We start from the raw sequence: 144,179 nt of genomic DNA, 5'->3' as shown, positions 1-144,179 counted from the left end.
AACTTTCAAGGGACATTTTTTTTTTTTAATACTAGGCAGGGTGCTTTAGGTAGTTGGGTGTGAAAAGTAGGGATTGAAATAGAAAAACAATTCTTTAAAAAAAATAAAATAAATGGTTTCTTGTCATTGAATTGCTAGGAATTGTTTGTTTGCTTGCCAGACAATTTGGCTTATAGATTTGTCACCTGTAAGAAGTGTATTGTGGTTCAGAACCTTTCCAACATGACGCTATCGTACAATATAACCCTCTATCGTTTACTGTACATCGTTATTTTGATGTGTCCGGTATTGTGTTCGCTGTTACTACACTAAAATCACATTCGAGATGGTGACACAACAAGACGCTTTTCTATATCGTTAGTCTACAACCGTCATACACTCCATACCCCTTTTATATTTGATGAGGAGCACTTTTTCAATGGACAACCCTATGGGATATTTGGGGATTTGGTGGTCTGCAGGTTGTTTTATTGTTCAAGCGGTCTTTTATGAATGTAGGTTACTGGTAGGCACTGATAAGAAACTATAGTAGGTCAAAATCCTCTTTCTTGTTATTAAAAATGTAGCACGCGCTCGCAAATGTCCAACACCATAACTCACCCTCATATTGAATTATTTCTTTTATGTGACATAAAGACAAATGCATCTGGAGATAGAGGAGCGGTGGGGGGAACTTGGAGACCTCCTACCTAGCTGCTCCAACTGGCCTCCTCCAATGTGCTTTGTTCAGCAGTGTGGAAATGAGGAATGATGGGTGTTACAGTTGCCCAACTACTCTTTCCAAAGCGCCCTCTCTACAAAATGTGACACACTTTATAGATGATGTTTGTGGTGTATTAACCGTAGATGGCAGTGGGAGGCAAATTTTTTTTTTTGGGGGGGGGTGTTCAGCACTCTTATTTTCCAGCTCAAATCCCAATTGAGCCTTTTGGCTTGGTTTATAGACGTGGCACTTTTATGTTTTCGGGGCTTTTTAGATGACATTCAGATGCTTACTTTAGTCAGGTGGAAGGTTTATTAAGAAATATGTTGAAGTTTAGGGATTTCTTGCATGTTTAGGGATTTCTTGCATGCATTAATAGGTCCTCACATCAATAGACTATTTGGGATAGTTGTGCTAGATTAGTTCTGGATGACAGAATTCACAGTTTTGGCACATTTGTCCAATCCATTTTTTGACAGCATTTGGCATTGCTAGATGGTTGTAACGTGTTACAACATGCCTGACAAAATGAATGCTCATATTGTTTATTTTTTCACACACACACAATATGACCTGGGACAAGAATACCCTCATAATAATTATATATATATATAAAATTATGAACTACAGATCTTTTCAAAACGTATTAATAGCATGTCTGACATCAATAAATGGATGATTATCAATGTCTTAATCAATGTCTCAGAGAAAAAGAAAGGTATTTTTGCAGATACTTATTTTTGCAGGTGGGGATCTCACGTCTGTTTCAGGGCACCATCTGAGCTCTGTATGACTCATACACGACTGTTCCTTATCTTTACTATGTATAATCATTCTCATACTGTTTTACTTTATCAATGTGCAAATCTGGTGAGAACATATGGTTTTTGAAACTGTTCCAACTTCAAGTATTTGCAAATCCGTTTCAACCTTTATTCAATTGAATACACTTCAAAGAGAAGATATTTATTGTTCAAACTGATGAAAGTTATTGTTTTTGGGGAAATATTCTCTCATTTTGAATTTGATGCCTGCAACAGATTCCAAAAAAGTTGGAGCAGGGGCAACAAAAGATTTATTAAATTCCACATAAACATAATTAAAATTGTAAATGAAATAAAAATGGTGACTGTATAGATTTCATGCAAGGTGCTATACGAGATAAGCATTATGACTGTTGTTTGAGTTACTGTATGTAATTAATCTGATGCAGTGCAAGGCCCTAAAAGTGCGACAATTTGGAGTTCAGTCAAAGTTGTCTGGATAAATAGGCATCAAAAGTCACCATATCTCATCAGACCAACTCCAGGAGATTAACTCTACAAGTGCTTTTATTTTTTCTTATTTTGTTTAGTTTTCTTTGTGATGCCACTACAGAATGATACCAGTGATGGCGAAGAGGAACATTGTGAGACCTTTTCCTTTTGGCACCCACTGTAACCCCTGTATTTGGATTGACAATCAGGTAAACTCCCCTTATAACATTTTCTCCAAGGAACAGTCAGGTTGTTTTTGTCAGGATTTATTAAAAAAAGGTGTTCAACTGCAATACACATACAAAATGTAATCTGTTTAGTAACAAAATAAAGTGTCTTTGGAAGAGCCTGCTAGACGGCATCAGGACTGCAGAGACTGTTGATGTTTTTAAAAGGATGCTCAAGACTCACCTGTTTGGTTTAGCTTTTAGTAATTTATTTCATACTTGTGTTTACATTTAGCTATTCATTATTTTTATACCGGCGGCCCGGTAGTCGACTGGTTAGAGCGTCTGCCTCACAGTTCTGAGGTCCGGGGTTCAATCCTTGACTTTAATTGACAAATCGAAATTGCCCGTAGGTGTGAATGTGAGTGTGAATGGTTGTTTGTTTGTGTGTGCCCTGCGATTGGCTGGAGGCCAGTTCAGGGTGTTCCCTGCCTCCTGCCTGATGATAGCTTGGATAGGCTCCAGCACGCCCGCGACCCTAGTGAGGAGAAGTGGCTCAGAAAATGGATGGATGGATGGATATTTTTATGCCTGCGAAGTTTAACATTTTAATAGTACTGTTGGAAGGAAGGAGGTTTTTCTTGGATTTCCTCCATAACCTCCAATAGCTCTGTTTAACTGCTTCACAGTTCCCTTCTGATGTTAACAGTGATCACTTTCTTCTGCAAAGCGGCAGAGTAACTTGTCCTTTTCCTCGACCTTATTTAACACGGGACCATGAAGTGGTGGTACAAGAAATAAATCTGCCATCTAATAAAGTCGCGAAATTCTATGACCTCAAACAGACACCACAACAGGGGTGTGTTTGAAAAAGCATTCCAAGTGTAGACTGTGACACTTTGGAACCTTTACAGATACCGATGTGGCAGCGAGGTTGTCATGAGTCTCAGTGAGCATAAAAAATTCACAGTATTATATGTATATTTGTAACATTAGACATTACATATCATATTGGAATGAAAGTACTGTCATGGTGGGTGGACATAATTCATAATTCTACGGAACTGAGGGCCGATTAATGTGTTCCACACGTTAATAATAAAAATAACAATAATAAATAATTGTATTTAAGGTGCCTTTCAAGACACCCAAGGTCACCATACAAACAGAAATCAAGCAATAAAAAAAAAATAACGGAACATAAAATATCAATTAAAATGGCAAATAATATGGGAAACTGATAGAACATAGAATTGCTTTCAATTGTCCGGTAGTAAACATACTGTATACCACTGTCTCACCTTCCTGGCACTCCTTGCCTCTGTTATACAGGATACACTTTCATTGTAATGGCCTCGCCCTTTGAGTTGAGTCATCTCATTTTAGAGGGGTTAATGGCTCAAATACTACTAGGGATGCATCGATACTGGTATCGGTATTGGGGCCACTACTACTACTACTACTACTACTACTAATAATAATAATAATCTGCGATTGGTTGGCGACCAGTTCAGGGTGTAACCCGCCTCTCACCCGAAGATAGCTGGGATAGGCTCCAGCACGCCCGCGACCCTCACCCTAGTGAGGATAAGCCGTACAGAAAATGGATGGATGGATAATAATAATAATAATAAAATAATAATACTAATAATAAGAAGAAGAAGACGAAGAAGAAGACTTTTTGACTTTTTCAAGAAACTTTATTTAGCACACCTTTTGACAAAAAAAGATCCCAATATGCATTTACTTTAAAAACATGAAAAAGATATCACCAAAAACATAATTAAAACAAAACAAATGAAAATTTACACAAAATAAATAAAAGAAAAAAGAACAATTCAACACCAGTGATCCATATTCATCTACTGAACAGAAAACATTCCCAATAGCCCACCGATCCACAAAATCCTCCAGATTATTGGTAACCGTATAAAAGGTGTGCTCCACCCTTAAACGGGCTGCCACCAACCCTCTCAAACAGTAAAGCGGATCAGTCCAACTAGCTCCAACAATCTTGTTTTTCCTACTTTTCCATAAAGCCAATTTAGCACTTGCAAACATAAAATTCATTAACACCACAGTTTTCTTTCTTTTTCTGGAAGAAGTTGGTCCAAAAATAAAAAGATGGAAAGAGAAAACCTCTCCCAACCCCTCCACCCACTCCTTTAACATTTTAAAGAAAACAGCCAACCGGGGACATAGAAGCACTAAGTGGTCCAATGTCTCTGGGTGTAAACAAAATGGACAACCTTCCCCAGTGCTAGGGTCAAAGTGAGCTCTGTATCTGTCCGTAGCTATTATTCCATGTATAATCCTCCATTGGATGTCACCCATCCGTTTTTCAACAGGAGGTTTATACAGGACCCACCAGCTTCCTTTTGGGGAAAATTCCGAACCAAACACCTCTGTCCACCTCGACACTCTGACTCCAGTGAGCGATCCATTGTTCAGCACCTTTACACAACTCTCATACAGCCGCTTTCCACTACAAGAGCTGAAGTTCCCAAGTTTTGGAGTTTTTAGGGACAGTACAATTCCACATTGCTCCCTCCATTCCCCACCAGCAGGAATCACGCCAAGAGGAGGAAAAACGTACTCAGCCCCCTCACTCCACTGGTGAGCTAAATCACTGTTCCGTATAAAGTCCTGGTGTTTTTCTGACAGCGACTGCCACACCTCCTTCACCAGACCCTGTAGAACCCGGTTGGAGTGGACACCAGTCTTCTCAGCCAGTGTCTCTGGGGATGTCCTCATTAGGTGTCCCATCTTCACAATCCCTGCCTCCCTGAAAGCGTTTGTCATTGTGTCAGACAAAAAGGCACTCAAAGGTAGAAAACTGTTATTGAATAGTGGCTCTTCAAACAACCACAATCCAGGCTCTGCAGAGGCTCGAGTAAAGTCCAAAGTCTGCCAAGCATCAAGGACAGAGCTGTAAAAAGGTGACAGTCCATCCAAACCGGAGCTAGAGGACAGCAGAAACAGATGTTTGTCATAACCTAGCCGTCCGGCCCTCCGGAGCAGCAGACGAGCGACGGCTGACCAGCAGATTGAGTCTTTGTACAACAGCGTCTGTGCCGTCTGTAAACGAAAACCAGCCATCCTGGAGGCAATGTCTATAAGGCCCTGCCCCCCTTCCATCACAGGGAGATACAGGACTGACGCTCTTATCCAGTGATGACCAGACCAGAAAAAGTCCACCAGCATCTTCTCTAGCTGTTTAATCAGTCATGGTGGGGGTGCTAACACCTGAAGTCTGTGCCACAAAAGAGAGGCGACGAGATTGTTTACAATCAGAGTTCTTCCCCTGTAGGACAGCTGAGGTAGCAACCATTTCCATCTAGACAACTTAGCTTGCACTTTTCCCAGCACTCCCTCCCAATTTTTAGCAACCAGCTTGTCGTCACCCAAATAAATCCCCAGAATTCTCAACCCACTATTTCCCCATGTTAGGCCACCAAGGAGACCATCCGCAGTCGCCTGTGTTGGATTACCAACCCAGCATGCCTCACTCTTTTCCCAATTTACCTTAGCTGAGGAAGCCTTTTCATACAGCGTTAGACTTTCTCTCAGTGCCTCTATGTCCCTGGACCATTACAGTAATGTCATCAGCATAGGCTGACACGACTATGGGAAGGCTATAAGTCATCTCTGGCAGACATAGACCTTTCAAAGTTTTCCCAAGTCTCAATAGGAGAGGCTCGATAGCAAAACTATACCATAGTCCCGAAATAGGACAGCCTTGTCTAAACCCTCTCCCGACCACGACTCGTCTGCTCAGTCCTCCCCCAACCTTAACTACACAACATGCACTCTCATACAGGAGTCTCACCCATGATACAAAATGCTCCCCAACTCCAAATGCGCGCAATGTGGAAAATAAGAAAGAAAGATCCACCCGATCAAATGCTTTTTCCTGATCAATAGAAATAATGCCTACATCAACACCGTATGCCTTGCACACATCAAAAATATCTCTCATTAAAAATAAATTGTCCAACAAAGATCTGCCAGGGATGCAGTACGACTGGTCTTCACCAATTACAATGTCCATATAAACTTTTAGTCTATTTGCCAAAACTTTGGATAAAATGTTATAGTCCGTACATAGTAAGGCAACAGGTCTCCAATTCTTGAGCAAAGTTAAATCCCCCTTTTTCGGCAGAAGGGAGTGTCATGAACATGGTTAGGGCGACGGCGAGGAACGCAAGGCAAGAACATGGTGGACCCAATTGCAGGGAAGCAGGGAGGCAAGGCAGGAGTGCGGGAATCTCAAAATAATAATATTTAATCACAATGATAAAACAACAGGCGACTATGACAAAAACAACAGGCGACTATGACAAAAACAACTGGCGACTATGACAAAAACAACTGGCGACTATGACAAAAACAACTGGCGACTATGACATGGCAAGACATGTGACAACGACAATGAACCGACAAGGACTGAAAGAACTCAGGGAACTAAATACAAACAAATTGACGAGACAACGAGGAACACCTGGACAAGACACGAGTGGCTGGAGAGAGCTGATTGGTCGACACAAAATAGACGAGAACAGGTGGACACAACAACCTAATGAGCACACGACAAACATGGAACACAGGAAAACATGGAACAAAACTAAACACAACCCAAACCCAAAACACAGACCATGACAGTACCCCCCCTCTAAAGGAACGGATCCCAGACGTTCCCCAAACCACAACCAAAAAGTCATCAACCCAGGGTGGGCGGAAGGGGGCCTGGAGGAGGGTACAGAGACCACCCCTCAGGTCAGTCTGGTGGCCATCCAGGCCACCCGAGGTGAGGTGCTTGGCTGAGCGGTTCAGGAGGTCGTCCAGGACGCCAAGCACCAGGGTCTTTACAGGGCCATTCAGGCGGACGGCCACGGTGCCGAACCCAATGGTAATGCAGGGGCCAGGCAATAGGGTTGGGTGGCGGCCGCTGGACGAGCGCCGCCGGAGCGTGGTCGGGTGGCGGCCGCTGGACGAGCGCCGCCGGAGCAAGGACGGGTGGCGGCCGCTGGACGCGCGCCGCCGGAACATGGACGGGTGGCGGCCGCTGGACGCGCGCCGCCGGAGCATGGTCGGTTGGCGGCCGCTGGACGAGCACCGCCGGAGCAAGGACGGGTGGCGGCCGCTGGACGAGCGCCGCCGGAGCAAGGACGGGTGGCGGCCGCTGGACGAGCGCCGCCGGAGCAAGGACGGGTGGCGGCCGCTGGACGAGCGCCGCCGGAGCAGGGTCTGGTGGCGGCCGCTGGACGCGCGCCGCCGGAGCAGGGTCGGGTGGCGGCCGCTGGACGCGCGCCGCCGGAGCAGGGTCGGGTGGCGGCCGCTGGACGAGCGCCGCCGGAGCAGGGTCGGGTGGCGGCCGCTGGACGAGCGCCACCGGAGCAGGGTCGGGTGGCGGCCGCTGGACGCGCGCCGCCGGAGCAGGGTCGGGTGGCAGCCGCTGGACGAGCGCCGCCGGAGCAGGGTCGGGTGGCGGCCGCTGGACGAGCGCCGCCGGAGCAGGGTCGGGTGGCGGCCGCTGGACGAGCGCCGCCGGAGCAGGGTCGGGTGGCGGCCGCTGGACGAGCGCCGCCGGAGCAAGGACGGGTGGCGGCCGCTGGACGAGCGCCGCCGGAGCAAGGACGGGTGGCGGCCGCTGGACGAGCGCCGCCGGAGCAAGGACGGGTGGCGGCCGCTGGACGAGCGCCGCCGGAGCAAGGACGGGTGGCGGCCGCTGGACGAGCGCCGCCGGAGCAAGGTCAGGTGGCGGCCGCTGGACGAGCGCCGCCGGAGCAAAGACGGGTGGCGGCCGCTGGACGAGCGCCGCCGGAGCAGGGTCAGGTGGCGGCCGCTGGACGAGCGCCGCCGGAGCAAGGACGGGTGGCGGCCGCTGGACGAGCACCGCCGGAGCAGGGTCGGGTGGCGGCCGCTGGACGCGCGCCGCCGGAGCAAGGACGGGTGGCGGCCGCTGGACGAGCGCCGCCGGAGCATGGTCGGGTGGCGGCCGCTGGACGAGCGCCGCCGGAGCAAGGACGGGTGGCGGCCGCTGGACGAGCGCCGCCGGAGCAAGGACGGGTGGCGGCCGCTGGACGAGCGCCGCCGGAGCAAGGACGGGTGGCGGCCGCTGGACGAGCGCCGCCGGAGCAAGGACGGGTGGCGGCCGCTGGACGAGCCCCGCCGGAGCAAGGACGGGTGGCGGCCGCTGGACGAGCGCCGCCGGAGCAAGGACGGGTGGCGGCCGCTGGACGAGCGCCGCCGGTGCGGGAGCCTGGCGCAGCTGCCGAGGAGCCGGAACGGGAGCCTGGCGCAGCTGCCGATTAGCCGGAATCATTCGGGTATATTGTCTGTCGGTCGGATGCTTTGTCCTCCACACATCATCTAAATCCAACTCCTTAGTCATCTTTGACAAGAAACAGGATGACTGGGTATGGAGCTCCTGTCCTATTCCATCTAAAACGGGATCGGTGCAACAGTTCCAGTCCCCCCCAACTAAAACACATTCTACTTTATCACAGTTGTCCAAATTTTCCTTTAGTACTTTGAATAAACTCAAAGGGTCCCGCCCGCAATTTGGTGCATATACATTCACAAATTTAAACATAATGTTTTGGATTTCTCCTTTAACCGTTACAATCCTCCCTGCAACTATTTCTGTGATCGCTAAAACATTAACACTAAGAGTGGGACTAAATAATATACCAACCCCCGCACTAAGATTAGAGCCATGACTGAGAACGTACTGACCCCCCCAACATAGCCCCCAGTCCGTTTCATTTCAATTATCACTGTGTGTTTCTTGCAACATAGCGATATCTATTCTTTTTCAGGCTCAGCCGTCCGCTCCTCAACGTCAACGACCCCATCCACAACCGGACCTGCCAGGGCGTGATCCTCGGGGCTATCAACAGCAGCAGGTCTCACTGTAGCATTGTTATGCGGGCACACCACCCGTTTATGACCAACATCTCCACACTCAAAACATTTGATGCTTCCCGAGCTTGCATACACCATATACATTCCTTCCTCATGACGAACACGGAAAGAAACATCCAACGTCTGCGTCTGAGAGTCTAAAAACATGAAAACCTGTCGTCTAAATGACTGAACATGCTTCAGTTTTTCATTCTTACATCCTAACCCAACATTACGAAATCCGCTAGCAAACTTACTAAAATGCTTCAGCTCCCGTTCCAGCACCTCGTTCGAAATAAACGGAGGGACGCCCGAAACAGTGATCCGTGTTGACGTTACGGCCAACACGGATTTGGATTTGAAGAGGGTTAATGATTCTGTGTTTCGGAGGTCAGGTGGTAGTGAGTTACAAAGACGGGGCAGAGCGGCTGAAGGCTTTGTCCCCCATGGTAGGGTGAATGGCAGGCTGGTCCGGAGGGTATGGCAACGTGAAGGAGGTCAGCAAGATATGGCTGGGGAAGGTTATTGATGGCCTTGAATGTATACATCAGTATTTTATATTGGATCCGGGATTGGACTGGGGAGACCAGTGGAGTTGTTGCAGGTAATATGGGCAGCAGAGTTCTGGAGAAGCAGTGGTTTCTGTAGTGACTTGTGGGGGAGACCAAACAGGAGGGTTGCAACAATCCAAGCGGGAAGTGACGAGGTTATGAACAAGGACAGGAGTTGTGTGGGATGGAGAAAGGTGATTCATGTTTCATAAGTGAAAGCATGCAGACCAGCTGATCTTGTTTATTTGTGCTTGGAAGGAGAGTGTTCTGTTAAGGATGACACCCAGACGCTTACCCTGAGGGGTGGGGGAAACAGAGGACTTATCAAATGTAATGGAAAAACTGTAAATTTTGGCTACCACGGACTTGCTCCCTGTGATTAAGATTTCAATTTTAACACTGTCGAGTTGTAGAAAGTTGGATGAGAACCAATGTTTGAGTTCAGAAAAAGAGTCAGTAAGGGAGTAAGGAGGAAGTGTGGTTGTGGGTTTGGTGGAGAGGTACAGCTGGGTGTCTTCCGTGTAACAGTGGAAGTTTAAGTTGAATTGAAAGAAAATATTGCCAAGAGGGAGGCACGGTGACCGACTGGTTAGCGCGTCAGCCTCACAGTTCTGAGGACCCGGGTTCAATCCCCGGCCCCGCCTGTGTGGAGTTTGCATGTTCTCCCCCCCGTGCCTGCGTGGGTTTTCTCCGGGCACTCCGGTTTCCTCCAACATCCCAAAAACATGCATTAATTGGAGACTTTAAATTGCCCGTAGGTGCGACTGTGAGTGCGAATGGTTGTTTGTTTGTATGTGCCCTGCGATTGGCTGGCAACCAGTTCAGGGTGTTCCCCGCCTCCTGCCCGATGATAGCTGGGATAGGCTCCAGCATGCCCGCGACCCTAGTGAGGAGAAGCGGCTCAGAAAATGGATGGGTGGATGCATTGCCAAGAGGTAGCATGTAAGTGATAAGAGCAGAGGCCTGGGGGATACCAGAAGAAAAGGGGGTCAGTGCAGTGTGATTTGGCTGGCAGCCGAAGTTGGGGATGTTAGGGGTCGAACCCTTGGCTACAGAAACTGGCTCTAGGGACTTGGAACATCATCTCTTTGACATTGAAAGAGCCTGAGCTGTTGTGTGAGGTAGAGAAATTCCAACTGGATATAGTCGGGGTCACCTCGTCACACAACTTTGGCTCTGGTACCAGTCTTCTTGAAAGGGGTCGGATTAACTTCCACACTGGAGTTGCACACGGTGAGAGGCGCCGAGCAGATGTGGGAATACTGATTGCCCCACGTCTCGGTGTCTGTACGTTAGGGTTCACCCCAGTGGACGAGAGGGTATCCTTTCTCTACCTTTGGGTGGGGGGACAGGTCTTGACTGTTGTCTGTGCCTATGCACCAAACATCAGCTCAGAGTACCCACCCTTCTTGGAGTCCTTGGAGGGGGTGCTTCAGAGCGCTCGTTCTTCTGGGGGAATTCAATGCTCACGTGTGCAATGACAGCGAGACCTGGAAGGTCGTGATTGTGAAAAACGGTCTCCCCAAACAGAACCCGAGCAGTGTTCTGTTATTGCTGTCGCGTATATTGGTTTTGGATAAAAATGTAATTAATTTCGGAAAATAATTTGCTGGAATTCGGACTGCAGAAGCATTCTGCCCGCGCTTGTCGGAATAGCGAGGAATGGTCATTGCGTCTCCGCCACCTCATGGTGAGAGGTGTCTTGATCACTTGGGTGAAGAGAAGGGCGGAGCTATCAACTGATCACCATCTAGCGGTTAGTTAGCTCTGATAGTGGGGGAAGATGCCAGTCCGACCTGGAAGGCCCAAACGTATTGTGAGAGTCTGTTGTCCGAGTGGACGATGTTCTGCGCCTCCATTGCTGAGGCGGCCGACCCGAACTGTGCCCATAAGGTAGTCGGTGCAATCCCCGAAACCGTTGGTGGATAGCAGCGGTGAGGAATGCCGTCAAGCTGAAGAAGGAGTCCTATCGGGGCTTTTTGGCCTGTGGAACTCCTGAGGCAGCTGATGGGTACCGGCTGGCCAAGCGGAATGCAGCTTGGTGGTTGCTGAGGCAAAAACTTGGACGTGGGAGGAGTTCGGTGAGGCAATGGAGAACGATTTCCGAACGGCTTCGAGGAAGTTCTGGTCCACCATCCGGCGTCTCAGGAGGGGAAGCAGTGCACCATCAACACTGTGTATAGTGGGGATGGTGCGCTGCTGACCTCAACTTGGGACATTGTGAGTCGGCAGAATTTCAAGGCACAGCTGAGGCGTAGAGGGGGTCCGGTTTGGTGGCCTCAGTATCGCATCTCTGCTTTTTGCAGATGATGTGGTTCTGTTGGCTTCATCAAGCCGTGATCTCCATCTCTCAATGGAGCGGTTTGCAGCAGAGTGTGAAGCGTCTGGGATGAAAATCAGCACCTACAAATCTGAGACCATGGTCCAAACAATATCCGGGATACAAGTGGCCGAAATGAGTTTCCTCCGCATGGTGTCCGGGGTCTCCCTTAGAGATAGGGTGAGAAGCTCGGTCATCCGTGAGGGGCTCAGAGTAGAGCCGCTGCTCCTCCACATCGACAGGAGCCAGATGAGGTGCATCAGGTTCGGATGCCTCTCGGACGCCTCCCTGTTGAGGTGTTCCGGGCATGTCCCACCGGGAGGAGACCCCAGGGACGACCCAGGACACGCCGGAGAGACTATGTCTCCCAGCTGGCCTCGGAACGGCTCGGGATCCGCCCGGAAGAGCCGGATGAAGTGGCTGGGGAGAGGGAAGTCTGGGCATCCCTGCTAAAGCTACTGCCCCCGCGACCTGACCTCAGAAAAGCGGAGGAAAATGGAAGGATGGACATTATAGCGGAAAATGGCTTAATGCAACAAATAGGTCAGATTAAATAAAAAAGCGTGCCATATTTTGGCTAGGCTGTGCAGAAGAGGCTAGTGTCTAGTTAAGGTATGAGAAATGCAGTCTGAAAGCTGATTAATATCCTAAAAGGTTTTTGCAAAAGTGGGTTTGGTTCTCTTCACTACAGTTCTGCACTGTCATTTAACTGAATGTCACTCCACTGTCAAGCTTTGCACTGAATATAGAATATAGAGACATTGCACTGAGACGTGGGCTACTTTAATCATCTGTCCTGAAAACAAAACAATGAGAAATGTCAGCAGGTGAAATTGATGAAGTGAAATTGCACTGCACTGTTGGATGAAATCAAATCAATAGAAACTCATTGAGCTCATTGATTACATGTGATCGACCTACAGGATTTCCGATGGGCAAATCCAGAAACTGCAGGCCATGTATAATTACACGTAGAGGGATCAAAGTGGAATAGCATGAGCAGATTGACCGGTAAAGACTAATAGTAGTGTGGCTTTTGCGCGCATTGAGCTGTAGGCCAATTACAGCCGACAGGGAGGGATGTTGTGCATGATGACACAGGCTAATGGAAGGATGCAATGTCGCACAGGTTTTCCAGCATCATGCAAATATTTACCTTTCCACTTCACTGGAGCTCCACCGATCTCATTTACATTACAACAGCAGGCGGAGTGAAGGACAAAAAGAAAGCCCTTTACACACTCGTGTTTTTGTCATATAGAACTCATTTACACTATAAAACAACAACATGATGATGGGTGTATTTTATATTCTACTTACACAGCCTCAGGCAACAAATGGCTCCAAGTTGTGCCCGAGGCAGAGTTTATCAAACGACACATCAGCCCATGCAAACGAGGCGTACAGACACATAATGCAACACTTTGAATAAGGCATCAGTTGAAAGAAATGTGTTTTTAACAGCCAAAACCTTAATGAAGATTTGAAAAATTCATGAAGGCCTCTCAATGAGGTTAGCCCTCCATTGTGACTGCCTCCTCCCTCTGCCCTCTTCTCACTTGATCAAAGTGTCATGTGCATGTTTTTGACTCCCACTGTCAAAGAAACCATTTGCACTCTAAGAAACGAAACGAAACTAATTAGATTTTTAAGAAACCATAGCTCCCACGGAAAAACAACCAATCAGAGAAAGAAGGCGTAACCGAGGAGGTGTCAATCATTTTCCCTGCACTCGCTGGCACACTCATAGTGAGCACAGCGCCGCAGCCTCGCGTTGACATACCTTGGGCTGCAGGAGCTTTCCTGAAACTATGGTGGAGTATCCACCTCTGGAAAATGAAAAAAAAAAATCCCATCCCTCATTTGCCGGCAACTGGGCATTAGACTAGCAAACATAGGTCTGATGTCTGACTCTGATGTCTGACAACTCACATTCACTTCTCCCGCCATGTTGTGTTGAAAACAATTAATCGCAATTCAACAACTATTTCGGAATGTCTTATTGCCGTGTTAAAGTACATACGTTGCAGCAATACCACGATATCACTGGGTTTGCGTAAAGGCAAAGGTGAATAAATGATGCAGTAATTTTGCGTTATCTCTTTGTAAAAGAAGTTAAGGTCTGTTGCAGCTACAGTACATCCTCCAAAACTTAAATTGGGTGCTTCAATTACAAGTTCTCACATGTTTTCTCTGTGTTTGCACTAGATAGAAAAAAGCATGTTTTGCTTAGTAAACAAATATGTTCAATCCAAGTGATGGGAATATGGCTTGTTGCATAAATGAATTGTCTTAAGAAGAGCGAGTGCTTACCTTCAATTGGTATGCTGCACAGGTAATGTGTTTTTCGACACACTGTCACTTTGATTCACATTGGAAATGTACTCTAAGGTTATTAGATGACCTAAGAATTTTGGCAAATAGGGCAAAAATATTATCTGAATGATGTCCAGACATTTTCCATTTTGTGTGACAGCTATTATTTCTGCATTTGCATCTGTTCTCTCTTTTGTCCTCTGTCATTTTATTTCGGGATCAAGCTGCGGCCCCACCAGAATCCGATGTGCCAATCTTTCACGGGATTTGGGACTCAGAAGTCATTAGAGCGAAACGTGTCTTCAGCACAAAGTCATCAGGGATGGAAAGATTACGTGGCCTAAGCATTGTTCTATCACCAATTAACAACTGTCAAATGAGCAAAAGTTGAATGCAGCTCTATGGGGGGCACAAGCCAGTGCAAACCGTAGGCCGGTCCCTAGCCCGGACAAATGCAGAGGGTTGCTTCAGGAAGTGCATTCGGCGAGGTCAGCAATGATGTACGGTTTAGAGACAGTGGCACTGAAGAGACAACAGGAAGCAGAGCTGGAGGTGGCGGAAATTAAGGTGTTTAGGTCCGCTCAAGGAGTGACCAGGTTGGATAAAATTAGAAATGAGCTCATCAGAGGGACAGCCAAGGTTAGATGTTTTGGAGACAAAGTTAGAGAGAGCAGACTTTGATAGTTTGGACACGTCCGGAGGAGAGAGAGTCAGTATATTGGTAGAAGGGTGATGAGGATGGAGCTGCCAGGCAAGAGAGCTAGAGGAAGACCAAAGAGAAGGTTGATGGATGTCGCGAGGGAAGACATGAGGGCAGTTGGTGTTAGAGAGGAGGAGGCAGGAGATAGGCTTACATCTTACAGAACATCTCTTTTGCAATGGTGAGCTGGCCAAGAAGGTAGCAAGTTAAACAAGTCCAAGTCAATCACAGAGATGATTATTTAAATTGTTTATTTTCACCTCCCCTCTCAAAAAGATAAAATAAATAAATTGTTGTGCAAATTCCAGGTCCCATTATTGATGGAAAAAGTTATTAAATGATTTATTTTGGACTAAATTCTTCACATAAAAATCACCTGCCCATCCCTGATCTGTTATGTTGCTACACAGGCAAAATAATGACTACATTAGATGGTGTAAATTCAGCCACGGGCTCAACTTGCCCCTGCCCATATTACTCAATTTACCCCATGGCTACCATTTTAAATGCATTACCGGTAACCCTTCACATTAAGAGGAAGCAGGATCATAACCTTTTCTCTTTTAAGTTGGACAGTGTTCAAACAGGGTTTGTGTCTATAACGCTCAGAGAAAGTGGACTAGTTAAGTGGACAGTCAGCATGTAAACAAAATGCCGGTCGGTTCACACCGGAAGTCACGCCCATAATTCACGCAAAGGCTCATTAGCTACGAAAAAGGTGGTTAAAGAGGGATTTTTAATATGGCATAGATGGCTTCTTGCACAAACAAGCAGTCCTCTCTGTCCAGAATTTGACATTATTCTCCTCAATGTCCCTTTTTTTTTTAGATGCAAATGAACTGCTGACACTGGAGCCGAAGAGGCTGCCCTTTTATGTTGTACCATAGGTTTACGCAGGGGTTGTTTGGTCTCTCCAATGTAGAGGTCATTGCAGTCTTCACTATACTGTACTGCATAAGCAATGTTGATGACTTTGTTTCTCATGATATTGTCGTTGCGGTGAACCAGTTTTTGTTTGAGGTCGTTGCTGGGTTTGTAGTGCAACTGTATGTTATTTTTGAGAAATAAACTTGAGGACTCCACACCAAAGATTAAGAAACAAAGAAATATTTAAATTCAAAGTGAATCATCTTCATCGACATAGAAGAGTCCAGTTCCCTCGATTCAAGTTTTGTGTATTACCAGGACCAGTATGGCTTAGAAGCTACACAGGCAACAACTGTCAAAGTATTTTCCCATTTGTTTGGTGATGCCCAAAACATTGATCTAAAAAGGAATGTGGTCTGTCGAGCTGACAGCGGAATCTTCTGCTAAGTTGGACTGGAAGGAAAACATCAACAGTCCTGAGAGCTGATGCCATGGAAACTCATCTTTTAAACACCTCAAAGGCGGAAAAGCCAAATGGCGAATGTAGTTGGGTCATAAGTAAACACACACACGCTTCAAGTATGAGTGGCAGCCTGATAAGGCAGAGATGACACTCCGCTAGGCTTGTTACCACACACACACACACACACACACACACAAGCGTGACTTAGCTCTCGGTCATAGAACATAAAGAGATTTCACCACACTGAGGCCATTCTCTCTCTGCTCATAATCACCCTTCCATCTCCCACTCAGCGCATTTGTCAGCTCGCTTTTGCTGGTGAAACCCTCGAGAAGTGTCCAAGAGGGACTCATCTGCTCACATGGGGAGGACAGTGTGAAAAAAAAATTCTCACATATCACCTTTATTTGTCACCTGTCTGTACTTCACCAAACTTAGCTGAGTTCCAGTAAGGATGTCCATCATTTTACAATAAGGTGAGGATAAGTGGTAAAGAAAATGGATGGATGGATGGATGGATGGATATACACAGGTAGTGCCTCAACAAAGCTACGCTTGTCTTTATTGTTGCCCTTGAGAATAATTTTTTATTATTGTCTTTGATTTGAATAAATATAAGTTTGACTGAATGGGCAGGACAGAAGAGGGAGTACGTGGGAGTAGTCAGAGAAGAGTAAGAGTAGAAAGGAGACTACAGGTCAGGAGTGGAACAAAAAAAAATTGCAAGAAAAGTGCAATCTGGGGTAGGGTGAGGGCAGACTGTAGAGTGACAGAGAGATGAGTAGAGTGTGAGTTAGAGAAGAGTAGTGTGAGTCAGTTGAGAGTCAGGCAAGGTAGTCTGGGAGCGAGTATTGGGGTTAGAGAAGCAAGAGAAGAATGAATAGAGTGCGAGGATAGTGACTTGAGTGATAAATTGAGAATAAGAAGTTAGAGGAGTGTGATCAAGCAAAAGAGGCGTGTGAGTGAGAGTCAGTGCGAGTTGACTGCAAGTTAGAAGGGAGTAAGAGGAGAGTGCTCGTCTGAGAGGGGAGTCAGAGAAGAGTGTGAGGCAGAGAAGTGTACAGGAAGGAGGGGAGCGACAGAGAGAGAGAGAGCGAGAGAGAGAGAGTGGAGTGACACGAGAGATTCACCTGAGAAGGAAGGTGTGAGGAGTGTTAAGAGAGTACCAGTTATAGTAGAGATAAAGCGAGACAATAGGTAATTACTGTAGTAAGACATTGAATGTAAGTTTAAGTGCAAAAGAAGGGGAAAGAGAAGGGAGTGAGAGGAGTGATAGGGTGAGGAGAGTGCTTATTGCCCCCCGGCTCGGCGCCTTTACGTTCGACTTTCACCTCGGTGGACGAGCAGGTAGCCTCCCTCCGCCTTCGGGTGGGGGGATGGGTCCTGACTGTTGTTTGTGCCTATGCACCAAACAGCAGTTCAGAGTACCCACCTTTTTTGGAGTCGTTGGAGGGGGTGCTGGAGAGCGCTCCCACTGGGGACGCCCTCGTTCTGCTGGGGGACTTTAATGCTCACGTGGGCAATGACAGTGAAACCTGGAAGGGCGTGATTGGGAGGAACGGACCCCCCGATCAGAACCAGAGCGGTGTTCTGTTATTGGACGTCTGTGCTCATCATGGATTGTCCATAACAAACACCATGTTCAAGCATAAGGGTGTTCACACGTGCACTTAGCACCAGGAAACCCAAGGTCGCAGTTCGATGATCGACTTTGTGGTCGTGTCACCGGACTTGCGGCGGCATGTCTTGGACACTCGGGTAAAGAGAGGGGTGGAGCTGTCAACTGATCACCACCGCGCCTTCATTGCTGAGGCGGCCGACCGGAGCTGTGGCCGTAAGGTGTTTGGTGCCTGTCGAGGCTGCAATCCTCGAACCCGTTGGTGGACACCAACGGTGAGGGATGCCGTCAAGCTGAAGAAGGAGTCCTATCGGCCTTTTTGGCATGTGGGACTCCTGAGGCAGCTGATGGGTGCCGGCTGGCGAAGCGGAATGCAGCTTTGGTGGTCGCTGAAGCAAAAACTCGGGCATGGGAGGAGTTTGGTGATGCCATGGAGAAAGACTTCCGGACGGCTTCGAGGAAATTCTGGTCCACCATCCAGCGTCTCAGGAGGGGGAAGCAGTGCACCACCAACACTGTGTATAGTGGGGATGGGACGCTGCTGACCTTGGGACGTTGTGAGCCGGTGGGGAGAATACTTCGAAGACCTCCTCAATTCCACCGACACGCCTTCCCATGAGGGAGCAGAGTCTGGGTTCTCTGAGGCGGGCTCTCCTATCTCTGGGGTTGAGGTCCCCGAGGTGGTTAAAAAGCTCCTCGGTGGCAAGGCCCCGGGGGTGGATGAGATTCACCCGGAGTTCCTCAAGGGTCTGGATGTTGTAGGGCTGTCCTGGTTGACACGCCTCTGCAACATCGCATGGACATCGGGGACAGTGTCTCTGGATTGGCAGACTGGAGTGGTGGTCCCCCTTTTTAAGAAGGGGGACCGGAGGGTGTGTTCCAACTACAGGGGGATCACACTCCTCAGCCTCCCTGGTAAGGTCTATTCAGGGGTGCTGGAGAGGAGGGTCCGTCGGGAAGTTGAATCTCAGATTCAGGAGGAGTAGTGTGGTTTTCGTCCTGGCCGTGGAACAGTGGACCAGCTCTGCACCCTTGGCAGGGTCCTCGAGGGTGCATGGGAGTTCGCCCAACCAGTCTACATGTGTTTTGTGGACTTGGAGAAGGCGTTCGACCGTGTCCATCGGGGGGTCCTGTGGGGGGTGCTTCGGAAGTATGGGGTGCCGAACCCCCTGATACGGGCTGTTCGGTCCCTGTACGACCGGAGTCAGAGTTTGGTCCGCATATCCGGCAGTAACTCGGATTCGTTTCCGGTGAGGGTTGGACTCCGCCAAGGCTGCCCTTTGTCACCGATTCTGTTCATAACTTATATGGACAGAACTTCTAGGCGCAGCCGAGGCGTAGAGGGGGTCGGGTTTGGTGGCCTCAGTATTGCATCTCTGCTTTTTGCAGATGTGGTTGTATTGGCTTCATCAAGCCGTGATCTCCAACTCTTACTGGAGCGGTTCGCAGCTGAGTGTGAAGCGGCTGTGATGAGAATCAGCACCTCCAAATCTGATACCATGGTCCTCAGTCGGAAAAGGGCGGCGTGCCCTCTCCAGGTCGGGGATGAGATCCTGCCCCAAGTGGAGGAGTTCAAGTATCTTGGGGTCTTGTTCACGAGTGAGGGAAGTGCTTACACACACAGCAATATCAGAATTTGCACATTTTTTTTATTGATGTTCATGCTGTGGTTTAAAAAAAAAAATCTGCAGTTACTATTTACTCAGTACTTTTAGTAATTATTTCACTGTCTACTTTTATTCTAACAAGTAATTTTTTGGAGGACTACTTTTTACTTGAGTCACATTATTGTCAAGTAACGCTACTCTTACTTGAGTACAATGTTTGGCTACCCCCCCCCCCCCACACACACACACAATGTTGTTGTTGTTTTTTTTGGTCACCTTTTTCATGCCTTTGGTATTTGCATGTCTGTCTTTAAATACTTGGGGTCAACCGTCCAGAGCAATGGTGAGTGTGGTCAGGAAGTGAAGAAACGGGTCCAAGCAGGTTGGAACGGGTGGAGGAAGGTGTCAGGTGTGTTATGTGACAGAAGAGTCTCTGCTAGGATGAAGGGCAAAGTTTATAAAACAGTGGTGAGGCCAGCCATGATGTATGGATTAGAGACAGTGGCACTGAAGAGAAAACAGGAAGCAGAGCTGGAGGTGGCGGAAATGAAGATGTTGAGGTTCGCTCTCGGAGTGACCAGGTTGGATAAAATTAGAAATGAGCTCATCAGAGGGACAGCCAAGGTTCGATGTTTTGGAGACAAAGTTAGAGAGAGCAGACTTCAATGGTTTGGACACGTCCAGAGGAGAGAGAGTGAGTATATTGGTAGAAGGATGATGAGGATGGAGCTGCCAGGCAAGAGAGCTAGAGGAAGACCAAAGAGAAGGTTGATGGATGTCGTGAGGGAAGACATGATGGCAGTTGGTGTTCGAGAGGAGGATGCAGGAGATAGGCTCTCATGGAAAAGGATGACACGCTGTGGCGACCCCTAACGGGACAAGCCGAAAGGAAAAGAAGAAGAAGAAGAAGAGGTATTTGCATGTCTGTAATATAGAAAACAGATTCAAATGTAAATAAATGCCCAATTAATTTTATTACAAATGATAATACTAAATACTCTCTCATTTGGCTGATCGTATACTGCTTGTTCTCTGTTGGGGTAGGGGGAAATTTATTGATGTGACCCCATCGAACTCTGGAAACATGTAAAAATGACCAAAGCTGTCCAGAACACAGGGAAGAAGAAAAAGAGAGGTCAAGTTGTTTCTACTTTTGGTTTGTCCCATTAGGTGTTGAAAGTTACATGCATGATTTGTTTGGCATTGACAATCTAAAATGAAGAAAATGTCCATCCATCCATCCATCCATCTTCTGAGCCGCTTCTCCTCACTAGGGTCGCGGGCGTGCTGGAGCCTATCCCAGCTATCATCGGGCAGGAGGCAAGGTACACCCTGAACTGGTTGCCAGCCAATCGCAGGGCACATACAAACAAACAACCATTCGCACTCACAGTCACACCTACGGGCAATTTAGAGTCTCCAATCAATGCATGTTTTTGGGATGTGGGAGGAAACCGGACTGCCCGGAGAAAACCCACGCAGGCACGGGGAGAACATGCAAACTCCACACAGGCGGGACCGGGGATTGAACCCGGGTCCTCAGAACTGTGAAGCTGACGCTCTAACCAGTCATCCACCGTGTTTTATTTTATATTTTAAATGGTGTGGCATGTTATCATATAAATTAAAGGCAATGTTAAAAAGTATTGCTATTTGACTTTTTTGTGGCGGCACGGTGACCGACTGGTTAGAGCGTCTGCCTCACAGTTCTAAGGACCGGGGTTCAATCCCCGGCACCGCCTGTGTGGAGTTTGCATGGTCTCCCTGTGCCTGCGTGGGTTTTCCCCGGGCACTCCGGTTTCCTCCCACATCCCAAAAACATGCATGGTAGGTTAATTGACGACTCTAAATTGCCCCTAGGTGTGACTGTGAGAGCGAATGGTTGTTTGTTTGTATGTGCCCTGCGATTGGCTGGCAACCAGTCCAGGGTGTAACCCGCCTCCTGCCCGATGATAGCTGGGATAGGCTCAGAAAATGGATGGATGGACTTTTTTGGAAGCGTTTGTAAATCATTGATGGAGGGGGGCGCCATATAAAATCTTGGCTACATTGGCTAGGGCCGGCCCCGGCCATACCTCTCTTCCCTTATGCTTGGTGGAGGAGCCAAGGACGTCGTACGTACAGTAGATGCTGCGCTTAACCGGAACCATTTCCTTGTGTTCAGCTTGTTCCTCATGGCCACGGAAGAGGAGGCGCTAAAGGAAGAGAAGAAAATCGATATGTTTGGCATGGCTCTCATGCAGGTGTTAATCACAGAATCAATTTTTCATTAATCAAGCAAGCAGCCTCCCTTAAGGTGGAGGCAGATGTTACATCTTATTCCCTCTCCCCCCACTCTACTCACTGTGCTGCCTGTCAGTGCCTGACAAGGAGATAACTATCCCTAAACGAGAGATAGGGTTGCCACTGGGAAGCCGACAGGCCGAGGTGCATTACTTAAAGCACTCACAATGTGTGCCTTTGTTTTAATTCAGTCCGTTATTTACACATTCAGGAGGAAAATACTGTAACCCGATCAGCTTAATAACTCAACGGTGAAACACGGCTGGGTGATTGATTGGGCCAAAGGGTCTCAATAGGAAAGCTTGCTTAGGGTCAATTTTGCCTTTTGAATTATGATGAATGTGTTTGCTTGAATCACACACGTGACGTCAATACATAATGAGCAAACGGTGCATGGAGCTCATTGTCACCCGGGGACACTAATACAATCGTTAAAGCACAAACAATGGCTGCTGTTTTGCCTTCAAAACGCCATTTTTGCTACAGTAATAATCAGGCTATGCTCACTAGAACAAAACGGACTATTGAGAAATTATCAGCTCACTAATTTAACAGTAGGCGGCACGGTGGACGACTGGTTAGAGCGTCAGCCTCACAGTTCTGAGGACCCGGGTTCTATCCCCGGCCCCGCCTGTGTGGAGTTTGCATGTTCTCCCCGTGCCTGCGTGGGTTTTCTCCAGGCACTCCGGTTTCCTCCCACATCCCAAAAACATGCATTAATTGGAGACTCTAAATTGCCCGTAGGCATGACTGTGAGTGCGAATGGTTGTTTGTTTCGATGTGCCCTGCAATTGGCTGGCAACCAGTTCAGGGTGTATCCCTCCTCCTGCCCGATGACAGCTGGGATAGGCTCCATCACGCCCGCGACCCTAGTGAGGAGAAGCGGCTCAGAAAATGGATGGATGGATGGATAATTTAACAGTATTCACGGTCATATTTTTATATATTACATTAGAAATTAGTGATATCTTTTCTTGAGTCGAACAATTTAAGTCAAGTCAGAAACGTAAACAACCTTAAAGCATGGGAATCCTTAGTTTCTTTTCCCCGGCTTACACTGTGACATTGTAGGATGATTTATTTTTCTGAGCAGCCTCTGTAATATGTTTTCATTTAAAATTGTGACATTTCATTTCAAGAGAGATATGTCAGATTTATTTTGCATTGATATCTGCATTTGTATGGAGTGGACCTATTTTATTCATTTTTGGGACTACTGGAATGTAATGGCGAAGTAATATATAACTTGGAGTTGGTATTGTTAATCGCTCGCCGTGTGATGTTCTTCCATCCACGACTTTCAACTTGAGATAAATACTTAAAAAAAGAGCGCTACTATTACAAAGTGCTTAAATAATTCGGCGGATCATCGCTTCAAGTGGGAGGGGTAGCCCGGGGAGGGCCTGCTCGTGGAGCTTTCCCGGTGGATACCACTGCTAGCCAGGATGCAGCTTTGCGAAGCGCAGGTCCACTAGCAGCCGATCCCGGCCCGTGGGTCTGAGTTTGCTGGGACGGAGGTGGGCGCAAACAACAAGGCGCCGCTCGCCCAACTGATTGCGACACGACGCTCAACTGGCATAGCGGCTACGCCGTAGGCTTGGGAGGGACTCGGGGCACCGAGTTGGTGGGCCCATGGGAAGGGGGACCCACGTTACCCTTTCGGGATGTGCCCGGCCGGGCCCCATGGGTGCAGGCCCAGCCACCAGGCGCTCGTGCACCCTGAACTGGTTGCCAGCCAATCGCAGGGCACATACAAACAAACAACCATTCGCACTCACATTCACACCTACGGGCAATTTAAGAGTCTCCAATTCATGCATGTTTATGGGATGTGGGAGGAAACCCACGCAGGCACGGGGAGAACATGTAAACTCCACACAGGTAACTCCAACTGTTACCATCTGATACGAGAATGTAGGAAAACGTTTGATAACAGAGAATGTTGGTAAATTGATTCAAAACAAACATTCCAGAAGTAAAGGGCAGGACGGTTTGCACATATTCATGTAATGTCAACATTGTGACAGAAAATGTGTTAATTATTGATAGGATGATACCAAACTGTGTCTCAATTTGGTCCTATTGACATAAGTAATGTTACTGCAGCTGTAGCGTACAATTACAGAACTCACCTGCTTCAGCCTGAGTTTCACAGGGGGCAGGTGTTGTTTTTTAGATGTGGTGGAGGTGCTGCTGCTCCAAGATGCCCGAAGCTCACTCTGACTTGGAGCTGTAGTCAAACATACAGTACATCCACACTATAACATCACTGCGTTAACTCATATACAGTAGGCACTACAGACAGTACAGATAAACCTTATTTATGTGTGACTATGCATTCCTAATAAAAAGTAATCGTTGCACATGCCCAAGTCATTATTTGTTCAAATTGGTCACTTAATTACAGCATAAGCAGCGGTCACAACCGCAGCGCGGGGGAGGGAGCGTAGTACTTCGATAATCCCTGACTAGTTTGAAATTTCGGCCGGACACATTTTGAGGTCTCAAAAAAGAGCTAAAAGAGGATGTCTGGTCACCCGACATTAGCGTGTGCAGCTAATGCTTACTTTATTGCAAGCTAGCTAGCTAAAACAAGTCCTTTACACAAAACGATATTTTAAAAATATGTTGACATAACGTTAATTTTATAGTTTGACTTCTTTTCCTCTTCCACTTTTTTTTGCGGAACTGTGCGCCTGAAGGCTTAGCTGTCCTTTTCATGATGGAAAACAATTGTAAATAAGCTCACCTGTCCTGCTCTGACTGATCGCTCGTTCGCTGATTTGAGATGCGCCCCCACGTCATGTGACGCGACTTGCCAAGTCACAAACATAGTTACTTTCGTTTATTTTGTAACTTTATTTGTTATTTTCAAGACAGAAACGTAAAGGGGATAATTATTTTATGATTTTATTGAAATATTTTTCCCGAGGAGGAGGACGCTGGCAGTGCGCCCCTCCAACAGATGGCGCCCTCGGCGACCGCCTATGTCGCCTATGCCAAGGGCCGGCCCTGGGTATGGTTTTATGCAGTGCTGGTGTTTGTCTGTGACGTGAGCCAGAACGATAACACAAAAAAAAAAACAATGCATGTGGATGAAAATTCTAATAAAAATGCTCATTTCTATTTCCACTGTTTGAGTCACAGTGGAACTGTTCCCCCTGGTCCTTAAATATGAATACAGGATGCGCCCCCCCTCCCCAAACTTTTGCCCATTAGTATATTGACATATTTTAGTTTTTGCTTCACATGCAAATAGAGTCGGCCCTCGCCATATTGTGGCTCACTTTTTGTGGTCTCACTGTATTGTGGATTTTTAAATAGAACAGATCTCATTGTATATTGCAGATTTTTCACTATATTGTGGGATTTTGCAGTGATCAGGTTTCCACACAGACTAATGTTACAGCAGATTCATGTAGCAATAAGCATGAGCCAAGAGGAAGGCGTGTGTAGAAGAAGATCCAAAGTCTGGAATCATTTTACACTTAAAACAGCAAGATAAAGTGCAATTTGTCAATTGCAAAGGGGAACTGGCTTACACAACTGCACATCTACGGCAAACTAAACATCCATCCATCCATTTTCAACACCGCTTATCCTGGTTAGGGTCGCGGGACGCTGGAGCCTATCCCAGCCGACTTCGGGCGAAATGCGGACTACACCCTGAACTGGTCGCCAGTCAGTCCCAGGGCACATATAGACACGGACAACCATTCACACTCACATTCACACCGTCACTGAGTGGGAACTGAACCCACGCTCTCTGCACCAAAGTCAGGCGAGTGTACCACTACACCAACAGTGACTCCAAACTAAACATAATTTCCCAATTTAATATAGCCTACCATAGTACCCTTAGAACAAATTTTGCTTCCACAGGTGGTCAAGAATAGACACGGCTGCCGGTGCACTTTCAATCACATCCCACCTGCCTTTAGTCAAGGGGCAGGGTAGACCCTGGATTGGTTGCCAGCCAATCAAAGTCAACCCGGTATTCTTGTTTTAATCATTCCAACATTCCTTAATCTCAAATCCACATTTAAAATAAGGAAATTCCATCTCTCCATCCACTGCTGACCTATTGGTTGTAACACAGTTCCTACACTCGCTGTTAAATGTGACGGCTTCAGTTTAACAAGGTGATGCGGTGCCTCTCATACGATGAGGACAAATAAGAGTGAGGAAAAGGGGGCGGCAGAAGTGGTGGGGAGCAAAAGGGTGCTTAGTGTGACGCTTTTCTGTCCCCGGAGCGTATCGGCAGCATTATTCTTTCACACGTACAGATCAGCAGGGTCAAAAGTTCCTTTGTCTTTACAAAGAACTAATGCCTGCCCCCTTTGAGTCTCTCCCGTGAGGGCAGAGAGAGTAGAAAGAGGACTCGTTAATTGGGATTCTCGACCCAAGGTGCTGCGGCGATACACAGAGGCTTTGAAAGGGAAAGTTAAAGGCAAACTTATTGTCAAAGTCAGTTGCTGGAACCACAAAATTGGGTGAGTTTCAATTTAAAATGCTCAACGGTCATTATTGTTTGGGAATAGGTTTCCACGGAAAGATAGGGTGTCACTCTACATATACGTCCACAGAGATGGAAAATGTGTTACAGTGGTCATGGCGTGACAGTGAAGGTTACTAAAGAAAGACCACATGCCAAACTGATGTCAGGCAAGAAGCTGCAATGAAGGCCTCATCACCTCACAGTGTGTATCTGGGCCAAAGCGTTGCCCACTGTGAACTCACCATCTAGTCATGAGCTGATGAGTCACTGCAGAATAAATGAAATGGCCCGAATGCTGTCAAATTTCTAAGAGAAGTGTGTTCTGAATAAGTGAGGCTTACATTTATTTATTTATTTATTTTTTTGCCTCCATTGACTGTAATTTGATTTACTGTCCTGATGTTCTTCTTGGTCCTTATTTTGTATGCTTGTGAACTGAGGTCTTATTCTGAGGTCACCCTGACATTTTTCGTCTTCCATGAATTTGATTGTTTTTTTGTTTTTTTTTAAGAATAACTGTTAGAAAAAGCTAAAGACAGAGCCAAACATGGGGGCAGAGTCAATTGTTTGATACTCACTGACCTGACATGGGGTGAACTGAGGCTTTCTGTGACATGCTGACATCTCATATGATGTCATCCACGAGACAGCTCCTTCTTGGTGTGTGTTGCAATTAATTAGTACATAAGGACTAGCATCGGGGAAAGAACGAGTGAGTTTAAAATAAGTCAACTTGAGAAGCTTCGTGCAGCAGGGGTGGCAGCTGGACTTTCAGCGGAGTTTGGCCATTCACACCACCCGATACAGGACAACTGGCTGTAACCGAAGCGAGTCCCTAGTGTCCCCCTCTTGGACTGGGCCTCACATGGTTTCTTGTCCTGCTACCTGTCCTAGCACCACATCTGCATTAAGATAAATAATGAATAGTAATATGTGGGTTACACTATTTAGATCCATGACTCCATATACTGGAACAGCTCTCTGTGCACTGCAAACTCCAACCTCCATATTTTACATGTTAAGTCACCTCCCCTTAAAACAAATCAATCAGGAATTACTTAACAGTAAAGCTCCCTTAGAATCCCTCAAAAAGAGATAAAGTGCTTCGTAATTAAATCATAGGAGTGAAATCTTCGGAAAGAGCCAGGAGGTTTGAGAATAACCCATGTCCTGTCACAATTTCATCATATTCTGGAATGATTATTGATATTTTCCCCCCACCTCAATATTGAAGCAATAATCTATTGTTGAGACTTAAAGACCCTGTAAACTCTTTTCTGTGATTTGTTTCTAAATACATTAAATATTTTTGAAGGTAAATGCTGAAAACGTGCAAAGACTGAGAACAATTTAGTACTGAATTGTGGAGTTAGACCATTAAACTCTTGCTCACCATTTCAGTTGTCCGGATTTTTTTGGGTGGGGTTAAATACAAGCCCAAGGCTTTCTGGCATTGGCTCCAACCAACAAAGACACTTAAGGGAAAGTTGCCCCTTGTGATAAATCATCTTATTTTAGAGGGGGTCCAACAAGTTGTTTTTGCAGCGCCTTCAGCGTACACAACGGTGGGCTTTCATTTTATATAATGGTACGATTTTTTTATTCATTCAAATTTGGCAGGCGTGTTAACAGCACTTCTCTATTGTGTGTCAAATTTATACAACTTTTATTGTCACTTTACAGGGCCTTTGAAAATAATCTGCAAGTGGAAATGCACAATGATTTATACTTTATCAAAAGTAAATAAAATGTAAAAATAAAAAGGCAAATATACTTTATTTTTAAAAATTATTTTCGACACTTATTTTATCATCTTTATTTATTTGTGGAAATATTTTTTTTTAAGTTAAGTGCCTGCCCCATGAATACACGCAGTACATATAAATACAGTACACAGTATTTCCTGAAATAGTTGCCTCCACTCTATTTAGAGCCCATCCGTCCATCCATTTTCAACACCGCTTATCCTGGTTAGGGTCGCGGGACGCTGGAGCCTATCCGAGCTGACTTTGGGCAAAAGGTAGACTACACCCTGAACTGGTCGCCAGTCAGTCGCAGGGCACATATAGACACGGACAACCATTCACACTCACATTCACACCGTCACTGAGTGGGAACTGAACCCACGCTGCCTGCACCAAAGTGGTGTGTGTACCACTACACCATCAGTGACCTATTTAGCCATAACCCAATTATTCTATGATAAAAATGTATTTGCACAAATGACCTACCCATAAATATTTGCTCCAATAGTGGCCTTCTTTCTAATAGATGCCATGTCCCAATTATTTAATCATTCTTAATATTTGTGAGAAATATTTAAATGAATTTGTAAAAATACTGACCTTCCCCCTTACATAAATACAAATAATGTATTTTCTCAAATGAATGGCCTCAACTCTAACAAATACCATGCCCTAATTATTTCATCATTATTTGTGGACAAATCTATAAAAATATATCGCACATTATTTTAAAATTAATTTGTACAAATGAAGCCAAAAATAAACGCCTTACCCCAATAGGTGCCTAGCAATGTACTGTGTTCAGCTGAGTAAGTAAGCACACTGGCAACTATATGACAAAAAAAAAAAAAATGGTGCATATATATTAAGTTATATATATTAAAAAATGTTGGCAAAATCATAACTCCTTCCATCTTTGTCTGCAACAGAATTAAGCAACTAGACTAGATTATTAGAAAACAGCTCTATTTATGCGCCTCTATTTTTGTGACCGTTGTATATCCAGCGTGGCTAATATTGCAACAATAATACTGTCAACCATTAATGAATAATTAACATAATAATACATATTTTTAAGAGCTTTTGTATTGGCTCGCCATACATTGTCAAGCGGCAATATCAAATTGTGTGAGTGAATTTTTAAATCTGCAGCCCCACTTTAAAGGGCCTGAATTTTGCCAAACCAACTTTTCTCGTATTTGAGATGTAATATTGTCTCTATGGTGCCTCAGTAAACATATGAAATATGAATTAAAATCTTCTGTGTATTCTGTAGGGTCCACAGAGCATGGCTATCCTTGACTTTGTTCAAATCTAATACACATCACACACACACACACACACCAAACACACGTACACAATTGTATGTACAATGCGAGTGTATCACTTGACAAAAGGTGAGGATCACAGCTGGCTGTTTACTCTTTAATCGCCTTTCAAGGACAAAGACCTTGATCAGGACTGACCAGTGGCCAGTGCCCCCCCCGACTCTCCTCCTCCCTGTATCTCTCCCTGAGTTATGGAGCGCGTGCTGATGCTCCTTAAAGGACAGCGGGACCGGAGAGAAACGTAGCGTATGCTTAACACTTAGCTGACGGCTACCGACACCCCCCATCCATCAATGTCCGCCCCCCCCCCACACACACACAAACTCCCCCTGGGAACCGCGTTTTTTGGACTGCAATTCCGTTGGTGAGTTGCCTGACCTTGAGGCCATTTACTGCAATTATGCTAAACCGCTTCTTGTCATAACCGGGCTCAGGACCACTTTTCCTCATTCTAGTTTATGTGACTTACTGTTTGTGAATACTTGACTTAAGGCTGGAATATGTAATCATTTTACGTTAAAAATCTTTCATTGCCATAGCAACCCTGGATCACTGATATCAGTGATCTTGAATATTGGTTGAGGGGCCTAGATACACTCATGTTGTCCATCCATCCATCCATTATCTTCCACTTACCCAAGGTCAGTAGCTTGAGCAGGGAGGCCCAGACTTTCCTCTCCCCGGCCACTTCATCCAGCTCTTCCGGGTAGATCCCGAGGCGCTCCGAGGGCAGCTGGGAGACATAGCCTTGCCAGAGTGTCCTGGATCATCCCCGCGGTCTCCTCCCGGTGGGAAGTGGCCGGAACACCTCACCAGGGAGGCATCCGCGAGGCATCCGAATCAGATGCCCCAGCCACCTCTTGTAGCTCCTCTCAATTTGGAGGATCTGCGGCTCTACTCTGAGATCCTCCCGGATGACCGAGCTTCACACCCTATCTCTAAGGGAGCGCCTGGACACCCTGCGGATGAAACAAATTTCGGCCACTTGTATCCGGGATCTTGTTAATGGCCAAAAAGGCCCGATAGGACTCCTTCTTCAGCTTGACGGCATCCCTCACCGTTGGTGTCCACCAACGGGTTCGGGGATTGCCAGCACGACAGGCACCGACCACCTTACGGCCACAGCTCTGGTCAGCTGCCTCAGCAATGGAGGCACGGAACATGGTCCACTCGGACACAATGTCCTCCGCCTCCCCTGGAACATGAGCAAAGTTCTGTCGGAGGTGGGAGTTGAATTCTGCCAGATGTTCCCAGCAGACCCTCACAATACATTTGGGCCTGCCACGTCGGACCGGCATCTTCACCAGGTGGTGATCAGTTCAAAGCGCCGCCCCTCTCTTCGCCCGAGTGTCCAAGACATGTGGCCGCAAGTCTGATGACACGACCACAAAGTCGATCATGGAACTGAGACCTAGGGTGTCCTCGTGCCAAGTGTACGCGTGGACACCCTTATGCTTGAACATGGTGTTCATTATGGACAATCCGTGATGAGCACTTCTCAACCTCACACACCAGCTCAGGCTCCTTCCCTGTCAGAGAGGTGACATTCAACGTCCCAAGAGCCAGCTTCTGTAGCTGGGGATCGTATTCCCAAGGTCCCTGCCTTTGGCCATCGCCCAGCTCACACTGCACCCGACCCTTATGGCCCCTCCCACAGGTGGTTAGGTGGTGTGTTAACATTAAATTGTTTACTTCTCCTTTAATGGAATACTACATCAGTGATTTCCAACCATTCTGCCATGGCACATTAGCGTGCTGTGAGATATCATCAGGTGTGCTGTGGGAAATGATCCAATTATTCAAATTATTTACTACAATAATGTCAATCTTTGGTCATCTATCTGTGCTAGTGACATAGTGACAATGCTCTTCTACTCGATGGCAGAAGTTACAATTAACCTGCATTTCGACTTGTTACCATTCATACAGAATTGTAGCTTTGTGTTCAACTAAATAGGCCCAGATTTCACAATGAGTAAATTGTAAATAAATTGAGATGGAATCATTATTTTAGTATTTGGATACATTTAGTCAAATTTCTGTTTGGTACTGTGCTGTAAGATTTTTCAAATTTTAAATATGTGCCTTGGCGCAATAATTGTTGGGAAACACTAAGAGATACTCGCACTAATTTTACATTTCAAATCAGTTGCTCGGACCCATCCTTTATGTAATGAAACTTGGATCACAGTTAGCGCATTTATGGTCAAATAGCAATTGGAGGCTGGGCTGGCGTCACAACAGCCGAAACAAAACATCTTATCAAAGTATGGTTCAAGGTTAGAGCTGGATCTCTTTGCATCTTCAGTATATGGTGGAATTATCTCTATGATGTATGTATCGCACAAGGTGAGTGTGCTTTGGGAGATACGAGCCCGTTTAATTGGAGCCTTGTGTCGGTCGTACACTTGGTGCCTTTGACTCCACTGACAAAATATAAGTTTCCCATCAGCTCTGCTGGATGTCACCGAGAGCTATTTGGAAGCTATGCTATTCCAAATTAGTTGGAATTAAGGGAATTACTCAATTAGTGGATATTTATTCACTGCTGCTCACTGCCCAGAGAAGCAATTAACTTGTTTAATGGTACAGCGTGAGTCAGAGGTGCTGGAAACATTTAGTGAGTCTAGAGTTAGTGACAAGGTTAAAACATAGACTGTATGTTTCTTTGGTTTTAAATGTAGCATAAAACTATCAGATGACAGTGTGCTGACTCTGCCAGTTAATGGCATGGCTGAGAACATTTAACATAATTATGAATTATGAGCCAGAAAGCTACATTTAAAAAAGAAAGAAAAGAAAAACATCGGTCACAGCCTCTGTTGAATTATTTCGGATACAGAAACATGCATGGTAGGTTGATTGAAGACTCTAAATTGCCCGTAGGTGTGACTGTGCGTGCGAATGGTTGTTTGTTCCTATGTGCCCTGCGATTGGCTGGCAACCAGTTCAGGGTGGACCCCACCTCGTGCCCGAAGATAGCTGAGATAGGCTCCAGCACTCCCGCGACCCTTGTGAGGATAAGCGACTCAGAAAATGGATTTGATGGAAGATGAGGACTGTGATGAATTGATAAAAAAAATAAAGTGAGTACATTGTTAAATACTTCAATAAAGTACAACCGAACTCAGTTTATCTCCCACTGCCTTTTTTAAAAATATTGTTTCAGTGTGCATGCATGCTACCGTATGTTTTAAACTAGCGTATGTTTTACCACGCCTACGCCTAATAATATGGTGCGCTTTATGTATGTGTTAAATACAGAAATAGACCCGTAACTGAAACTGCGCCTTTTAATACAGTGCGCCTTATGGTCGTGAAAATCGGGTACGTGGCACCTGTTGCTAAGCAGAATTCATGAGGCACAGAACCCAAATTTTAAGAAGGAAAAAAAAGTCAGTGGTCAAGCCTACTATGTTGTTTCGTTGGCAATTTGGGACACTTGTTGCTGGGCAGAATTTGTGGCTAATTTAAATATTTAATTTACCAGTCACAACCACTGTACTCTTTCCTTAGCAAATGGGTCAATTGTTACTAAAGCAAAATTCAGTACAAAAATGCGACACAAAGTCCAATGAAAAAAATGATTCGAGTCAGACACACTGGGATATTTCTTTGGTAACTTGTTGCTAGGCAGAATTTGTCAGTGTTGTGGCGCAGCGGGAAAGTGTAGCCCCTGCAACCGGTTCAAATCCCCGTGCGAGCACATGTTGTGTCTTGTCCCTGGGCAAGACACTTAACCCACATTGTACATGAATAAAAGTGGCTTGATGTTTCAGTCATGCTGTTTCCTTGGCAACTTGGTTTCACCTGTTGCTAGGCAGAATTCATAGGGCACAAAGGCCAATTAATTGATTTTTTTTTAAACATAGGCCACGGCCACTATACTGTTGCCTTGTCAGCATCGCAAAGAGCACAAAGAGTCAACAGAAAAAATTAATCATAGGTCTATTAAATAAAAAACATGTTTGTTTTTAACTTTTTTTGTCTCCATAAACATGCTCAGGTTGCATTATGTTAGAGATTTGTCTAGATGTGATGATGCAAAATGGAGCACAAGCCAAGAAAGAGTCCATTGAGAGAAAGCTGTGTGTGTCTTTGTTTGTGTGCGTTTTCGCACGTGCTGCATTCTGCGATGTTAATATGCAAAGGCACGGATTTTTCTCTGTAAAAGTGAAAGTGACGTTTAGTAGAAAGCTTGCCGTGGGCTCATTTATGCAAGTGCATTGCACATTAATGAGCCACTAGGAATGGAAAAATCATTTTGCCACACTGTGTCTTTACTATATTATTCATTTTAAAATGCAGGCAGAAGCATTTGCTATCATTTGGTCGAAGAGAACCTCGTATTTGTTTTGGCTCAGGTGCCACTTTGTATACTAGGCAGTGCTGAATCTCGGTTTCAAGAAATGCTACTGAAATGTTTACTGTGTTGTCAGCTTTTCAGTCTTGTCAGGTGTCATTTTGTCCCTTACAAACCAACACAAAACTTTACTATAACTAGAATTGACGAGAAAAATATATGGAACAATCAGATACATCTGCAGAGGTGTTGAAGTGCATAAATGTCTCCCAAAAAAAACTTGAGGCAATTTTAAATGTCAGCTTAGCTGAAAATGAATATGAAAAAGTTTAGTTACTTTGCTCACAATAATATTTAACTCCAAGGGCTCTATTTTCATAGATGCGCAACATGCGCTGGAACGCAAATGGTTGTGTATCTTGATTTTCGAGCAAGTGCAAGGCTCATTGGCATATTTGCTAATTTGGCAGACCGGCCTGCACCAAGATGGGCATACTGACGCAACGAGGGCGTGTCCTTTGACATCCGCCTAGCGCATGTGACAATTTTGTGATTGAAAGGTGGTCTAAACGTACGCCTGTTCAGACCATATCTAACTTTTGGCGCAACTTGTCTCAAATGAATTTTGTGATTTGAGCGAGGTGTAGGCAGACAGGTATGCGAGCTCCGCAGATGTGTGGTAGTTCAGATGTATTTCCCGAGCCATTGTAGAAAGCAATTAATTGAATGCATTCTTATTCTTCTTATTATTATAATTATTATTATCATTATTATTATTTGTTTTTAAATGCACATGGGGAATGGGTGGGGCACATCGATCGTGCCTGGGTGGGGATAGGTACTGTATATGAGGTCCGCCGACATATTTAAACCACCAGTGGGTATCACCACCTCATCCTGTATTGAATCACGATGGGGCATACGTATTCTCCCGTGTGCTCAACTCATAAAGTGTGTGCAGCTCATTTAGTCATTTAGGCACCCTCGTGTCAGCCACACAGTCTGGGCGGAGCAACCCTGGAGTGTGGGCGTTCTGTGTCAAATCTGGACGTGCGCACTATCTGCAGTCGACTTAAGCACCTTTCTTTCGCCGTACTCTCGAGGCTGTAGTAAGTACCATGGTCTCAGATTTGGAGGTGCTGATTTTCATCCCAGCCGCTTTACACTCGGCTGCGAACCGCTCCAGTGAGAGTTGGAGATCACGGCTTGATGAAGCCAACAGAACCACATCATCTGCAAAAAGTAGAGATGCAATACTGAGGCCACCAAACCGGACCCCCTCTATGCCTCGGCTGCGCCTAGAAATTCGGTCCATAAAAGTTATGAACAGAATCGGTGACAAAGGGCAGCCTTGGCGGAGTCCAACCCTCACCGACTTACTGACGGATATGCGGACCAAGCTCTGACTCCGGTCGTACAAGGACCGAACAGTCCTGTGGGGGGTGCTCCTGGAGAAAAAAAAACACTCACCATGACAGTAAACATGACAAAACTAGAAACGTGATTTGTAACGACAACAAGGATATGACACCGACTCAACAAACCAAGGGAGCTAGATACAAACAAATTGATGAGACAACGAGGTACACCTGGACGAGTAGCTGGAGGGAGGTGATTGGTTGACGAGAACAGGTGGAGACGAAAATCAAACAAGCAGACATGAACATGCGACACAGGAAAACTTGACAAAACATGAAACAAACTAAATCTAATCATAACCATGTCAACAAAAACAAAGATCATGACACACATACTTTTAAGTTAACCATAACAAGCTTTTTCACCACAATGCCATCTGCTGGTAGCATTAGTCATTCAGCAGTCAGACCCACTATGCTGTTTACGCCATTTAAACATCACTTTGCGGAAAAAGGTCAGCCGTGCTCGAAGGAAAAGTGCATCCCTCCTGTGAAACAATGTGCTTGCCTTGTAGGGGGTGAACAGATGACATCATCTTGTTTATTGTCAACCATCTCATCGCATGACCGTACATCACAGGATCTTTATTGGGCATCTCCCCATCCAGATGTTTCCATCATGACTGCTGCCGAAGTGGCGCATGAATGCGAGTGAACAACTTATTGCATGGTGATCACATCACACCACCCCCCTTCACCTGCGTCTCCCTCCACGTGGCTGCCGTTGATATTCTGAACTGCTAGCAAGCTGCCGTGCTCACAATCATCGGTATGTTGCTGTGGGGCAACATGTAATATTGTTAGATTTTTGATTGAACATTTGAGTGTTATTTGGTTTCACTGACCTATTGGGAATTTTTTTTTTCAAAAGCAACAATATAGGTTTATTGCCATATAATATGGTATAATGCTTGCGTGAGCTGGCTGCTGTGATTGGAGGCTCAAAAACCAATGGTTGCCATAGAGACAAGAATAGAAAATGATGGGTGGAAATGGCCTGGTGGTTTATGTTTGCGTTCTTACTATTCCAATGTGTTCCTTTGCCTCCCTTGTTGCCTTGCTACTGTAACTGTGAAATGGATACTAACTACATTTGCACTTACCCTTATATCTCACTTACAGTGAGATATAAGGGTTCCTTTGTTGTATTAAAACAACACAAATCTCACAGCATACACAGCAAACTCTAGTAGTCTTGAAACTTCAAACGGATTCTCCCATCAACTTCGTTCAGTTATTTACACACCTTCGTTCCAGATTAGCCCACAGTGGACGAACACTGAAACGTGGACATTCCCTGTCAAAAGTGACCTTCCATGTATTTTGTCATCAACTTAAGCACTTTTCCTCTTACCCGCTTCTGAGGCTGTATTAAGTTAAGCGCCTGGGAAGGTGAAATGTCATATTGCACTTGAAAATTGAATGATGTTAGCATATATCCCAACATACTAACAATATTGGAAAAGAGACTTCCAGAACATTATCAAATGAATTTATCCTGCCACTGTGAAATTTAGTTTTTTAACGCAGTGACAGTCCGTGTACACCTTCAAATAGTGGCCTTTGGCGAGAGTCAGCATTCAGTGCTCTCTGACTAAACAAAACACCATAGTGCTTTTTGACATTCTGCAGGTCCACTGCAGACAAATTTTACGACTTTCATATTTGAATTGGACTGTACTTTTGGTCGAGCACAGTCGGTACACCTTTTTTTTTTTAATTAATCGACCGCTAAACATGCATTTAGTCATAAGCAGTGTTCTGAGTAAAGGACTTTTATTGGATTTATTTCATTTGAGGAGAGACCACTATTTAAGGAATATAGCGTATTTAGAGACCCTTTCCCAAAAATTTTAATATCATGAAAAAGTTCATTTCCAGAATTCTATTCAAAAAGTTAAACTTTCATAAATTCTAGATTCAGGCCCCACAATTTAAACAATTTCAAGTCTTTATTTGTTTATTTTTAGAAAATTTGGGCTTCCAGCGCATAAAACCCACAAAATCAGGAATTAAAAAAAATTAGAATACTGTAAAGAAATCATTTTCTTCTGTTTTTGTAGGAAAAAAAAGAAATAAGGGTCACATTAAATCAATCAAAATATTGTACTTTCAAAACCATATCCATGTGCCGTGGCATTGAAACAATCAACCTGTGGCATTGCCTGGGAGTTATGGAAGCCCAGATTTCCTTGATGCTTGCTGTCAGTTCTGGTGCCCCTCATTTTCCTCTTGATAATACCCCATAGATTCTCAATGGGGTTTAGATCCAGCGAGTTGGCTGGCCAGTCAAGCACTGTGATGGCATGGGCATCAAACCAGGTTTTGGTGCTTCTGGCGGTATGAGCAGGGACCAGGTCCTGCTGGAAGATGAAATCTGCATTTCCATACAGATCCTCAGCAGAAGGAATCATGAAGTCCTCTAAAACATTCTGGTAGACTGTTGCGGTGACCTTGAATTTACGAAAGCATAATTTACCAACACCTGCACTGGATATTGCCCCCAAATCATGACTGGCTGTGGCTATTTCACACTGGACCTCAAGGATCTTGGGTTCTGTTCTTCACGCGTCTTCCTCCAAACCCTTGGACCTTGATTTCCGAATGAAAGGCACACTTTACTTTCATCGGAAAAGAGGACCTTGGACCACTGGCCCACAGTTCAGTCCTTCTTCACCTTGGCCCAGTTGAGACGCTTCCTACGTTGGCTCTGGCTCAGAAGTGACTTGACCCGAGGAACCCGACAATTGAAGCCCATCTCCCTGATGCGTCTGAATGTGGTGGTCTTTGAAGCTGCACTCTTTCTGGATCTCTACTAGATTCTTGAATCTTCTCTGTTTGATAATCTGCTGAAGCCCACGGTCATCTCTTTTGCTGGTGCATTTTGTCCTTCCACTGGACTTTCCATTGATATGCTTGGACACAGCACTCTGTGAACAGCCAGCCTTCTTAGCTATTAACTTTTGTGGCTTACCCATCCTATGGAGGGTATCAATGATGGTCCTCTGGCCAGTTGTCAAGTCTGCAGTCTTCCCCATATGGATCCCAACTGAGACAATTGAATCAAACCAATTTAACTGGGGAAACCAGTGCAGGGGCTTTGAGTTTAGTAGATGATTAGTGTGTGACACTCAGTTTAAAACATTTATGGCATGCAAAATTTGGGCTGATTTCTTAACAGTATTCAAATTTTTTTGAATTCCCGATTTCGTGGATTTTATGAGCTGGAAGCCCAAATTATGTAAAAATAAACAAATAAATACTTGAAATTGTTTAAAATGTGGGCCCTGAATCTATAATCTATGGAAGTTAAACTTTTTGAATGTAATTATGGAAATAAACTTTTCCATGATGTTCTATTTTTTTGGAAAGGGTCTGTATATATGTATATGTATACAGTATGTGAGTATCTTCCAATTTGACTTTTTTTTGTCACTGTACCTGCATGAACTCCTCGCAATGGTGCAGTTTTGATGCAGTGCACTCAGGAAACATGGTGCATTGAAAGCTCTCGATTTTACCACCGATATAGTGTAATTTGCCATAATTTCATTAATTCAATTATTCATAGAAAGCCACAAAGGGGACAGACTGTAATATAGTGAGTGGTGGCTTGTCGCAAGTGCCAATTATTTGCAGTCTAGATGCAAAGGGGTGGACAAAATCTGCTCTGGAGGGAGGTTCAGAGTCTCCAGAGGTCTCCAATAACCCCAGAAAATACCACTAGATTTTTTTGCCAAGTTTTTTTTTTGATAGTCGCAAGTCAAAATCAGAAAAATGTCTTTCTACTTCATTGCTAAATTGGCAACACTGAGTAGCAGCTCGCTTCCTTGCAACACCATCGTCATGGTAACAAAAGCCATACATTGCATTTGCAAGAGACAGAACAGCCTCCCAAAACAACGTGTGACAAGTGGATATTAAGTGTGCTGTAATTCTTCCCCTTTTTGTGTTTTGATCCAATAATGTCAGAGACCTTTTATTTCGACAACTGGGAACTGCTTTAAATTGTGAAAACATTGCACCATGTCTTCTATAAGAATAACAGATGACACGTTTTACATCTTATTCCAATGCACCATTATCTTTTTTTTTTTTTTTTAAATCCTTCTGCATTGTAATGGGAACAGGCTAGACAGCCTACCTGGAAAAAAGACAAGATACCTCAAAGGTTTGTCTTAGTGGCACAATTGGAACAATCTGGTACATCTCATTTTTAGCCACAAAAGGAACACTCCTTGTCTCTCTTCTGTCTCTATATAGCTATCAGAAAATGAAAGGAAAAATGTGGGGGACATTATGTCCAGTTGAAGGATTAGACCAACATCCCTCGTGCATGTAGAAAAGCCCCATTCATTTCTTTTTATTGAATTTCCATTTGTGCTGTTTCGATTTTATTACATTTTACACTGCACTTTGTACTCATTAGGATGCAAAGGGGAGCGTCGGGGGCATCTAAAACAATGGAGTGCTGGGTTTTCAGAGCTCCGCCTCGGTATTGATTGGCAGTCTCATGCTCACATTATCGTAATATTGTGACGCCTACTCCATCAAAGAAGACAAGGTAGACATCCAACATAACTAATATGGTAGCTCATAGACCGCATGCCTATAATGCACTCTGCATTACACAAACAGCAGCAGGCTTTGTAGAGGATATGTTATAATCTTTCTTTGGGCGGCACGGTGGACGACTGTTTAGCACATCTGCCTCACAATTCTGAGGACCGGGGTTCAAATCCAGCCCCGGCTGTGTGGCGTTTGCATGTTCATCCCGTCCCTCCATGGGTTTTCTGCGGGTACTCCGGTTTTCCTCCAACATCCCCAAAACATGCATGGTAGGTTAATTGAAGACTGAATTGCCCGTAGGTGTGAATGTGAGTGGGAATGGTTGTTTGTTTATACTGACCTGAAATTGACTGGCGACCAGTTCAGGGTGTATACCGCCCCTCGCTCAGAGTCAGCTGGGATAGGCTCCAGCATACCCGCAACCCTAGTGAGGATAAGCAATAGGCTGCAGGATGACCAGATCCAAAGAGAAGAAAAACTCTAAAGTCAAGTCTAAAGTCAGAAAAATATCTGTGTATCCCAGCATGTGAGGCCACCGGGTTTCTCTCTCAGGCATGTTTCTCCAGAATCCCCCAAGAGAGCCAGGTAGCCGAGAGAGCCGGAGGGATACAATAAGTCCGAATGTTAAGGAGACCCCACAGGATATAGAGGCAAGCCTTGTGTAATTGCATAAGGCATGCTGATGAGGGTGTGGAGGACTTTTTGGGTTCCGTCAAACTGATGTGGACATAAAAAGGTCTTCGAAGCGAAAGCAGAAAATAGTGTTAGGTATTTTTATACTCCTGATTGCAAAGATGAAAGTTTTTATTTGGGAACGTACACATTTGATAACATGTGACAGCAACACAGGTCCCAGAGGATAGCTGCCATTTTGGTGGTATAAAAAACACAAAGACCTGTTTTAGAGGCAGCAAAAGCATTGATGCAATACTTCAAGGCACAAAGCTGATTGTCAATGGTGGTCTATTTCATAAAAACATTATTTTTGAAGGATTAGGCACAAGAGTGTGTATTAATAATAGAACATACTAAGACAATAAGTTGCTATTGGGCAATTGGTGAAACCGACTGTGTAAGTGTTTGTAAGACATTACAGATAAAGAAAAAAATGAAGTGCCGCCCAGTGAACCCGTTTATCACTGGGGACACTTTCCAGATCCACATGTAATAGGTGAAAACACTTTGGCAGATAACGAAAACAATTTACCAAAAAAAGCATTCAAGGTGTGGTGTTTACTGCCACTCCCAGTTGAAGTTTACAGTCAAATTAAAGATAACTCCATGTGTATTTAAAACAACCACAGCTTTGCCTCAAGTCTGCTTACCTTAATGGTGACAAACAAGGCAAGGCTGCTTTTTAGAAGGGCTAATGAATCATCTGTGTGGCGGTGATAAATGCTTTAAGCCACAGATATTTGAACACAAACGGTGCAGCAACACATAGACAGACATAACAATACTCACAGGTATGTATTCTTTATCATTGGCAAAAAAAAAAAAAAAAAAATACTATTACTGCAGCTTACTGAGTCACAGTTGCAAAACCTCATTTGTGGCTGCATAACTAGTATACTGGCCTTTGTTGGCTGAGTCGCAGACACCAGAAGGAGCAGCAATGAATTTGTGATGCACAAACAGTAATTCTTTACATTCTATTTTATTTCTATACGGTTTTATAAAGTATATTATGGAGTGCTATTTTCCTTGTTAAAAACATTTTTGGGTGGGTTTTTGGGGAACAACGGAAAAGATAATTTGAGATACGAGTGTTTTGATTTACTGTATGTATGTGGTCACAGAATGAATTAAACTCATATCGCAATGATTCACTGTACCTTAATGGTTGTGTTACAAAAGGTTCATTATAACATCACCCGAGCTAATCCTAGCCTTTGAGCACGTCTATATACGCTTTGACAAAACAAAGCCACGACATGTTGATGAGTTACTCTAATTAAATTCAGCAGTGTATGAAGACAAGAGAAGAGCTGCAGTTAGTGCTCATGGTAAAACCCTCACTCCTGTAATAACGCAACCTCCCCATCAGACCAATTACCATCCACACCCCTCCAGCTCTGGAGCTCATTGTGAGAAGCGGCTTGTATTGTGTATCTAATACGAACGGCTAATGTACTAATCTAACATTCGCTCTAAATACTCAAAATCTTAGATTGCTTTCATGCAACATTTTTGCAACATTAAATTGGACGATATTCTTTTCCACGATCTTTAGTAACAAAAACGTTTTGAACCTTGCGAATGTATTCCTCTATCCACTAGTAGATTGCAGTTCTTTAGGCTTCATTTTCCCCACCTAACAGCTACAAATAGCTCTTTGATACAGTCTATTACTGGAACTCTTCAAACTGAGACTGGGACATTGATAGGTATGTAAAAACACCTTAAAATGTCAAATCCTTCTTGCAAATGCATAAAAAAAACAACCTCCATAGGAGAGAAGAAAGGTTAAGATACACTTACGTGAGGTTTCATCACATGGCAGGACTTAAGTTTTCTGTTTTTTTACAGCTGACAGTTGAGAAAAGCAGCAACGTTAGCTCAGAGACACACAGATCCCAGTTGCATCAATAGCAATTGTGTGCAAAACAAACAAACGAGTTAAGATTCAAGCATCTAAGCCTCACAGGGACCAATCAACTCCATGTAAATTGGCAGGTTTTTTCCCCCAGCCGTTTTCAGCCCGAAGCCCATTTGTAATGCCACCTTGACTTGTGACAAAATTTGCTCTACAAATCAGATTAAGAAACATTTGGGAACTTTTAAGAATTAAACATTGAAGATGGTATGGGATTTTTCAATGCTAGAAGGTATCAACACCATTACCTCAAATTACAATATCAATGAAAAAGCACCAGTCCAGTCACATTTTCCAAGTGGAACACAATCCCTTCTGTGACTGTCGTTGACTTCGAAGTTCAAATTCCAAAATGAATTTCCCATAGGAAATAATGCAAGATGAATTAATTTGTCACCATAAAACCTTTAACAGTACAGGAAATGTTTCAAGTAACAATTTAACATTGTTACCTGTCATACAAATAAAGACAACCGCTCTGTAATAAAACATTAAAAATTATACAAGGTAAATGTGTTTGAATATACAATGTTTAACTCTTTTTGTGTCAGTTTTACAGCAAATTTCAACTAAGAGTGACCAAAAAAAAAAATGGCTTAAGGCAAGCATGCTTTGACTCTTATTTTGAGAACTGTGCGAGTGAGTCTTCTTTTCATTTCTTTAAAGTGATTCTGTAAGATAGTGTCCAATTACTTGACAGCGAGTGAGAAATGGGGAAGAAATACTAATGTTTTAACAATTATAAGTACATTAAAATAACTAAATAAATTTAAGTGTTGGGGAGGAGAAACAAAATGTAAAAATTGTTTCTTTTATAAAAGGTCTATCGCATGTAGTGTTTGGAACATATTCCATGCAATAAACAATGGTTCTCTAGACTTTACACCGATTTTATCGGCCTGATCGGTATCGGCCGATAATTTATGCTGATCGGCTTTGTTATAATTTCCCTACTTACTCCGAAAAGACATTTTCTCCGCTTCGCCATTGTGCACAGTATATTTGAATCCAAAAGCTAGTTTATTTTTAGCCTTGTTGCGTGTCTTTTGACGTAGTACTGTAAATATCTGACGCCAAGGAAGATATTTTACAATTGAAAAATCTCACGGCACACCAACAAAAATGTCACAAAAAGTGGATACATTAATTGCTGTATGTACTTCCTGCCATCTAATAGAAGACCCTTTATTTGTTCTGTCTGTCACTATGCCTCACTGGCATAAATAGATGAACTAAGATACATTATTTATTGTAAATATAATTTATTGAGCAATTAAGTACACAAGTATATACAGTAAATGAACAGGTAATTTAAATAGACACATTGTGCCATCTTGCGATCGGATCGGTGATCGGTTATCGTTTTTTTTAAACTCGCTGATCGGTGATCGGCCCCAAAAATCCTGATTGTGTAAAGCCTAAATATATAAATATATCCATCCATCCATTATCTGAGCCGCTTATCCTCACAAGGGTCGCGGGAGCGCTGGAGGCTATCCCAGCTATTAACGGGCAGGAGGCGGGTTACACCTGGTGAACTGGTTGCAGGGCTATCGCAGGGCACATATAAACAAACAACCATTCGCACTCACATTCACACCAATGGGGATTTTAGAGTTGTCAATTAACCTACCATGCATGTTTTGGGGATGTGGGAGGAAACCGGAGTGCCCGGAGAAAACCCACGCAGACACGGGGAGAACATGCAAACTCCACACAGGCAGGGCCGGGGATTGAATCCCGGTCTTCAGAACTGTGAGGCAGACGCTCTAACCAGTCGTTCACCATGCCGCCATATATATATATATATATATATATATATATATATATATATATATATATATATATATATATATATATATATATATATTAATTGGAGACTCTAAATTGCCCGTAGGCATGACTGTGAGTGCGAATGGTTGTTTGTTTCGATGTGCCCTGCGATTGGCTGGCAACCAGTTCAGGGTGTACCCCGCCTCCTGCCCGATGATAGCTGGGATAGGCTCCAGCACGCCCGCGACCCTAGTGAGGAGAAGCGGCTCAGAAAATGGATGGATATATATATATATATATATATATATATATATATATATATATAGACACACACACACACACACACACACACACGCACGCACAGTATGTTAGGTACAGTATGTGGTTGGAAGACAGTTTGTAAAAAGCACATTCATTGTCTTTCAAGTTTGTATCAGTCACTAGAAACAAACATGGCAAACACAGGGGATTCACCAAAAAGTAAAAAAGTAGCAGAAACTGCCTTTTGTTGTGAATCATGTGTCAGGGTCAAAGCATACAGTGCTGTTAAAGAGTATTGGCCTTCTTAATTTTTTATTTTTTGGGATAGTTTCCCTTCTTAAATGTTTAAGATCAAACAAATATTAAATATCAGAAAAAGATAAAGCAAGTAAACTGTCAGCAATGGCCTTAGACCAGTGAATGGATCGCCATGCAGACATTTTAAACAGTTTGCACCAGTTTTATTCAACCCCAAACATCCATCCATCCATTTTCTACCGCCGAGCCGAGGTCGGGTCACGGGGGCAGTGGCTTTATCAGGGAAGCCCAGACTTCCCTCTTCCCAGCCACCTCCTCCAACTCCTCCGAGTGGATCTCGAGGCGCTCCCAGACAAGCCGAGAGACATAGGGACATAGAAATAGACATAGGGATAGGCATCAGCACTCCCGCAACCCTAGTGAGCATAAGCGATATGGAAAATAGATGGATGGATTTTTCATGTTGTAATGTTGGATCAAGAAAAAATTCTAGTTGTGAGTGTACCTTTCACTGACAGTGGCAAAAAAAAACTAATTTGGATTCTAATTCTGATTGAGAAAACATGTAGCAGCGGTGAATCTTCCAAGGATTGGCCGGCCTACAAAGATTACCCAAGAGCACAGTGACAACTCATCCAGAAAGGAAAAGGAACCCAGGACAACATATACAGAACTGCAGGCCTCCCTTGTCTCAGTTACGGTCAGTGTTCTTGACTCAACAATAAGGAAAAGACTGGACAAAAATGGCATCAATGGCAGCATTCCAAGGCGTAAACCACTGCTGACCAAAAAGAACATATAGGCTCGTCTTACTTTTGCAAAAATAAAAAAACACAACAACAACATCTGAATGACTCTCAAGAATTTTGGGAGAATATTCTATTGACTGATAAGATGAAAGTTTAACTTTTTGGAAGGTACTTTGGATGGCATTTCAGAAGAAGAACATCATAACAACAGTCAAACATGGTGGTGGCAGTGTGATGGTTTGGAGCTGATGGGCTGCTGGCGCCTTCAGGACCTGGACAACTTGCTGCGATTGATGGAACCATGAATTCTTCTCTCTACCAAAAAATCCTGAAGAAGAATGTTTGGCCATCAGTTTGTGACCTCAAGCTGAAGCACACTTGGGTTCTGCAGCAGGACAACGATCCAAACACACCAGCAAGTCAACTTCTGAATGGCTTTAAAAAAGAAAAAAAAAAAAAAAAAAAAAAGAATATGAAGGTTTTTGAGTGGCCTAGTCAAAGTCTGGACTTGAATCTGATTGAAATGCAGTGGGATGACCTTATAAAGGCCCTTCATGCTCGAAAACCCTCCATTGTTGCTGAATTATAACAATTCTGTAAGGAAGAGTGGGCCGCAATCTTTGCATTTGAAAGACTCATTGCCAGTTATAGAAAATGCTTGATTGATTTCAGTTGGGCTGGACGGTGGCCGACTGGTTAGAGCGTCTGCCTCACAGTTGTGTGGACCGGGGCAATTACCTTTTCACTCAGGGTCAGGTAATTTTAAAAAGGTTTTTTTTTTCCTTAATAAATAAAATCACCATTTAAAAGCTGCATTTCAAGTTTACTTGGGAGGTTATCTTTGTCTGATGTTTCCATTTGTTTGATGATATTAAACATTAAAGTAGAGAAACAAAGCAAAAAAAATCATAAGAATTTGAGGAAACAATACTTTTTCACAGCACTGTACATGATTAATCTTAAGCCTAATTAATTCAAAAGGGCACTCCGAGACAAAACTACAATCAGCAAGATTTCTTAAATATTATCTGCTTCTGGTAGCCAATTAAAATGTGACGCTTTGGTACGGATTGTTCTATTCCATGCATTTCCATCACATACCCGGCATAGAAAAACAAAGCCAGGGGGCACGTTATTGTTGTTTGTAGTAGTGTGTGTGTCGGGCATTTGTGTGGAAAATAGGACAAGCATTGAAAACAACAGACATACTGTATAAGCACACAGACTGCATGTACTGCAAAGTACTTTAGCATTTGAATTTGTAAGGAGATTAAAATGCTTCCACAGCCAATTTAACACAGTGGGAAGGTGGTGCGGCGCTCCTTATTGCCATAAAGAAGTACATTCAAGTCAACACAGCTGTGGTTGTATTTCACCATCAGAACCCCTGCATACTCCTGTGACCTGGGCCTTGTAAAAAAGGCGTTACAATTTAAAAAATGGAAATTTAAGTGAACAGGCTGCTACATCTGATCAAATAATAACATCTTTAGGCACATTGAATCAGCATTTGTCTCAATATCCAAGGAAACAAACAAAATAAACATGACATAAAATTGTTTTCATTGGTTGTTTAGCAACATAATTTTAACAGTACATGCATGGAATCATGTTAAAGGTCAAAATCGTCATGAAGTGGACTTACAGGTTGGACAGCAACCTTAAAATGAGACTTGAAAAATGCCTCTGCACTTTCTATCGGTGCTCATTATTTCCATTTCCATTATTTGCTGTGAGGGAAGGTACCGGTATTTTGAAGGGCAGTACAGCGGTATAGTGGTTAGCATGTGTGCCTCACATTTCCAATTTACGGGGGTTAGAATCTGAGATCTGCTCTTCCTGTGTGAGGTTTGCATGCACTCTCTGTGGTTCCGCAGGTTTTCTCTGGGTACTGCGGCTTCCCCCCCACATTCCAAAAACATGCGTGTCAGGTTCATTGAAGAAGTACATGAGGTCAAGTGCTTTAGAAAATGGATGGGTGGAAAATTGTTTTCAAATCTGAACAAAATGGAGGTTGATCAGCGTCCCAATGTCGGACCTTTAAGAAGGACTTTCAGTGGGTTCAGTTACATTGCAAGATTCCTCTCTTCAACCTTTAATGTTTCAATGTGTTTAATGTATCGATGTGTGGGCTGCCTTTGTGACCGCTCCATTTCGAAGAGAGTTTGAAATACCTCACATGCGAAGTTAAGTGTGAGCATGTAGCACAGTTGCTTGGAGAGGTCAGGACATTTGACAGGAGTTACCCATACCATCAAAGGACAAACGTACAGAGAGGGAAAGTGAGTACAGGAGATGTATTTTTAGTCTGCTGGATGGAGCCACTCGTGTTGTAGTGTTGTTTTCCACTGCGTTACATTGACGATAAAGGCCAATAATACAATACATTTAAGTTTCTTGTGCTTAATGATTTATGGTCATATTTTTATGTGAAATCCATATGTGCATTGTTCTTTCCTTCGGGGCAATTACTAATTTAAGGTTTCCCAAACTTCAGCTTGGGATCCATCTTGGAAGAGGCTTTTAATAGGTCATCAATTCTCAAGGTAAAATTATTTGTTAATTAGTATTTGTTTTTAAGTCCCGGTGAGGAAATAATCGAGATTTTTTTGATGTTATCCATGAATATGACCAGAAATTGAATTTTACAAGGACATATGAAATGGTCTGACTGTTTAGTACAATAGGAAGAATACAATTAGTTAAGAACAGATGGATGGATGGATTTCATAATGTTATTCATTTTACTATATATACTACTGGTTGACTGCATTTCGCTGCAAACACCTTCCTACTCCTTCTCTATTAGTCAGCCATCTTCAAAGGGTGAGTCATTTTACTTTATTTTAGTTTAAGTTTGCTTTCTTTTGGAGTGATTAACTTGTCATTGACAGTTAAGAATATTAAAATGCCCATGACCCTACTGAGGATAAGTAGTACGGGAAATGGATGAATATTAAAATGTTACTTACAAATTGCCTTTAAAGTTAATAAAGGTTTTATCATGATGACAGTTTGAGTATCATTTCCTACGAGAAAGCTAATTTTGGAATTACAACAATTTGGAAGTCAACCAGCATCACAGAACTTTTGAGGTTCAACTGTCCAGCATGACTAAAAGGCACTTTAATTGATTTAGCTTAAGTAAATCACAGGGATGAAGTTTAAAGCAGTTGAAAAAAAATCAAAAGAGAGGCATCACTAAGCAAAGCAACAAAACAAAAAAGCTAAAAGACCAACAGAACCAGACAGATGTAATGACGACAGCAAGCAGTTATTGTCATTCCCCTGGCTCTTTGCAAGTCTGGCAGCAGTGACGTACGTGCTCGGGATTCACAAGAGAATTTTCCGCTCGTGAATAACATGCCGAGCCAATATTGTGCTCGTGTGACGTTGTAATCTTCCAATGATTTGGCCGACTGACTCATCACTTGTGCTTTACACCAATGCACGTCGCTCCCTGTCAAAACCTTTTCTTGTGGATGGCCGGCATTCCTGGCAGCCTGGCTGGCCATACAAATTGAATGGATGTGTAATGCATGGAGACGGATGGCTGGCTCTGTTGTGACTTTCTTTCTCTTTCATTTTATGCAAGTGGCTGCTACCTGGGGATTTGTATCCATAGATACAGTATCAATGCAGCTCTCTCTCTCTCTGACCCTCCAAATTACCATAACTGTCACAGTTATACACTTTTGAAATACAGTATTTCAACTTCAAACAAAATGGTGGTTTTAATAAAAGCGTACAATATTTAAAGCTCGTGACCTTGAAACAGGAAAGATACTGTGGAATCTCACAATCCGTTCAGTGATGCCAGTTTCCCTCCAAGTTCTAATTTCAAAACCATCTTTACCTTGGAAAACAATGTAAGTTGAACGAATTCATTCCAGGCTCAAACTTTCACTCTCAGTGCAACCTGTTGAATGGGCTGGCAAATCCGTCTTTGGTCACACAAAATTGGAGAAATGGTGTTTGAATCGGCATCAAGACTTCAGTATTCTGTAGCTGCGGTTTAAATTAAGCGACCATCAGTAGCTAACCTATTTTTCCAATTTTACTTTAAAAAATGCAGTACACAGTACTTTTTGAAATACCCCCCAAAATCACAGGACAGGTCCCAGATCAGATTGTTTTCAACCTTAGAAACTTCACTAATATGTCATGAATGGGGGACATGGTGACAAAAGTATATCAAGTAGGCTCTGTATGTATCCACTGTATGTGGATTAAGGGGCAAGAGTGGAAAGTTACTGGAATCATATCAAAAGAACCCACACAGCAAAATCCCACCTCATCTCAATATAATTTTACTTTAAACATTTCAAGGATAATCTGTCAAAGTGATAAACAACACGGGCTGGTGCACAAAACTTTTTGTATCCCAGCAGAGACTGCGAGTGAGAGTAAGGATGAGGATGCTGGAGCCACAGGTCAAACCCTCAGGGTGGTAATTGGGACAGTGTGGCCATTTTTTCTGGATCTAAAGAGGTGGAAAGTCTCTAAGAGACAGCTAAGCTGCTCAAAGAAGAGGGAACAAACTTTGACAATATTTACTCGACAGGAGGACAACAAGTAATTCGTACTTAAGTTTAAACCTACAAAGTCAAATGCCTTAAACTAAGCTTGTAAACATTTCCGTAAAAGTACGCCTCCAATTTTGGACGGATGGAAGGACATGAATTACAGACTTTTTTTCACAAACAAAATCTTTTACAACCCTTTGCAATAATTTACAGTATAACCTATAACGTAAATACTTTTTGTTTTGTGATTGATGTAGGACAATAAGCCACTATCGAAAAAAAAAATGGACAAAATTGGTCATTTGGGCAGTCATTCAATACCTTCACATCAAGGGCTTAACTGCAAAGGAAATTCATGAGGACATGGTGGCTACTCTCCAAGACAATGCTTCTTCATACAGCATTGTTAAAAAATGGGCAGCTGTTTTTAAATGGGGCAAGGACAGCCTAGAAGATGCCTTCCTCGTCAAGGAAGGCCTGCCACTGTCAGCACAAGAAATTATTGACAAAATCTATGGCATGGCTGCTCACAGATCACCGTTAGACTGAATGTTATATCACGACAGAGTTTGGCATCTCCCAGGAACTTGTTCATGGAATTATCCACAGCCATCTTTAAATGACGAATGTGTCCGCTGATTGGGTTCCAAGCTGCGATGGGACATGTCATAGAAAACTCTTGTAAAAAATGTTGGGGCGGATCTAGACAGATTTGTCTGCCGATTTGTGACCATGGACGAGGCTTGGCTTCATCACTTCCAGCTCGAGTCGAAAGAACAATCAAAATAATGCAGGGAAGATGATGGCTTCCATTATTGGGGATTCTGAGGGGGTGCTAAAATGGAAAATGTGGTCACTGATGGTGTAGTGGTTCACACGTCTGACTTCCTTGCGGGCAGCGTGGGTTCAGTTACCACACAGTGACGATGCAAATGTGCATTTGATTGGTTGTTAGTCAATATGTGCCTTGTGATTAACTGTTGATAGCTCCAGGGGTAGTCTGTTTTCACCCAAAGTCAGCTAGGATAGACTCCAGCTTCCTGCAACCTTGAAGAGGATAAGCAGCATTGTAAAATGAATAGGAAATTTTATTAGAATTCAACCAAATCAAGGCAACACTGTAGAAGTGACTCATTTACATTATGGCTGCTAGTTATTTACATTTTTTTGTTTTTGTTTTACCATATATAACGATGGTGACACCCACGTAGCCCAGAGTAAGTTGAGTATGTGACCATGAATACAAAGTGTAAGTGTAGCCCCCTTGGTTATATTAAGACAGGGCAGGCGGATCCTTACAATTGTGATCACTACAGCTGGAATCTGACCTTTCCACAGGGGAAGACATTTGGACAGGGTAGGCGTAGTGCCAGTGGCGCAATCATCTGCATGTGAGGAAGCCTATTTTCATGCTAGAATACTGTATTAATATATGGTTTCTCTTTGTTCTCATGGGTTTTCTTCAGGTACTCTGGCTTCCTCCCTCGTTCCCCCCAAAAAGCATGTTAGGTTCAATGTAGGCTCTAAATTGTCCAGAGGTGTGATTGTTTGGTTACAGCAGTGGTGTCAAACGTATGGCCAGTGGGCCAGAACAGGCCCGTCGGGGGTCCAATCCGGCCCATGGGCATTGTTCTGCCCGTCAGGCAAGTTTGAGTTCATTTATACATATAGACTCTTATTTTGAAACGCATGCTTTTATTTTGACACAAGCATCGTAGAACTGAAAATGCTGTAAGTCACGTAACGTGACACACACGAAGCTGAGCGAGAGAAAAAAATTGCCCTGCAGGGCTCGCCTCCAATCCATGTGCAGTAAGAGAGTGAGACTTTGTGTGAAGCAATGCCTGTATACTCCATCCATCCATCCATTTACTTCCGGTTGTCCAAGGTTGGGTCACGTGGGCAGCAGCTTAAGCAGGGAAGCCTAGAATTCCTCTCCCCAGCCACTTCATCCAGCTCTTCTAGGGGGATCCCGATGCATTCCCAGCCCAGCCAGGAGACATCCTGGGTCATCCCCTGGGTCTCTTCCCAGCGGGACATGCCCGGAACACCTCACCAGGGAGGCGTCCAGGTGGCAACCTAAACAGATGCCCAAGCCACTTCATCTGGCTCCTCTCAATGCAGAGGAGCAGCAGCTCGACTCTGAGACCCTCCCAGATGACCAAGCTTCTCACCCTACCTCTAAGGGAGAGCCCGGACACCCTGCGGAGGAAACTAATTTCGGCCGCTTGTATCCATGATATTGTTCATTCGGTCACGACCCACAGCTCGTGAGGGTAGGACTGTACAATGACCGGTAAATTGAGAGCTTTGCCTTTTGGCTCAGCTCCATATTGACCATGACATCACTGCAGATGCTGCACTGATCCGGCTTTCGATCTCCCGCTCCATTCTTCCCACACTCGTGAACAAGATAATTGAACTCCTCCACTTGGGGCAGGATCTCTTCCCCAACCTGGAGAGGGCACTCCACCCTTTTCTGACTGAGGACCATGGTCTCAGATTTGAAGGTGCTGAGTCCCACAGGCCAAAAAGGCCCGATAGGACTCCTTCAGCTCGACGGTGTCCCTTACAGCTGGTGTCCACCAGTGGATTTGGGGATTGCTGCCGCGACAGGCACCGGCCACCTTAGGGCCACAGTTTCGGTCAGCCGCCTCGACAATGGACAATGGTCCACTCTGACTCAGTTTCCCCCGCCTCCCCCGGGGCGTGGACGAAGTTCTGCCAGAGGTGGTAGTTGAAACCTCTTCTGACAGGGGACTCTCCCAGATGTTTCCAGAAGACCCTCACAATACGCTTGGGTCTGCCAGGTTGGACCGGGATCTTCCTCCACCTTTCGAGCCAATTCACCACCAGGTGGTGATTGGTTGACAACTCCACTGCTCTCTTCACCCGAGTGTCCAAGACATGCGGCCGCAAGTCCGATGACACGACCACAAAGTCGATCATCGAACTGCAGCGTAGGGTGTCCTGGTGCCAAGTGCACATATTGAGACCCTTGTATCTGAACATGGTGTTCATTATGGAGAGTTCGTGACGAGTATAGAAGTCCAATAACAGAACACCGCTCAGGTTCTGTTCAGGGTGGCCGTTTTTCACAATTCCGCCCTTCCGGGTCTCACTGTCATTGCCCATGTTGAGTGTTGAAGTCCCCCAGCAGAACAAGGAAGTCTCTCCAGACTCCAAAAACGGTGGGCACTCTGAGCTGCTGTTTGGTGCATAAGCACAAACAACATTCAGGACCCAACCCCCACCCTCTCGTTTAGTAGGTTCAACCCCAACGTACAGGCATCGAGCCGGGGGTCAATGAGTGCGCCCACACCTGCTCGGCGCCTCTCACCGTGGGCAACTCCAGAGTGGAAGAGAGTCCAACCCCTCTCGAAAAGACTGGCACTGGAGCCCAAGCTGTATGTTGAGGTGAGCCTGACTATGTCCAGTTGGAATTTCTCGACCTCACACACCAGCTCAGGCTCTTCCCCTGCCAGAGACGTTCAACGCCCCACAGTCGGCTTCTTTAGCCAGTGATCAGAACGCCTTCGACTGCTGCTAAGCTCATGCAGCACCCGACCCCCTTGGCCCCTCCTCCAGGTGGTGAGCCCATGGAAAGGGCAACCCACGTTGCCTTTTCTGGCTGTGCCCGGCCAGGCTCCATGGGTGCAGGCCACTGTTGTATATATATATTTTTAGATTACAACAAATTTTTTTTAAAGCAGATTTAATGATTATCTTCAATACATACCTGCTCATAATTAACAATCCTTCTTAATTTGATTTAATTTGACTCCATTGAACTCTATTTCAATGTACAGTAAGACACTTCTAAAAATGTGGGACTGATCTTTGGGGTAATCAATTATCATTATTCTGACATGCACTGTACTTACTGTCGATAGAGTGAGACACCGTGATCTTTACAAAAGGCGTTTCCTCAATTCCTTTCTTTCTATCTATGTGTACATACTGTATCATCGAGCAGACACTAATCTCAAGCTAATGTCAGACCTCAACAGCTACAATCCCTGCGAGTCAACTGTGTAGACAAGCAGCTGCAGCCACCGACGTGCCAAGAACACAACACCTCACTTCGTTTTTAATTCCCTCGCTCTGTTTCTGTGTCCCCCGTCTCCACCTTCCTCCACGTCCTCATCCTCACCCGCTTAACTGAGCTCCCCTCTCATATTTCTGCAGGGGTCAGAGAATAGAATCATATCAGGTGGTTAAGGAGAAGCATAATAGCTACAGTATACTGTATGTTAGTTTAGATGTGAGACAACAGCTGTAAATTAACACGGGATCATTTGCATTAATTAATCCAATCCAGTGTATGTTTTATATTTAAAACGGTGGTGACTCAATAGCAATGTAAGTACTGTATGCACATATCAAGATGGGAAAATCATTTGGATGTTTTCAGAACATGAGTGTGTGTCCTTTCTAGGCTTTTTGGGGTAGCATGGCCTTCTTGGTAATAGTCTCAAAATAATAAAGTATGGAACTGACTTATGACAATTCTTTTTTGGGCTTTGATGCGCAATTCGCCCTAAGAGCAAGAACCCCCTCCCCACCCAAACAAATTCATAAAAATACAAATTAAAACAATTTAAAAAATAAAAATAATTCTGCTCATCAATGTGGCTCCGTTGCTAGCTTGCTAAAATTGTATTACATTTGCAAATAATTATTGAGATTCAAAATGTTTTAACACACAGTATTTATAGTAGTAATAGATGACTTTCTATGCACTGTGATTTTATATATTTTATTTATTTACTGTATATGCCATGTGGAAGCAGAGTCTAATAAGAGACTAATAATACAAAATGTGATTACTCTACTACTACTAATTCGTTTTAGGAGTAGTAGTAGTAGGAATGGGCTTTGGGACGCAATTCTGTCTAGGAACAAGTGGCCAAGCAAATGTGTGATGACACCGAAAAAATATACAGGAGAAATAAATATTTTAACATACTGCAGATCTACATTCCTAGCTTGAAATTTAGTTTTTAGCTTGTTTAAATTAAAAACCAAAATAAAAAATCCATCCATCCATTTTCTGTACCGCTTATCCTCACTAGGGTCGCAGGGTATGCTGGCGCCTATCTCAGCTGACTGGGCAACAGGCGGTGTACACCCTGAACTGGGCGCCAGTCAATATTCAGTACATACAGTATATATGCTGTAAATTATACTGTAATAAGGAACATTGAGGCAATTTAATATACCATCACTGTCCAAGAAAAATCATGCATTTCCAATTTTTGAGTTTTCTTTTTATCCTAAACACAAAGATGCTCACAGTTTGAATACGTTGGCACTTTTGTCAATGTGGTCATTTTTAGATAAGTGTGCAGGATTGTTACACATCATTGCTTTCAATGAGGAGCTAGGTGATCTTTGGAGGATATCACTACCTTCATTAAAGAGACACATTCAATTCAATTTTAACACGCCAGCCTTGCTGAAGATGGGAAGAAGAGCACTGACAAATGCTGCGGGCTAAAGGTGAATCCGCAGCGTCTTGCCACGGTGAATAGAAAAAGGTCATGTACTGTATCTGCCATCCTGCGCTCTGTGGAATCATCTGGGGACAGACAGATGACTGAAACGGAAGCAATTTGATGGCCCAACTCTTTGAGTGATGTCCTGCATTGTCCTCATTCACAACACACAAACCCACACACACACACACATACACAAACACAATTCTTTCGTGGCTATTGAAAGTGTGCATAGACTGATCTATAACCTGACCTGTCTGACATGTCTGAAAGCCTCCATTTGTTTATTATCAGATGGAGCTCATGTTCCAGTCCTGATGAGTTTGTGGACTTTTGCAAATTTTTGAATATACTTAATTTTGTTTCCTGTTATGACTTGTTTCCCTTTGTCTCTTGTTCATGTCTTGTGAACTCATTCGGTTATTGTCGCCGACCTTTCTTGGCAGCCCTGTTCCTTCTAACAATCAGCTGACCCCAGGCACTTGTGTCTATTCCAGGTGTGCTTTGTTGTCTCATCAGTTTGTTTGTATTTAGTTCCCTGCTTTCTCTCACTCTGTGTCAGATCATTGTTGATGTCACGTTCCCCAAGTTTTGTTGTGTTTCTTTGTTACATTGAATGTTGTTTTTTTGGCGGGCCTTTTTTTCCTCCTGCCTTTTGAAAATAAATACCTTTTTTAAAAACGGCATACTCATCCATTGGTGTTTTTTGATACGGGCGACGATTTCCGAGGGGCTGCATGCCCCCTACCCAGGTGGCGAAAGTATTTTGAATGTTCAGTTGGGCCCCATTCAAGCCAGCCCCGCTACTGATACTACCTTTAACGTTGGTGATGCAATTTGAATCCAAATGTTCGACTTTGCTCACGCTGATAATTTATTAACACACTTACTTGTTCTACTTAAATGTTATATTTAGTCCTTAGTATTCAGCACTGTCATTCATTTCGTCCTCCCCCCATGTCTGCCATCAGGCTATATCCACACAAGACCGCCCTTAAACAAAAGCTGGTCCTTCGGATTATCAGACCATAACCTTTTTCTGAAGGAAGAAAGAAGAAAAAAGAAAAAAGAAAAAAAATACAGTGATTCACCACCAGCACCAAGCACAAGCACAGCGCACCTCCGAGCCACCGACTGACTGACATCCGACTGCCAACACTACAAGCTCGGCTTGGATGCGACCAGAACCCCAACCCCAACCCCAACCGTCACCCCCCCCCCCCCCCCCCCCCCCACCCCCACCCCCTCTCCCCCCCCCGGAGTGACTGCGTGTGGGAGGAGGAATAATACGAATAAGAAGTTCCCCCCCCCCCCCTTAATGAAAGGCGCACACATTCTCGGACGCGCTGAGACTAGGAAGGTAAAAAGACGATGCCTGGCGAGCCTCGCTCACACTCGCACCGCAGACGCTGGATTTGCTGATTGCCGACATTACTCCACTTAAGTCAAGTTCTCCAGTGTGGCCGTGCAGAGATTTCCGACTCGGAGGATGCTCCCACAGGTCATCCGGATCCTTTACGTCTTGTCGTTCTGCTTTTTCCAGGGAGGCTTTATCAGGTGAGACCGCGATATCTTATGTCATTGCGTGATTGTTTGCTTGTGTCTGTCTGCCATCAACTTTTTATGTTAAAATGTTATACGTCATGATCTACTTTTTAACTTAGTACTACTGCATCCTCTGTCTCAGTGTCAGTGCCTCCAATGGGGACTAATCACTTAAACTCTATACTCGGAGCTTAATAATACATTGTTTATGTAAATTCACTTTAAATGTGTACCATGGGGCAGCACGGTGAAATAGTGGTTAGCGCGTCTGCCTCATATTCAGGAAATCCTGGTTTGAATGTGTCCATTTTTATATATGGAGTTTGCATGTTTGTCACTGTGCTTGCTTGGGTTCTCTCCTCCGTTTTCCTCCCACATTCCAAAACATGCATGTTAGATTCATTGAAGACTCTCAATTGTCCACATGTGAGAATATGTGTGCGTGCGTGCATGGTTGTTTGTCTCTATGTATGTACCCTGCGATTGACTGGCGACCAGTCCTGGGTGGGATAGGCTTGAGCTCCCAAGCGAGACTAATGAGGACAAGTGCTATAGAAAATGGATACCTGTGGAATTCTGGCTTGCGCTTGCATTCCATTGTGAGTAGTCATTACTAATAGCTACAGGTGAACTTCTCGTCACTAAAATGTGCATATTTAACGTGTGGGTCCACTAACATTTGTACAAATAAATGCACATTAGGGGTTGGTATTTTGTGAGAGGAGAAGAGAAGGCATTGCACAGTTTGTTTGCATGAGAGAGAAAGAAAAAAAATCAAACTGATCAGTGATGATGTTTTTAATTTGACAAACAAACAAAACATAACATTTTCCAGTTCACACAACTTAAAACAACAACAACAAAAATTGCTGTGATATGCATTCCAGGCGCCGGCACGGTGGTCGACTGGTTAACACAGTCTGCCTCACAGTTCTGGGGACCGGGGATCAAATCCCATGTGTGGTAGCTTGATTGGAGACTCTAAATTGCCCGTAGGTGTGAATGTGAGTGTGAATGGTTGTTTGTTTCTATGTGCCCTGTGATTGGCTGGCGATCGGTTCAGGGTGTACCCCGTCTCCCGCCCGAAGATAGCTGGGATAGGCTCCAGCACGACCCTAGTGAGGATAAGCGGCTCGGAAAATGGATGAATGGATGGAAATGAATCAATAGTTAATCATCAAGGAAATTTTGTGGAAAGCCCATCCCAACTATGTGTCGAGTGTTTTTATTACACCAGTGTTTATACCGTGTAAGGACATAGATAAGTAATGTGACTTTGATTGGAACTATCTGTTCCAATTTAGAGTATTTTACCCCTTGGAAATAATGGAAATTAGTATTTGCTGATCCAGGTGACTTGGTGAGGACGTGCTGCCTCCATGAGTGAAAAAATGTCTCATCCTTTTACTGTCACAGTTTGTACTGGCTTTTTTTTCGACTCTAGGCTCAACAAGGAGCCACCCCCTCATCCCCAAGTTGTCATAGCAACAAAAGCTTTACTCTGCATTGGCCCAGTATTGATGTGGAGAGGTGAGCAGTGGTTCATATGCATGAGGCAGGACCACCCCCTCAAAACTGGCCGATGTACATGAGCATGCAATGCACCACCCCATGTACAGCCTCCGTTCCTTCTCAACCCCAGTCTCCAAACTTGTATTTGCATTGAAGCACTCTCTCTATTTCATGCCCTGCCAAGCTCTTCAGGTAAGAGCGCAAAAGGAATTAAAAGTCACATAATCCCGCAGAGGAACAGCGGGGTGGAGGCCCAGAGGGTTGAGGAGGGGAAAGGGAGGAGGAGGAGTTGGGCCCACTTAGCCCCGAGAGCGGTCAAGTGACAGCATCTCCTCGGAGAAATTAGATGCTCAACCCGTGTAGGGGCGAGGGCACAATCTGATACAACGGGGTAGAGAAAAATGGGATGCGAGGAGAAAATGCCAGCAAAGAAATTGAGAGGGTGATTCATTTGGCTGGAGGCACTGGGACTGGGAGAATAGGTTCAGAGAGGAAAGAGAAGACGGGTGGGGGAGGAGGGGTGTGTTGGAGATGGGAAGTGTCAAAGATTAGGGGGGAGGGGGGAACAAAAACGATTGTCATATAGCCTGATTGATAAGCTGTGGATTGGATGGTCACTGACAAGAGGAAATGAGAATGTGGAATGAAGAGTGTGATATGAAGTTACTATCGCTAACTCAGGCTGTGCGTGCGTGTAGGTGTGAGTGTGTGTGCAGTATATGTGTGTTAGAAAGAAAGAAAAGAAAAAAAAAGCCAAAGAAAAAAGTAATATTTATAAGCTTTAGTTGGTGCTTTGAAATCCAGGTTTGTTTGTGTGACTTTTTAGGCACCACCGCCCGCCCCCAAACTTTTGGGATTGAAATTGACTATCTGGATGTTCCACTGTAATAACACTAACAACATAAGTCTGGATGGCCATGCTCTCCTATGTACACTCTGCACCCTGTGGTCATGTGATATGTATCAGACCCCATGACAAAGTAAGAGTGGTGAAGTGAACGGCGTTGACGTAAAGGTCAAAGGAGGAGCAAGGTTATTTCTGTCTGCAGTCAGTGATGTAGAATAACATCGGGAAATAAGTCCTATTATCCTGCCATTTTGCTGTCAATTGATTTATTGGACGTGTGTTACTTATTTAGGTTAATAAAATGTCAAAGCATACTGCAAAGTCTATTTAATTGTTTCATTGCTTGGTTGAAAAGGAGTTGAATTGTCCTGCCATTTGGCTCACAGGAAATAATCAAGCCTGGAGACGTTTCATCATTTGAGCTTTTGCATGACTGCCTCCACTCTTTTGTTTTTTCTCACATTTTGTCAGATCCTCGCAGACACTGCTGCAATTAAGATGACATATGCCACACTGTAGTTGTCCTAACTTCTGTTGTTACAGGAAAGAACTGAAATGTAACATAGTATAAAAGGAGAAGGATGAATCACCTGCACATTAAAGAAAGTTAATTTATTCTAAAAACATGCATGTTTGATATTTTTCTAAATTGTCCATTGGTCCAAATGTGAGTGTGAATGGTTGTTTGTCTAAAAAATGTGCCCTGCAATAGGCTAGCGACCAGTCCAGGGTGTACTTTGGCTCTTGCCCAAAGTCAGCTGTGTTTGTGTCAACATCCCTTTTTTTTAACCTGTCCTGTCCTGTTTAGTTTTTTTTTTATAATTTGTCCTGTTCAGCAGCTTGGGCATGCAAAATGTTGAAATGTTGTGAATGTGAGGAGATGAATTTTCTTTGCAAGACATCTTAGTAAAACTACTAAAAGAACATACAGTGAAAGAAATATTTATTTTAAAAAATGGAAATGCTCTAAAATGCTAAATCAAAGCATGAGGAAAAAAGAATAGTTTTTAAACTGGACTTAAAAACATTGACACTTGGTGCTGACTTCACTTCTGTTGGCAACAGTATTCCATTTGTGTGCCGCAAAACTTCACCATGTTTGCTTTCGACTCTGTGCTGCACTATCAGACCTGAGTGTGTAGAGCTTGAGAGCCCTACTACATTAGAATTTATTTCATGCATTCAGGACCTAAACCATTTAGTGATTTATAGGCCAGCATCAGAACTTTAAAATGTATTCCATAGTTGACTGAGAGCTAGTGTAGAGACTTTAGAACTGGAGTAATATGCTCTGATCTCTTTGTTCCAGTCAGAACCAGAGCTGCAGCATTCTGAGTGAGCTAGAGCGGTTTAATGCTCTTTTGGGAGAGACCAGTCAGAAGACGATTACAATAGTCAAGTCTACTGGAGATAAAAGCATGGATGAGCTTCTCCTGGTCTGCTTGGGACATGAAAGCCTTCAGTATGGATATCTTCGATAGCTGGTAGAAAGCTGTTTTAGTGATTGATTTGATATGACGGCTGTAAGTCAGATCGGAATCTATCAGCAGACTAAGGTTTTGGACTTGGTCTATGGTTTTTAAAGAGAGTGACTCCAGGTATTTAGTAACAGCAATCCTCTTTTCTTTACTACCAAAAACAATTACCTCGGTTTTGTTGTTGTTTAACTGAAGGACATGTTGGTTCGTCCAGTTATTTGTTTTAGACAGTGTCACAATATCTCAATTTGAACTGTAGCCATCTGGGGACACTGCTAGATATACTGTAACTGTCATCTGCACAGCTGTGATAGTTACCATTAAAGAATTAGAGCCAGGGTAGAATATACAGGCTGAACAAAATATGTCCAACAACTGACCTTTGAGGGACCCCATTTGTCATTGCCTTTCGATCGGAAAGTCCAGAAACCTGATTGAAATTTGTCAAAAAGTCAATTTAATTTCAAGAACTTGCTGCTTGCACTTTCTCAACCATCTTGGCCATGAAGGGGAGGTTTGACATGTCTATAGTTTGCTAACATCGAAGCATCTAGCGCTCTCTTTTTTAGAAGTGACTTAATGGCAGGTTTCGGAAAATTGCCTGACTAAAGTGAGCAATTGAATATTTGCTGCAAATCAGCGAGCACAGACTTTGCAATAGTTTTGAAAAAGTCAGATGGTATTGAGTCAAGACAGCTGCTGAACCGTTTTCTCTATTTTATTTTGGTCAACTGCATCAAATTCAGGCACAGGAATAGAGCATATTCCTGGGTGGTTTTAGATTATTTGACCTGACGCATTGTATTTTTCCACTGAAATAGCAAGCAAATTCATTCTAAAAGGCAGCTTTGCATGGTAGCTGCTAGTTAGTTGACTGGTTAGCTGCCGTACCCTTGTCACTTGTAGTGTTAAAAATGAGTGTTATGTATAAACATTTTGTATTGAATTTGATTTCATTTTATACTTGTATTTGAGTGTTTAGAACACATTAATATTTGTTTCCTGATATTAAAATGCTACTTAAAGCATTGCTGTACAGTTTATAAAGGTTCTATGGAGGCTAGTTTGCTCTGGATCAAATTATTCCAGCTATAAACACAACAGGAATGTACCACCACGGTGGACTAGTAGTTAGCACATATGTGTCACAGTCCTGAGGTTTGAGGATTGAACCACAGCTCAAGCCGTCCTGTGCGAGGTTTCTCTGGTACTTTTATTTATTTATTTATTTATTAAAGACTGAATTGTCCATAGGTGTGAGTGTGAATGGTTGTGTCCAGATGTGCCTTGTGACTGGCTGGCGACCAGTCAAGGGTTTACCCTGCCTCTCACCCAGAGTCAGCTGGTAGGCTCCAGCTCAGGACAAGCACAAAAAAAAGTGGAAGGACAACAGAATGGACTACGATCCCACTACATAACATTTAACTTTCTGTTCTATATAGTCCATTGATGTTATATGGTTAAAAAAAAACAGCCTTTAGACCTAAAATATTCAAATGAGTCTTTTCGTTTTTAATGAATGCCACATTGCCTTTGGAAGGCAAAATGTACCATCCTTGTGAGAGAAATGGTCGTCTTTTCCCCCCGCCCGCTCCCATATGCACTAAACCATGGGCTTCTGACGTGCTTCTGCCACCGGCTGGAATGAAAAGCCAACCCCATGCATAATAAATGCACGGAGAAGTGTATAATGTGTACATCAGCTTAAAGAGTAAACATTTCACCTGCAATAGCTGGATAATGCTAAAAGTGTAAGGGCTCAATGATACGACACATTGACGCCCCGAAACTGGACTTATCCCATCTACAGAAAATATTCATTATATGCAAACTTTATTCCAACAGCAACCCAAAACAGTTGAGTAATTTTTCCTTAAGTTGTCCAATTGTTCCTTCTTAAATGGTTAAAATAATCAGCTTCCTGTTTGCTTTTCTGGCTTATTTTTATGACACTTTCATTGATTGTGTTTCCCACGCCCAAGGTGACTTTGTGTTGACATGCTTGATACAATAAAACACCCAGGCTTTGGAGCACCAATGCGATGCGAACCCCGGCACAGAAGACACATTATGGTAATGCACTGCAATTTCCACATCTCTCTCAGGTCAAAATGTCCACTTATCAGACGACAGCCGCACTTTGGTTCCAAAAGGGCTGTTTTGTTTTTTTTTTTTGCACTTGCTGCAATTAGGACAATGAAGAGGGAACACATCATGAAGCCCTCCATCATTTCATTATGTCTGACCAAGCAGTTGTGGCCAATTAAACCTACAGTGAGAGGAACATCTGGCCCCTGTAAAACAGAACTGTTAATGTATGGTGAAAAAAACTGAAAAGCTATGCACTCATGCAATACCTTTTCCACCATACATTATTTTCAAAGAGGCCAAGACTGAGCTAGTCCCTTACAAACATTTGGAGTGTGTCCCTTTCTGTGGCTTTACCACAGTAAATAGTAACATGAATCAAACCTAAAAAAAAAATAATAATGTTTAATGAATGAATTTTTTCCCCCAATACCAAAATCCAGTTGACTTTAAGAAGAAGAAGAAGAAGAAGAAGAATCATCTTTTATTGTCATGAACATGCATGCATGCACACGAAATTTGTTCTCTGCATTTAACCCATCACAGTGAACACATCCATCCATTTTTGTTTCATTGGGCTCGTTGGAGCCCATCCTAGCTGACTTTGGGCGAGAGGTGGGAAACACCCTGGACTGGTCGCCAGTCAATAACAAGGCACATATAGACAAACACCCATGCGTCAATCCATCCATTTTCTTTTGGGTTAGTTGTCATCCTGAAGAAGTAATCAGACACTGATTGGTCATTATTCTTTTTCCCTTGTTTTAATTGACATTATAAGTTTAAGTATTTAATATAGTTTTGAGTAGGGATGAGCATTCGACTACATTCCCTTGATAGATGAATTGGGAAAATTAAGTCATTCACTGCCAGACGTTTTCAAAGCACAGTTCCCCATATTGCCAGCCATTTTAGAGCACTTTGACTGATGTTTCAAGTCCCACAGAATATTCTCTTCTGTGACAAAATAATCCTACCAAAAAGAGTACTTTTCTTTCATCACAGCAAAAAGTTTGTCTTGTGCCGTTCTTTAGTAATCAGCAGCAGAACATGGGTAAAATATGTGTTTTTGAGCCAAAAGCAGAGATTCAGAGTTATTCTTTTCATAATCCTATGCAGAGAGAAGAATGACTGTTATTGTTATTGTTGTTGCTGTTGCTGTTGTTGTTGTTGTCGTCTCTCTCTCAGCTGTTTTTAAGTAAAAGCTGTCCCTGTTGTCATAACCTGAAAATAGCATTCAACAAACAAGCAGATCACTCCAAAAACATGCAAACAGAAATGAAGGTATGGTGGTTATGACAGATGAAATGGACTATCGACAATCCAGAAGAAATGCTTTAGTATTTGATGGCATTGAAGAAACATCGGAAAAAACTCGGGTAGACTCAGAAACAAAAATCATGCAAAGAATGACTGAAAAACTGCAACTACAAGGGAATATTGAGATTGAACAGGCTCACCGTAGTGTAAAACCAGAGCCCATAAATTAAGACCCAGGCCAATTGTGGTCAAATATGCTAAGCACAAAGATAGAATAATGATCCTACAAAAGGCAAGACACCTGAAATGCACAAACATATACATCAATAAAGACTATACTGATGCAGTTTGGCAAAAAAAAAAGAAATGAATTCATGCCAAAACTAAAAGCAGCCTGTGAAAGAGGAGAGATTGACTGAGACATGACAACTTGATAATTTACCTCCGTTGCAGCACCCCAAGAAATCAAGGAGACGTCAAACTCCAAATACAACTCCCTCTGACTCACGCAGACTATCTTTGTACTCAACAAACGTAACTGTCACAATCAAAAATGAATCAAAATTTTTTTGAATGTGTAGAACACAAGCATGCAGACCCTGAAAATAATTTAGATCCCGACAACCACTTATACAACAACAACTGTGAATACTACACTCATGAACAGGTCATAGCCAATATAAAAATGGAAAATGAACGATCTATCGTACACTTCAAGAGCAGAAGCCTCTCCCAAATCTTTGACAAAATCAAAGAACACTTGGGCAAATAAAACAAATTTACAGTAATAGCTATCTCAGAATCTTTGCTTGACAGCGAGAAAGAAATTGTAATGGAATCGGATGGATACGAATTATTCACAAAGAATATGGGAAATTTAAAAAAGGGTGGTGGGGTTGCTATTTATGTGGAGAATACTTTGAAATGCAAACAACTTGAATATATGACAAACGCAATATACGATGTGATGGAGGTTTTAATAGTTGAAATACACATAAAAAAAAGCAAGTAACATTATGATAAGCTGCATATATAGAACACCAGGATCATTTCTTGAAACATTTAATGACATTTTAGCAACTCTGTTTAGCAATCAAAATGACGAGAAAGTGAGAATAATCTGTGGGGACGTTAACATAGACTTACTGAGCACAAATGCTCATCAGAAAACATTGGATTTTATAAATACAATGTATAGCAATTGTCTCTTCCCTGTAATTATAAAACCAACTACAATAACAACTGCTACAGCCAATCTCATCAATAATATATCAGAATCAGAATCAGAATCATCTTTATTTGCCAAGTATGTCCAAAACACACAAGGAATTTGTCTCCGGTAGTTGGAGCCGCTCTAGTACGACAACAGACAGTCAATTGACAGAACACTTTGGAGACATAAAGACATTGACAAAAAACAACAACAAACAACAATTGTGCAAAAAGATGCAGAGTCCTCTAGCACTTAGAGCAGTTTGAATGGCTAATATCGCAATAATATATTTATCCATCCATCCATTTTCCACGCCGCTTACCCTCACAAGGGTCGGTCGGGGGCGTGCTGGCGCCTATCCCAGCTGACTCTGGGCGAGAGGCGGGGTACACCCAGAAGTGGTCGCCATCCAATCACAGGGCACATATAAACAAGCAACCATTTACATTCACATTCACTCCTAAGGGCAATTTACAGTCTTCAATTTACCTACCATGCATGTTTTGGGGCTGTGTGGGGAAACCAGAGTACTCGGAGAAAACCAACGCAGGCAAGGGGAGAAAATGCAAACGCCACACAAGCCAGTTCGGATGTGAACCCGGGTCCTCAGAACTGTAAGGCAGTTGTGCTAACCAGTCGCCCACCGTGCCGCTTAGATAATATATTCACTAATAAATTTGAATATAAAATAGTAAGTGGACTCAACGATATAAGTAATCTACTTCCCATTTTCACAATTCTTCGAAATTACTTTGAGGAAAAAAACACCCCCAAAAAAATCACATACCGGAATTTACACGACCAAGAACACAAAAAGCCATCACTGCCCTCCAGGTGGATTTAGAAAAACAAAACTGGAATAAAGTTTATGCTACTGACGACCCCAATAAACCGTATCATGCATTTTCATTCCTCGTCAGTGCTCAGATTGGCCAAGGGGAATTGAGGACGTAAGTCTTTTAAGTGATAGCCAATATAGCAAAAATGTCCACCTTGATGGCAGTCTTTGAATTGGTGGAGGGGATAGCCACAAATTTTGATAATAGAGAATACACTATTGGTGTTTTTATACACTTAAAGAAAAGCATCAGAATCAGAATCAGAATCATCTTTATTTGCCAAGTATGTCCAAAACACACAATGAATTTGTCTCCGGTAGTTGGAGCCGCTCTACTACAACAGACAGTCAATTTACAGAACACTTTGGAGACATAAAGACATTGACAAAAAACAATTGTGCAAAAAGATGCAGAGTCCTCTAGCACTTAAAGCAGTTCAAATGACTAATATTGCAATAGTCCGGTGCAATGACCATTGTGCAAAGGGCGCTGAGACTTCAAGGAGTGTATGCGGTTTAAAGTGACGAGTAGTGCGATAATCTGGGACAATGGTTGTGCAAATGTTACAGATACTCCTCAATCAGTGTGCAAATGGAGCAGATGCTACTCTGGCATGAGTGGCCAGTATATGGAAATAGTGCAGCATTCGACACTGTTCATCATAGTATAAACATAAAAACATTTGAGAGATCTGGCATTTGAGATCTGGTTTACAGGTGGATTAAGTGTTACTGAGATGACAGATTCCAATATGTGCAATTGAATGATGAACACTCAAATAAATTAAAGATCACGTATGGTGTCCTGCAAGGATCTGCACTGGGGCCCAAGTTATTTCTACTGTACATCAATGATATCGGCAATGTTTCCAAAATCTTCAAGTGTGTCTTATTTGCCTAAGACGCAACTCTCCACAGTTTGGGAAAAAAGCCTACAACAACTTTTGACTACTGTGGAAAAGGAATTAAACATATTGAAAAACTGGTTCGACGTCAACAAATTGTCACAAAATTTAATTAAAACAACGGTTATCATTTTTGGCATTAGACAGATAAATAAACAAGCAACAATCATGGTTAACTCCGCTAAGATAGAAAGAGTATATGAAAATAAATTCCTTGGAGTAATTATTGATGATAAACTGTGCTGGAAATCCCATATACACAATGTGAAAGCCAAGATGTCAAAAACCACAGCTATTCTACATAAATCTAAGGATGTCTTAAACAAAACATAATATACACACTCTACTGTTCACTCTTACTGCCATATATGATTTATTGTGTTTAAATACTGTATGGGGCAATATGTATAAATCGAACACTTACTCAGTCTTCATCTACAAAAAAGGCAATCAGAATTATTAATCAATCCAGCTACATAGAACCAACCAATCGACTATATAGCAACTTAAATACACTCAAATTGTACGACTTAGTTGAATTCAAAACAGCACAGCTTATGTATAAAATACACAACACTTCACTTCCCCTCACTACTAAGAGGCTGTTCGAGATAAGAGAAAGTTGTTCTAATCTGATAGGAACAGGGATATTTAAAACATCTAAAACAAGAACAAATATAAAACAGAGATATGTCACCATAAGAGGACTTAAGTTATGGAATGATTATGACAATGACTTGAAAACATGTAGCTCCCTAATTATGTTTAAAAAGATGTTTCGAACAAGAGTGATAAAGAAATATACAAATCAGGTATAAGATAATTTTTAAAAAAAAGATTAACATAATAAAATATTGAAATCAATGCTAACTTGAATATAGTGGGTTGTGTGTACGTCTACTGTTTAAATCGCGATTATATGTGGATGGACCCATTATAGTTATTCATAGTTACTTGTATTCCTGTGTGTGTGTAGATAGATAGATAGATAGATAGATAGATAGATAGATAGATAGATAGATAGATAGATAGATAGATAGATAGATAGATAGATAGATAGATAGATAGATAGATAGATAGATAGATAGATAGATAGATAGATAGATAGATAGATACTTAGAGTATACTGCATCTGATTAGTCTAATACTTTATTATGGACTGCCTTGTTTAAGATTCTTATAATGTATACAAGCAGCTTCCTAAATCATTAATATCATACTAATCAGGTATGTTTGCAGAATTAGGGGTATACATTGTACTTTCCTTTTATTATTATTTCCTTGTTGTTTTCATTTTGCTCTGTTTTGTTTTTCTATTTGTCACAGGTTTGTGTTGATTGTTTTGTTTTCTGTATATGTTCAATAAACACGAGTAAATGTCCTAAAAAAAACTCCTAAAGCTGGTGAAGTATGACCTCCTTTGCACAGGGATGACAATAAAAACTCTTTACGTAATCAAATGTTTATCTCAGTGACGCTCCCACAGGTAGCTATCACACAGACTCTCGTCAAACCACTGAGAAGCGAAGTCTCTTCACCTTTACTGGAGATTACGGGAGGTTTTGTTGTGTTTCTCTTAAGCAGTTTTGGCGGCAGCCTTTTTATATACATCACAAAGTTGTTTCAAGGATTAAACTTTGAAGAGCATCTACATCCATAAATCCCTTCTGCTCCGACCTCCTGTTTGCTGGCAGTCTTCTCCACACATTAGTGCGATGACTGTTTGTCCTTGACAGGTGGGGCACAGTATTAAAGTGTAATTATACAAAAATGGAAAAAAGCAGTGGACAAACAGGGCTTTTAGTTCTCCGGACAAAAGAACACAGAGTTTTGAAAAGGCGCTGTTCCGAGGTGTAATGATATCTAAGTTCGGATTTGGTGTCGCTTCCCTAGGAAGATGAAGTATATGAGATTTGGGAGACAAATTCCATAACAAAACATATTCCAATTCAAGCAGGAGCTGGATTTAAATCACTCCAGTGTAATTGATTCCACCTCACAAGGAGAGAGGCAGAAAGTGCAACACTGTCAAAGAGGATTGTGGTTTAAGCTTGCTCACCTTGCCTTTTTTTTCCTCCCCTGAACGGGCTCAAGGATTTATGCAGACATCGGCCTTTTGTTTTCCAGAAAAACTGCAAGACATGTAATGCGTGTCCGGTCCCTCAAGAGGCTCTTGAGAAAGACATCGCCAGGGGGGAAAAAAAAGTGCACAAAGCAAATTGAGCCTTTATAGTACTTGTCACTTGGACTGCCTCAGTGGAAACTTGACAGATGTCTCAAGTGTGGCTTTTAGATCTATGACAGCAGAAGAGACGCTTTCAGCCATACAGCAATATGTAAAAATGCAATCTTGCAATTAAATGCATTGTTTGGATTTTCGGCACGGTGGACGACTGGTTAGAGCGTCTGCCTCACAGTTCTGAGGACCGGGGTTCTCTCCCCAGCCCCGCCTGTGTGGCATTTGCATGTTCTCCCTGTGCCTGCGTGGCTTTTCTCCGGGCACTCCGGTCCCCTCCCACATCCCAAAAACATGCATGCTAGGTTAATTGACGACTCTAAATTGCCCGTAGGTGTGAATTTGAGTGCGAATGGTTGTTTGTTTCTATGTGCCCTGTGATTGGCTGGCGATCGGTTCAGGGTGTACCGCGTCTCCCGCCCGAAGATAGCTGGGATAGGCTCCAGCACGGCCGCGACCCTAGTGAGGATAAGCGGCTCGGAAAATGGATGGATAGATGGAACTACAACGGATGTGGGAAGATTAATCATTGATAGGGTTGTTTTTACTATTAACATTCTTAGTCTACAGATGGGTGAAAATTGGTATTCTTTTTAATTTGTTATTAATCAGTAACGTTTTGAAATACGTTTTACCGACTGAAGTGTCCCGAATGTACAGTATGAGCAATTGTTAGCTTTGACTTTGTTAAGTTAAAAAAATAAAAAATAAAAAAATATATATCAAAGTGTATGCCTGACTTGAGTTGTGATCATAGTCGTGGACTAATAATAATAATAATAATAATGCAATTCACTTATATAGCGCTTTTCAAGGAACTGAAAGACGTGTTATAATTCCACACATTATTCATTCACTCCTCAGTCACACCTTGGTGGTGGTAAACTACAGTACTTGTGCAGCCACAGCTGCACTGGGGCAGGCTGCCATTCTGCGTCTACGGCCCCTCCGACCACCACCAAACATCCGAGCACATTCATTCGTAGGCAATGTGGGTTAAGTGTCTTGCTCAGGGACATAACAGCGACATACACTCAGCCAGGGAAACGGACCGCTCATCACCAAGCTGTTAAATTACAATTGACAATTACTGTGCTGTAAATATAGCAATCTGCAGGGCTTTAAAAAAAAAAAGATCGAATGACAAGTGATATTGGAAGCACAGTGGTTTATGCTTAGGATTGTTTGTAGCATTAGTATTCTAAGTTCACCGAAGGGGGGAATGTCTTTCTTATTCTTGATTCTTTTTGAGTTTTTAAATACATGATACTCACATCTACAGTAGTTAATTGGAATAGTAATGTCTAAAAAGCGAGTGTGATTACTCGCGATTTACCAGTACAGTGCGAGTCGTCAAGACCAAAGAGAAGTTTAAAGTCGACTAGCTGTTCACATTTTGCAAGAGGCAGTTGTTTCGATTAGTTTGTAGTCGATTTCGCTCGACTTTATTATTCAACAGTTTGCTCTCTGTGGTGTTCTTGTTAGAGGTCAAAGATGAACACCTGCAAGCATCTCCAAAAGCCATCCATCCATCAATCTTTCCGGACCGCTTGTCCTCACTAGGGTCGCGGGGGAGCTGGTCCCTATCCCAGCTGACTCTGGGGGAGAGGCGGGCTACACCCTGAACTGGTCGCCAGCCAGTGGCAGGGCACAATTAAACAAACAACCATTCGACCATTCACACTCACATTCACACCTACGGGCAATTTAGAGTCTTCAATTAACCTACCATGCATGTTTTTTGGAGGATGTGGGAGGAAACTGGGGTACTCGGAGATAACCAATGCAGATTTGAACCCAGGTCCTCAGAACTGTGAGGCAGATGTGCTAACCTGTCGTCCACCGTGCTGCCCCATCTCCAATATAAAACTTATATTCCTTTCTACATCTAAACAGCCAATTTGTGTTTTACAATCTCACATTACTTTTCACTGAAAGTTCTTATCGTGGATATTTGTGTGATGTTTTGTGTGGCTGCTTACCTTGATAGCTATGGGAAAAGATGCACAGTATGTTTGTTTCTTTCCTAGGATATCTGAAATAAGGCATTCTTCTGTTGAATAGTGCTAAATCAATTATCACTTTCGGCAGGGAGTTAATGTTTTCACTTGTGTCCGTTGATTTTGTTTGCCTGTATTGTCGTCTGCAATATATTTTCGGTAACAAAACAAGATGAGCTAGTTTTGATATATTTTTTCAACATGGAACAATAGAGCCCTTCAATCTGTTTTCATTGAAACACGGATTATGTCTCTGGATTTACAAGAATAGTAACACACACACTTTCACCTAGGATAGGACGTGGATTTCGATCTCCCTTATTAAATAGGTAATACTCAACTCTGTTGTTTGACTGACTTCTTGTAAGTCAGTTTAACAAAGTCCGTGATGATGATGTCATCTCGAGCAAGCATCTTTGCTACAACTTCAGAGTCAAGGTTAAAAAGGGGGTCATGTGGAATACATCAGCTGTTGTCTGTATGACTAATTTTCCTCCCGGGCATAAAGCATCCATCCATCCATCCACTTTCTATACTGCTTATCCTCTCTGACCCAGTGACCAGTCAATCACAGGGCTGTTGTGTAGACAGCCACAGTTTTAGGTTGTGCTCACAAATGACAGGTTAAGGTCTGGTTAAAATGAACGATCTCACGCCTATCGTGCTTTGTTTGATCAAGAGTGAACAGTATCATTGGAATCCTGGTGGGTAACAATTAAATGGCAGAAAGCACAAGGAAATCACAAATATAAGATGCAAGAGTAAAATCCCAATTTTGATTCAATCGTAGACCACTTTGAAAGCCTGTCTTCTTTGAGGAGTTCTCTCATGCCATCGTGGGTTTTCTCCAGGTATTGCGTTTTTTAGATTACAAAGAACATGCATGTATTGGGTTAACTTCCAGCTGGACCAAGGTGCTGAGCACATTCTGATTTTGTCTCCTGGAAATTCATGCAGACATAAAAGGAGGGATGTCAAAGTGATGGGATGTGAAAATGGTGATGTTTTTGAGCGCTCACTGACTCACCCTTTGGCCCTTTGACCTCTCAAGCCTGCAGTGTTACCTGTAATGTAGGGGAAAACTAGAACCCCATCTATAACCTTACTCTCGCCATAAGCAGCGACTACTAGCAGTTATTGGAAGGTCAGGGCAGTGGCAGACCAACCGATGGGCAATTCCATATTAAGAAGGGAAAACACCATCCCATAAGTAGCTTAATGTTACCATGTGGCTAATTGAAGTACAAGATTGTGGCAGCTGGAAATTGGTTTGTTGGAATGGGAGAAGAGCACACATGCTGTCAGAGGATTAGATGCACGCTGAGACCGATGGATGCGGACATTTCTATCCACATCGATGTTGCTGCAAAAAGAGGGCATTAATCATCACAGTCAAGAAGTCTACTGATTCTAACTACATGTTCACTGTACAGTGAGCATAATCTACTTCTCTTCAGCCAACAAGAGAGATTTCCCAGAGGCCTTAAAATGAGAAAAAATTATGTGGGGGCTGGGGGAGGGGGAATTAAAGCGGCGGGATGGATGCATTGCAGAACATGTGGACACTGTCGTTTCATGTCCAGAACATTCACAAGCAGAAACTCATCCGGATGTAGACTGAAGTACACATTCCATATTGCTTCATTTTAACATGCAATGAACATCTACAGTACCAGCTCTTGACTCACTGCATTCTTACCTTGAGTACGGGAGGATCTGTTGTGGATTTGTCCAGGCTACAAGTTTGGTACAAGCGCATCAACCTGGATTTAAATATTTTTTTAATAGGGATGGGCAGGTAAATTGAAAAACATCCCCAATAATACTTGCTTTGAATCCAAAAAGCCAACAGCTATGTTTCACCTGTGTGTATTAAAATTATTGGCAAAAAAACATAACTGTGTTAGTGTTAAGGCTTAAAGTGATGATTACTTGAATCAAGCATTATAAACTTTTTTAGGACCTCAGATCATAGTCATCAACTGTATTTAACAGGTCAAATCTTATCATATCAGGTTATAATTTTCAGTACTGTACATAGTACAGATCTTAAAGCAGTTTCTTTTCAAGCGCAAATAATATATTAAGCCGAGTTAATCTTGGTAAAGGTTTGAGCGTCCGAGTGCAATTGCATTTCAGGCAAAGTAATGATAGCGACATCTTGCTTTGAACAGCATCTTACGATTACAACTGTGTACATACAAGATTCATATCAGCAAGAAGCACTGATATATATGCGGGCGGACGCCAGCGATGCTCAGTTGCTTCAATAACTTGCTGAATGTGCAGTTGCAAGCAGCGAAGTTGTAGGCTCGGGTCAAATAAGATTGATCTACAGTAGATCTGCTGTATGGTCCGGTTGTGAGGCGTGGCCCAAGAACAATTCTATTATTAGAAAGTTTTCCTGCACCCCTAAAAACACGATAACAAACTCAAAGCTTTTGGTGATAAGGAGCAGTCAGCCATTTGACAATACAGTGGCTGTTTGTCTCAAGCTCCGCAGCCAGTACATGAAAGTCGTCCTTCGCTTTCACCCAAGTTCCTCCTTCCCTTTTTTGGAAACCTTACAATCTCTGTGTGGCTCTGACTGACAGGAGGCAGTCAGCGTTGATATCAGATGTTGGGCTGTCGTGAAATGTGGTTTGAATACATAGAGGCTTGTTGTGACATCGGGTGTATCACTCTGTCTGAGGAGACCCTTTTCAAGATTCATCTCCTGTTGGCCTGACTAGTGTGTCACAAAGATTGCTTACGGGTGAATGCGAAACCTCCAAGTACAGATATTTCTCATCCTATTTTAGTTCTAATCTGTTTGATGGCATGTAGTTCAGAGTGCTTTGGTTCAAATGTCATGATGCCTGTGACTGCCTGCATTTGCATTGCAATAACCCGGCTATTGACCTAATTCAGTTTATGAATCTAAGTTTGTATGAGTTGATTACAAACTATTCCATTCATAACACATTTTAAAGGTTACAGAACTTAGTCAAGCATGAAGTCACATCCACATTGATGTCGCTACATTTGGAGCAGTTCAATTGTGGTCATGTGACCATGAAACCATGAATAAACACACTGTATCCTTTCTTCCTCCTGTCAATCAAGAATCTTGCTGATACTTTTGGGTTCCTATGCCATCTCCAGTATCTGACTGTTTGTGAAGTTATGGACAAAAAGTAATGAGACACACTTCTTTTTTTTTGTTTTTTTGTCCTGTTCGGGAGAGACACACTTCTTAATGAATGAATCAATCAATGTTTGGCCTTGACCCCTTAATTCAGGAGTTTGACAGCCAGGTGCGTTGAGGTGTAGTCATGTGTGTAGAGAGAGAAGAGCAGCGGAGAGAGGACACAACCTTGGGGCGCCCCGGTACTGGTGGTACGTGTAGATGAGGTGGTGTCCCCCAGCCTCACCTGCTGTGTCCTGTCCGTCAGGAAGCTGTAAATCCACTGGCAGATGGCAGGCGCGACGCTGAGCTGGAGCAGCTTGGAGGAGAGGAGTTTGGGGATGATGGTGTTGAATGCAGAGCTGAAGTCCACGAACAGGATCCTCGTGTAGGTCCCCACGCCTTCGAGGTGTTCTAGGATGAAGTGCAGTCCCATGTTGACTGCATCATCCTCAGACCTGTTTGCTCGGTCGGCAAACTGGAGGGGGTCCAGCAGGTGACCTGTGACGCTCTTGAGGTGGTCCAGCACGAGGCGTTCAAAGGACTTCATGACCACAGATTTCAGGGCGACAGGCCTGTAGTCTTTCAGACCCAAGATTGCAGGTTTCTTGGGGACTGGGATGATGGTGGAGCGTTTGAAACAGGATGGTACTTTGCACAGTTCCAGAGATCTATTGAAGATCTGTGTGAAGACTAGAATGAGCTGGTCCGCATAGACTTTGAGGCAGGATGGGCACACAAGGGCTGGGCATGCCGCTTTGTTAATCTGTGGGTGTGGTATGTGAAAGTGTCCTTTTCAAATCTACAGTAGGTGTTCAAATCGTCGGCTAGTCTACTATTGTTCTCAGCTTGGGAGGATCTTCGCTTGTAATTGGTTAGCGATTGTAATGCATGCCAGACTGATCTAGAGTCGTTAGCGCTAAACTGTTTTTCTAACTTTACTGCATAGTTTCTCTTTGCGATGTTCATTTCTTTAGTCAGCTCGTTTCTAGTGTGATTATACAGGGCCCTATCCCCACTTCAATATGCGTCCTCTTTAGCCTGGCGAAGTTGCTTAAGTTTGGCAGTGAACCACGGTTTGTTGTTATTGAATGTGCAAAATGACATTGTTGGTACACACGCCTCTTCACAGAAACTGATATAGGATGTGACAGTGTCCGTATATTCATCCAGGCTGCCAGCTGAATTTTCAAAGACACTCTAGTCTGTGCAGTCTAAACAGCTTTGAAGTTCTATCTTTGCTTCATTGGTCCACATTTTCACTGCTTTCACTGTAGGCTACGGAAGTGTTCGGTGGCAGCATTAAATCAACAAGAGACAGATATTGCTTTTCACACAAATGCATCTCTGAAGTTTCCAGGCCGAAAAAAGGCAGCAAAAATCAGATAAGGCCACGCTGGAAAAGCCTGAGGTGGCGCACGACGATCAGAGTAAAGAACAAAACATAGACGCCATAAATTTGTCATCGGGCTTGGCTAGCATTGCATCCTTCTGGATATCGAGTTCGGAAACATCACTTGTGCTGAGCAGATGTCAAGCTCCCACAAGACTGACACATACCCTTCACATACGTATTAGTATGCCTGGCACAGAGTAGCAATTTACTCAGGGTTAGCGCGGATTGATCGAAATCATTAAACTTTGCATAGAGACAGCTTAATAAACTTTGACAAGAGATACTTTCATCATTTTCAATTGGCTCCAGCCTGAACTAATTAGGTTCTGCAACAAAACAAAAAGATCAAAATTGATAAAGAGAACAATAAAAATGATTCACAGATGGAGGACGAACTGCAAGCACAGTAAACAGTATTTCATCCATATCCATAGAATATTCCCTGTGTCACTGCTGCAAGTACTTAGTCCTCCCACTATTTTTTCCCCGTATTCTATTCTTTCAACTTAAATCACTATCATTTTCCTACACCTGTCATTTTCATTGACTGGTTCCAGACATCTAAATCGCTGCGAGCAACTCCCATTTGTCCAGAAGTCATGCATCACTCTTTCGAGAGATAGTCTTTCCACTTCATGAACAAGAAAAATATACTTCAAGCCTGTAGGTAGGTTTGTGTTTTACAATAATACTTAACTATATTTATAAATCCATATGTACCTATGGCTAAAAAAGCAAAGTGTGGAGAGTTTCTGTCGTCGAAATGCATGGGTACTGTTGCAGTTAATGAATAGTATATGTGGAGCCGGCGGCACGGTGGCCGTCTGGTTAGAGCGTCTGCCTCACAGTTCTGAGGACTGGGGTTCAATCCCTGGCCCCGCCTGTGTGGAGTTTGCATGTTGTCCCCATGCCAGCGTGGGTTTTCTCCGGGCACTCCGGTTTCCTCCCACATCCCAAAAACATGCATGGTAGGTTCATTGAAGACTCTAAATTGCCCGTAGGTGTGAATGTGAGTGCGAATGGTTGTTTGTTTATATGTGCCCTGCGATTGGCTGGCAACCAGTTCAGGGTGTACCCCGCCTCCTGCCCGATGATAGCTGGGATAGGCTCCAGCGCTCCCGCGACCCTTGTGAGGATAAGCGGCTCAGATAATGGATGGATGGATATGTGGAGCCTCAAAATGTTATTTACTGGTAAGAACACCAGCACTCGCACTTTTTCCATTGTAGTGAGTTGGTATATATTCAAAATTCAATTGCTAAGTGTGCAGGTGTGAATCACTCGCTGTATTTTTTTTCACCATTGTCCAGTTCTTTAGCGTTTGGTCACGTCGCTCAGTGTGAGGCCATTGAGCGAGGGTTTAATTCTTAAGGGTTGAGCAACATATTTTTTTAAGTTTTGCGCCAAATGATTTTAAATGGTAGACAATACTAAAGAAAGTAGCTTAAGACATAGACATCGCCAGCTAGACAAAATTTGTTAATTTTTGTTTTATTAATACGAACACTTGATTGATCAAATTTGTTTTCGAATTTTCTGAATCAGTCAATCACAGGGCACATACAGACACTCATTCTCACCAACACTTTCTTAGAACTGAACCCATGCTGCCTGCATCAAAGACAGGCTATAACTAATTTTGGGTGGTTTTATAGGAATTTACATCCAAACACCAACATCCAAATCATCACAGTGACTTGTCGACAAGGTTCCCTAGTTGTCATGAATAAGGTTTTGTGCTGTCGAAAGAAGCAGAATAGCTGTTAGTGGTGATTGTCAGTGAAGACAAATGAGGGAGGCTAAATTACATTGTATTTCAAATCCCTTTCCACACCGAGCCTATTGATCATGGACGAGGCAGCAGAAGGTAATAGGTCATTACATACTGCAGCAGCGTGAAGGAATGGCTGTACGAATCATTGAAGCCAAAATAACGAAACATTACGACGTCGCCATAAAACATGCTGTACATCCAAGATGTGTAAATAAAGCCTGCAAGTCAATTCTTGTGCTGTGGTGGGAGGTTGACACTCGCTATGATGTGGATGTCAAGGCCAAGCAGGAAACTGGAGCAATGAGAAAAAGACAATTTTTCTGTGTCTCCATTAACACTAATAGCACTAAGTTAGCACGTGCACGCTTGGATGTCTAATGGCTCAGAATACTTCCTAGTAGGGAGCTGCCGTGCTGCTTGACAGCATGCTTCCTCGATCAGCAGTCTTGTTAATGAAGAGACAATTAAGAGACTATGTTCACTTTATGGCAGACGCCCATCCCATTCGTTTAGATGGCAACTTTGATGGCTCGTTGCCTAATCTGAGGCTCCTTCATGGAGGCTTCATGTCGGCATCGCCACTGTTTTTGTACAAAGAATATTTCTACAAGCACTGACCTACATTTACAACCTACATTACTTCCAGCAAATTCTATTAATTTATTCACAACTCTATTCTTTTCATTTCATAGCATTTCTCTTGCCTGCACTGCCTCTGTACATCCATCCATCAATCCATCCATTTTCTACCACTTATCCGAGGTCGGGTCGCGGGGGCAGTAGCTTTAGCAGGGACGCCCAGATTTCGCTCTCCCGAGCCACTTCATCAAGCTCTTCCGGGGGGAACCCGAGGTGTTCCCAGGCCAGCCGAAAGACATAGCTCTACCGCGTGTCCTGGGTCGTCCCTGGGGTCTCCTCCCGGTGGGACGTGCCCAAAACACCTCACCAGGGAGGCGTCCGGGAGGCATCTGAATCAGATGCCCCAGTCACCTCATCTGGCTCCTCTCGATGTGGAGGAGCAGCGACTCTACTCTGAGATCCTCCCTAATGACTGAGCTATCTATAAGGGAGAGTTCAGACATCCTGCGGAGGGAACTCATTTCGTCTTAGCTCCTTCTTTACCACAACGGACCGATACAAAGTCTGCATCACTGCAGATGCTGCACTGATCCACCTGTCGATCTCCCGTTCCATTCTTCCCTCACTCGTGAACAAGACCCCAAGATACTTGAACTCCTCCACTTGGGGCAGGATCTCATTCCCAACCTGGAGAGGGCACGCCACCCTTTTCCGGTGGCGTGCCCTCTCCAGGTCTCAGATTTGAAGGTGCTGAGTCCCACAGGCCAAAAAGGTGCATATTCTCATCCCAGCCGCTTCACACTCGGCTGCGAAATGCTCCAGTGAGAGTTGGAGATCACAGCTTGATGAAGCCAACAGAACCACATTATCTCCAAAAAGCAGAGATGCAATACTGAGGCAACCAAACCGGACCCCCTCTACGCCTTGGCTGCGCCTTGAAATTCTGTCCATAAAAGTTATGGGCAGGATCTCTTCCTCGACCCGGAGAGGTCACTCTGCCCTTTTCCGACTGAGGACCATGGCCTCAGATTTGGGGGTGCTGATTGCTTTAACCAATCAGTTTTAAGTTTATGACATCAGCATTTTTCCTTTCGCAGAATTGGTCAGAGCAAAACTTGTTCGTCAACTCAACTGAACTCAGCTTTATTTATATACAGCCAACTTCAACTAACAAAATAGTGTGTAGTAATCTGCAGACATAGACACATTGAATAATCATCATCTCTGGTGAATATGCTTTTGTTTTGTCGTGTTATTAGATACATTTTGATTCTGAACTGCTCCAAATCATGTACGTGGCACAGTTGCATGTTGTCATATTGTGTTTTTGTGTAGTATTGATGGGTTCGATAATTGTGATGTGATCATAGTGGTATAAAGCGGTGGATTAAATTGGTTAAGACCCCACTGAAGGCTCAGCTACCAAATGCATGGCACTGGTAATGTGAACGGACCGAAATAAATAGAGCTGACCCTCATCAGTACTACATGTCAAAAGCGGACAAGATAAACCTGGCACATGCTGCTTTCTCCCCATTGCACACCATTTGAATGCAGGATATGCAATTTTTCGAAATGCGAGCAAGATTTCAGTCGCTGCCCACCGCCCCCTATACTGCTTGCACCCTTGCCCAGCCGTGTCACGTGTCTGCACAAAGAAATGCCCCCAGCTCACTCAATGAAAAATAACCAGGAATACAGCAGCTCTTCATGCTCTGTATGTGAACAAATCAGGTAATGTTTCAAGGTAACGTTTTGACATTATCAACTCTCAGACAAGTGTAAAAGTTAACCACTGCTTTAAGTAAAACGTAAAGACAAGAAAAAGCACAATCTTGACTTTATGGACATAAAAAAAAGCCCAAGAAAAGGCAAAAAATGTAGTGTTCATACTAAACTGCGCTCTACTGTGGTAAGCTTAGGTAAGGCACAATATGCTGACGTCATCCATGATAGCAATCTATTGGACCAAATGCCACAACAAAAAAACCACAAAAAAAGAAGAAAAACAAATAATATAGCCACGGAATGTCTGGCGTGACATCATGCATGACAATGGTTCAACTCTTAATTTTGATGCTGCTTTAGAGGCATGTTTTTCTTAAAAAAAAAAAACAAATAGAAATACAAAATCTTATTGCTTGAATTCTCATTTGTATGACTGCAGGGACATTTTGCTTTCGAGGTTATTTGGTTTTTATGGGTCACCTAAAAAAGCATTAAAAAAGATTAAACACTTCCCACAGGATTGTTGAGCTATTGATCGTCTAATTGGACAGCACATTCCTAGCCAACTATCCTCCCAAATATGGTGATGCACTGCTACAGAGTGTAGGTATAACTGGACCTGATGCTAACCACAGAGTACTGTATGCATTAACTAGCTGGAGTTATGTCACCATTACAAAATGTGCGTGCCTAAGGGGTCCTTGGAAAGATGTATGGATTTCGGTCGCTACAGACGGCTGTTATTGTTTTCTTCTATATTTGAAGGCTGTCTGCATTTGTGATGACGATATCAGCCAGAAATATCCCACGCATTACAATGCAGATAGAGTGAGTCATTGCCATTTATTGCCGTGTTTGTGCATGCATTTTTTTATGTCGGGCACCTTGTTGGGCAGCGAACAGATCCTCGAGGAAAGAGGTTTTGTTTATTTGTGGCAATTACTATTAGTTTTCGTTTACACACTAATTATTGTATGATTATTTCCTGCTACAGAGACTCAAAATAATAGGCTTAGTGAGGTTTTTACAAAAGACAAGGGGGCGCTCTCCACCCATTACTTGGTAAAATGCGTCACTTCCATGCCGTCATTTCAGCTATGTCATTTTGAGTGCGCCACCAAGTGGGCCAGCGTGGGAAAATAATCGGGCAGTCAAATACTTGTACAAGAATATATATATGTGCAAGAATATATATATGTGCAATTTGTTAATATGTAATAGTTTAGAGAGGTGCAGGCATTCTACAGTATTTGTCCACTTGAGGCCACCATCTGCACACTCCATATGAGTGGGGAGTGTAGGCAGTGCAATGCGTCATGGGAAGTAGATCCTGCTGCTGCGAGGCGGGGTACACCCTGAACTGGTCGCCAGCCAATCGCAGGGCACATACAAACAAACAACTATTCGCAAACACATTCACATCTACGGGCAATTTAGAGTCTTCAATGAACCTACTCGGCATGTTTTTGGGATGTGGGAGGAAACCGGAGTACCCGGGGAAAACAGTGTGTGTTAAACAGTGGCATTCCAGTCATGTTGACTGCATTACGAAGCAGCTTGGTGACTTACCAAATGTATGAGTTGAAATTGCTCACTAAGCTACAAAGTTAAATAGCCAATTTGTCCTTATGCGAGTCATTGCTGCCACATTATAGTAAAATAGTCAATAATACCAACCGTACCACAGATGTGCAGGTGAGTAACTGCACTACACTAATACATTTTTTAAAACTTCTGTGATGCACTGAATCTGCAATAAGTGAACCATGGTATAGTGAGGCATTACTGTATACAAACGCTCAACTCAATTAGTTGCTTCTGTAATTGTGTATGGCAACACTGGAAGCTTCAGATCGCTTCCTTATCGACTGTCGTTCCGTTTCACGACACAATCACGGTGTTATGTGACTACATCCTACAGGATTTGCATTCGTAAATATTGAACAGGTTCACAAATTCCGTTCACTGGCCTGACCGTTTTCTGAGCAGATGGGGGAGGAAAAATCACTCTTTATCACATCCCAGTCCACATGATAATCGTTCAAGATAAGCTTTTAGAAACTATCAAATTATCGAGCCTTTGCTGACTTTGTTTGCGAGGGAGGGAAAAAGCTTTTTTCAGTATGTGTGAAGTGATGGACACAACATGGATGGTGCGCAACATCACGCAAGAGGGGACTAAAACAACTACACTTTTACATCATAAACCGTATGCATGCATCTTTCAGCTAATAAATCAAATTCAGTGCCGAAACCATTCTCATTGTTACTGTGCTTTATAACTTTATAACTGCCGCCTCCTCTTTCTCGTTGCTGTTGATTATTCCCGCCCTTACACTCGCCATGCCCGCCTCCCTTTCTCCCCACCGGGATATTTACCAAAACAACAAGCGTAGGCCAGGCATAAGACAATTTTAACTTTGTGTCGTACACCACTGAGTTGACGTTTCTTCATATTCTGTCGCATTATAACTCCAACCTATCATTCATTACAGTGGAACACAGTTTGTTCTGTGACACTGGTTGACTTGCAAAATTGCAAAAGTTTTCCCGTAGGAAATAATGTTAAGTGAATTAATTTGTTCCAGGCAATGTTTTAATGTGGGCGGCACGTTGCAAAACTGGTTCGCACATCTGCCTCATAGTTCTAAGATCGAAGGTTCAAATCCAGGCTCTGGCCTCGCTGTGTGGAGCTTGCATATTCTCCCCATGCCCGTGTGGGTTTTCTCCAGGTACTCCGGTTTCCTCCCACAGTCCAGAAACATGCATGGTAGGTTCATTGAGGACTAAATTGCTGATAGTAGTGAATGTGAGTGCGAATGGTTGTTTGTCTATTTGTGGCCTGACTGGCTCTCCTTTTTTTCACTTCACTTTTGCTTCTGGCTCACAACACAGAGCAAAAAAATAAAAATCGACCATCGCTTATAACTTGAAAAATGTGTGCGGCACTCATAAGTCATTGGAACACTCTTGTCTGGAAGTGTAGAGAGTATCATAAAACTAAAATACAGTACAACTACTCACCCTTTGACTAACAGATATCTAATGGAGAGGAAACAGGAAATGGTTTTTGATGAGCGATACATGTATATTTCATATATAAAAGCCCCTGTCGCCGTGATTTCCTCTCCTGGTTCTATGGTGATCGTCACTGGTTCCATTATGAAATCACAAAGAAACCAACAAAAAAAAAGCCAAAGAAAAAGCAAAAGCAAAAAAAGAGTTCATTCCATAGAACAGGGGTGGGCAACCTATGCTCTGCGGGCCACATACAGCCCCCTCCGATCTTTAATCTGCCCCACAGAGCATTTAAATAATCAAGATTCCTGTAATATTTGTTGCATTCATTTGGCTGTTTTTCATAAATGGATGAATTAAAATGTACTTATTAATTTTTACATATTTGTATTTGTTTATTTTACTAGATAATTGGTTCACAGAGTTATTGGCAATACAAAATAACTGCGTTCTTAAAATTATGCATTTGATGAAATACTTCAATTTCAATGATACATTTTTAAAATGTGAATGAATTAAAGTGTTATTTAGTTTTAATGAACTAGTCTACATATTTTACATACACATACACTGCCATTTTGCATGATGGAACTTAAGACATTTTGGTTGAAGTCTTTTAGTTCAACTTTGGATGCTAAGACACTGCTCCTAATCAAGTAAAAATCTGAATTGCTCAATTTAGTAAGACATTTTGGACAATTGTGTGCTTACAACTTTGCGGAAAGACATTTTCTGTTCCTAGTGCACACAGCAAGGTTTGGTGCACAACAACACAAGTCTATAAAACACTTTTGAGAGGAACCAGAACAGAAGCAGTAGTAGAGCCAATTTACATCATCTCAATTAACACCCCATCTCCTCCTCTTTGTCTTTGTTCCATCAACCTGTCAGACTGAGCTCCTGTAAGGAGGAGATAAAGCCCCCCGTCAGGGCACCGCAGCTGTCGCCTTCCGACTTCCTGGACAAGCTCATGGGAAGAACGTCGGGATACGATGCTCGCATCAGACCCAACTTCAAAGGTAAGCAAATGAGCCAAGGACAGACATGCCAGGAAGCCGCCACGATAAAAAAAAAACATTAATCCCAGTCCATTGCCCAGAGATGGGGAAACAAAGCAGAGCAAATGTGTGATGTAAGGGCCAGAAAGTGGACCACAATCACACATACGCTTTTTGAAGGCCCAGACACTGACTTCAATATTAACAAGGCAGCCATTCACATCTATTAAAGATTTAGGGTCATTATTGAAACGTGCATGTTTTTGGCATGTGGAAGGAAGCCAGAGTACGTGGAGAAAACTCACATAAGCACGGAGAGCACATGCAAAGCCCACACAGAAAGGCTGAAGCTGAGATTTCAACACGGACCCTCTCGACTGTGATGCAGGCATATTAACCACTACGCCATGCTTTTTTGAAAGGACATGTGTTTCTCACTGCAATGGAAGCTCATGCTTGATATGCTATCACCATGGAGACAGACCATTCCATTCGAATAAGTGTAGCAAAAAGTCAAACAAAAAGCTAAACCTCACACAATTAGCTTAGACCTGGTACACAAATAAGCATTTAAAAAAATATATATATATATATATTTTTTTTTTATCTGTGACAGACCCCACACATAAAGATAAAAACTCAGACATTTAACAATTTTGGTTGTATTGTGCGTAGTATGCTCCAATTATCTCAACACACAACACCACAGACATTAAGATGCTGTTCTGCCGCCGTTCGACAAATGCGTCCTACGGCGCAGAAATCTTGTATGATCTCATATGATCAAACAAAAACGAAGAAAACACTTAAAGGTATGTGCCAGTATTACCCAAGTGTTTCCAAAAGTTGCAGGAGGCTGGTAAATGCCAATAATGTCTCAAAATGACTTAGTTTGGAAAAGAATTCTTGCCCTTTGGGTAACCCACTTTTCTACAAAAAAAATGTAACATCTGGTAAGACACGTTTGTTTTCATTTACGGCCGCTTTATTGTTCCTGAGTCAGAGCGCTTCATGATTGGCTACATTCCTTTTCCAATTCACCAATTTTATGAAGATTTTTGGTTGTAAATATCGAACGCGTTCAATACCTATGATTGTTGGCCGTGACCCGTTTTGGACCCTATTATCAGGACAAATCCACACTTAACACACATCAGACCTAAGCATATAAGACATAAGATTGTCTGGCGTTTGATGTCCTTGGTCGGGAAGGTGAAAAATTGGGACGAAAACAGCCCAATTGTCTTTATGTGTGTACCGGGCCTTAGGTCTTGCATTCAAACTCTTAAGAGGCATATTTTTTCCGATAGTTTGCCAATGGAGTTTCCACTTGACTTCAAAATGGTCAAAACGCGAACAAGAGCTGCTTTCGTATGCATAGTGACAAAAGCAAAGGTTGAACAGAGAGCTGGTCAAATCTTTCCTTTTTTTTTTTTTTGTATTTATTTTTTAGCAGCTTTTGTAGTTCAAAGCACGTCCCCACTGACATGCACTGCTTCCAAGAACAACATTGCTGCAAACATCCATCCATTTTCTGAGCCGCTTCTCCTCACTCGAGTCGCGGGCGTGCTGGAGCCTATCCCAGCTATCGTCGGGCAGGAGGCGGGGTACACCCTGAACTGGTTGCCAGCCAATCGCAGGGCACATACAAACAAACAACCATTCGCACTCACATTCACACCTACGGGCAATTTAGAGTCTCCAATTCATGCATGTTTTTGGGGTGTGGGAGGAAACCGGAGTGCCCGGAGAAAACCCACGCAGGCACGGGGAGAACATGCAAATTCCACACAGGCGGGACCGGGGATTGAACCCCGGTCCTCAGAACTGTGAGGCAGACGCTCTAACCAGTAGTCCACCGTGCCACCTTGGTGCAAACAGAGAAGCGCCAATTGACAAAAACACAGTCAGTGTTACCAATTTGACTATTAGCTCACTATATTCAACAACTTTTCCGACCTTTTGTGGTGCTCTTTTTAACGAGAGTACTTTATCTTCCGTTCCGCTTATCCTCACTAGGGTCGCGGGCATGCTGGAGCCTATCCCAGCTAACTTCGGGTGAGAGGTGGGGTACACACTCAACTGGTAGCCAGCCAATTGCAAACAACCATTCGCGCACACATTCACACCTACGGACAATTTAAAGTCCTCAATCAACCTACCATGCATGTTTTTGGGATGTGGGAGGAAACCGGAGTGCCCGGAGAAAACCCACCCAGGCACAGGGGAGAACATGCAAACGCCACACAGACGGGGCCGGGATTTGTACCCCGGTCCTCAGAACTTTGAGGCAGATGTGCCAACCAGTCGTCCACCGTGCCGCCCATCTAGCAGCTATTTAAAGAAAAAAAAAAAAAAAACTTGCGTAAAAGTTTAATTTCCACTACAGGGCTGGAGACTGCGACCAAAATGGTCGCGACCCTTTTTTCAGTGAACGTGAGTACAAATTTCATGTGGTTGAACATTCGCAGGCGGCACGGTGGTCGACTGGTTAGAGCGTCAGCCTCACAGTTCTGAGGACCCGGGTTCAATCCCCGGCCCGCCTGTGTAGAGTTTGCATGTTCTCCTCGTGCCTGCGTGGGTTTTCTCCGGGCACTCCGGTTTCATCCCAAAAACATGCATTAATTGGGGACTCTAAATTGCCCGTAGGTGCGAATGTGGTTTGTTTCTATGTGCCCTGTGATTGGCTGGCAACCAGTTCACGGTGTACCCTGCCTCCTGCCCAATGATAGCTGGGATAGGCTCCAGCACGCCCGCGACCCTAGTGAGGAGAAGCGGCTCAGAAAATGGATGGATGGATGAACTTTCGCAACTTTACGTATATTTTAATTCTCCCTTAACAACGTTTCATTATATAAGACGTGGTGGTTGAAAGTCGCCGTCTTTTTCACTGCTTTCGTCAATCTCCTCCACTTACACCCTCTCCTTTCTGAAGATAGAACATTATTGAACGGCAAACGGACGTGCGCACGCGTGTGTTCGGCCATCTTGCCACGTCTTGCACGTGCTGGGATCACACAACTCTAGCCTTACATGTCTCGAGCTTTATAAATTCCGTCTGTGAAAAACACCCTCACTGCACCGCGTCAAGAGTCTCACTACCCACACTGTAAAGCATATCTGCTCAACTTAAAACGAAGGAACAACTTACACTGTACTCAGATATTTGTAACTTTATATCTCCCTAGTGAGATAGGACTTGTGGCATGTACTCAACACTAGCTGAATTGAAATGCCTTCAAAATATCTGGGGAAATAGATTATTTGTTTAACTTTGAGCCAACAACAGCGTGCGGCCAGTGGCTGCGGTCCTCAAAAATAGGTAGCCAGCCGCGCGGTGACTGTTTTATTGTTCAGAAAAAAACAAGAAACAAAAAACAATTCCAGCATTTTTTTTTCATATATAAAAGCAAATCCTAATACAGTGTTCCCTCGCCACTTCGCGCTTCACGTTTTGCGGCTTCAGTGCTTCGCGGGTTTTTCCAAAATAGTCACAAAAAAAAAAAAGGCTGGTTCGAAAAATTTCAAAAAAGATACGCCCTCAGAAGCGTGCCTCTGTATAGCTGACAACGATGCTGCTCGTCGTTACGTGGAGGAAGAGTTTCCTAACCTCATCAGTGAGGGAGGCTACCTCCCTGGGCAAATCCTACTTCGCGGTTTTTCACCTTTCGCGGGGGGTTTTGGTCCCCATTAACCGCAAAAAACGAGGGAACACTATATTACTACTTCTGTTATTTAAAATGTTCATGTTTATACATTGTAAAAGCCATGAATTATCCACATTGGAAACTTTTGACCCAAGGCATGTACTTCCAAGCCACAAATATTTTGCAGAGGCAGGGCTCGAAATTAACTTTTTAGGTTCACTTGTCTAGGGCTAAAATTTTTGCTTGCCCGTGGCAAACTTGAGATTGCCGTGGTCGGTCAAGTGCACTCAAATGTTTGCAATGTGTTACGGTTCGGTTTTATCACTGTATTAATCTCATGGTTTGATAGTTATTGCGGTAATGTGGAAAGGCTGACGGTATTGCAGGAAGGTTGACAGTGAAAACCTACCCAGCCACGGGGAGAACATCAAACTCCAAACATGCAAAGCCGGATTTGAACCCAGGTCCTCAGATCTATGAGGCAGATGTACTGACCAATCGCCAGCCAAGTAACAATAAATAAAATAATCAAGGAACTCCTAAATTGTTTATTTTCCTCCGCTTAGTGATATTGTAAAATGTTTTATTTTTCTGAGCAGTCTCTTTGATATGTTTATACAGTATTTGAAATGTGGACATTACATTTGAAGAGAGGGAAGTATGTATGTATGTATGTATGAAGTATTATTTATTTTTGCAGTTATATGGAGCGGCCCTATTTTATTATTTTGCTTTTGGGACTAATGGAATGTAATTCCGGAGGTATATGTTTTAATGGGAGTTAGTTATGTTCATTCACCCGTGACCTTCAACTCAAGCGTAGTACGCCGTAAAAGTTGCAACACTACTCTCAACGCTGCGGTCACGCGGGCTAGTCAGCCAATCAGTGTATTTCTTTAGACGTACACATCTTGTCACATGGGTTACGTGTCCAATCGGGTGCGTTTACTCAAATGAGGAAGTGATGCGCTGTAGCAGCCTGGCTAAGCGGCTTGGCTTCCTATAGACAACACAAAACTACATTTTAAGCACAACGGCTCATTATTTTATGCCAAGACAAGGCCATGACGATATTGAGTTACTTTTAATTTCTCAATATTGTGAATATTGTGACATCCCTACATACGACTATATTTTTTTCCATCCGCTTGTCCGATCGTGAATGTGCATGTTTTGCTAGCTTGCCCGTGACCATTATTGACTTGCCACGGGCCATCGGGAATAAGTAAACTTCAAGTCCATAGAGGTCACCTTGCCTCACCTGTACAACTACACGAGAAAGTTGGAGTGACGTTAACTCTTTCACAACAGACATATGGGCTCGCCTAGCTAGGCAGCTTGATGGTTAATTTTATGATGCTATATTGTTGAAAATTTAAAAAATAAAATCAAAATGTATTAATGAAGGATTATGTTTACATACTGTACATGTTTTCACAAAAGGAACTTATTTTTACCTTATCACTGAAGAAAAAAATATTTATTTCTATTACTTCTGTGGCAGTCGATGCAGGTTCACGCTTGGGAATAAAACAGTTTTAAAGCTTGTTTGGTATCAGGGAAGATAAAGCAAATCCCAGAAGAGAAAAAAACTAAAATCAAAGTATGTTTTGAATGTCTTTGTCATTTGCATTTTCAATCAGCAAAGGTTGGGGAAAATATCAGATTTTTGTGTGGAGAAAAAAATAGATTTTATTTTAAGCTTATATCGCCAAGCACTAGTTGAAAGTCACATACAGTTTATGTTTTGTTCCAGTTTAAGGCCATTATGATGTGAACCTGTATTTGAATGATAGATAAGCAATTTCTGATTCTCAAAATGTGTACTTTCTCCTTTAGGCCCGCCCGTGAATGTCACCTGCAATATTTTCATCAACAGCTTTGGCTCCATCACGGAAACCACTATGGTAAGAAGATCCTGCATTTCATTGCGGAAAGTTGCAGCTGTCTCATTAAATCTCGCTGGAATTCATTTGGGATCGCGGACCACCATTGTTTTTGGTTTCATATTCAAAATGACAAAAATGCTTGCTTGCTTTCTAACAGTTAGAGCCTGTTGCCTCATTTCTGCGCTTCATGGATCATACAGTGCAACGTTCCAAGACCAACACATCACTGGAGCGCGAATAATGAAGTGTCGACTTTGCAATTAAAATGAAACACTGAGAAAATGAATGGGGGGCAGGGCAAAGGGCTGCATGGTAAAACGGCTGCGCTCGGGGCTTACATCCACAGTGATCTAGCTGCTAGGTCAGCATAGGAAAGTAGGGAACTGTTTAAACGGGTCTGACAGGAGGCCTTGGATCCCTGGACTTCCTGTCAAGACATAGCAACAATGCCAATGATATCATTGCACACACTGTCAATGATATCTTTTTTATCCAGAAAAAGTTGCAAAGAAAGGCAACGATGGACAACATTTTTTTTTTTTAACAGATTGTGAACATAGATCGGTGCAACTCAATCATAAATCTTGATTACCATATTTCCATTCTGCAGATGGGGGGAGGCTTTCATTTGTATGCACTTTTGGACTAATCCATCCATCCGTTTTCTATACCACTTGCCCTCACTCGGGTCACAGGTGAGCTGGAGCCTATCACAGCAGACTTAAGGCGAGTGGCAGGGTACTTGGATTGGTCGCCCAATCGTTGAACAACCATATCACACGCACTTTCACACCTACGGACAAGGGTTCGGGAACCAATGGCTCATGAGCCACATGTGGCTATTTTGAGGACTGCATCTGGCTCGCAGATACAGTAAATCTTAGCTGACAATTCTTAACACAATAAATAATATGAATAACTCAGATGACATTTTAAAATGAAACATTACAGAAATCACAGTGTTAAAAAATAAAAATCTAAAATATTCTCCATCATTTTAATCCATCCAGCCATTTTCTACCACAGTGTGGGTGGCTGGAGACAATGCCAGCTGTCCTTCTGGATACAGTAGGGTCAGACTCTATTTTTAATGGATAATGCAGTAGCCTACTCGGGTCATTGTAAGGGCAAGACAAAAACTTCCCTCCTTATAATCAAATAGTCAGGTAGCTTTTGACTAAGAAAAATGGTGAAAAGAAAGAAAGATGAGTACCGTGCATTGCTGCACGAATGGACCGAGGAATTCACCATTGTGGAGGGAGCATGTTCTGCGCTGTGATAGATAAAACGGTCAAATATAAAGTGGCACTTCGACACACGCCATGCTACATTTGCATGGAAATATCCAGCGGAGGACACGAGAAAGAAGGTATGCCAAGGGCTAATGTGCAGAATTCTAGCTAGTCAGCAGCAACTCTATGTATGGACCCAACAACCTGACTGTAATTCATCTAGCTTTGCAGGTCCTTTTGGCAATAGTTAGGAATGGAAAGCAGATGGTGAGTATGCCAAAGCATTCATGCTCAAAATGGCCAATGAACCTTTTGACAATTTTGGGGATAAATATAATATAATCAAAAGAATAAAAGACATGCCTCTGTCAGCAAGAGCTGTTCACAATGGTACCATCAGAGGTGGGTAGAGTAGCCAAATATTGTACTCAAGTAAGAGTACTGTTACTTTAGAATAATATGACTCAAGTAAAAGTAAAAAGTAGTCATCCAAATATTTACTTGACTAAGAGTAAGAAAGTACTCAATGAAAAAACTACAAGAGTAACTTGTGAGTAACTTATGATATATATTTTTTTAAATCAGAGCATGAACATCAAATAAAATTTAAAAAAAAAAAATAATATATGGGAGTCGACACACACCTGCCACCATTTCAATTTCAAACAGCCCAAAAACCAACAACACATACATTGGGCCCTACAGAAACATTATTTGCTTTATTCGCTTAAATGACTTAATGAAGAAGCTGTTTGCTGAACAGACTTATTGATTGTGTGTGCGTGTACGTGTGTGAAACCGAAGGGATAGTGCTAATTTTGCCATGTCCACTGCCAAAACAACAATAGAAACACCTGCAACTTACCGCAAGGTGTTTTCTCAAGTTAGAAGTGGGCTGAAATATCCAAGTTTGGGCAGTCACAATTTAAGAGCTGCATGATAAAGCTGTTGTTTTTTTTGGAGTCTGTAAAATCAACACGCGGTTGTTTTTTTCACCAAAAAATTAGTGATTTTGATTGGCTCGCGAAGGCTATGTGCGCGGTCATGTGACTGTCGTGTCGTCTGATTGGTGAAGAATTTGTCATTTTGATTGGCTCGCGAAGGCTACGTGCCTGGTCATACGACTGCCTTGTGTCGTCTGATTGGTGAATTGGAGTCAAATGACATTCGTGATCCCGTTTGATCACGGGCACCTTATTGAAAATGGAGTTTAAAAATAGACGTGCACACCCAAGAATTAATAAATAAAAGTAGCGAACGGCATGTTGATGATTGTAACATAGTAAAAGTATCAATCCTTCACATAAATACTCAAGTAAAAGTAAAAAGTACGGTGCATTTAAAGTACTCTGACAAGTACAGTTTATGAAAAATGTGACTTGAGTAAATGAAACAGAGTAAATATAAGCGCGTTACTACCCACCTCTGCGTACCATCATGATGGCACATCAAGTGGCGGAAACACAAGTGAAGGACATAAATGCAGCGCCGTACTTTTTCCTCGCTTCGGATGAGTTGACTGATGTAAGATGTAAGCGCACTGCATGTGGAAAGTCTTGCTGTTTTGCCACTGAAAAGGTCAAAAAGTCTTCTATTGAGTTTGCTAAAGAAAAAGAAAATGTATCTACCAATGGATAAACTTATTTCGTTGTGTACTGATGGTGTAATACCGGGGATTTGTAACATTTCTTCGTGGACATGAAACTAGACCCATCCTAAGTTTTCATTGCATTCTACGACATGCAGAATGGCTAGCAAACACAAGTGGACAGAAATGAAAAAAAACTTCAACCAGCAGTTTGTCAAAAAATTATTGATTGACTGTCTCTGCATAACACTGTGCAGGGAACTCGTTTGCAACATGTAGTTAAACCCCATACTTCAATTAATCTGAGAGACTGTTTACATGCCAAACTAAGTGCTGCTGTTTTGGTTAGCAAGAAAGCTTAAATAAGGGCTTAGTAGTTAACCCTTTAATATCTGTGTGTGAACAATCGTGGGGGTTTTCTTCCTATCAACGGACAGTGCATCAAGCGACTAATTGCAACCAGCTATTTATTTGAAGAATCACGCTATTCTAACTGCTTCTACCCAACAGGACTACAGGCTCAATGTGTTCCTACGCCAGAAATGGAATGACCCCCGTCTGGCATACAGCGAATATCCAGACGACTCACTGGATCTAGATCCGTCCATGCTGGACTCCATCTGGAAACCCGATTTGTTTTTTGCCAACGAGAAGGGCGCCAACTTCCACGAGGTCACCACAGACAACAAGTTACTGAGAATTTTCCAAGATGGCAGCGTTCTGTACAGCATCAGGTAAAGACAATTGCTTTTTTTCCCTAACTGACCCTAACACGGTCCCAGGCGTACTAACTGTGTTTCATTTGATGGCTTTATATTTATGGCCTAGATGGGTTATTCCACACAAAGATTACTGTTATTCTGACTTTACTACTGTGTGAGGGGAGGAAGTGATAGACTCGTGTTCCATTTAAATACAAACTTAGGTTGTGTCACCACCGTAAACCACCTGCATTTGGTTGGACAGATGGATGAAAGAAATGAGCACACTTTAATATAATTTTTGTAACTAATTCAAAGGTTAAATCAAAAGCTAAATTCAGTGTTAGAGAAAGTTTAAAAAGGTAACTTGACAATGGTGAAAAAAGTATAGAAAATGTTATAAAATACCACAACGTCATAAAATACATATATACTACTACTTAACACTACAAATCCTGACTTGAAGACACCCCCTTTGACAATAGTAGCAGCTAACATACATGCTGCCTTAATTTCCAATGCCTGTCAAGATTATGTATTATAAAATCTTAATTATTCCTTCAGTGAAATGTAAATGTAGTGCAACAGGAAGTCCACTATGTCCAGAGTAAGCATTAGCAGTGGTATTAAATTGAAATATTTAGGTACAGTACACACTCAATTAAATGTTCAAACTTTGCAAAATGTTGCAGCGGTTTAAAAAAAAAAAAAAAAAAAAAAAAAAAACAGTTAAGTACAGTTCATATTACAGTTTGTGACAAGTTGGGCCCCAAAGCACCAACAGAGCGTTGAGGTAAGTCAATAGTCTTAAACTAAAAACTAAAGTAAAATATAAAACTGTCAAATACAAAAGATCAAAAACTGGCGAACAAAAAGAGCTACCAAACGGGTAGGAAAAGGACTAACGGAAAAGTATGGAGCAAGACAAAAGCAAACAAAAACACCACAACAAAAGGCGAAGACTAGAGAAACATGAGGCTTACGGTGCTGGGAAGAGGAACCATGAAGGCTCACTAGGCAGACCGCGACAAAAAAAATGAATTAAAAAAACAGCTAAATCCTACTGGGAGGAGTACAAAGTAAAACTAGGTGTGATACAAACTAGAGGATGAAACGGGAGTGGATTTTGACTCCCGCTCCTTCCCACTACCACACAGATTGATCCCATTCCCTCCCAATCCAGAGTCAAAATGTTCAAGAAACCACTCCCATACCCGCTCCCCCACCTCCACATTTTTTACCCCTATTCCATCCTGCTCCGTTTTTATTAATATCTCGAAAGTCACCCGGCATGGACGCAAGTCACGGTTTCCACTCTCGTACCACTCAGAGTGACTTTTGCTCCGGCTCCTGCCCAACCCCGTGATTAATAGTGAAATTCACTCCCATGGGACCCGGTGGGAATTGCGAAAAAATGTCAGCCTCTAATACAAACGGGGACAAACAAGAGGAACGATCCAGCGTCTACCAGGTGTGCACGAAGCGCTTAAGACTGAGAGGTGATTGCCAATCGCTCCCAGGTGCGCGCCTCCTTGCTCACTCCACATCCCCTAAAGGAAACAAAAAAAAAACAAGAAAAAGATAAGAGCCAGCTTACAGCTAGAGACAAAACACAGATCACGACAGAACATGAGTTCAGTACATACATTTGCATTTAATCTTTTGTTTGTTTTCAAGCATTTGTTTGGTTTATTCATTCAGTTCAACAGTTGTGTAACAATATAAGCATAGCCCAAGTTTTGTCCACACTGAATGACTGGATGTGTGCCCGATTTAACAACCATAATTCCTAATGTGGCGCAGCAGGGTGTTTTGTTGCTGGCACATCTGCCTTACAGGTCTAGGGTTCGGGGGTCAAATTTCAGCTCCTGTGTGGAGAGTTTGCATGTTCTCACCACATCTGCGTGGGTTTTCTCCGGATACTCCGGCTTCCTCCCACATTCCAAAAACATGCATGTTAGGTTCATTAAAGACTCTATATTGTCCATAGGTGTGAATCTCCATGGTTGTTTGTCTCTGTGCCCTGCGATTGGCTGGTGACCAGTCCAGGGTGTACCGCGCCTCCTTCAATCAACTGGGATAGGCTCCAGCTCAGCCGTTACCCTATGAGGATGAGTGGTATAGGAATTGGAGGGATTTCTAATATGGAACCAAAGATTTTACCTGCTCTAGATAGATGACAGGTAACAATGTAAGGTGATGCGATCATTTGTAGCGGCGTCAGAGACATTCTGTCAAATGGCCGCCCCTGAGCGTTTTACCAGTGGCGGCAATAGGGTTGCCTCTGGTCAGTGCACCCCGGCAGGTAATCTCCTCCTAGCATTCCCGGCCTATTGATGCCACTACAAATAAGTGGAGGTGCACTGTGCAATAAGTGGTCCATATGTGGATTTTTCTTCAGTTTTCAGTGTGGATTAAAAACAAACAAACAAGTACATTGTACAAGCCACAAAGGTTGACTCGAGGCAAGAATTTTCTTGTTTGTTGAAGATGGCTCACCTTTAATCCAAACGGCTTCTTCAGTTCTAAATGTTAGGTTTGGAGTCACCTTATTAATACCACTGATGGGTGTGTCCCCCTGGGGGTGGTCACAGTTGGGTGTTGTTGTTGTTGCCCAGGATGGCTGGTGAACAACTGTCCTGCATACCAACAGGTCAGTCATTCACCAGCCATGTGTCAAAACAGCTCATTAGGGCAACTATTCACATGGAATGAGACAATATTTGGGGGTAGGGATGTCAGGACATTGTTATAAGCAGACGATAGTTGATGCTTCAAACGTTCTCCTCTGTTTAGAGACAGCTTTTCAATTTTGACAGAGTCCTCCCTTTGCAAAATGTGGACGTCGTTGTCCTCAAAGAAATGTCCCTTTTAAGATGCAAATGAACTGCTGGCTCTGGACCAGAAGAAGCTGCTCATCAATGTTGTGCCATGCGCTTGTGTAAAGGCTGGTTGGTCTCTCCAATGTAGAGGTCAATGTACTTCTCACTACATATTTCCTCCTCCATATTTCCTTGAGGAGATTTAGCTTTTAGTGTTTTAGTCGGTTTGAAATGCATTCATACAGTATGACTGAGAATCTACACAGACATCCTGTATTCTCTATTTCCAAAATCCATTCCGTTGAACCTCCTCACCCACAGGTTCCGCTGAATACATTCAGATTGTTTTTTAAGAAAATAGAAAAATGAAACCTTTTGGGGGGGCATATTTGGCATTGCAACGCAAAACATATCGTTTTCATTTTCAGTTCAGTCAGTGGTAGTCACTCACTTTGTTTACAAACACGATGTAAAGGTCTGTTTGCATAAAGAGTGAGCACCAGTTGATGATTTCCCAGCTTTATGTATTATTTCTGTGAGTTCTTTTGGTGCCTTTCGCTGTCCCCTTTTGCTGCTCTTTCTCCTGCCTTTCAATCTGCTTCTCTATCTCAGGCTGACTCTCATCCTGTCCTGCCCCATGGACTTGAAGAATTTCCCCATGGACATTCAGACGTGCACCATGCAGCTTGAGAGCTGTGAGTCTTCTTCTTGTCTTCCTCTCGCCACCTTCACCCTTTTGTCTGGCTTTCCTCTGTTTTTCCCTCTTTGCTCCTCATATACTGTAAAGTGTCCAATTAGAAGAGGTTGCTGATACGCTGTATCTCCACTGCAGTGTAAATGTATTTTGTTATTGATGTTATATTCATAAATTCATTTATGGAGGTCTCGTTGTTCTTTTCCTAATTGCATCCCCTGCGTCTTGGCTATTTCTGCATGTTTTGTGATGCAAGGAAAAGCATCTCCATCGCATGAGGTCTATTGAACCACTTTCAAACTCTATTTTCTGTTTCACTGATAAAGCCAATAGGAGAAATAACGGGCTCCCCTTGCCCTCAGAACAGATAGGATCTGCCCTCGTGAAGCCAATTTCCAGTGTATAAATAATACCACTTAAATTTTTATGTGGTTGTTATGAGTGCCTGGCAGTGACCCGTCCCTTTGTCACAAGTGCAAAAGGTGCTTGGTGAACACACACACATGCACACACACACACAAGAAACAATTCAAGCTGGTCGCTGCTATCTCTGCTCGTGTGTGCTTATCTGATGGCGCACAAACAAAAGGTATTGTTTTGCTCATCCTCTTTGTGCTGGAGACAATATGATTCATTTCATACACCTCATTTAAAAAAAAAAAACTCCAGTATATTTTGCGCAGAATGTGTCAGCTAATACAATATATAAAATAGGAAGGTGCTCTATCCTTCAATGGTAATGATAGGGAAATTGATGCACATTTAAAGCAACAATACGCAGTAATTATAAGACGGTCATATTCTGTTAATGGATCAAATTTAAAAATTTTGTGCAAAAAACATCGAACTATAATCCAGAACACGGACAAAAACAGGAAGGAGACGAAATGAAAAGTGTCTTTTATGTTTACGTTTTTTTTCTCTCTTTTTTTGCACGTACTGTATACCCTTTCAAATGGGTATCAGTGTCAATAACAAAAAGAGGAAAATGCAAATGATGATAGATATTTCTTTTTATTAAAAAGGCAACATTACCGTCTAAAATGGCTGTCCATCTAAGGTAATGTTCGCTACATATTTATTTTATTTTAGCTTCACTATCAACAACAAAAATGTCAAACTAAAAACCTTACACCATTTAAACATTTTTTTGTAATTGTATCCCAGAGCTACATTGGATTTATAGTTTAAGGGCTAGGGTATTTTTCTTTCTGTGCGCTGAAGACAGATCACAATTGTTTTTGTATCTTGTTTCCATGTTTTGCAGGTGGATGATCTATTTCTTGAATTTAGAACATTTTTATTTCATGTACTCCATGTCACTCAAAAGACAGTCAGCTGTTTCATTGGAACTTGCATGCTGCATGTACAGTGCAGTGGTACCTTGTCTTACAAGTTTATTTAGTTCCATGACTCAATTTACTCATATCAAATAAATGTTCCCTATTGAAATGAATTGAAATGTGCTGAAGAAAAACAGCACTTAATTGTAAAATATAAATATAGAAACGTAATAAAATCAAATTTTAAAACTGGTATTTTAAAGTGTAATTAAGCTCAGAGTGACACACACACACACACACACACACTGTGGTACATTCATTGATATGTGCCTTTAAGGGGTATGGCCTAGTGAGACACGTGCAGGAGCTGCGGTCAGTCAGGTTTACTAGACAGTTCACTGTTAGACTCTGCTCCATACTTCTTGTAAGTGCTTTCATTTTGTGTTAGTGTGTTTTACTGTCCCATTCAATAAACATCTATAAGTGCATCAGACATTTTTTTTTCCACTTCTCTCCAGCGGCGTTGTAGCTGAAGCTCTCTCATAACTCAAGTTTTGCCTCTCAATACAAAGCAGCAACAACAACAAAATCAAACGACGGCTTGTGTTTTGAAAAACTCATAAGTGTGGCCACTCGTAAGTCAAGGTACCATTGTATATACTGTAGCATTCAGCAAGCAGAGGTTCCCCATTGGTATACAGGATGCTGCGGTCATCTATTGTAAAACCGAGCCTTCCGAGTTCTAGTTCCCTCTGGAATGGGGAAAATACATTTGCAATCAGAACGAATTGAAGATTGACACGTTTTGAGGGTCCACTGTGCATTCAAATAAAAAAGTAAATTGCAGTTTCCGCTCATTGCTGTTATATTCAATTGAACCCACAATGGCGAAAACCGTGTGTTGACAAGCACCAGTACACCGCCCAAGGGGCCGATCATCTTGGCTAGCGCCGAACATCGAGAGGATGTTTGAGGTTTTAGAGCTACGACTGTCACCATGGCAACATGAAATAGAAGGGGGGAACAGTAACAACAAGCATTACTTTGGGGAATGTGAGGGGGTTGCCAAATCCAAGGCTAATGTTTTTTTTCTCACCTCTTTCCACCTGCTGGAGGGTGGGGAAAAAAATAACACCTTATTGTGACACATCAGAAACTAAGCAAATATAATAACACCGCTTACCTAGAGCCATTAGTGCTCACAGATCTGCTATCTCTACTAAACACAGGCCTACGGTAAGGTTTATTATCCAAAAGGTGTTTTGAAATAATAATTAAAAAAAGGAGCTGCTCTGACAAAACAGTCGTTACTTTATCTTCTGTATTCTCGTCACTCTCAGATAACGTTTTTATTGGACTTTGAATGCAACGTGAATTATGCCTCTCAGCTGCAAAGAGAGAGAGAGAGAAACAGCTGAGAGAAAAGAAAAAAATATAATTGATTATCTCATTGCACTGCCTTTCCCTTCACTTTTTACAGGAGGTGAATGACTGAGAATTCCCCTTATGAACAAGATAAAGTGGATTTTAGTGGAGTTGTTTTTCCAGCCAGTTTCTACTGGCGAGGCTAGAACACCTTGAATAATTTATGTGAGGCCTTATGGGTCTGGGTAGACAGTGTTATTCAAATCTGTTCGGAATTCTGCCTTGTTGATGCATGTGGCATGCATTTTTAATACATCTACTGTATAATCAGGCAGCGGAGAGAAACAAGTACAGAGCTCATCCAAAACAGAGCATGTGTGAGCTCTGTAATTGGACTCGTATTTAACAAGACGTTTCAAAAGCTTTAGAAAATGCCTTTTCATCAATTACTTATAGATGCATATTGCGCTAAATTGCTCCAAGCACAAATTTCTTTTAGTTACGCAAGATGATATGCTTCTTATGTGGCTACTCCATAACCTGGGAGAAGCCAGCGAAATTTTTGTCGCTGTTCCGTGGGACCTTTACTGTAACAAGCGCCTTGGCGGAGGTCAGCTCATCAGAAGCAACAGTCTTCAGTTCCCATCCCTCTCTGCATCTAATTTGTCAAAACGGACACACACACACACACAAAAACAGACTAACCCTAACCCTAACAAGCTAAACAGACCATGATCAGGAAAATAAATAGGAAGAAATGAAGGGATTACAATATTAAATAGTGGCCATGTGTCAATTACCATGGAGCATCATCAACTTAATGAAAGCATGTGTTTGTGTATGTGTGCGTGTGTGTGTGTGTGTCATGGTAGAGGTCACAGCCTGCAAAGCAATGTGGTATCTGTAAAGCTGACATTTAGGATGGAGTTTAAAGAGAAGGTGCTGTGGGTGAGTGAAATTGGAGAAAAACAAAAGAGTGATTTTGAAAAAAAAGAAGCGCGTCATTCACTAAAAACAAATAAACTCCTCCCTCAAATAGACTCCTTTTCCGATCCCCGAAAAAACAGGTAGTAACCGTAAATATGTTAGTTTATAGACTATCATTGACAAGAAGGATAAAAGTGAATTGCTGAACCCATTTGAACTCTGTTGCTAACCAAAATAGCAGCGCCTACACAGGCGTATTGGTCTCTCAGATGAGAGAAGTGTGGAGACTTGCCTTGTGTTGAAAACCAGTTCCCTGCAAAGCATTAAATATGATATTATGTTATGTGGAGACGGCCTGAATGATTAGTGTTTGATGTGATCATGCCACAGTGTTGTGTGCCTCCATGTTTATGTTCTGGAAGCTAAACAACTAATTTGTTGTTTGCAGTCTACCATGACTTTTTTTGTTTTAAACGTCTGTTTATGAAATGTAGCGCGCATCATAGTGTTTTTCAAGGATGGAGAATTTCTATCAGCACCTCCACCCCCAGTCTAAATCAATATGTCCTATAACACAGAACAATGATTCCTGAAGAGCTGCAATATGTCACTTTGTATTGCTTCTCCTTTACATGACATAAGAAACTAGTCCCTCGTCCCTCGCTATGTCGTTATATCGCGGTTTACTTTTGGCGGGTTCACTGCATCGCAGATTTTTTTTATTGTACTTATTTTTCAGATTATTCCCTGTACGATGGCATTTTGCTGTAATTATATTTGCACCCAGACTGTTACTGCAGACTCACGTGGCAATAAGTGCGAGCCAGGAGGAAAGAGAGTAAAAAGATAGTGAATGTCCAAAGTTCGGGATCATTTCACACTTAACAAAAGAAGGTAAAGCACAACATTCCTTTTGCAAAGTACAACTGTCTTAAGTTACACAACTGCACGTCTATGGTAAAGTAAGCTAATTGAACATAGCCTACCATCACTAGTTAGTTTTAATCCACAACAGGTGATAAGGGTATAGGCAGGATGGAAACAGTTGCTAGTGCTCTTTCAATCGCGTTATTGAACAAATGTTGTCATGTTTCACAACAGTCACTAAACAAGCCATTAAAGGCAGGTAGCCATTCAACGTCACAGAGACTGCAGTGTAAAATGTGAGGATGGTGACCCCGAGTGGACAAAAATAATACCTGCACCTGTCATGCAGATACTGTATGCTGGTATCACAGTATATGCATGAAGCTTTAAAATATATATACATAAATAAAACAATAAATACTTGGGCGCTACTTCACGGATTTCGTCTGTTGTGGGGGTGTCGTCAACCCCCGCAATAGACGGTTTGGAATATGCGGAGTCACATTTTCACGTATTTGTGCGGGGAGTCCATCCTCTGTTATTTGCTGGAAAAAAATGTATTTGTTATTTTTGTGCTCAGACCAAAGCCATGTCTAATATCAAAACATTGCTTTGGCGCCATCTTGTGGCAGCTTGGAGCCAAAGAACAATGTTGAAGTGAGAGGAGGAGCTTATTGTCGTCAGGCTCGAGCCTTGTCTATTAGAGAATAGTGCTTTGCCACCATCTTGTGGCATCTATAGGCAATAACAACCTTTTTTGGGGTGTGCATCCATTACAAATTTCTCCTATTCGTGGGAGGACTCAGTCCCTATCCCCCATGAGCAGCAAGGGTTTATTTCAAGGGTTATGCTGAAATAATGGATCTTGTCTCAATTTCATTGTAGCTTGCATTAGTGGATAACTGCATTGAGTTAAACAACCAGTAGGAAACATGGAAAGAGGATTTCATCGAGTCTACCCTCTCGTTGGTTTCTTATCCGCAGTCGGCTACACCATGAACGACCTGATCTTCGAGTGGCTCTCTGAGAATCCCGTCCAAGTGGCCGACGACCTCACCCTGCCGCAGTTTGTGCTTAAAGACGAGATGGATTTGGGCTACTGCACCAAGTATTACAACACAGGTAAGGATTTCGTCTTCGATTAATTCAACCGTCACAGAAGTAAAGTAGTTATGTGATACCTGTGGTGTGCAATGCAGGTAAATTCACCTGCATCGAGGTGAAGTTCCACCTAGAGCGTCAAATGGGCTACTACTTGATCCAGATGTACATCCCTTCGCTCCTAATCGTCATCCTCTCATGGGTGTCCTTCTGGATCAACATGGACGCCGCCCCCGCCAGGGTGGGCCTGGGCATCACCACTGTGCTCACCATGACCACGCAGAGCTCTGGCTCACGGGCCTCCCTGCCAAAGGTGAGTCTGAAGGTTAATTAATAATGGGTACAGTTGGGAATTACAAAACATCTTGTGTTTTGTTTTTGCCTATCTTTGTGTCTGTAACTAAATACACTTTAGGAGTTGAGCCTTTAAATACTCACTGGGTTCAAGTCTCACGAGATGCTTTGAAAGTTTAGTTTTTTCCTAATTATACCACTTTAGTGGTGTTTGATTTTGGAAGTTTTTTGCACAGTTTCTGCTTTCTGTGGAATTATTTTTGAGAGGACGTCTGTGCTCCAACTACAGTATAATCATACACTTGTACTGTATAATTATATCCTGTACTTGTACAAGAGGCAAGTGTGTATCAGAGGAATCTGATGATGTTTTTAGCTCAACACATTCTTAGCGCAATTATTAATTGTTGGCAGACCCTTTTTCAAAAGATTGAAGTCAGACCTCAAACTGGCGTTTGACATCATGTCATTTTCAATACCACGTCTGTATTATCTCCTGCGTTGACAGTCCGATAATGGAGCCATCGTCAACATGTCCACTCTGTCAGTTATCTGGAAAAAGAGCTTCCACATACTTTTCACAGGGGGAATCCGAATGGTTTAATATATTCAGACAGTTGCCTTCTCACACCTGCTTCCCTCTTGGTGTCTTTGTCGGACATTCTCACCTTTCATCTGCCAAAGAATGATCCATTATTTTGTTTCATAGCTGAAATACCCTGGCCTGGAAAAGGCCAAACTAAACACTATATGTCAGGAGTTCACATTTGATTTGATTTAGTGGGGTTCAGGAAAGGGATTGACTGGCCTTGTCCTCCAAAGTCTTCCAAAGACATTGAAAAGGGGACACTCTGGAGTGGGGTGGCTTATTCGGTGATGAAATTGTCACTGCATGAATGTAGGACAAAGCTGGGGACGAAAAATACGAATCCCGGGTGAGGTGAGGACAATAACAGCACAGACGATGAGGTCATATTATACTCCGCGTGACAACAAAGTCAGGCTGTTTTGTTGTCAACTGGAAAAGCAAACACGTTCTGCTTGAACGCACGGGTTTCGCTGACAACTGAAGATGAAGACACGTAACATGGAATTCTGAACATGTTGTAATTGATTGCATTGATACCAGGTCACACGCCGTCTATTCTAGTCTCACAGCCATAGCATTAGGCAACACCGTATTAGGCACTGTTAAAATACGATTGGCAACCAATCGAGGTTGTACCCGGCCTCTTGCCCAAAGTCAGCTAGGATAGGCTGCAGCTCTATCGCAAAAGGGGTGGATGGTTGCCATTGCTGGTATCTTTCTGTGATAACATCATTCACATATAACCGCATAAAAAAGCCTCCAGAAAGCAAAACATAGTAGTGGAGGTAATCGTTTGGATGCTACCTCAGCTGCAGTCTCACGGGATTTACTGATCTCTTGTTTAATGAGGTATTTATGTGATTTTACAGTGCTATTTTTCCTGGAAATGTGGTTGAATTACAAATTGGATGAGTTTTTGAACATTTGACTTTGGACATTACGCTGGACAGTGAGTTTTATTGAGACAAAAATAGTGCTTTTCCACCATCTTGTGGCATATTGGTGACAAGGAACTATGTTGAAGTGAGTTGAGGAGTTTAAAATTAAACAAAAGTCGTGCTTTATAGGCAATTACAAACCTTTTGGGGAGGGGCGTCAATTAGTCACAGGGTTTTGATGAGTGAGGAAACACTTTATTCCATATGTGCTCATTTCAAAACTGCCAATTCTTCCCAATAAATGGAACAAAACAAGTCAAGGTCTTTAAGACATTAGGCTCTATTTTCAGAGACAGTGCATCTGCAGCAGACCACGTCTAACTGGCGGCAGGTTCTGGTCTAATGTGATGTTGGTGAATTTGATCAAGGCACAGGCAAACAGATACTGAGGTCCATAGACATATTTAAGTTGCCAGCGGTTATCATTGGCTCGTTCTGTATTTAATAAGCGTACCCGCTCACATTGTCTGCTTGCCACACTGGCCAGAGCAATGACAATGCTCTAGTCACGCATGGATCGCTGCGATTACGCATCGTCCTTTTCCACGCAGAACTGTCTCCGTTGAGACTGTCATTGCACCCCGTTTAAAGGCAATGACAGGAGCCGCTTCAATTGGCGGAAGATTAAGTCGACCGTAAACACATCCACAGTGGCGCAGCCCACCCACTATCGAATCTGGTGGGCTGCGCTGGTCTATGAAATTACCGGATTTATGCTGGTCACAAAAATTGGGCCGATTATTTGCAGGTTATTTTATGATGCATCTGCATATAACGGACAGCCCATCATCTTACTCGCCAAGTGCATTTTGTGTTGTTTAGCCGTCATCACAAAATCAACACTAATTGTCACCTGCTTCACAGTACATAAGGTCCTACTAGTGTCCCAGCGTCCTGACAGATGGTGGAGAAAAGCACTGCCTCCACGCCATCGGCTATAATCAGGGTTAGTAACCACAAAAACGATGGAGACACCTGTTTCATTCAGTATGCACTAACTACGTCCATTTCAGTCAATTGTTGCTGGAAGCCTGCCCATGCGCTTTTATTTCAACATCATGTTTTTCATTTTATTGTAAAGCAAAAAGCAACAGCAAGTTTGTCCTCAAGGGTGGCAAACAGTTTACAACTAGATTCACAAATAGGTTTGGATTATTTGGCTCCAAGTTTTATTATGTAGTGAAGCGCAGTGTTTTCCTGGATGTTATTTTGAGGGAAAAAAAAAACATTTCAATAATGCCATAAATAAAAAAAATGTGGCATTAATAAAGATGAGTGGAGACTCCCCGAAATTTTATACTAGCTGCGTTTGAGAGGCTCTTATTGTACCCATAAAATATGTCTCTTTAGTTGAACAGCTATCATACATGATGTCCAGTAAGCACATGTCATGAGACATAGAAAAGGTGATAAAATATTGAATTTAGGCAGATGGATGCTGGATCTTCTGTCACAGCTCTTATGCAGCAATGTTGCAGGAATCTTTGTGTGAAAAAGATTTTGTATGAACAGCCATCTATTCATTTTCTATACCACTTGTTTTCATTTGGGCTGCGAGAGAGCTGCGGCCTAACCCAACCACGGTTGCCCACCACGCATCGCAGAACTGTGAGTCAGATGTGCTAACCACTAAACTAACATGCTGCCTATGTTGAAAATGAAATTCTTAATTCAAACATATCTTTTACAAAGCTGAGTGAGAATGGTGTTGTCTCATTTCCTTTTTTTCCTACTTCACTTATCGTGTCTGCAACAGTCAGCAAAGTGCCGCTCCATTGGATGAAATCTATTCGCAACACATGTTCAGCGGCCGTTGCTGATGCGCAATGACACTTCCTCTCATGAGCAACTCGTCCGGGGGATCCCCCCAAGCCTTAAACGTGACCTGTCTCATGGCTATGTGTCAACTGCCCTAGAATCCCACTGACTCATTACAATTCTAGGCCAAGCTAGAGAAGTCTGTCAAATCGGGACCCAGCTGCTCCTTCATTGATTGCCAATTGACAGAGCCCGTGTGACCTTGCGTTTGTGTGTATCTATGTATGTGTTCCAAAGGTGTCCTATGTGAAGGCCATTGACATCTGGATGGCCGTGTGCCTTCTGTTTGTGTTCGCCGCTCTGCTGGAGTACGCGGCGGTCAACTTTGTCTCCAGGCAGCACAAGGAGTTCATCAGGCTGAGGAAAAAGCAGCGGCAGCAAAGAATCGTGAGTGTAAATTAAGCAGGCCTTAACACCTCGGCAAGAAAAAAACACACACACGCTGCTTACTGCATGTAAAAAAAAAAAGCTCCATAACGTTAACTTATGCCTCTCGTTGTGGTGAACCGCGGTATATACTGTATCTAGTATCTGTATCTGACGCCATATATACGCTACAACTGGATGTCATAACACATGAAGACGACCTGCTTGTTTGGTGCACCTTGTTGCCATGGCGACCAGTGACCTGGGATGTGCTATTGTCATCGTTTACCTTCTGATATTCCATTTGAGATGGAGCGACAGCTAACCAGGACAACACCGTGGCTACGCTAACCGGCAAAATCCAGCCACCAAATTCACCGTAGAACCAGAAATGGAAGTCAATACAGCAGTCTATGCATCTCTGTCCCCAATGCTCAGGACAATATAGCCAAGTCGACAATAATAACAAAGGAATGTGGGCACTGATTTAACGTGCTTTTTATTCAGTCATCATAACAACAACAAACATGTAGCGCCATGAAAGGTCATCCAACACAAAGATAACACAAGTAAACATAAAATGCAGTTCTTAAATGGTTATTTCATTTATTAAGGGGAAAAACTCTTTAACGTTATCTGGCCCTGTGTGAAAAAGTAATGGCCCCCTAAATCAAATCAAATGTTGGGCCACCCTCAGCAGCAACAACTGAATTCAAGCTTTTTCTGTAACTGGCAAAGAGTCCTTCATATCCATCCATCCATCCAAACAACCATTCGCACGCACAGTCACACCTACGGGCAATTTAGAGTCTTCAATTAATGCATATTTTTGGGGATGTGGGAGGAAACCGGAGGGCCCGGAGAAAACCCACGCAGGCACGGGGAGAACATGCAACCACCAAACAGGCGGGGCCTGGGATTGAATGTCCATCCATCCATTTTCTGTATCACTTATTCAGGTTTGCGGGGAGCCAGAGCCTAACCCAGCCCACTTTTGGTGAAGGCTTAACTCCACCCTGGCCGCGTCACCCATCATTTACAGACCACATATACTGCAGAGTCATACAAAAGTTCACACTCACATTCACACCGTCACTTAGTGAGAACCGAAGCAATCCTGCCTGTATCAAAGTCAGGCGAGTTTACCACATCAACATCAGTGACGAAGAGAGAAGAAATACGTTTGTCATTTTACCTCCAGGTTATCCAAAATGGATCCCTACATTTGAGAAACATTCAATCATTGGTTTCCTCAGTCAGCTCCTTAAAGATGAACCGATGACTGCCCCTCATGACAGAACAATGCACATACAGTTTGAAAATATGACTATCAAACATAGTACGGGGGTCCCTTAGCTAAATTTGTACGTAAACTGGAACACGATCTAGTCTATTACTAACCTACGCTAATGCCGTATAAAGTTACGTTACAGTTACATTTAATGTTTGTATGAAAAACACTTCGAGGCCACAAAAATAATCCAATGAAAAATGATAAGTAAGGCCATAAGTGAGCGTCGTCTTGTGCCTCGTGAACACATATTCTTCACCATTCATAACCTTGAAATGTCGCAATTTGAAGACCCGTTGTAAACTTACTTGCTTTATCCACTACATTGGAAGTAGTTATGACATTTTCTGTCATATATTCAATGTCATTCAAATGACATTTTTCCATTTCATTTGACTTTATACTATTAATGGAACCTGATTGTCAACTTTATGTGCTGTATACATAATTGGAGAATTCCTGGTGGGATACAGTGTGAGGTTCCACGACCATGCATTTCAAGTTGTTAGGGTTTAATCAGTACTAATGTTGCCTTGAAACAAGTCCTGATTTTAAATGAGTTCAGCAGCAGCAAAAAAAAAAAAAAAAAACACAATCAACAAAACAAAATGATAAAAATCTTTCAGCCTTCACTCAAAACCTCATTTATTTCCGACTGTGTGTTTTGATCACGTTTTATTGACTTTGCTAGTAAACATAATCAAAACCCCAGCGGCTGTTATTACAAACTGATATCCTCTAATGCTGAACTCTGGTGCATTAAAGTGCACGTGAGGTGCATAAAATCAACTTATTTATTATCTCCCCGCTAAGCGTGTCATGTCCTGCATGGAAGCAACAGTCAGTACACAGTAATATATCTTGCTAAAGCATCCCAACAATCCCTCCGCAGGTTGCACAGTTTCTATTCACAGTGATAATCTGATCTGAATGGTCCATGCTTTTATAGATAAGGAAACATGCTTCTTGCATGTAATCTTAAGCACTTTGATGTCATGTAATACTTAAAATGTCCCTGGTTAAAATGAAGAATTATTGCTGTAATACAATTGTCTGTCCATTTACCGTATTTCCTGAATTGGTGGCCAGGGCTGTTTATTGACACAAGGAGGGAGGCATCTACGAGGAGGGAGAGCTTTGTTGAATTTTTTATAGCTAATATGAAATATGTATACATTTTTATCATATTTTCTTAAACAAGTAACTTGAAGAAATAATCATTTGCATAGTTCCCCAGAACACAAACACACCATTGTGGAGCGATGATACTGCAATGGTGAACTCATCTACAACATGTAGTAACTTGAAATCATCTGAGATACTGATTATGTTCTTTGTTGCTGCTGTTTTGGACAGCAACATAGTTCAAATGGGCTGAGCAGCGAACTTTTTAATAATGCCCATGCGTGAATGATTTTCTGAGTTGACGTAATTGCCCATTTTTTTTCGCTAAGTGCCTGATGTAAACTACACGAAGTTCAGCACAATGCAAGCAAAAATACTGCAGTGATTTACGCTGTCTGCATTGTGCTGCTTAGGACATTTCTGCCTGATAACCGTTGCGAACGAACTCCATACATCTTCCCTTAGCTGCCCAGCAACGTGCCTGACCTAAACAACAATAACAACAATTTACAAGAATAGTCTCTTCCAAAGAATCCATCTTTTTTCCCCGCTGGCTGTCCTTCAAAACAGCAAAAAAATGTTGTAGAATGTTGTAGAATCATATCCAAGTGCCAGCTTTTTTGTTGTAATGCAGAATTCCACCCTAGGGGGTGACAGAAGTTACATACTATAGGTTTAATTACCACTAAATTCATAATGTGTATTCTCATTGTACAGCTTAGGTGTCTCTTTGGCACAATACTGCTATTTGTTTTATTAAATGTGTGGACCCAAACCAAATGAGTTAATGTAATTTTCTTCCCAAATCAAAATATTTAACCTCATATTCAACTATTACATTAAAAAAGTATGACAGTAATGTTTATTACAATTATTCCAACTGTGTGTCTTGGAGGAACTCGCCTGTCGGAACGGGAGTGTTGAGTCATTGCAGAACGTGAACGTCATTCCGACTAGCGATACCACCTGCAGGAAAGTGACTGAGCACTGCAGCGCCTGTATCAGGGTAAAAGTGTGACCCCTGTGTGGACCCTCACCTTTGAACCCTCACTAATCAACTGACCGTGCTGAAAGTTCAATTTACCCTCACAAGCACTTTGTGTCAAGCCCACGTTTTGGTAATCCTCCCCATGACCTTGTGTTCATGTTTCCTAACATTATAAGTGTGTGCTTTTCCCCTGTATCCCATTGTGTTGCCTGTTTGTAGGGATTGTTCTCTACTCAATGCACATTTGTAACCCCTATTCTCTTTTTTTAAGGCAATCACATGTATTATGTTTCAATAAATCAAGGAACTACATTATTACCGGTACTATTATGCCTACTTTTAAATGGGCATCTTACTAAACTGTAACTCGGTGTATGTGACAGATTTGTTGGGAGTTGGATTTCCTCTAACCCCCTGTCCATCCATTCCATCCATTTTCCGTACCGCTTATCCTCACTAGGGTCGCGGCCATGCTGGAGCCTATTCCAGCTGACTCTGGGCAAGAGGCAGGGTACACCCTGAACTGGTTGCCAGCTAATCGTAGGGCAAACACCCCATTCACACTCACATTCACACCTACGGCCAATTTAGAGTCTTCAGTTAACATACTATGCATGTTTTTGGGATGTGGGAGGAAACCGGCATACTCGGAGAAAATCCATGCAGGAGGGGAAAACATGCAAACTCTAAAACTCCTCAGAACTGTGAGGCAGATGTGTTAACCACTTCATCACCGTGCCACCCCTGTAGAACTACAGTAACAAAAACTCTTACAATGCCATCCATCCATCCATTTTCTGAGCCGCTTCTCCTCACTAGGGTCGCGGGCGTGCTGGAGCCTATCCCAGCTGTCATCGGGCAGGAGGCGGGGTACACCCTGAACTGGTTGCCAGCCAATCGCAGGGCACATACAAACAAACAACCATTCGCACTCACAATCACACCTACGGGCAATTTAGAGTTGTCAATTAACATACCATGCATGTTTCTGGGATGTGGGAGGAAACCGGAGTGTCCGGAGAAAACCCACGCATGCACGGGGAGAACATGCAAACTCCACACAGGCGGGGCCGGGGATTGAACCCGGGTCCTCAGAACTGTGAGGCTGACGCTCTAACCAGTCGTCCACCGTGCCACGCCTCTTACAATGCCAACATGTTGAAAACCTACGTAAACCCATTGCGCTCTATTTTTGTGACTGGCATAAATCCAGCGTGGCGCGTAGCATAACTGTGTGCGAAGGCGTATTCGACCCGGTGTTAATAATTTCATGGAACAGCGCACCCAGCCACTTCTGCTGCGCTGGTGGGTGTGAACACAGCCAACTTCAAGCGTGTCCAATTGAACCGGCTCCTCTTATTCCCTTTAAATGCAGCGCGCGAGTGGCACACTAAGTCTTTGACATGGCGGAAGAAGAAACTGATTTGCTCGGCGGTCGAAGCACGCAAAGTACGTTAATACCGAACTGCAAACAGACCCCCATAGGCAGATGATGTAAAGTTGGCTCAGATCTGCGCCATGAAGTGATCACTTGGAGACCACCCTCCCCCCGATCGTTCGTGCACCTTGTGCCAGCCAGTGGGAGGATTTAAAAAATATAATAATAATAGTAATAATAATACATGATTCTGAGGGTGTGATGGCCGCTGTTCACATAAGCCTATTTATGAATGGAATGCATCTGACATATTCACTGCATTGTTTTTTATAATTGTTTATTATTTCACAAATAATCAATAAAATGCTAACTTGCTAACAGTTGGTATCCTAAAATAGGTTTTTATTTGTTTTTAGAATTGCATAACGAGCCAGCTCAAACACTCTTGCAGGCTGTGAGTTACCCACCCATAATTCCAATGATTTGCAGTCGCCCTCAAGCATCCGACTCAGCTTCCGTAGTCTCTTGTAGCAAAAACTGAGCTTTTTACTTGTTAAAATTAATCATCAAATTAGGATATCCACTGGGTGTTGAGGTCCAAACAGATTTAGGATGTGTCAGTTCCACTTAACTGGATGAGGAAATTGGGAAATGGGTCAAATTTGTTATTATAGACAAGGCCCTATGCGTGTCATTACGCATTGTTTCACAGTATCTAAATGGCTTTGGAACCTGAGGTCACAACGCAGACCTTACTAATCCCAAAAGAGGAGCCATGAAAAGCTGTGATGTCATTTTACCGGTGACAGCGAATAATAATAATTCATTTTATTTAGAGCCGCCTTTCAAGCCACTCAAGGTCATTGTACAAACCTAGTTAAAATAAATTAATACAATAAAAATAACAGAACATAAAATATCAATTAAAATGGCAAATCATATGGGAAATGTTAAAGTGAATTGGCAATCCGGAAAAGGTGTGTCTTGAGTTTGGATATGAAGAGCGTTAATGAGTCTGTGTTTCAGAGGTCAGGTGGTAGTGAGTTTCAAAGACGGAGGGAAGATCGGATGAAAGCTCTGTCCCTGAAGATGGAGAGACGGGCAGAAGGAACGGTGAGGTGGATGGATTATGAAGACCTGAAAGAGCGGGAGGGTATGGCAACGTGAAGGCGGTCAGCAAGATTTGGTGGGGTGAGGTTATTGATGGCCTTGAAGGTACAGATCAGTATTTTATATTGGATGCGTTATTGGACAGGAAGCCAGTGGAGTTGCTGCAGGCCTGGAGTGATGTGGTGAGTTTAGGGGGTCCTTGTGATAATACGGGCGGTAGAGTTCAGGAGAAGCTATAGTTTTTTGTAGTGATTTATGGGGGAGACCAAGCAGGAGGAAGTTAAAACAATCCAGGCGGGAAGTGATGAGGCTATGAACAGGGACAGCAGCAGTGTGTGTGTGGGGGGGTGTGGTGGGGGGGTGGGGGTGAAAGTATGCAGACAGAGTGATGTTGTTTATGGGTGCTTGGAGGAAGAGTGTGCTGTCCAGGATGACACCCAGAGTCTGGAGGGGGAAACAGAGAAATTATTTAGTGTAAGGGAAAAATTGTCGATTTTGGCTAGCATGGACTTGGTACCTATGAGTAGGATTTCAATTTGTATGTGTGTGTGAAGTAATGGTAAATTGGATTGAAACCAGTGTCAGTAAGGGAGGAAAGAGAAAGAGTGGCAGAGGATTTGGTTGAGCGGTAGAGCGATAGCTGAATGTCATCCACGTAACTGAAAGTGGAATTTACGGAAAAGTATTGCTAAGAGGTAGTGTGTAGGTGATAAAGACAAGGGGGCCCAAGACACAGCCCTGGGGGACACCAGAAGAAATGGGTGGTGGATGGGATTAAAATGATGTCATTTGACCAAACTGGGTGCAGCCGGACAGGTAGGAACTGAACCACTGGAGGTGTGTGTGTGTGTAATGTCAGTGTGGTGGAGGAAATAGTATCAAAAGCTGCAGTCAGATCAAAGTGGATGAGGATGGTGAGTAGGCCAGAGTCAGCTACCAGGAAGACATCATTGGTGATCTGGTTGAGTAATGTTTCGGTGCTATGGAGGGGACGGAAGCCAGACTGGAATTCTTCATATATTTTATTGGAAGTTTGGAGGGAGTGGAGCTGGGAAGCGCCAGTCTTTTCCAAGATTTTTGAGAGAAATGGGAGATTGGAGATGGGACAAAGGTTGAAATTATTTTGATCTGGACTGGGAATATAACGTGTTCTCCCCATTCATGCCAACGTAGCACTTTTGGCAACTTTTCAGAATACGCTAGCAATTTCTTTCCCAAAAAGCACCTAAAATTTGTTGGGAAACTTTTAGCAACTTTGGAAAAGGGACTCTTAATGCTAAAATGCAATTCCTCTGTAAATGACACACGATATTCATTCATTCATCTTCCGTGCCGCTTATTCTCACAAGTCACTATTCCAGCTGACTCTGAGTGAGAGGCAGGGTACACGCTGAACTGGTCGCCAGCCAATCACAGTGCACATATAAACAAACAACCATTCACACTCACATTCACACTCACAATTTAGAGTCGTCAATTAACCTATCATGCATGTTCTTTGGATGTAGGAGGAAACCGGAGTACCCGGAGAAAACACACGCAGGCACGGGGAGAACATACAAACTCCACACAGGCGAGGTTGGATTTGAACCCCGGGTCCTTAGAACTGTGAGACAGACATGCTAACCAGTCTTCCGCAGTGCCGCCCACACAGCAATATTTTCTTCATATTTTCTTTTCTTGTCAAAGTCAGAAAAACACACGCCTGCCGAGCGCCAATAGTGTACTATGAGTAAAGTTCTTTATGTCAAATCTTTTGGTTTAGAGTACTGTTCAATTGTTAGGAAATTGCAAAATTGGGCACAGTAGCAATAACAATCTAAAAAGCGCTAATCATTCAGCAATGATAATAATAATCATAATAATAATATTACAAATGCACGCACTCACTGTAAGGTAAAAGGTTTCCATCATTAGTTGTTAGTCTTGTCGCTTGTTTGCTAAATTTACTTGGTTTACTTTAAATAGTTCATCAACCACAGATAAGCCAAACAAATATAAATACAAATATATACTGTATGTGACCTAAATATGAATAAAACAAACCTGTACTGTGATGTGTTTAGTGTGTATTGCGGGCTACAAATAAAAGCAAATGATGATAAACTAATCCAAATGAATGCATTACTTATATTTTTGGGGGGTTAAGATGGCCAGTCAATTTGAGAAATGCGTCTGCTCAACTCCACAGGATGAGGAGATGTTGCGGGAGAACCGTGGATTCTATTTCCGGGGTTACGGATTGGGCCACTACATGCAGTCCAAAGACGGCACCGCCACGGAGGGACCCACCGTCTTCGGCCCACCAGCTCCTGTGACGGTGCACGACGGTGAGTTCCTCCACAAGCGCTTCGTAGACCGGGCCAAGCGCATCGACACCATCTCCAGAGCCGTCTTCCCGCTGAGCTTCCTCATCTTCAACATCTTCTACTGGGTCACCTACAAAGTGCTGCGACACGAGGACATCCATGCCAGTTTGTAAAGGCCATCCTCCTTTCTACAGATTCTGCCAGGATTTGCCTCCATTACGGCGAGGAGCAGTAGTGTTCCTCTTGTAATTGGGAATGAACGCTACGTCCGGAGTGTCTCCGGGTTCTCGAGAACGTTCAAAGCCCAAAATAAAAATGTTTAGCAGAGTGGATTCAGGATGGCGCTTTTGCCTCCGGTTGGATTCGACCGGTGGATCCTTGACAGTGATGTCATTGATTGAGGACTGATGAGACTTGAATTTCAACACTTTGCATCTCTGAATGTTTTCCAAAATTCTAACAACGGTGGCTTTTTTACACTTTTAGTTCAACAGGCAAAGGTGTCTCAAAAGGGTCTTTGATATATACAAATATTCAGTAAGTGGTGACTTTAGCTACTTGTAAATGACAGTGTACAAATTGCATAATAAAAGAAGACATTGACAAAACCACACAAAGCACAAATATGTTTTCATTTTAAGTCGAAACAAAATGGGTTTTTTTCGGCCAGGAAAATGGATGATTGGTTTTCTTTTAAATCAAATAAATAGATAACTGCATGACATTTAGGATACTTTCACTTGTGTGGAAATTGTTACGACTGAGAAAATTCGATCACTCTTAAGCAAATTTATAGACAGAAAATATAAAACACAAAGGAAATAGATGGTATAGTGGAAAAAACCAACACGTGTTTAAGGCCAAGGAACTGTAGCTTTGCTGCCATCTTGTGGCATCCTATACCAAGAATGTTGTAGTGGGTTGAGGCACTTCATAGAGACAAAAGTAGTGCTTTGCTGCCATCTTGTAGCATCTATGGGCAATTATAAAGTTTATTAGGGGGCTTCAAATACTTGCAGATTTTCGCTATTCACGGCAGGGCTCACTGCGATTGGCTGGTGACTAGTTCAGGGTGTACCCTGCCTCTCACCCGGACATAGCTGGGATGGGCTCCAGCACGCCCACGACCCGAGTGAGGATAAGTGGAACGGAAGATGGAACGGCAGGGCTCAATCCCTATCCCTCACGAATAGAAGAGGTTTACTGAAGTCTGCTTTTTTTGGTCTCAATCAAGATCAGGGACATTTATCAATTCATTGCTTAAGAATTTAGCCGAGTTTGTGGATTGATTAAAAATTGAGTGTACTACTTGGCTGCTAAGTATACACTTTCAACTAGTTTTCTGTCAAGAGAAGAACGGCAATGACGTCAGCTATGGGAAGTTGAGCTCTATGGTAATTCCTCCGGGCAGGATTCATATAGTCAACACTAGCATGAATGCAGTTCAAAACATTCAGAGAGAGATCCCAGTAACAAACAATTCATTAGTTTATTGATTGTCCGTTGTTTGAATCAATTAATGGACATGTAAGCTTTGTTTGTTTCCTCCCGATTTGGTTTCTTTTCACATGCCCAAAAAATATCCTCTCTGTTCTTGCTGGTTGGCAGAATGTAAACAGGAATAAAGTTTGGTGTTTGGAAAGGTGAGTGAAACAGCGCTAATAAATACCACCAAAATACACGCTAAACCAAAGTTGTATTTGGTGCTTCTTATAGTTACTAAATCAGCTTTAAGGGACAAACCTGATTGTTTCATTTGCCAGTTGGATTTTGACTGCAGCCCAACCGCGTCAGTGTTCATTGATGCTAGACCATTTGGACCACACTGGAGTTCGATTACTATGTTCAAACATGACCAAACGAACCACACCAATGGAGCAAAATCATCCATCCATCCATCCATCCATCCATTTTCTGAGCCGCTTATCCTCACTAGGGTCGCTGGAGTGCTGGAGCCTATCCCAGCTATCATCGGGCAGGAGGCAGGGTAGACCCTGAACTGGTTGCCAGCCAATCACAGGGCACACATATACAAACAACCATTCGCACTCACATTCACACCTAGGGGCAATTTAGAGACTTCAATTAACCTACCATGCATGTTTTTGGGATGTGGGAGGGAACCGGAGTGCCCGGAGAAAACATGCACGGGGAGAACATGCAAACTCCACACAGGCGGGGCCGGGATTGAACCCCGCTCCTCAGAACTGTGAGGCAGATGCTCTAACCAGTCGGTTAGATCAAAAATCAACTAGAGTTTGATTAAAATGGTCCAAATGATGCTTGCGTGAATTTCTTTCCAATTTGTGTCAGATCGCATCAGCTCCAAATCCAGCTTAAATGGAGAAAGTGCAATCCGGAAGGGTAACAGGGAAAAAAAAATATTTGTTGGAGCTCATTGTAAGGCGTTGCGTCCATGATCATCAAGGAGGAATTTGGACATACAGTGTTTACAGGGAAATTGCATCAGCATTGCCTTTCCCTTTCCCATTTGCCAGCTTGGTTTAAGAGGTGGGAAAGCTCAGGGGGAGGAGTGTTCCCAGGGAGGGATGACAAATGACTTTTTTAATGGCAAATCAGGGTGTTGTTTTATCAACTAATGACTTCGAAATGGACTCAATGTTCACCAGCTAATGAAAATGAATTCAAAAGAGGCAGCCTGAGTCCAGTGTCTTCCATCCTTCGGTTCCTCATGTGTGTGTGCTTTTCCTATTCAAACGGAATAAAATCATAACCTTGTGAGGAGATGAAGGGAATAATATCAAAAGCTGAAGCTCACAAATCAACACCACATTTTTGCAAATAGTGACCATGCCCCAAATATGACATTGTGCCCGAATTAGTCACTTGGTCTAGATAAATACTGTAAATGTCCCCTTTAAATAGATGCCTCCTGTCCCACCAAACAGGGGATAAAAAGGGTAGAAATTTTAACTACCTGAGTTCATAGACAGGATTGTTCACCTTTAAAGAGTTATTTGCTGAAACCCTTTAAACTCTTCTGCTAACCAAAACAGCCGCAACTACTGTACTACGAAATCCCCCATCTGCAGTACATATTTGTAGAAATACGGTACTTGTGAGCTAGCTCAAAGACTGTTACCCTTGAAGAGCTGTGTGATGGTCCTCTGGCTGGAGGCTCCGAAGGGGAATACTATTGATCCCCTTATCTTCAAAGAGGCCTAAGAGAGTTGAAATTAACTCCAAAGATAATGCCCGATTGAAACTGGTGACTTAATCGCCACCGACATTGAAAATGCTACAGATAAAGTCAGCTAATTCCATTATGTTGTGCACTAATATGCAGTTTTAGGGTGCCTTCGCAATAATGAATGCATGTTTTGCCTTGACAGTATTCTGTGTGAATCCCACTGATACAAAATAAGGGGATGAAGTTGACTATGTCAATTATCCAAGTAGTAGCAGAAGCAGAACAACAAGGTCCGGAACATACACTACTCACAAAAGTTCAAACATCTGCCTTTGGGGTGAAATTTCACAATGAGCCTAAAAGGCACTATAATATTTGCAGTTGAAGTTAATTTGACCTTCCATTTTTAAAACTTTGAATGCACATCCGTCCGTTCACTGTTTCAGTACTTTTTGCACAACTTTCTGTTCTCTGAGGTTATGAGAGAAGCCTGTTTTTTTCCCCTCATATTTAAGTTTTCTCACAGTCTATAGAGGAATCCGTCACAGTCCATGGATGATTGGGTTGCTGAGTCCTGGAGTCTCAAAGGCGCACCACGGTCCAGCCCGCAGTCTACCATGGATGCCAGTACGTTCCCTCCCGACCCGTCACATTTTTTAGAGCACGTTTGTGGTCTCGGGAGAGTTGAATGAAGCTCACTTTCAGAGTCGGCGTCAGTGCGGGAGGGGGGGCACATACTGGCGCTCAATGAATATTTGATAATATTAGTTGTCTGTCAATAAGCAATTCACTGCTAATCTAATGTCAGTCTGTCTCTCTCTCTCTCTTTCTCTCTTGCATATACACACAGACACACACATATTTGCACTACATTAACCGTTACAAACAGTTATAACCCTACGCCACAGCAGGAGTGACATTCCTGTGGAGGTATGGAAGCATCTAGGAGAGGTGGCTGTGGAGTTTCTGACCAGCTTGTTCAATAGAATTCTAGCGCGTGAGAAGGTACCTGAGAAATGGAGGAAGTGTGCTAGTGCCCATTTTTAAGAACAAGGGTGATGTGCAGAGCTGTGGGAACAATAGAGGAATAAAGTTGATGAGCCACACAATGAAGTTATAGGAAAGAGTAGTGGAGGCTAGACTCGGGACAGAAGTGAGTATTTGCGAGCAACAGTATGGTTTCATCCTTAGAAAGAGTACCACAGATGCATTATTTGCCTTGAGAATGTTGATGGAAAAGTACAGAGAAGGTCAGAAGGCGCTACATTGTGTCTTTGTAGATCTAGAGAAAGCCTATGACAAAGTACCCAGAGAGGAACTGTGGTACTGCATGCGTAGGTCTGGAGTGGCAGAGAAGTATGTTAGAATAATACAGGACATGTACGAGGGCAGCAGAACAGTGGTGAGGTGTGCTGTAGGTGTGACAGACAAATTTAAGGTGGAGGTGGGAGTGCATCAGGGATCAGCCCTGAGCCCCTTCCTGTTTGCAGTGGTGATGGTTAGGCTGACAGATGAGGTTAGACTGGAATCCCCGTGGACCAAGATGTTTGCAGATGACATTGTGATCTGCTGTGAAAGCAGGGAGCAGGTGGAGGAACAGTTGGAAAGATGGAGGCATGCACTGGAAAGCAGAGGAATGAATGAGAGGGGTGGTGGGGGAAGAGTGAGGCTACAGGGAGAAGAGATAGCAAGGGTGGAGGACTTTAAATACTTGAGGTCAACCGTCCAGAGCAATGGTGAGTGTGGTCAGGAAGTGAAGAAACGGGTCCAAGCAGGTTGGAACGGGTGGAGGAAGGTGTCAGGTGTGTTTTGTGACAGAAGAGTCTCTGCTAGGATGAAGGGCAAAGTTTATAAAACAGTGGTGAGCCGAGGCATGATGTACGGATTAGAGACAGTGGCACTGAAGAGACAACAGGAAGCTGAGCTGGAGGTGGCAGAAATGAAGATGTTGAGGTTCGCTCTCGGAGTGACCAGTTTGGATAAAAATTACAAATGAGCTCCTCAGAGGGACGGCCAAGGTTCGATGTTTTGGAGACAAAGTTAGAGAGAGCAGACTTCGATGGTTTGGACACGTCCAGAGGAGAAATAGTGAGTATATTGGTAGAAGGGTGAAGAGGATGGAGCTGCCAGGCAAGAGAGCGAGAGGAAGACCAAAGAGAAGGTTGATGGATGTCGTGAGGGAAGTTGGTGTTCAAGAGGAGGATGCAGAAGATAGGCTTACATGGAAAAGGATGACGCGCTGTGGCGACTCCTGCAGGGACAAGCCGAAAGGAAAAGAAGAAGAAAGAAAAGGGATTGAATGTGTTTTCTTTCCTTTATTTTATGAACTTAGATATACTGTGACGGTGTAGATAAAGCGCTACATACTGTAAGTGCAGTCCATTTCCCATAAGCAATCTGAACTAATATTGGGAACAAAGCAGCTTTAGATTCTTTTTTTTCTTTGGGCTATTTTGTTTCCAAGTACAATAAGATCTCTTTTCACTGATCTTCTCACCGTTTTCCGACATTCTCAAAGTTCCTCTGAATAAATAATTTGATTGGTCACATGGGAAGAGTTAGAAGGAGAATGAAGGCCATGGTATACATATGCACACTACCCTAAATATCCCAAAAGTTACACAGGTTAAATCACAAATGTCAAAATAATCCAATCATGAGTCAGGCTACCTATGGAAAGGGTCCAGATCCAGACTGGAGTCCACCTGTTGAGGACCTATTCTCTCTTGTTCGTCCACTAAACCGTCTACCTGCTGACATTCTCGCATCCGAAACCCCAATAAGAAAGGAATGTTTTTTTCAGTATCCCTTCGAGGACAACCACATATTGCCTTCAAACTCCAGAGATGGTCTGCTTTCAATCATGATGACCATAAGAGCATATTAGTGATAACATAAAAGGCTTTTGTAAATCCACCAACCGTGACCGCTTTTGCAAGCCCCTTGATATCCGACCCATCGCCGAAACCAGCGTATCCTGTCAGATCTTATATATTGCCAGATGACTGATGGATTCAAATAACGCGGGACCTTGTCATTCACTTGCTAAATTCCGCACAACCTCCGGAGCCTGTGACGACTTGAATAAATACTAACTGCTTCATGATCCTGCAATGGAAGGGTGGACCCAAATGAGAACATTAAATATTTATTGTTCCAGGTCCTGGTATTAAGGGGCCTTTATGACATTTCCCTCCAGTCAGACGTGGGCAACATACATCACTTGTGTCTAATGTTTATGGTCTGAGAGGAGCATTTCCATTTGAAATATAAAAACCAAATAAAACCCCGGAAGAACCAAATGCTTATTATACATAATTTAAAAAGGCCCCTAAAAGCAAGAGGGTTCCACGCCCCTGCTTTAAGCAATCTGATTGGTTCTGCGTGCATCTGTGGGTCATCTTGTCCAAACAATGTCCTTGTCCTGTCCCTGGGACGTAATCAGCATACAGCCCCCCCGGCCCCCAACTCCCAGCTGAACATCAATGTGATACCAGAGCCCAAAGCCGCCTAGAAGACCTCCTGATCGATAGCGCTTACTCTTCCAAGCACATCGGCACATAGAAGCACACGCTCATGTTTACGGGGATTGTTTCGTTGGTTGAGATTTTTAAGTGCAATGTCACCTACTTTGATAGAGCTGTTATGCATCAATTGGATTGAACCCCGGTCGTCAGAACTGTGAGGCAGACGCTCTAACCAGTCGCCCACCGTGCCGTCTTGGAAAATTTAGTTTTGTGATAAACGTGTCATGGCAATTTAAATGACAATGACAGTTTCTAATTTGTATATTAAACCCCCAGATTAACATGGGATCAGTGATGCATAAAAGCACATTATCATTACATCATTGATTAGAAAGTCCTTCCATCCTCCTAAAAAAACATTTTATTAAATAAAATACTATTTCGATGGACAAGAAACAGAGGCACTGGAAGCTTTCAAGAGAAAATTCCACATTTTCAAGCATCACTGAAAACCCCATCCTTGTAAAACTGATTGAAAAAGGAATCCATACGTGGATACCTTTCCGCTAATCCCTCGCTGTGCTCCAACGTTCCCTGTAATTCCGACATCTGTGAGGGGGCTGCAGCCACGCTTTTTGGCTATGCACCGACTGTCATGAACGGAACAGAGGATAAGACCCAAAACTGCACGACTCCAAAACAGATGGACAGTTTCAAAAAAAGAGAGGTTTAATATACGGGCAGAGGTCGGTACACAGGCAGGCAATCCAAAAAAGGCTGCAGTATCCAAAAACGTGAGGCAAAAAGGCGAGGTCGATAATCGGAACAGGATCTAGTCTTACTGTGAGTCTGTGACGTGGAAATAAGGAATGCTGGAACGCGAAGACAAGGTACTGTCTTCGTCAAGGTACTTCAAAGTACAAGGGGCTGTCCCTCTGATGAGAAGGTACAACGAATAGGCGACTGGAAAGAATGAGACACGAGGTTAAATGCGAGAGGAAAAAGGGCCAGGTGCCTGAGCACCTATAGCACCCGTTTGCATGTCCCTGAAGTGCCATGTATTGGGTGGATTCCCATTGATTTCTTCAGAATCATGCAAATTTCAGCATGCTAATGCATGAAACGAAAGGCTGCGAGATGAGAGAGCCCCTTCAGGACCAAAGTGTTGGACGTTTTAGCAGCCCTTGTACAGCATGTGAGAGGTGAAACTTTTCATTTTGAAACTAATTTGGCATGAGAAGGAATTTGAGGGAGCAGACTGACGGGGTCTTGGAGGTTCGGCTTTGCATTTGACCTACCAAGAGTAAAAAAACAAGCACGATGAAGATGGAAAGGCTAACCTTAAGAAGCCTCACAATTCATTATCATGTTCTCTTTGGCATTCTCAATGATACTTGGTATTTGAAGAAGCGGCTTTTTTTTTTTTTTTGCAGGCCCTCTTTTAATTAGCGCCGACTGACCTTTTTGATTGTCACAGCTTGTGTTAGTTACCCTTCTTAAATAGGAAACTATTTAACTATTCTGGGCTATTTTGGTCCTAAATGAATGCTGATTCCACCAAGATGTCTGATATGGAAGAAAGCTGGAGTACCCGGAGAAAACCCGCACAAGGACAGGGTGAACATGCAAACTTAACACACGAAGGCGGGAGCTGAGATTCAAACCTGGAGCCTCAGAATTGTTTGGTAGATGTGGTAACCAGTGGGTGCCAAAATGCATCTGTGTGCAAAGAAAACAGTTTAACCATTCCAGAGTATTTTCTGAGAAATGTGTCCATCTCAGTCATGGTCAACCACAAAGTGGAAGCAAAGGCAACTCGATGACTTCTTACATATTAAAGACTTTAATGCAAAAGGCTTCGTTGATCTTATATCACAGGTGGAGAGCCTCCAAGCGTAGGTCTGGTGGTGGAATATCACATGGCAAAAATGACAAATTGATGGGTAAACATTTGTGTGGCCTGTTTTTAAAACCTGTGAAGGTGGACGGAAGTATGAACAGTTCCAAATAGAATTCAGTGGTAGCACAAAGCAGACATTCAGGCAGGCATCTGTTAGAAAAGAAATCTCAGGACTTTAATGGTGGAAAACATTTTGAAATGATTTATTTTGTTGTCATTGTTGAAACAGTATACCACAAAAACCTGGCATTTGAGCAAGGATGTGGAGCCTTTTCATATCCACTGTTGGTGTTTTTTCCAGCCATGATATGAAAGTTCAGTTGTTTTACACTAAAACAATAAGTCACAACTCTGTGGTCAGAAATGGAAACACCAACAAATTCCAAATATCTTCCAAAGTCCTGTCGTGACTGATTTCTCTATCCCTGGACAATCTGAGAATCGACACAAAAATGTTTCAACTTTTCTGTGGATTTTGCTGTTTTTTAACTTTAGTGAAGTCAGCTGGGAGACATCGTGAAGTCTGGGGTGCAAAAACACAAGCTAGGCAAGCTCTGCAGGAGGAGATTTGTGCAGTTTTAGGAAAGAATAAGTCATTGTTCAACATCCGGCATACAGCACACGTGTATGTGTATGTCCCAGCAGCGTCTCCTGGGGGAAGCCATTAATACCCTCTTGGCTCATCTGCACCAGCCGAGCCGCAGCGTTGAGTCGGAGTGCCGAGGCGATAAGACAGCTCTCGTGGGCATTAGGCTCACTCCGACTCGCGTGTGTGATGGACGGGCAGGTGGAGAAAAGCCTGTGTTTACCAAAATAGCAGCAAGAGCTGATGCTTGGAAGCGAGGAGAAAAGTATCAAGGATGTCAAGAAGGAAGCAACACACTGTATGTCATAATAAGAATTCATTATCTGGGACTCCAGCTGTTGGTTCCTTTATTGTACAAATGAGCATTCAAAAAAAAAGTTGTGTAATGGACCGATTAAACATCATGGAGAGATCATATGTTAGTATTCTTGCTGATTATTTTCAAGATGATAAATATCATCTTTAATGCCACTAATGCACATTTTGGCTAGCAACAGAGTGCAAAAAAAAAAAAACAATAAAAAAAAAAAAAAAAGCTGCTTGTCACTCAGGATGGCACTAGTATCAATGCTAATGCTAAATATGTGCAATGCTTATAGAAATGTGTTGCACACATCAAAATTAAACTTTGTAACATGGAGTAATGAGCAGGGGCCCACAGGTCTGTAAACAGTTGGGATATGTGTGGAGCAACATGCAATTGCTATCATGGGATCTAGGATGCCTCGTTACCATGGAGATGCTGTTCATAAAATCCTGGATCCGTGTGGTTTTTTGTTTTTTTTGGAAGGGGGGGGGGGGGGGGTTGCAGGGGGGGGGGGGGGGGTAAGCCTTCTGAAATGCACATTTCATTGCTAACACTTTTTATCTATTAAGGTCAAATGTAATGTGAATGCATAAAACATAGAGCACTTGGAGTTAAAAATCCATAGGGTGGGGGGTGGAATGAGAAGCTTCCACCATCAGCAGGGAACAACAAAAGTGGACAACCTGCTCCTCTCTGGGCTCTTTTATTACTTTCATCACCGAACACGGCAATAAAACGATGTCATCTATGAGGTAAGGAGCTGCAGCGTGATATTATTTGTTTTTATGTGGGAGAGAGAAAACTATCCTCAAAAAAATAGTCATATACTGTATATACACTAGACCCTCCAAAAGGTTATCATGGATGCCAACAGCTAATTTTGTGAGACTTGAGCTCAGTGAGCATCTCAAGGATGAACTCAAGTTGCTTTTTCTTTGGCTTTTTTTACATTGACAAAGAGGAAAAGTGTAATGATGACCATAGAGCCAGAAATGGAACTTAACTGTGACATAAGAAAGCGTCTGGCTGCAAACAACCCACATTTAATGTGCCTCAGTAGGTGCAGCTGATTTGGTTAGCAATGCAGTTCAAATGGGATCAGCAGTTGTGTGTGGACAATAACATCTATGAACTGACATAATTACAGTTAATACACATTTCTTTTGATGGAATGGGATGGGGGGTGTTTATGTGTTTGTTTGTCCATGTAAAATGAAAATACAAGTCTAGTTTTTTGAAGTCTTGTTAACAACCCTAACAAAAAAAAGGTCAATTACATGCTTTTGTCTCAGCTCTCAAACACCGAGGGCGTATCAACTGAATGTGCTAAAACCACGCCCCGCTCTACTGTCAACTGTCAACCAAATAATCACTGCTACGACCTGGAAAAATTGATGCTACTTCTTCTTGCGTTGTTTCTTATGTCGTCACATAACTACATGTTTGAGCTTCAAAAAATATATCGGGTTAAAGTCTACGGTGACTGGAATATACTGTTTCCCATCGGCTAATCGGGGAACGTTTCCATGCCATGACGAGGCGCTCCAAAGTGGTCCTTTTTTTTCTTCCCCTGGCTATTCTAACTTCTCGCCTTGATGTGCGCGCACTCACGGCCGACAATGAGGCACTCTAAAGAGCCCCGCCAGCCCAAAGCCCTGGTTCACATGGCGGCTGTAAAGTCTGACTTGTTTTTCCTTCACTCTTCTGGGCTTTTTTTTAAAGTTCCCCTCGCCTTGCTATTTCTGCCTTCTCTTTGTGACATACGTATACTAACGATCGACAACGAGGCACTCTAAAACAACCACACCAGTGGACTAGCCAAAGGGAAGATGCATTTTCAGGGCGTAAGCAAAACTAGCTAGCCAACTGCACATCGCAATTGCGCCGAATAACTGATGTGAATCAAAGTGCTCAAGTTGTCTCCAGGTACTCGGACAGCCTCCCACATTCCAAACACATTCATGAGAGGTTCATTGAAATTGTCCGTAGGTGTGAAGGTGAGCGCAAATGCTAGTTTGTCTATATGTGCCCTGTGATTGGCTGGTGACCAGTCCGGGGAGTACCTCACCCACCACCGAAATGAGGAAAAGGCCGCTGAGAAAATGGTTTGTCAGCTTTATCGTGTCAGGTGGAGCTATAGTATATTTGTGTCTGTCACAACAGATGACCAAATTGCAAAGATTCCTCACACAAGCCCTCCTCAATTATTTGGGATGGAGCCCAAGAAAAGGGAAGGCGATGGATGACTGTTAGAGTCCTGAGGGCAGACGAAGCAAACCAATCTGTCACCACTCTCAATTAACGTCAGTGTCGTGTGGTAATAAAGAAAAAGGAAAAAAAAAAAAACACAGATCTGTTGTTTTTTACAAGCACAAAACAACACATTCAAGCAATACGTGCATTCATCACGCAGAGGCCAGCGCGTCAAAATGAAATCTGACATTTAGAGCCTCCACGCCTTCACTCACTGGATCTTGTATGACCTGTGACGAATGACAAATAGTTTGCATCAGGCCTGTCCCTGATGGAGGCCTCTAATTATGCGACATTTTGATGAAATGTCATATTTGGTGCTCTTTTGCATACAGTCAGAGAGGATTACAGTACTGTACAGACACATGAGGCGATGTTAACTGCCATGCAAGTGTACAAAGAACCTGGTGGCATCTATCTGAAATAAATATATTTTCTGAGGGGGTGTCAATTGCTCGCAGATTTTCGCTATTCGTGTTCGCTATATTTATATTCGTGATAAATATAGATTTTTTTTTTTGGAGCATTAAACCTGAATGAAGCAATAAAATCATCCACCTCTACTTTGATGACAAACATGGTGACATACTCTATTGTCACTTTAGCTACATTATACTGAGTATGTTCCGGTTGTATGCTGAGTTATCATTTTTCATATTTGCCATCGCTGATACCCTTTTATTTGTGTTGGGTGAGGGTTTGTGTTGATTTGAAAACAGCACTTACACATACTGCTGTTTTTAATAAATGAGTCCGACGCGCCAGCAACAATTAACATATAATCAAAGCAGCAGCTGTCTTGTTGCATTCGCAGCAGCTGCGAGACATTGAGCAAAACTCATCTATCTCTCTGCGTGTTTGTGAGAAGGGGTGGCAGTTTCACTCAGTAACACTCCATTCGTTTGGTTTTTCATATCATGGTGTCAAATTACTAGTCAAATTGCATTTCATTTAACGTCTGTGATGAATGAGTCTTTTGTTTGTGGGTAGTCTCTAATAATGTAATAATAATAAAGAAATCAGAGATGTTTGCGAATCGTAACTGCACAATTATTTTTGCATCCATTTAACCAGCATGCAATGTGACGCTATAAGTTCCCTATCCATTTTTAAATCATAAATTAACGAAAACAAGCTCATAAGTGTGGACTTTCAAATGCATTTGTGCTAAAGCAACAGCATGATGAAATTTAACTTGGCCACATAGCTAGTATACCTCTTCTCAAACATAAAGAACATTACACCACCATTTCTGGAGGTTCATTGTTTAAATATACATGTAAATTAGGGGGGCAACAATACACAAAATTCTCAGTTCGGTTCGATATTTTTTCGATCCAGAAGAGAGAAATTTTCTTGCCTTATTAAAAAAAAAAAAAAAATGATTTTGAATGTTGAAATTTAAGCAGGAATTTGCACTCTGAGTATTTCCCCAACTGTTTCATGAATCTATATAATGTATGAGTACTGAACTAAATTGACTTTTCTACCATATTCTTGGCCTGTGACCTTTCTCATTCATCCAGGTCATTTAATTCTCAGTGCATTGAATCGATCGCAACTGGACTGTCTTAGAAGACATGTTAAAATCACATATTTCCATTTCATGGGAACATTTTACAGACAAAACCATGTTTTTGCTATGGGCTGCCCGGTCTCTCACATCGTAGTTAAACCTGTACATGGAGGACATGGAAAGGAGAGCTCTGAACTCCTTTCAGGGAACAAGTCCAAGTCATTGGCACAGATACTGTATGTGGACTACACATGGGTTAAATTAAAATCGAAAGCCAAGAAGCACAAGCCTTTACCGAACACATTAACTCAGTGGACAATAACATCATGTTCACACGTGAGGATGTCAAAGACAATGAGTTGCCTTTTTTTGGACTGTGATGTCCACATTGGAGACAAAAGGAGAAGGGACAGGAGCTAGGTGGATGAGAAAGAAAAGAGTGACAGACCGAACAATATTGTCATTCTGTATGTATCAGCTCTGTCTGAGAAACAGAAGGATTTTCAACCAACACATCATTCCGGTCCACTTCAAACCTGGTAACACCCTGAGACAAAGGCTGGTACACCCCAAAGACCGGACACCATACATGCAGTGTATGCTGATCCATACATTGGGGAAACCAAGTAACCACTGAGCAGACGGATGGCACAACATAGACGGGCAAACTCCTCAGGTCAAGACTCAACTGTCTACCTGCACCTCCAAGAGAAACAGCACTCTTTTGAGGACAAAAATGCGTAGACTGTGGACAGGGAAGACAGATGGTTTGAAAGAGGAGTGAGAGAGGCTAAATACACAAAGGTGGAAAAAACATCACTTAACAGAGGAGGGGGCTTACGACATCACCTATCTCCTACCCACACAATGCCGTCCTTTGTTGTTGCTTTTTTTGGATTCCAAGAGAATTATTCCACACGTGGTGTGGGGCATGCCTCTGAGTTGGAGCATAAATAATTGAGTCTTCCCCACCAACACCGGCTAGTGTGTACTAACTAAACCTTGTTGCATGAACTGAGGAAGACTGCTCGGGTGAGAGGTGAAACGTCTTCTAAGACAAACAGAACAGTTCAGGTGCAATCAATTCAATGCCCTGAGAACTACCACATTCTAATTTACTGAGATGTACCTGTATATTTGGTCGCACTAACTTCCAATCCTCCACAGCTTCTGTCAGACCGTGAGTTAAATCATCAAAAGTGTGTTCGGAAATATTCTCAGGCGCTGCTCTGCTGCAGTCGGGAACGTGCACGCTGAGAGTAGAGTTAGGGCGTCGGGGTGAATTTCCAAATGCACCCTTCAGAATGAATTGGAGAGGAGCAGCATAGAAGATCTGCGCACAACAATAAGTTCCTCATCATCAGAGATTTATACGGTAAATTTAACATGACGTATTGTCATTTAGTGTGTACTGAACCGTGACCACTGTATCGAACGATTCAATATAGATACATGAATTGTTGCACCATTAATATCCCCATCCAGTTCCTACAAAAAGATATATAAGAATGCGGTATTAACATACGTTTACAGTACAATTTAACACAGTTTAGCGTATTATCGAAAAAGAAAAACAAGCTTGATTTAATTTTCAGTTTCAAATATTGCCATGAAATAGCACCGTTTTATACTCATCTCTGACGAGTGCTCCCACCTTTGCAATTGTAGTGATCTTATTTTTTAAATGTGGTGCAGTCTGATTTTCACAAATTTTGACAGACAACCAGCGGCAACAACATTCATTAGTGGTTGTTAATACCATATTGTGTGTCCTCGATATGCTCCCCCAAGCAGAAACACATACGAAGTGCCTAGACAATGTAGCTAATATATTTACTATACTATATTAATACAGTATATATATACATATATATATATATATATATATATATATATATATATATATATAGGGAGGTATATACAGAGGTGGGTAGTAACGCGTTACATTTACTCCGTTACATTTGCTCAAGTAATGTTTTCGATCAACTGTACTTGTCGGAGTACTTTAAATGCCACGTACTTTTTACTTTAACTTGAGTATTTATGTGAAGAAGGATCGATACTTTTACTCCGTTACAATAATCGACATACCGTTCGCTACTATTATTAAGCCATTCTTGCTTGTGCGCATCTCCAGCTTCGACTTCCGCAGAGGGCGCCCATTGCGCCAATCACTAATGTCATTTGACTCCAATTCACCAATCAGACGACACAAGGCAGTTACATGACCACGCAAGTAGCCTTCACGAGCTAATCACAATGACTCATTTGGGGGGGGGAACAGCAGCGCTAGCAGTGTTTACTTTACAGACTCCAAAAAACAACAGCTTTGTCATGCAGCTCTTAAATTATGACTGCCCAAACTTGGATATTTCACCCCACTTGTAACTTGAGAAAACACCATGCAGTAAGTTGCATCTGTTTCTATTGTTGTTTTGGCAATGATATGGCAAAATTAGCCCTATTTATATGGTGTCACACACGCACACACAACGCACGCAATCCGGTTTCCTCCCACATCCCAAAAACATGCATGGTAGGTTCATTGAAGACTCTAAATTGCCCGTAGGTGTTAATGTGAGTGCGAATGGTTGTTTGTTTCTATGTGCCCTGCGATTGGCTGGCAACCAGTTCATGGTGTACCCCGCCTCCTGCCCGAAGATAGCTGGGATAGGTTCCAGCACTCCCGTGACCCTTGTGAGGTTGCTTGAACTCGAAACTGAATGCTATAAAGCACTGGTGTCAAACTGGTGGCCCGTGTGCCAGATCCGGCCGGCCACATCATTTTATGTGGCCCGCGAAAGCAAATCAAAATTGCTCATTGTGTTCTGGTGTAATGCCATTGAGATATTTGCAAGCATTTTTTTTTTTTTTACCAATCCCCCTTTGAAAAGAAATTTAATAGTTGAAAACATGTTTTTATAGGCTTCTGATTTCAAAACTGGCTATTCATCAATCTGTTGTGTATACTATATGTAATTACAGTATATGAGGTAATCTTTCATTTATATGGGTTCACAGTAGCGCCCCCCCCCCCCCCCCGAGGGAAGTCACTACGATGTGGCCCGTGACAAAAATGAGTTTGACACCCCTGCTATAAAGCATGGCTTCGTTCCAACGAACTTTGATGTCAAACGTTCCTTGATGCCTGGGGACTCGCGTTTCTTGGTTGCAAACGTAGCTGATAGCGAGACGTTGAAATGTCCATGTGGACGTCTAAATGTCTTAAATGTCCAATCGCCTCGCTAGTAAAGACGAGCTCCCACGTCATTGGGTAAGATTAATGTCAATCAACTGAGACAGGCGGGGAAATCCCGAAGCCAGGAAGTACTGTTGACCAAAAACAGCCGGAAAATGTAATGCTATGCCGGAGAAATAAAAAAATATGTCCCTCGCAGCCTGCCCGTGGATGCTGTTTGTCGTGGGTTTGTGGAGCCACGGCGTAGCTCTCGACAACGGCCTGGCGAGGACCCCCACGATGGGTTGGCTGCACTGGGAGAGGTTCATGTGTAACACCGACTGCGACGCGGACCCGGAAAACTGCATTAGGTATGACGCAAAAGGCCTGTTAAATGAAGACGAAGAGAAAAAAACAATTGTGCTTTTTTTTTAAAGGGTGTAGTTTACCTGCAACTGTCACAAAATATTTAAAAACATAGCTGTGTTTCCGCCCGGTTTCGAACCGGGGACCTTTCGCGTGTGAGGCGAACGTGATAACCACTACACTACGGAAACTGACAGCAACAACGCGAATCCCTGCAATCATACAGTAGCGACCAACACTAAGCATTTCGTGTCGTCGCTTAATTCCGCCTGGAGCGTCACGAATTTAGCCGTGAAAGGTGAGCCATGTCAAGGAAGAGTGTCGAGAATTTCTGCCCGCGCGGTTTTGCGACATTCACTCACTAATACAATTGTAGGCCCACTAATAAACCAGTTTCCGTAGTGTAGTGGTTATCACGTTCGCCTCACACGCGAAAGGTCCCCGGTTCGAAACCGGGCGGAAACACTTTTTTCAGTTTTTAATTTTGGGACAGTTGCAACTGGCCATTAACGAGAAAACTACATATATTAACTTTCAGCCATTCATCTAAGACAGTGTTGCCCAATTTTTATTGAGTCAAAGCACATATTTTACAGTTGAAAATCTCGCGGCACACCAGTTTGACAAAAAATTAATGTCACAAGTATACAAAATCTCAATTTAGCAAGAAAAAAAACAACAATGCACTCGGTGTGAAATCTGGCCTTGTTTAGTTGAACACAAAGCTTTTCCTTCTACAAAGGGCAACAGGTGGTTCCATCATTAATAGTAGTTTTCTGCCATCTAGTGGAAAAGCAATTCACTGTTATGCCTGTCAAAGATGTGACCAACTACGTCGCGACACACTGTAGATGAAAAATGGACGTTATTTGTTAATAATTTACAGACCGGTTAGGTGAAATTGGATAATTTCACATGGTTGGGAATCAGTGATTTAATCAATAGATCCTTGAGTAATTTGAGCTTCAAAAAGTCAACTATACGCAAGTATGAATTAAAATGACAGAACTAACAAATCTGTAATGTTGTCCACATGCAATGTTTTGAAATATAAATAAATTAAATGAGGTTAATTGGATCTCAATTTTTATATCACAAAAACCTGGCATTTGAACAGGGGTGTGTAGACTTTTTATATACACTCTAGCTGTATGTTGTGATAAGACTCCGGTTCCTACCATACACTGATCAAAATGGACATATAGATATTTCCCATGTATGTGACAGTAAACATACAGTAATGATATCCTAACATATTTTGTGTTCTCCTAGTGAACGTCTGTACATGCAGATGGCAGACATCATGGCAGCTGAGGGCTGGAAGGAGGCCGGCTACCGGTATGTCTGCATTGACGACTGCTGGATGGGTCCGAGTCGAGACGCAGGGGGCCGCCTGCAAGCGGACCCTCGCAGGTTCCAGGGGGGCATCAAGAAACTGGCCGACTATGTGAGTGCTTTGTATACAAAAGATGAGTGAGGTGAATATTAATCCCACAAGGGCCTTTATCTGTATTCTATTCACTGCTGTATTGGCCAGTGATTCTCAGTGTGGTACCAAACTCCCTTTAGTAGTAATGCAGGACAGAACATTTGATTACAGTTCAGTTGTATTTAATTTTTAAGTATCTTTGCATTCAATCTCCTGTAACAGTTTTTAAATCATGTAAAATTCTTATTGCAATACTGACCACTCCTGGAGACTCTCAGTTTGAACGTAACAGCTTTGGTTCCAGGTGCATTCAAAGGGTCTGAAGTTGGGCATCTATGCAGATGTGGGCAGAACCACCTGTGCCGGATACCCTGGCAGTCTGGGTCACTATGACACAGACGCTCAGACCTTTGCTGAGTGGGAAGTGGACCTGCTCAAGTTTGATGGCTGCTCCATGGATGGAACTTTGCTTGAGGAAGGCAAGCATGTCCTCCAGCTATTTTAACAGGTGTCCATTCTGTGATTTGCAGGAACATGTTTTCCATAATTTTGTCAAGTAGGAAACTAAAAGGTTTGAATACTCTTCTTACTGATGATTTGAACCTCTTAGTCGTTTTCTCTGGTTCATTTGTGGGGCCAAATACAAGACAAAAAATGCAACTACCAACTCTGAATATTTTTATTCAACGAAGCCAAGTTGGCTGTTTATATCCGTCAAAGAGACTAATTGCACTCTGGCCCAACTTTAACACCATGGCCTTGTTGAAGTGCAACAAAGGTGTGGGTGCCTTTGGGGTTTTGCTTCTACAAGACCACAAGATACTTGAATACTTTTTCCCTTGCCACTGTTCTCTATATGAATTGCACTCATTCCATGTTGCCGCTCTACAAACGGGACAGACCTGAAAAAAATGTGAAAAGCCTGGCTTTTACAAGCACTTTCACACAGAATCTCAGCAAAATGGGCACGTTAGACAAAACACAAGACCCAGCACTTATTTGCGTTTTACACAAATATATCGCTGCAATGTCAAACATATGACCTGTGCAAAGTTGTGGCCTTATTATTGCACTGTCCCACCTGCTAATACCTCTGAAGGAAGGCTAGTGCATCCTAACTAAGCCTTGTTGCATGAACTGATGAAGCCTGCTCGAGGAAAAACGTCTTCTAAGACGAACGGAACGGTCCAGTTGCGATCAATTCAATGCCGAGAATGAAATGACCTGGATGAATGAGAATATTCACGGGCAAACATCTGAACAAGAAAATTGCCAGGGTTGACTTCATCACCACCACCTTTGCGGGAACTGTGTGAGCGGGACTACTGCCTGAAGGACTTGATTTTCAACTTCTTTTCAGGCTTGTGCCATGCAACAGCAACATGGGGGAAAAAAAGTTGGGAAAATGAGAGCCTTTTACGGTCTTGATCACACTGCCTTTTCACAAAACTGTCACATCAGAGACACAGTAGTAAAGGTGTCATTTATTCACCTATGAGAGAATTCAATGTAAAATTGAACATACGGAATTGTGGAATTCGAGTCGTCCCACGTGATACTACTGATCAAGGCGGAGAATTGCTGGGACTGACTTTGGTCCACCATTCCGCATCAGAAAAATAACAGCTTTTACCCCCACTGGCAGTGAAGGAAGTCTAACATAGTATATAATTTGTTTTGGTTTAGGCTATGTGAATATGTCCAAAGCTCTGAACAGAACCGGAAGACCCATCCTATATTCTTGTGAGTGGCCTTTGTACGAGTGGCCTTTCCAGAAGGTGAGTAAAGGCTTCCTTATACTTGCATGGACGGCGACCGCGGCTATCCCGCGTGCAATTTGCCTTTATACTCGAGCTCAATTTTGAAAATGTACTGCAGTTCTCCTCCAAGTCGGCTAGAACAACACAGGGTGGAGTTTCCTCTGCATTTTTGGGCCATTTCCAGTAGCCGTTTTTACTTTCCTTTCTGTAAAAAGAAACAAAGCAACAACAATGACGATCGTGGAACTGTGTCTGCAAGAACAAATGGACCTACATGACCAGATGATATGTTTAATTATGCTGCAAAATCAATCAAGGCGGCGTAGATGGTATGTAGAACCAAGGGGCATGCTGACGAAACCATCACAGCATGTGACTAAAACGGACCAATCACAAGAGGTGATCTCCGCGGGATTCTACGCACAGCAAAAATTTTTGACGTGTGAGAGGCCAATGCGTCGGTCACGTGATGCAATGCGGGCGTTGTCGGCCGCGCGAGCGCGGAAGTATAAAGACTAAACACGTGACCAAACATACTCGAACTGGACCATCAAGACATTGGTAAAGTTGGAGCCTGTGTGACCCCCAGCCGAACTACAACGCCGTTGCAGAGACCTGCAACCAGTGGCGCAACTTTGCCGACGTCTACGACTCATGGAGCAGCATCAAGTCCATCCTGGACTGGACCGTTACCCATCAGGACATCATTGTACCCTCAGCCGGTCCCGGGGGCTGGAATGACCCAGATATGGTACACCCGTCTTGGATTTAAGCCTGTAGTCAACCCCCTAAGACAAGCGCTCTATGGTTTCTAGCTGGTGATCGGGAACTTTGGCCTGAGTCTGGACCAGCAGGAGTCCCATATGGCGCTATGGGCCATCATGGCGGCCCCGCTGCTCATGTCAAACGACCTGAGGTCCATCTGTCGGCGCTCGAAGGAGCTGCTGCAGAACCGCCACATCATCTCCATCAGCCAGGACAAGCTGGGAAAACAGGGCTTCCGCACAGCCAAGGTGGGTCCTTAAACACCTCACAGTGGAATATTACATTCATTCTAAGTTTGTGTGTTTCACTCCCCTCCCCCTCCAAAGGTAGAGCATTTTGAGGTGTGGGAGAGGCCTCTGTCCAATGGGAGGCTTGCCATAGCAGCACTCAACACACAGGAGATAGGAGGCCCACGGAGGTTCTCCTTACAAGCGGCTCCCGGCTGGAAGATGTGTACCCCGCTTTGCAACGTCACGCAGATTCTGCCCCAATATGAGGTGGTGGGTGTTCAGATCGGACACTGGGTCTCCGTTAACCCTTCAGGCACTGCTCTGTTTGTGATCATGCCCACCAGCAGCTATGAAAAGAGATTCATTCAGATGCAATGGCCAGAAAAAGACACTTCTATAGATCATAGAAAAAACTTTCAATTATAATTAACTTCACACCCATCTGATCGGTCTGACAGCCAATAATTATTTTAAAAAATAATAAATAAAAATACGTCAGCGGTGTGGGACAAGACGACACGTCTGAGACAGACAGCACGTAAAGCCTGGATCAGACTACAAGACAAATTTGTTTTTTCATGATTACACTGTCAGACTACTGCAATAAAATCTTCACATCCACTCTTTCACAGGGATTTCTCGTCAACTCAAACGCGACCGGATACACCTCACCATGGCGACAACGCAGCGAGTGGATTATATAAGAATAAAATGTGGATAAACGCGTGGTGGTGCTCGGGAGATTACGTTCATTTAAAGATTCCTTGAGGTTATGTTCACATAACTTTTAATACGGTATGGCTCGCAAGCAGGCTACAAAATGTTATGTAGCCTAGCAAGCTGGTGCTAGCACTAATGGTTGTACGTAAACATGCCGTGTGATGTTGAATCTTGCTAAAGTTTCAGTGTGTGTGTGTGTGTAATGGTTGTACGTAAACATGCCGTGTGATGTTGAATCTTGCTAAAGTTTCAGTGTGTGTGTGTGTGCGAGAAGTAATTTAATTACAATAAAGTAATTTAATTACACTTAAGTTAGCACCCATTATTTCTGTCATGTTGCAATGTTGGTTTGACCTGACTGATTAGAATACATGACCTGACTAGAGCAGTGATTTCCAACCTTTATGGAGCCAAGGCACATTTTACAATTGGAAAATCTTATAGCACACCAACATACCAATGTCACAAAACATAGATATACAGTAATTACTTTATGTACTTCCTGCCATCTAATAGAAGAGCATTTATTTGTTTTGTTACTTATGCCTCACTGGCATAAATAGAACAAAGATACATATTTCTTGGAAACGAATAATTTTTTGAGCAGTTAATAAAATAATTTCCCACGGCACACCTGAAGATCACTCATGGCACATTAATGTGCCACGGCACACTGGTTGGGAATCACTGGACTAGAATACTTTTGAAGATACTCAGTATACAGTACATAACTATATGCAGTAAATTAACAAGTCATTTAAATAGACACATTGCTCCATCTAGTGATCGGATCAGTTTTTTAAACTTGCATATCGGCCCCAAAAATCCTTAGTGTAAAGCCTAATTATAACCTATGCAGAGTTGTGATGGTGTGCCATTATAGGCCACCAACTTGTCACTTCAATGAAACTCGCATGACTGATTTTTCATATTGAGCATCACAAAAGGCACAGCGAAGGTGACTGAGAAGAGGTATGGTAAATCTGAACACATTTATTGAAAATTGTGACAACTTGACCCAGAAGAGTGCACCAGAGCTTAGAACTGGATGACCTGGCCCTGTTGAGAGAACACAAAGATGTGTCAGGAAGGGGTAAACAAGATGAACAAAAAAATAGATGTTTCTTTTAACTGCTCAAATACAATGTCAATGGCAGTAATGTGGCTATAAGATGCGGCAAGTGGAAAACAAATGTTCAAAGGGTCAAGTCACGTCACCAAAGTCATCTTGTTTGACATTTGGACAGTGAGGCATGACGAACATGCTTTATTTACATTCCATTTTTGAAGCCTGAGTAATTCAACTTTCAATTCCACTTTATCTTGTTGCCTCTCCATGAACTCTGCAGCTTTTGTACTTTCATCATTGTGCAAAGAGCAGCTTGATTTTTAAAGCTAAAAGCTGTGAGACAACCCACATGGTACCACTAATCGCACATCAAGTATGATAACTGTAGAAAAGGAAATGTCCTAGGAAAGGGTCTGGCTGCTCAGTGCAATATGAATAATACAAATACACGTCTGCACCACACAACCCTGAACTCAAGTAAAAGCTCAAAAAGCCTCTGGGCCAGTGGTTCAACTGTTGTCACCCTGGGACCTGCATTTCCCAATTGTTGGAAAGCCACGACACACATTCACAGAAGTTAATAAAGATTTGTTTGTTAAAAAAAATAGGCTCTAAATTCACAAGTAGAGTATATTATATTTTTAAATGCCCTTTCAAATGTTTACCACCAAAGGCTGAGCTGTACCTTTTATTGTTTGAGTAAAATAGTGGCAAGAAGCTGTACTTTATTTTATTTTACAGAGTAAAATAGTGGCTAGAGATCAGCCTTGCAATGGTGGACGCAGTTGCAGCCTGCATCAAAGTGCCAGTATATGAGATTTTGACGTACCATCATCCAAAATATCTGTGTATGGATTAATATAATTTTGCCAACCCTGGTTAAATGCACCAAGCAGCTGTTCAATGTGGACACGCCAGTATCGTAAGACGCGGGATTCCCCCCGCCCCATAATCCGGAACAATCAGTGATACTGTTGTGATGAGTCAACGTTCAGTGATTTCTGTAACATATTTCATTCTTGTTGTGTTGTACTCAGGTTAAAGTGGCCATTCCAACTAGACTTTTCCGTTAGACAGATTTTTATTTTGGGTAAATCTTGTCATGTTGCTACTACTATGTTCCGTGTGGGAACTTAGTATACCTCTACACTGTACCAGGAAAAATCAGGAAATGAATAAATGTAACTTTTTTACTAGGTGTCAGCGATCCACCAAAACTGGGTCTCCGCGTTTTATTACCCTGTTGACACCCATAGTTGACAATTACTGCTCTAGGTGACCGTCATCCTGCAGACACCTTAATGTTAAAACAGTGATCTTAAAGGTTTTATGAGGAACAGTTTGAGATTGGAATGCATTTACTACTTTCCTATGGGAGTTACTGTTATAGAATTGTGTGTTATACCAGAGCTTTGAAAGCTTTTTAGTGTAAATTCACACTAATGGAGAACCAGTTACCAAGACTAGCTCAACGAAGAAGCATCTTGGCTCAACAAAGAAGCACCTTCTGTCTGTCTTACCTTCCTCTTCTTGTCACCGCCCAACTCAAAGTGCTTGCAGCGCTTGATGGCCAGCATTCTCTTGGATCTGCAGTTGGCCTCCATGCACTCAAGCCTCAGCACAATCTTCTTTGTTGTCTTAGCCTGGAAACAAAGTCAGAGTGTGTGTCAGGCACAGCAGAGCATTGCAATCATTCAAAGAGGTTAAACTCACCTTTTTACGGAAGATGGGCTTGGTCTGACCACCATAGCCGCTCTGCTTCCTGTCGTATCTCCTCTTACCTGAAAGACATGCACTCATTAGCCTCTTTTCCTACCAACCATCCCAGGACTTTTGGGTGTGTGCTTTCCGTACCCACTGTATATGTACATACACATACAGTGGGTACGGAAAGTATACAGAGCCCCTTAAATTTCTCACTCTTTGTTATATTGCAACAATTTGCTAAAATCATTTAAGTTATGTTTCCCTCAGTGTACACACAGCACCCCATATTGACAGACAAAAACAATTGTTGAAATTTTTGCAGATTAAAAAAGAAAAAAATATCACACAGCCATAAGTATTCAGACCCTTTATGTGACACATTTAACTTGGTGCTATCCATTTCTACTGATCATCCTTGAGATGGTTCTACACCTTCATTGGAGTGCAGCTGTTTGATTACTGTACTGATTGGACTTGATTAGGTAAGCCAGACACCTGACTATAAGACCTTACAGTTCACAGTGCATGTCAAGAGTAAATGAGAATTGTGAGGTCAAAGGAACTGCCTGAAGAGCTCAGAGACAGAATTGTTGCAAGGCATAGATCTGGCCAAAGTTACAAAATAAGTTCTGCTGCACTTAAGGTTCCTAAGAGCACAGTGGCCTTCATAATCCTTAAATGGAAGACGTTTGGGACGACCAGAACCCTTCCTAGAGCTGGCTGGCTGGCCAAATTGAGCAATCGGGTGAGAAGAGCCTTGGTGAGAGAGGTAAAGAAGAACCCAAAGATCACCGTGCTCCAGAGATGCAGTCGGGGGATGGGAGAAAGTTCTAGATAGTCAACCATCACTGCTGCCCTCCACCAGTCGGGGCTTTATGGCAGAGTGGCCTGATGGAAGCCTCTTCTCAGTGCAAGACGCATGAAAGCCAAGATGGTGAGAAATAAGATTCTCTGGTCTGATGAGACAAACATCGAACTTTTTGGCCTTAATTCTTAAAGAGGTATGTGTGGAGAAAACCAGGCACTGCCTGGCTCACCTGTCCAAGAGTAGCGAGCGACATTTAGATCATAGTAACAGAGTAAAAGTAACAAGACTTTATTAATAGCAGAAGCGGCGCAAGTTTTTTCTGGTCTCGTCAACTCCTGTGACTTTGAGCGCATAGGCGGAACGGAACCTCGGGCCGCATATTAGTCCACCGCAGAGTAATATTCACAATTACATCTGTTTGTGGATGTGTGGAATGGATCTAGCTGACAGCATTCAAGGAGTACAAAACTGACTGCAAGACCCGTGGGCCAAGGAAATGGCAATTATGACCATGATGCAATGCAGCGTGACAACACCTTTCCAAGCCCTATTGCATACACTACACAGGAAAAACAAAGGGGATGAAGTCACTTGATGCATGCAGTCTAAATCCAGAAAAAAAAAAAAAAACACCTGTCAAGCTACTTACCCTGAGCATAGAGGGAATCCTTGCCCTTCTTGTACTGGGTAACTTTGTGGGGTTGGTGCTTTTTGCACTTCTTGCAGTAGGTCCTGCGGGTCTTCGGGACGTTCACCTGAGGCCATCGCGACCAGACACCGTCAACATTATGACACGACCAATTCACAAATTGAAAATTAAATGTGTAATCGATGAAGTTGTACACGTTGGCAAACCATTTGTACACGCTTCACAAGCTCGGAAACAGCGCCAAAGTATGAGCGCATGCTTTAACGTTGACATCGAAATACTACCGCTGTGAATCCAATGTATGCATTGTTGGTGGCATAGCCATGTAATAATCTCCAGAAAAATAAAATAGAGGTCACATTTAACACCTGAAAGGCAGGCTAAAGGTAAAAACGGCTAGCAGCTAGCGAATACGGTAGCATAATCAGAGGACCTGTTTTCGTCCGAAAACTCAAACATATGTGGCAAATAATGACATCGTTGCGAGTACAAAAGCGTCATTCGCTTATATGAACCACCAAGGCGCATCGATGTTTTATTTAGCCGTGAGATTAACGTCGATTCTTGCAAGTATATCCGTGTCTGCATTTCGTACCATGTTCGCGTCCCGATGCAGAGCAAAAGAGGAAGTCCGCAGCCGGAAGCACTTGTTGAAGCGCAGCACTGCGGCCAGTAACTACACTGCCCCCTAAGGACCAACGTTAACCCGGAGGACCACACATTTAGTGCGCTTTTAAGTGACAAAACGCTTTTTTTAAAAACTACTTGTGTGTCATAAAACATACACATATAACATCTTCAACATAAATATTGTATTCTACATATTCGAATAGAGTAATAAAAAATAACGTTATACTTCCTGAAAATGCCATTTTAAAATGTCTTTTCAAGTAGCATTAGTTTCAATAAAATAACTGAAGTCCTCCATCTAGTGTAAACCACACAGGAATGTAATGCCGTGTTAATGTTTAGCCCGTCTTTCACTTGCCACACAAAACTGTCTACAGGGCTGATATGAAAATGAGCAGCGAGAGAGCAAGAGAGAGAGGACAAATGGGGAAGTGTGAGTTCCTGTGTGAGTGTGTTTTTTTTTCCCCCTTCCTTTTCTTCGCACATAACAGACGACGCACACACATGCAAGCATTTTACATGGAATGGTAAAACTTCACACCACCCTTTGAAACAACACCGGCAGTTGGTCGTCTGATGCCTGGGTAAGTCACATGGCTCTTAAAAAAAAATTAAAAAAAATATGAACATAAAATATGATCTATCTATCTATCTATCTATCTATCTATCTACAGTATATCATGCCTGTATATACAGTACGAGGTTAGGAATCTACTGGTGTCACATGCTACCGTGTGCAGAAATAATGTTATTCAAAAATACATGACAAATAGATGTTTCTCAATATAAAGGAGTTGCTACTTTCACATTACAGTTTACAGTTTGATGGGTTAAACAATTGACTTTAAAACATTTTTTTTTTGTAATTATCAGGCATAGTGACACATAGGCTCGTTACCCACTTATCTCTCGGGAAGCATCAAGAAAGAAAAGGTTCCTGCTAAACAATTTTTTTTAATGCAAATATGCATGCATGTATGTTTTGCAATAGTAAAAACAAATGTAATACAATGAACGATTGCCTTCTCCATAAATCATACATCCATAGTGTTTAAGTCCTCTGAGCACCATATTAAGTTTACAAATAGTTGAATAAGTCCTTAATATTAATATTTATTATAGTTCGGCTTTTATAAGAGTTGCTCTGAGGTTTTAGTTGTCTTTAGAATTGCATGGTGGGCCATATTTCTATATTTAGATTAGATTAAAATGTCTTTTAATTTCTCTTCGATGCTGCTTTTTGGTTTTGTTTGCACTTTGTTGGTTGCCATTTTATTTGCTGTTTTATGTTATGTTATTTTTATTGTATTGTCAGAATCAGAATCATCTTTATTTGCCAAGTATGTCCAAAAAACACACAAGGAATTTGTCTCCGGTAGTTGGAGCCGCTCGAGTACAACAACAGGACAGTCAATTGACAGAGAACACTTTTGAGACTTTTTAAAAATATATATATTTTAACTAGACTCTAAATTGCCCGTAGGCATGACTGTGAGTGCGAATGGTTGCTTGTTCCTATGTGCCCTGCGATTGGCTGGCAACCAGTTCAGGGTGTACCCCGCCTCCTGCCCGATGACAGCTGGGATAGGCTCCAGCTCGCCCCCGACCCTAGTAAGGAGAAGCGGCTCAGAAAATGGATGGATGGATGGATATATTTTAACTATGTGGGTGTATGATCTCAGCGAGGGTGTGTCCTTTGACATGCGCAAAGCACAGTGATAATTTAATGGCAGAATGTCAGTCTAAATCTATGCCTGCTGGGACCACATCCAAGTAGTCTGGTGCAACGCGATTTTGGTGAGTTTGATTGAGGCACAGCCAGACAGATTCTGAGCTCCTTGTACATGTGTAATGGGTGTCAGATGCAATCCATTCATAAATACTGTATGTGATCAGCCGACACAAAACTATCTGAGATGTTGTAGAAATCCATTAGTTGAAATCCATCCATCCAGTTTCTGAGCCGCTTCTCCTCACTAGGGTCGCGGGCGTGCTGGAGCCTATCCCAGCTATCATCGGGCAGGAGGCGGGGTACACCCTGAACTGGTTGCCAGCCAATCACAGGGCACATACAAACAAACAACCATTCACACTCACATTCACACCTACGGGCAATTTAGAGTTGTCAATTAACCTAGCATGCATGTTTTTGGAATGTGGGAGAAACCCGGAGTGCCCAGAGAAAACCCACACAGGCACGGGGAGAACATGCAAACTCCACACAGGCGGGGCCGGGGATTGAACTCCTCAGAACTGTGAGGCAGACGCTTTAACCAGTCGTCCACCGTGCTGCTAGTTGAAATCATTATTATTATTTTATTTATATCATCCTACTGGCTGGCGGGGGAGGGGGGGGGGGGGGGGGGGGGGGGGGGGCGTTCTCCAAGCATTGCATTGAAAGGGAATGAGAGGAGCTGCTTTGACAGACGTCCCTCTTTTAGATGCACTGGACTGGTCCACAAAATTACCAACACTGACTCCAACCCGCCTCCACGCAGACCTAGGCAACGTGTCGCACCGGATTTAAGCCAGTCACGAAAATGTAGTCCTCAGTGTGGGGTGCCCATCTGCCTCGACCGGTTTCGTTGAGAGAGAGAGAGACAGGGAGAGAGAGAGAGAAAGACATTAGCAGAAGGCAATCAATACAGAGGAACAAACAAATGTTAATAGTATATCATAAAAGAGTAAACCTCTGATATTAGCGGGCGATAGGGACCGAACGTTGCTGCGAGTAATTATTGATGCCCCCCAGAAATCTTGAATTGCCTATATTAATAGTTTAAGATGTACAACCCCAATTCAAATGAAGTTGGGACGTCGTGTTAAACATAAATAAAAACAGAATATAATGATTTGCAAATCATGTTCAACCTATATTTAATTGAATACACTACAAAGATATTTAATGTTCAAACTGATCAACTTTATTGTTTTTAGTAAATAATCATTAACTTGGTATTTTATGGCTGCATTCCAAAAAAGCTGGGACCAGTGGCAAAAAAGACAGAGAAAGTTGAGGAATGCTCATCAAACACCTGTTTGGAACATCCCACAGGTGAACAGGCTAATTGGGAACAGGTGGGTGCCATGATTGGGTATAAAAGGAGCTTCCCTGAATTGCTCAGTCATTCACAAGCAAAGATGGGGCGAGGTTCACCTCTTTGTGAACAAGTGTGTGAAAAAATAGATGAATAGTTTAAGGACAATGTTCCTCAACGTACAATTGAAAGGAGTTTAGGGATTTCATTATCTACGGTCCATAATATCTTCATAAGGTTCAGAGAATCTGGAGAAATCACTGTATGTAAGCGGCAAGGCCGAAAACCAACATTGAGTGCCCGTGACCTTCGATCCCTCAGGCGGCACTACATCAAAAACTGCAAAAAAATGCATTTAAAGCCTACATGTACATCCGGCCAAGAGTCTCCAAAACTTACATTAAAAACCCAGGCTAAAGTTAGAGTGGCTTACTTGCATACCAAGAGCTACAGTACATATGTTTAACA

At 42.9% G+C, this 144,179-nt stretch overlaps 4 protein-coding genes, 2 long non-coding RNA genes and 2 other non-coding genes across 11 annotated transcripts in view; 4 read left to right on the top strand and 4 right to left on the bottom strand.

Annotated features, from left to right (window-relative positions):
• Positions 1 to 20,435: 20,435 nt before the first annotated feature.
• On the bottom strand, positions 20,436 to 24,738 carry LOC133485288 (uncharacterized). 2 transcript variants are annotated; one of them, XR_009790653.1, is made up of 4 exons: positions 24,507 to 24,738; positions 23,890 to 23,987; positions 21,550 to 21,669; positions 20,436 to 20,576 (listed from the first exon to the last, which is right to left on the bottom strand). It is a non-coding gene; the product is annotated as an uncharacterized LOC133485288 (long non-coding RNA). The 2 variants fall into 2 exon arrangements; XR_009790654.1 differs by lacking the exon at positions 20,436 to 20,576 and having other exon boundaries at positions 21,463 to 21,669.
• A 14,718-nt stretch (positions 24,739 to 39,456) lies between these two features.
• LOC133484352 (uncharacterized) lies at positions 39,457 to 53,803 on the bottom strand. Its single transcript, XR_009790379.1, has 3 exons — positions 53,666 to 53,803; positions 39,959 to 40,042; positions 39,457 to 39,862 (listed from the first exon to the last, which is right to left on the bottom strand). It is a non-coding gene; the product is annotated as an uncharacterized LOC133484352 (long non-coding RNA).
• A 2,810-nt stretch (positions 53,804 to 56,613) lies between these two features.
• Positions 56,614 to 116,801, top strand: glra4a (glycine receptor, alpha 4a). 2 transcript variants are annotated; one of them, XM_061788319.1, is made up of 10 exons: positions 56,614 to 56,836; positions 83,754 to 83,881; positions 89,347 to 89,414; positions 92,727 to 92,950; positions 96,352 to 96,434; positions 101,860 to 101,997; positions 102,075 to 102,289; positions 105,853 to 106,002; positions 109,293 to 109,403; positions 114,065 to 116,792. In XM_061788319.1, the coding sequence occupies exons 1-10, from the start codon at positions 56,769 to 56,771 to the stop codon at positions 114,353 to 114,355; spliced, it is 1,476 nt and encodes a 491-aa protein (XP_061644303.1). In that variant the 5' UTR covers positions 56,614 to 56,768; the 3' UTR covers positions 114,356 to 116,792. The 2 variants fall into 2 exon arrangements, with proteins under 2 accessions (XP_061644303.1, XP_061644304.1); XM_061788320.1 differs by lacking the exon at positions 109,293 to 109,403 and having other exon boundaries at positions 56,754 to 56,836; positions 114,065 to 116,801.
• Positions 116,802 to 130,672: 13,871 nt separating this feature from the next.
• gla (galactosidase, alpha) lies at positions 130,673 to 136,620 on the top strand. Of its 2 annotated transcripts, XM_061787935.1 has the most exons (8): positions 130,673 to 130,911; positions 132,179 to 132,353; positions 132,640 to 132,814; positions 134,022 to 134,113; positions 134,685 to 134,846; positions 134,911 to 135,108; positions 135,187 to 135,360; positions 135,723 to 136,620. In XM_061787935.1, the coding sequence occupies exons 1-8, from the start codon at positions 130,748 to 130,750 to the stop codon at positions 135,792 to 135,794; spliced, it is 1,212 nt and encodes a 403-aa protein (XP_061643919.1). In that variant the 5' UTR covers positions 130,673 to 130,747; the 3' UTR covers positions 135,795 to 136,620. The 2 variants fall into 2 exon arrangements, with proteins under 2 accessions (XP_061643919.1, XP_061643918.1); XM_061787934.1 differs by having other exon boundaries at positions 135,187 to 136,620.
• trnav-cac (transfer RNA valine (anticodon CAC)) lies at positions 131,025 to 131,097 on the bottom strand. The gene has a single exon. It is a non-coding gene; the product is annotated as a tRNA-Val (tRNA).
• trnav-cac (transfer RNA valine (anticodon CAC)) lies at positions 131,299 to 131,371 on the top strand. The gene has a single exon. It is a non-coding gene; the product is annotated as a tRNA-Val (tRNA).
• Positions 136,621 to 136,783: 163 nt separating the features above from the next.
• On the bottom strand, positions 136,784 to 140,756 carry rpl36a (ribosomal protein L36A). The gene is made up of 5 exons (XM_061787937.1): positions 140,639 to 140,756; positions 140,044 to 140,149; positions 138,593 to 138,660; positions 138,400 to 138,522; positions 136,784 to 136,869 (listed from the first exon to the last, which is right to left on the bottom strand). Exons 1-5 carry the CDS (start codon positions 140,639 to 140,641, stop codon positions 136,849 to 136,851), a joined length of 321 nt encoding a protein of 106 aa, XP_061643921.1. The 5' UTR covers positions 140,642 to 140,756; the 3' UTR covers positions 136,784 to 136,848.
• Positions 140,757 to 141,079: 323 nt separating this feature from the next.
• The window catches only part of btk (Bruton agammaglobulinemia tyrosine kinase), a 19,414-nt gene continuing 16,314 nt past the window's right edge, over positions 141,080 to 144,179 (top strand). The window contains exon 1 of the mRNA XM_061787932.1: positions 141,080 to 141,257. The gene's annotated coding sequence lies outside the window, so the exon portion shown is untranslated. The remainder of the gene's footprint in view (positions 141,258 to 144,179) is intronic.

Source organism: Phyllopteryx taeniolatus, chromosome 10 (assembly GCF_024500385.1).
Source record: "Phyllopteryx taeniolatus isolate TA_2022b chromosome 10, UOR_Ptae_1.2, whole genome shotgun sequence".
Classification (NCBI taxonomy): domain Eukaryota; kingdom Metazoa; phylum Chordata; class Actinopteri; order Syngnathiformes; family Syngnathidae; genus Phyllopteryx; species Phyllopteryx taeniolatus.
Note: the sequence above shows the minus strand (reverse complement) of the source record. Positions and strands in the feature narration are given on the sequence as shown.

Bases quoted from the DNA above. Each gene is read 5' to 3' on its own strand.
- glra4a (XM_061788319.1), top strand. From the start codon at position 56,769: ATGCTCCCACAGGTCATCCGGATCCTTTACGTCTTGTCGTTCTGCTTT. The intron at 83,882-89,346 runs GTAAGCAAATGA...TTTCTCCTTTAG, and splicing joins CATCAGACCCAACTTCAAAG to GCCCGCCCGTGAATGTCACC. The intron at 89,415-92,726 runs GTAAGAAGATCC...TCTACCCAACAG, and splicing joins CCATCACGGAAACCACTATG to GACTACAGGCTCAATGTGTT.
- gla (XM_061787934.1), top strand. From the start codon at position 130,748: ATGTCCCTCGCAGCCTGCCCGTGGATGCTGTTTGTCGTGGGTTTGTGG. The intron at 130,912-132,178 runs GTATGACGCAAA...GTGTTCTCCTAG, and splicing joins GACCCGGAAAACTGCATTAG to TGAACGTCTGTACATGCAGA. The intron at 134,114-134,684 runs GTGAGTAAAGGC...TGTGACCCCCAG, and splicing joins ACGAGTGGCCTTTCCAGAAG to CCGAACTACAACGCCGTTGC.
- rpl36a (XM_061787937.1), bottom strand. The intron at 138,661-140,043 runs GTAAGTAGCTTG...CATGTCTTTCAG, and splicing joins GGATTCCCTCTATGCTCAGG to GTAAGAGGAGATACGACAGG. The intron at 136,870-138,399 runs GTAAGACAGACA...TTCTCTCAACAG, and splicing joins GCGGTGACAAGAAGAGGAAG to GGCCAGGTCATCCAGTTCTA.